A 140,207-nucleotide genomic window follows, 5' to 3' on the forward strand; every position below is an offset into this window, starting at 1 on the left:
CACAACTAAGAAATCTTCAAAGTGGCTATTGTTTGACAGTGCTGTGGCCTTTTAATTAATTTTATATAGATATATGATGGTTTATGAACAATAGGAAGCAAAACGTTGGTCTTTCTGTGTCAGTGGGTTTCATGGTAAGTATGCTATAAACAATGTTGCATCAGGATGTTTAATTAGGGGAATTCTACGAATAAAAAAGAAAACCTACGTACATCATCAAAAGCTACGTACATCATCACATATATACAAAAGGCGAGACACATTTTACAGGCCTTTTCAAAATCAAAATCAGCTTAAAACCCGATGTAAATACAATATTATTTTAGCAGAACTTTCCTTGTGCGGCAACAGAAACAGGTGGATCACAACCATGGGCATAGTTGCACAATCATTCAGCTGACCTGAGGTTGAGTGTTCTCATGCTGCTTGAAAATTTTCTTTATAGCTTCTTCTTTCTCATCAATGAAGTCAAAAAAGCGATAAACAGATTGGGAACATCCAGTTCTTGATATCTCCAAAGTGGAAGAAGGGTCTCTTTGTTTCCAGTTATAGCGAACAAACTGGCGGATTGCTCGTAGTAGAAACACAAAAAGGGAAACAATGGAAACAATCCCACAAACAAGGAACAGTCCCCAGAAGTTTCTTACATGGAGCTGGTTAGGTTCAGATTTGTGTGTATTTTGTGTAGCACAAATTCCATCACAAAACCACTTGTCATGAATCTTCTGAAGGTCACCCTTCTCTGAAAGTCTTAGAATCGCTGTAGACATGTCAATTGCAAGTGGAGAACCCTTCTGGAAACCCTGTCATTTAAAAATAAATAAATTATAGAATTGGAAAGGAATAGGAATCAAGATATAAAGAAAAATGGGATGAACATTCAATGGACCTAGAAAACAGCAATACATTTAAAGCTCTTCACTATAAAGAGACAGACCTTTAAGGAGGAGTTAAACAAAGTCACATGACATTTGAAATTTTTTCTAATTCACACTCTTCCATTTATCAACTTATACAGAATAAAAGCAAGTACTTATGTATGTATGCATGACTTGATATACACATATACACTTAAGCATGTGTACACCCAAAGACCCATGGTAATGGCAAATTCTTTTAATTTATCAAAACTATCTTCTATTGACCAATTTACGCATAATACACATGTACATATTTGTCTATGTATGCATTTATGTGCACATACACACAAATAAGCAAACGTGCATGTATGCATGAATGTGTGTGTGTGCATACATGCATGCATGCATATGTGTGTGTGTGTCTATATGTGTGCATGTGCAGATGGGAATGGAGCAAGTTTACTTACAAATCCCCATCCACTCTTGGTAAACTCCTGACCGACAATGCCAAAATCACCCGGCTTACGCAGAAACAGCTCAATATATGGAAGCTCATCCACAATTGCTGCTACACCTCCATTGGTGGGTCCATCTAGCAATGCTCTTTCATAAGCTTCTGGGGTGGGAAGCGAAACAAGATTTGATTCAGGTATGCTAAGACTTTCAGTCAGATAGCTATGAGCAAAAGATCCCACTTGATATCCAATACGTTGGTTGCTTGCTATCAAGCTATCAATCCCCGTGATGGGTGATGACAATTGTTGGACTGTAAGAATAGATGTCAAGCTTGCAGTGTAGCTCGATGTGATCACCATCAATAGGAATAGCCAAACCATCATCACCATGCGGCCAAGTGTGCTCAAAGTAGCTTCTTCTGCAATTTATTTATGTCATGAAACCGTACTGTTAGGATTTAAATCATTTATAGTTTTAATACTTTATCTGTGCAATTTACATCTATATGAGGTTCCCACAATAAGCATAGCGAGTTAAACAGTGTCTGTAGTTTGCTTACGTTGTGACTTAAACAGTGTTGAGAAGCTAAACCTGCAATTGAAAATAATGGAGTGAAATTAGATGCTAAAGATTCCATAAAACGTAAGTTTGAGTTCAAGAATAGAAGCACTTAAAACTCATCAATCAAAATAGTATTCCACGAGACCGTAAATACCCAAAATTCCAAAGGCTAACCAACCCATAATGATCTTAAAGTTCCTCAAGTCCTATTTAAATGTTCTATTGATGGAAATTTCTTTTTCAAAAAAGAGGAAATTGTTCTTTGGTATGTTACTGGAAAACCTCAAAATAAGTGACAGACCCATTCTCTACACTCAATATCAAGCGTCCGGAGGATGATAACCTTTCTATAAACCATTCTACCATTGCCACTACCAAGTCTCACGTAAAATATCAAAAACATCTTTGAATTTTGGTGTCTGGGCAATCTAATGATATTACGAGTATTCTAGTTCCCTGGATGTTTCAAAACAAACTATATGCTGCACATTTTTTAAGAAAAATAATAAATCAAAACCTTCCTAGTTGCCAATTTACAATGAGCATGTTCCCTCATTTGTTGTATCAGCAGAGGCATGTCTTTACATGCAACTGCTGCATGTATAGATGTTGGGCAATATTTCAAAAAAATAAAATTTTAGATGTTAGGCAGATGGACCAGGGGTACATTGATGACTGATTATTGATGTATGATGCACTTAGTCACCAGGTTTAGTCGTGGGTAACCTAATGTTGGCCTAGATTATAGGAGGATGTTTATAACTTACACCAGTAAATTCATACAAATAGTCCTTTTGGCCTCTGATTGCACTTCTATTTATAAGGAACAATTATCAAGAGTTTACAGCAGAAATTATCTCACTATATCACATCAGAAGCAATCTATGCTCTTTAGCTTTCCTTAAACTAGACTGAAAGTCGATGAATTTTGTGTTGGTTGTGGGAGGGACCAAGTATTTCTTTCCATATGAATGAAGTCTTACAGATCACCCATTAAGGTAATATTAACTTGCAGAAATGCCCTTAGGCATGCAAGAATAAGAAGAAAATAAAAAAAGGACAAAATAATCTTCAAAGTAAACTAGACTTTTAAACAATTGGTTGTGCAGATGTCTTGTATTCTGGCATTATACATGACCCTGGCGGACTAATGTGCGCAATAAACACACAGGTTGAGTTCGGGCGCGCCGCTGCCGGGGTTTCCAGGACAGCACCCTAGAAGGAAAATTTATTTTTTATGTTTCACTAAAGGGGTATTTCAGTAAATTTCTTCATGTAGTGGCATTGATATATAAGCCACATGTTAGGGTTACGGGATTGTGAGATTTCCTTTGTGTTTTCTTGGCGAAGAAGAGTCTGTAACCCTAAGACCAAAATAGTGAAACTTCTTCTCCCGTGGGCGTAGGCACACTGATGAACCACGTTAATCTCGTGTTTTCTTCTGTGATTGTGTTTCTTTGCATCGTTTTCTTGGTGTTTGCTGCAAATCGTGTTTGATCCTTATTCGAGAAGGTACTTCTCGGTTTTTCAGCACAATTCAAGTGCTAATAGATTTATCCAATGCTATTAGGAAAGCAGTGGCAACCTTAACTGCCAAAGCAGCTTCATCAAAAGATTTGTTTAGTTTAGGTAGGGTAGATATAGTTACAGCAAGCCAAAAATTTAGTTTCCAAAAGACCCAGCTAGCCCAAAGATGTACAGTACTATTCATGCCAGGACAACAACTTATAAATACTAATGGGTAATCTAATGAAAAGAAAATAAACCAACTCAAGAAAAAGAAAATCAGTTCAGTCTCACTACAATGTTGTGTATCAAGAAGCTCATTTTATTAGACGACTTTGTGTCCAAGGTTTGGACGTTTGTCTCCTTATCAGGTGAATATACATGAGGCGTACCACATTCGACGCATATGGTTTTATTTGCATTATTACAGCAAATATTGTATTATATACCCCTTTATACATGATCAACTAACAGGGCCACTAAAGGAGGTGCTGATGAAGGTTATGCCAAAGAGTGAACTTAATATTTGAACAAGCGGATTCCCATGTATGTTGACTCTGTGTATGTTCTCTGAGAATCTTCATTTTTCTGAAGCTCGGGAATTACAGGTAAGTACTTATCCCAATAAACAAAAGTTAGAATCATATATTATTCATATCTTTAACAGGCTAGAAAGTGAAGATGACATCATAGGTTTTATTAACCAAAGAAACACTGTGTACTGTAAATGTCGTATCAGTGAATGGGGAAACATGGATTTTGTTATTATTATTTTTCTATTTTTGAATGGTAGGGGAAACATGCATTTCACCACTGAGTTTTCTATAAATCCTCGCTCCCTTGTAGAAAACTGGATCAAGATTCTAAATCTCCAGATCTATTTCAAATGGGAAATGAATATCAGTGTCAATAAGAACCTCAACACTACTAAAACAATTTCCCTATTTTCAAATGAAACATGAGTATCAATGCAAATCAAAGATCCTATAATCCAAAATTAACTTTTCCATTTCAAATGAGAAGATGAATGTCAACAGAAGCCAAAGTCAGAAAGCTATACAGTTTCATCAAAAAAATAAAAATAAAATCCATACCAAGCAACCTGACTATAAATAGATGTGATGAACTATGGAATCCATTTTCATGTGAACACTAAGAAAGACTTACAAGATCATAGTTATGAGTTGTCGCCTAGGCGGGCCGCGGAAATCTTCGTTTACCCGATGCTCAAGAATCCAAATAACAACTCCAATAAAGAAGAAGAATGCTCCAGTTACACACCACATTTCCCACGAGAAAGGCTTGAGAAAAAACCATGCACTTGACTTTGTACTTCTGATGGGAGCCACTATGACAAGACCTGTGGAAATGTACGGCTGAGTGAAATCCACATTTCGTGTGCGGTTTGGGGTAATGGTAATGTCCCCAACAGCTGCATCAAACACCTAACAAACAAATCGCAAAAAGGAATATCTCAATAACATAAAGAAAATGAAAAGGAGATTGACTTTACCCTTGTTAGAAACCAATTAAAGTGGTCACTAGTAAGTACTTACATTTTCTGCAACGTTATTCACCAGCGCATTGTAACTGGGATTGACTTGGCCATCCCCAAAAGGAACAAACTCATATGGAACCTCATATGGAACTAACTTCCGTGCAGCATTAAACACATCAATACAGTATCCTTTTATTAAATGGGTGTCATTTGTTTCTGTCACAAATTCAACAAAACTAGCTCTCTTGGGTACTCCAATCCTCAGCGGCCTTTCTTTGTCCGCAATCACCCAACCACGTGGCTTCTCTACCTTTCCACCAGGCCATGTGGCAGTGTTGAGCTGCTGATTCAGACTGATATTGCGTTCTATATTCCCAGACAAAATCTCAGGGAATGAAACTGACAGACCTGAATAACTAGACCAGTAACCAATCCTACGAATCATGGCGCGATCAACATTAATAACTTCATAAGCACTATTGACGAGATTCCGATCTGAATCAAATTGAATTGGACCTGTTAAACCTGTGAAGTTTGTCTGCTGTAATTTCTCAAGTAGTAGTTTCCCACCATCAAAGACTCTGAGCTTTCCCAGCGGCAGCTCTGTCCCTTCCAAATCAGGTAGTTTATTACTAGAAGAGAATGAGATATTTCCAGCATCATTAAGAAACTCATTGATAGCATGTGCAATTACCCAAACTGTATCATATGCATAAAGTCCATATGCATTCAATTCAAAATTTACTATCCCTTTCCTGTGAAATTCGCTCCACCTAGACTCAAAAGCCTTTTTCTGGTCCGACTGTGGAGTCAGTTGGCGAAAACCAACTACTCCCTGAAGAAAATTCAGTGAGGTAAGGCCAATGGGTTTAGAGGAATCTAGAGCAGCACACAGCCAATCAGTTGTAAGCCATACATATTCATTAGTCATCATTTGAAGATGTTGAGCTATAGTGAAAATTTTAAGTCCAGAGTCAGGACTAACATGTACAACATAAACTCGTGGCCCAATCAATTTGGATTTATCCACCAAATTCATGATTTGGTTGTGACTAGCTTGAACAGGCAATGCTATTTCATATGAGATCTTATACATTTTCTTTGCAAGTAAATCGCCTAAAAGGGATATCCCGTTCCTCCCGTAATCATCATCCACAAAGATGGCAATGACCTGTCGCCACTCATAGTAAGTGATTAAATCTGCCATAGCAGCCATCTGGTAAGAATCACTGGGAGTTGTGCGGAGGAAATAAGGGAATTGATGGGCAGAGAGTGTTGAATCTGTTGCGGCAAAGGATACAAGTGGTACTTGTAGTCCATTAGCAATAAAAGACATCATATGAGCTACTGCAGAGGATTGTGGGCCAATTATGGCCACTGCACCTTCCTCAAGTAGCTGAAATACTGCAGGCAGATTTTAAATCAGTCAGCATCATGTATTTTTCCTGTTTATCTATGTACTCTCACTATACATTGTATTACAAACATATCTGATCAAGATCCATTAAAAAATGGCAATGCAAAAAGGGAATATACAACGGTCCAGATTCATTGAACAACAACAGCACTTTAATACGTGGTAAAAGTGGTTGAATTTTGGGATCTACTCAATCTAAGATGGAATCTATTAGCTGAATGCTTCCTCTCAATCAAGGTGTGCCCCATGTGTATGGTAGAGCTTGGAAGCATGGTAGTATGATGCATACAGGAAGCATAGGATCATTCCTCTCTCTCTCTCTCTCTCTCTCTCTCTCTCTCTCTCTCTCTCTGTAATGAGTTGCAAGCTTTTGAAAAAATAGAATTGATAAGAGATAAATTTACCGACTTTAATTTGTAACACCATGGTTGCAGCTGAGAAAGTGAATTCATTTAATATAGTGAGCATAACTTTAAAACTGGGAAAGTTAAATCTTGACGCCCCTTGCCAACTTGGGTGGTAAATGAGCCACGTTGCCTGGAGTAAGAGCTCCGTGAGTGAAAAACAAGTAACAGTGGATTGACTTGGCCCAGTCATCAAAACCTAGTCCTGGAGTTGGAGTCTAACTCATAATTGGTTCCTACAGGTCAGGTACCTAGTATAAGTTTCATATAACAAGACAAAGATCAGTGAAATAAAAACAGTTCTTTCTACAAGGTTAAACATAACAAGACCAAAACAACAATAACAACTTCAACTCACAGCATTATGAAGAAAAGAGAGGTAAACTAAAGACCTAAACTATCGTAGCAACAATTTGTCAGGGATCAGATTCTTGTGGAAACAAACTGTCAAAAGAATCCAAGTATAAGAAGAAACAATAGAGTTTCAAATTTTATAGAATCTATCTCAATTATAACTCATTCACAGACCCAATTCAATCAATAACCTGTACTCCTTGATTATAAAACTGATAAGCTTTCATTACCTTCACTACTAATTTATGTTTTAATTATTTCTTCAACAGAGACTATTAATTATCAGGTGCCACATCTGTATTTGCAAACCCGAAACAACAACAAACCAAAGCAAAACAAGAACAACAGACAGTCAAGAAGGAAATCAAATAACTCCAAGTGGGCTCTCTTAACTCCTGCACGAGCCAAATAAGGAGCTTCACTATAATTCATCTTCAATTGTTGTGATAAACAATAAGAATAAATTGTGATTCAACACAGCACATTGAAAACAAAGCCTAGGCATTCAACACAGCACATTGCAATCAAAGCCTAAGCAAGAATTCGAAACTTTAACGCAAAAAGTATGTGGACGCGAAATGAGTTACCTTCAATGGATCCCATGAAAACACTACAATTCGAGTCCCGCATGATTAAACTCAGTTTGGTGCCCCCGAGGACACTTGAATTATCATTGATATCAGCGACCGCGGTCTCAATAGCCTTCTTCGCAACTCTCCCGATGACCGAATCAAAAGTGAAAATAGCACCAATATTCACAACTTTAGGCCTTTCACAGTTGATACAACCAATCATGCCCAAAATCAAAAGTAACAGTGATACAAGAACATGTCCCATGATCAAACCTTTAAGAAACCAATTATCTTATCCTAAAACCTAACTCTTGCATCAAGCTTGAATCAACAGTTGAGGCTTCTAAATGCCCAGAAAAATAACAAGAGGACTTTATCTAACTTAAGACACCTTGGATTCAAAATCAGGCTCCAATTGTCCACATAAAGCACTTCTGCTACTAAACAGATACAAAAAAACAAAATTTTCAACAACCCATAAAAGATAAAACCTAAAGAAAAGCAACATGTAAGTGGGTTTTCAAAGACTGCTCAAGAAAAACTAAAATGAAGGAGAGAGTTTCTCCAGGAATTAGCAACCTTCTCCACACTTAAACCCCAACAAATCAGAACATTCTTCAATTTTCAAGGGACAAAAACTGACACTTGCCAATTCTTCACTTTACTTTCTGATGAAGTACAGACCCTAGAAAATCAAGGCAGCAACAGCCCATATCAGATTCAGAACTCATTTGCACAGAAACATGGGAAAACTATAAATTGTAGAAAAGTTTTCTTTGAGAGCTTATAATTTTTCTTTGAGTTTTTGTGGCATCCAATTAGATTAATCATAGAGCTGCTCGTACTGAAGCAATAAATTGACTTAATCAAGTGGGAGTGTAAATCACGTGGGTATCTAATTCCCACTGTTCTTTAAAGTCCGACCAATAATAATCCATATAGACCGGAAGCTGAGAGTCTTAGGAAAAAAAAGTGGAAAGTGGATTTTTTATGGGTTTTTGGACCATCAAACCCTTGACCCATCCAAAAAAAAATCCGGGATCAAGCAGTTTGATATTAAAAGATCCATATAAAATTCCAAAACTTATGGAAAAGTGACCAAACAGAGAGGAATATGTTACAAGGGAAGTCAAAACATGAGAATTACATGAGACAAACTAGCAGGGGTGGAACTGTCAAAACTTATGGGTGCCAATAAGAGCCACCTTCTTATTATTAGAGCATCTATTCGCAAGTTAAATGCTAAAATCAATCGCACATACCTCTGACAATATTGGCAAGGGAATATGAACTATCAGTCCCCTATTTTGCTTGAGCACTATTCTTGGTGAATTATTGTCCTTAAAGGATGATTCACCTTATTGGCTTAAATGAATGAGACAAATTCAGCTATGAAGTAGTGCTTCTCTTTTGAAAAAGAGGGTCGCAAAATGACTTCCTTCTAAATTGCCTTGAAATACCCTTCTAATTTTAGGGAAAATTGTATTTACACTCCCTCTAGTTTATGACACATCCACTTCCATCCTTATAGTTTAAAACGTGACAAATACACCCCTGTAGTTTCAATTTGTTTAAGGTAGGCCCCCTCAGCTGAAGGTTCATCCATAGATTGAAGGGTTAGGATGATCTGATGGAGCTGATTTTTTAGGCACACCCTATCTATGTCAGGGCCCATCAAATGAACGCTTTGGATCATCCAAACAATGTGGGCCCACATTATTTGGATGATTTCTTGGTAGTGTTTGGATTCGGGTATGGGCCCACATTATTTGGATGATCCAAAGCGTTCATTTGATGGGTCCTGACATAGATAGGGTGTGCCCAAAAAATCAGCTCGGATCATCCTAACCCTTCAATCTATGGACGAACCTTCAGCGGAGAGGGCAAACCTTAAACAAATTGAAACTAGAGGAGTGTATTTATCACGTTTTAAACTATAGGGGTGGAAGTGGATATGTCAGAAACTAGAGGAGGGGTGTAAATGTAATTTTAACTTAATTTTATGTAAAAGCAAATGTCAAGTCACTGAAATGTGTGAAAAACATGGAAGGAATGCTTTCCACCACCAACAAATAGAATAGGAATTCCTTGCCTAGACGTTATTAAAGTTGATTAATGATAGGCTTAAATGTTCATTTCTTTGAAAGAATCTCGCCAACTCCCCACCCTAGGGACTCCCCACCCTAAGGACGAATATGTTTGGATGCTGGTAAAGTAGGTGGTTATAGGGTGGAGAGTTGGCGAGATTCTTTCAAAGGAACATTTAAAGCCTATTATTAATCAACCTTAATAAAGTCTGGGTAAGGAATTACAAGTCTCTTTGTGGGTCATCGAAAGCAGCCCTTCTTTCTTTTCCATGAAGTCTAAACTGAAGGGCGACCTTGCATAAATAAGATGACAGGCCGCCCCATTGGTTCGAAGTTGCCAAAGTGCATTTAATGCCTCTGACTTTTACATTTTTGGTGCTATTATAAATGCACTTCGGTGACTTTGAACCAATGGGGGCACCCTTTCATCTCATTTATACAAGGCGCCCTTAGGTTTAGACTTCCTCTTTCCTTATATTTAAATTTAAAAGGGTATTTCAAGGCAATTTCGAAGGAAGTCATTTTTGCAGCCCCTTTTTTTCAAAGGAGAAGCCCTACTTCATAACTGACTTTGTCTTGTTCCTTTAATTCATATGGGATGGCAATTCACTGGTGGAAAAAGATTGGCTGCACAATTGCTTTTGAAAAGTAGTCGAGATAATCCCAAATTCAAAGTATGATAAGACCTGACTTGTTTTATTCTCTACATAAGGTGAATCATCCTTCCGTGAATAGTGACTCAACCAAAACAGGGAGATGATATTTCATATTCCCTTGTTCTGATAATGACACTTTTTTCTTTATTAAACACTTTTCTATTTGTGATTGCCCATAGCTTTTTATAGGAGTTGTAGGTGAGGTTGTAACAGCCTTTCAGAACTAACTAATTGGAAAAGCATGAGTAAAGGGAGAAGTGTATTATTAAAACAAGGCAGTGCAAGATATGAGAAATCATATGATGAATGGCCTTATGAACACGTACTTATCATCCCATCCTTGATGTATGATTCAACAGCAGCTCGCTTTTTGAGGAGCTGCCGATGGATCAAATATCAAGGATGGTAATTTTGGAATCAGAACCGCTCACCTTTGAGCCTTTGAAGGCTATTTATAGTTGGAGCTTGGGTATTAGTTAGTTTACCCTTCTGCCCTGAACAAGTGTCAATTTCAAACGGGTCACAGATTGGTGACCCGGACCCGGAATTTACCGGCGAGCCGGGTGGACCCACGGGTCCGGGTCACTTTTTGCCAGGTCTAGTCAAGCTTAGATATCACCGTCCAAGGTACACCATTTTCTCTCTTTGTTTCTTATTTTATACATATTCATATCTAATTTTATACCAATATATCTTGGTGCACTTTTATGGGTTTTTTTTATAGCAAAAGTCATACCCTTTTTTCCAACTGCGATTACCAATATATTTTTCCTTTCTTTTGATTTTTCTGACGTGGACAGTTCCTCCCCAAAAACTCTAAAACATGTGTCTCTTCCACTTTCCACCGTAGATATCTTGTCACGATTGTCAAAATGCTTCCCATTAATCCATACCTAAAAGCCAAGAGTCTCAAAACGTTTCCATTAAATCTATACCGTTCATTTTGATTTTTCCTATAAATCGGTTCACTTATTCAAAACTCCGTGTTACTTAATCGTATCGTCTTCCAAATCTTTTCGACCTTGCCTTCCCAAAACATCCTGCACTTAACTATTCCAGGATCCATTTGACATCCTTCCTTTGGGTCTCCTTTAAAGCTACATCTGATAGCATGCCCTCTCCATTTTCAATGACTCAAAAATGGATAAAATCTTCAAAGATTTATGCTAATTCATGGAAGAGACAAAATCTATTAGAAGTGAACATGCAAATAAATTTAACAAATATTTGTTCTTTTATTTGGAATGAGTGAATTCTCACTATTTGTTATGAAAAGTGGATTTTGAGGACCATTTTATTAATGAAAGCTTTTTCAAATTTTCGCCTGAAAAAATTTAGAATGCCATTTTCTCCGTCCAGTCACTTCATTTCTCTTGGATCTCTATTGTATGTGTAGTGCACAAGTATTTCCCTATAGAAATCGATTCCATTTGATTTTTCTGTCTGTGGCTCATATTTGATTATGTTCCTTTTACAGTGCCATCATATATATATATATATATATATATATATATATATGAGGAAAGTGAAGCTACACCGCCGGTGTAGCTAACTTAGCTACACCGCCGGCTTAAAATACAATGGGCCCACATTGTTTTGGTGATCAAAACCATTCATTTGATTGGCCCTCACATAGATAGGGTGTCCACGAAAAATCAGCTCCATAGGATCATCCCAACCCTTCAAACTGTGGAGGCAAAAATGGACAAATTTGTGAAGGTTTTTACATGTTCATTTTTGCCTCCACAAATCGTAGGGTTGGGATGATCCTATGGAGCTGATTTTTGGTGGACACCCTATCTATGTGAGGGCCAATCAAATGAATTCTTTGGATCACCAAAACAATGTGGGCCCATTGTATTTTAAGCCGGCGGTGTAGCTTCACTTTCCTCTCTCTCTCTCTCTCTCTCTCTCTCTCTCTCTCTATATATATATATATATATATATATATATATATATATATATATATATATATATATGACTGCTCATGATTGTCAAAATGCTTCCCATTAAATCCATATCTAAAACCCAAGAGTCTCAAAACGTTTCCATTAAATTTGTACCGATCATTTTGATTAAAAATAAATGATAAATTACTATATTATATATATAGACATCATAATAATTTAATTTTAAATCTCTACATATGTATATTCCACAGCTTCTTCAAATATGCCATCCTCCCTAGCATCACATACATATTCAGATCGTCTTTTACATGAATCATCCCATACACATCTTTCCCTGCCTAGTTCAAGCAGTCCACATGAAGTTGTTCCTTCTACCAAACGAAAGATAGAAATGCAGGAAGACATTACGCATACGTCCATGAGAGGTACATTACATACACTACTTGAGAAGCAATCAAAATGACTTCTAATATAACATTAGCTTGAATGTCTTATTTTCCATCTCTCATACCCGATGCAGAATGAAAGAACAGAGATCAAAAGAGGAAAAAAGATTGGAAAATGCAGAGAAAAATGAAAGTGCAGAGATCAAAAGAGAAAAATAAATGGAAAATGCAGAGAAAAAAGAAAGAGCCAAGATTATAAGAGAGAGAAAAATATAAAATGCATAGAAAATGAAAGAAAGAGATTAAAAGAAAGATAAGATATGGAAATTGCAGGTCAAGAAAAAGAAATGGAAATTGCAAGTCAAGAAAAAGAAAATGAATAGAGAAAATGAAAGAATAGAGATGATAAGAGAGGAGAGGTAAAGTGAAATTGAACCTTTTTCTTAATTTTCTCTCTCTTACCTCATCTTTTACATTTTCATCTTCTTCAATAGTATCGACATTTTGCCACTTGTTGTAGCTGGAATTGAACTTTATTCTAATTTTCTATCGCATTTCGTGCATTTGGAATTGAAGCTTAAGGTAAAGTTGGAATTGAAGCTTCTTTTTTTTTTTTTTTAATTTTCTTACTCTTAGCTCGTCTTTTACCTTTTCATCTTCTTCGATGGTATCGGCATTTTGCCACGTGTTGTAGCTGTTCTGATTTTGATTTGAATTTTTGACCGCGTTTTGTGCATTAGAACTTAAGCTACTGATGCCGTGATTAGATGTGTGACAAACAAGCATTGTAGGTTTCAAATGTCTTGCCACATATATTGCACTTGTATGGCTTCGGTTTCGGCAGCTTGAACAAATAGTCGATCTCTTTATGTTTTTTGTTGATTTCTTCTTCTTATTCTCCATCTCTCATACCTGATGCAGAATGAAAGAAAAGATATCAAAAGAGGGAAAAGGATTTGAAAATGCAGAGAAAAATGAAAGATTAGAGATCAAAAGGGAGAAATAAATTGAAAATGCAGAGAAAAAAAGAAAGCACAAAGATTAAAAGAGAGAAAGAAATATAAAATGCAGAGAAAATGAAAGAACAGAAAATGAAAGAACAGAGATTAAAAGAGAGATAAGAAATAGAAATTACAGGTAAAGATAGAGAAAATGAATAGAATATTCAGAGAAAATGATAGAATAGAGTTGATAAGAGAGAAGCCTAAGGTAAAGTGAAATTAAACTTTTTTCTTAATTTTCTCTCTCTTAGTTCATCTTTTACCTTTTCATCTTCTTCGATGGTATCGACATTTTCACATGTGTTGTAGCTGGAATTTAACTTTACTCGAATTTTCTATCGTAAGGTAAAGTTAAAATTGAACCTTTTCTTTAATTTTCTCTCTCCTAGCTCATCTTTTACCTTTTCATCTTCTTTGACGGTATCAACATTTTGCCACGTGTTGTAGTTAGTCTGATTTCCATTTGAATTTTCTATCGCATTTCGTGCATTTGAACTTAAGCTTCTGATGTCGTGATTCGATGTGCGACAAAGAAGCATTGTAGGTTTCAAATGTCTTCCCGCATATATTACGAAAGTTTGGCTTTGGTTTCTGCGGCTTAGGTATTTTACCATCCTCTGTATAAAAAAATGTAGTCTTGGAAAAGAAGATGAACAAATAGTCGATTTCTTTATGTTTTTTGTTGATTTCTGTTGGAATTGAACCTTTTTCTTAATTTTCTGTCTATTAGCTCATCTTTTACATTTTCACCTTCTTCGATGGTATCGACATTTTGCCACGTGGTGGAGGAATCGGATCGTAAAAAAGAGGGATTCTAGTTATAAGATATCTAATGAAACCGTAGCTGAAATTGAGATCTCATTCAGAGAGAAAGATATAAAATATCTGGAGTTTCTTTTTGTATCCTATACGGATGATACGATCCACAAGGACCATGATTTGGAATTCTTTGATCATCTTTCTCCGAGGAAGAAGCGAAACATAATCAACTTGAATTCGGGACAACTATTCGAAATCTTACCGAAACACTTGAACCCCAGTTACCTTTTCACCTTCTTCGATGGTATCAACATTTTGCCACTTGTTGTAGCTAGTCTGATTTTGATTCGAATTTTCCATCGCATTTCGTGCATTTGAACTTAACCTTCTGATGTTGTGATTCGATGTTCGACAAACAAGCATTGTAGGTTTCAAATGTCTTCCCAAATATATGACAACTGTGTGGTTTGGTTTCGATTTTACCATCCTCTGTATAAAAAAAATATAGTCATGGAAAAGAAGATGAACAAATAGTCGATTTCTTTATGTTTTTGTTGATTTCTTCTTATTATTCTCCTTCTCTCATACTCGATGCAGAATGAAAGAATAGAGATCAAAAGAGGGAAACGGATTGAAAAATGCAGAGAAAAATGAAGGAGCTGAGATCAATAGAGAGAAAGAAATGGAAAATGTAGAGAAAAAAGAAAAACAAAGACAATATAAAATGTTGAGAAAATGAAAGAACAGAGATTAAAAGAGAGAAAATAAATGGAAATTGCTGGTCAAGATAGAGAAAAGAAATATAATATTCAGAAAAAAAATGAAAGAATATAAATGATAAGGGAGAAAAGAAATGGAATTGCAGGTCAAATGAAATAAAGAAATGGAAAATGCAAAGAAAATGAAATAACAGAGATCAAAAGAGAAAAAAGAAAAGAAATGGAAAATGCACTTTTAAACATCTTAAACTCTTATTTTGTTGAATACAATGGAAAAGAAAATAGAATCAGTAGGCATGAAAAACCTAGTTTTCCTTAAGGCTCTGTTTATTTGTTTTCCAAGGAAAGGAAAGGAAAGGAAATTGATATTGTAAAATGAAAAAGAAAAGGAAATTGATATTGTAAAATGAAAAAGAAAAGGAAAAGACACTGTGGACCCCGATCCGAGGACGAGTGCGGCGAGGGGCGCGAGGTCCCCCTGCAATCCTCAAAGATCTCCAAATCGTGAAGGAGAGCTCTGCCAAGGAACTCTCGAAACGGATGCCACCCTCACAGCATAGCATGAGTGGCGATATAAAAAGAAAGAGATACATCCTGATCCGGAGCCAGGGCTCGAAACCAAGATGTACCTAGAAATAACTCAGAGTCGCCATCCATGGACACGCCATGGAACCAAAACAAATGCTCTGTTTGCAATGGATAACCAGAGATACGAAAGGTCCGTGCCTGGTGACGAATGGAGAAGGTCCGAAGAGCGCCCCCAATTCGCCCGAGTGCGAACACTTGGTCTCTTATGCCATTTATTATTAACCTCGAAGAGTTTTGAGCAAAAATCATGTGAAATGGGAACAATCCTCAGGAGTCGTCTACCTAAGCATGCATTTCCTGAGGATAAAGATAATAAGCACCCATAAAATAAAATGAAAGATGTGTCGCCTAATGATTGCTAGGTTATGAGTGACATACCTAACTGGTGTCTAAGTTCTGGTGGACGAACACATGCATGCTACAACTACAGGTATAAGGTCTGCACAAGAGAAAAAAAAAACAACAAAATATACAATATAACAACACAACAAGTCCTAAGACTCTAAACGATTTAGCCCGAGTCCTTGGATGGTCTGATGTTCATCCAAAGAAGCCTACGTATCCCCGCCTCCACGAGAATCAAGGCAACGTAGTTCTTCGCACCTATTCTAAGCTATGATGCCTAAGACACCTAGACCTCTATCCTAGACTCGATCTAAAAGACCAGACTAGTTATTAAAGTTTCATGAACGATTATTTAGGTTTCAGTGAATTGTAGATTTTAGGACACCCTATATGCCCTAGCTAAATGCAGGTTAGCCCTAAGCTAATGCAGGTGGTTCCTACAACCTATGTGTAACTAGGCTGTGTGTCCTAAGGAAAACAATGGGATCACTAACGTATCCTAGACCTAGTCATCAGTCGGCGATGTGAATCGCCAACTGACCGGACGGAGGCGCTCCTATAACTCTAGGACAAACCCCTAACTCTAAAACAAACACAAACAAGCACACAACAAATCTAAGACAAACTCCTAACTCTAAAACTCTCTATCTAGGACAAACTCCTAACTCTAGAGGAAGATCTTGTTGAAAACAAGGTTTTGAAGAAAAATGGTTAAAACATTTATTTACAAAGTTTGGCTGGACTTGGGATATAAATCCCAAGCTGCACTACGTACCTCGGAAGAGGATCAAGCCAACGTAGTTCGAAAATCGAACTCACCTAATACGCTTCTAAAAGAAACACTCAACACTTTAGATTTTTTAAGGTTTTTTATATTTTCAAATGTTTTTGAAGTTTAAAGAGTTTTCACCCTTTTGGTCAAAGACCTAAGGGAATATACAAAGCAAAACCTTAGGGCTAAACCCTAGGGCAAACAGGGGAAACCCCTAAACAAATAACACTATCAAAAGCAAAGGTAAACGAATCAAAGATTCTCTAATAACATTCCTAAAAGGACAAATGAGTCAAAGACTCTCTAATAACACCGCTAAGAAAGACAAAAGAGTCAAAGACTTTCTAATAAAACTACTAAAAGGACGAATGAGTCAAAGACTCTCTAATAATACCACCCAAATGACGAATGAGTCAAAGACTCTCTAATAAAAATTACTAAAGAAGATAAATGAGTCAAAGACTCCCAGCAAGATCAATAAAGACAACAAAGTCAAAGACTCTCTAATAACACTATCTAAAGGACGAGCGAGTCAAAGACTCTCCAGCAAAATCATCCAAAGGACAAATGAGTCAAAGACTCTCTAAAAGAAAAGGAAACATGAGTCAAAGACTCCAATAACACCAACTAAAGAATAGACGAGTCAAAGACTCTCTAAAAGAGAATGAAACACGAGTCAAAGACTCCACTAACACTAACTAAAGGATAGATGAGTCAAAGACTCTCTAAAAGAAAAGGAAACACGAGTTAAAGACTCCACTAACACCAACTAAAGAATAGACGAGTCAAAGACTCTCTAAAAGATAATGAAACACGAGTCAAAGACTCCACTAATACCAACTAAAAGATAAATGAGTCAAAGACTCTCTAGAAAAACCAATAAGAGAAAGATTGAGTCAAAAACTCTTTAATAACACCACCTGAAAGACAAATGAGTCAAAGACTCTCCTATAACATCACCTAAAAGGCAAATGAGTCAAAGACTCTCCTATAACACCACCTAAAAGGCGAATGAGTCAAAGACTCTCTAAATGAGGCAAGGCATGCCTCCTATGGGTACACCATTTATCAAAATCAAAGCAACCTCCCTGAGGTTAAGCTAAAAATGAGGCTTGCCTCCAAAGGAGGACTTCCTAACGAGACAGAGTATGTCTCCTAGTACAGGCTATAGTGTCTAAAGAAATCTAATCAGAAATCCAAAAGACTGTGCTAGTCTAACCAAAGAGAAAGGAAAAAGGATACCAGATAATCTCAAATTTTCAATCAATTATTATAAAAACAAATTAAATATCAACAAAATATGATCTACAACTAAAGAGTGCACAACCTGTAGCAATCATAAAATGATAAACAACATTAATTAGTCCAGACCAGCCGCTGGATAGCCTAATAAAGCAAAAAAAACAATATCAAACACTTCTATGCCCAACCACAAACACCACCCCAATATGGGGATGAAATCAGATGATGCTAAAGTAATCATCTGATATCATAATACACATGATAATATTTCTAATCCCGCCTTGAAATCAGACAGTACTCATGTCGATAATATCGAATAGAGCAGTCATCTGATCTCCTTCTTTCCTAAAACAATTTATTTAAATAAAATTTAAACAAATATGATAAGCTTCAAAATAATCTCACCTGAACAGTCCATTCATTATTATCTTCAGAACCTAACTCAATGCTTAAGATAAGAAGAGTATTAGAAATATCCAAAGATTATGATAATCTCAATTAGTAAAAATTTCAGTGCATACAGGGGACATGAACTTGTGCAGATTCAAGTGCAAAAAACGGTGAGCCACAAAACACAAAGACGGGCTCCAAGTAACCTTATCATTGCCCAGAGAAGGGTTCTTTTTAAAAAAAATGGTTAAAAGAAATCCAAAAGGTTGGGTAGGCCTACTAAACAAAAGAGGGGAGCCCTACTTGGATTGAGCGAGTCCCCTAAAGATGGGCTTGGGCTATCGCCTTCATCGCCCCCTACAATGACAAGGGCGCTACATGACTGAGCTAGGCTCTCCCAAGAAAAGGAAAAGATAATAGGAGCTTGCCGGATCTTAAGCAAATTTTGATCGTATGCCAACTACTAATACATGATATTTCAAACACACACTCATCATCTATTTCCAAAAAGAAGACAACGAATACCATATGAGACAACATCTTATGATAGTATTCTCCGAATGCACATATTTTGATACCAGCAATTAGGAATCAATTTATTTTGGAAATGAAGTGTTAATCTTACCTCTCCCAGACAAGTATCACTCCGATAAGAAGTTGAGGAAATAATGAATTTAAAAGACAAACTTCTCTCAAAAGTTAGACCCACTGACATGAGGAAAGGAAAACAACATACAATTCGCCAGACAATCCCATGAGTTTTTTATATGATCCAATAGCATTATTATCAAAGCTTAATGCCAGCTACAAAGTTGAACATAATTTTGGCACCTAATGGCTCGAATTTGATTTCAGTGAACAGGCAACCAGCTATGGTATATACGCATTGAAACACAGTCCATTTGATATCACTTACATATGTTAACTCACCAATGAACCAAATAAACTATGCACATATTGAGGCATATTCAACTTGATATCAACAACATAAGCACTAGGACTTAAAGCAAGGTTATGAATTCTATTTTCTGATCAGTGTAATATTCATGAACACTAATCAATCAAAAACTGAACACCATAAGAACTGAACCAGTCTTTCAATCAAAACTAATCAATATAAATCAATTATAAGAACATGAACCCCATCCCACTGTTAAGGACTGAACCGATCTTTCAGCCAAGATTCCACTACAACAATCAATCCATTTCAAGGAGGTGAGAATCACCCGCACATCAGGGACTAAACAAATCCCTTAACCAAAGTAGAATCACATAGATCATTTGATTGTTAAAAAAAAAATGAAAATCATCTAAGCCCAAGGAGTTAATCAAATCCTTCAAACAAAATAAGGAACATAAATCATTCAACCATGTGTAATATAGCAGGGATTTACCTGAACTAGAAAATGAAGAGAATTGAAAATTTTTGGAAAGACATTACACCTGCTATGCCGATGATCCTTTCGATTGTACCTTCCTCCTCGATCTCTTTGTAGATTTTTTTTTCTTTTTTTTTTAAATCAGGAAAACCCATTTTCTTTTTCCACAGAAAATGAGCTTCTTCTCCACAGCAGCTCTCCCTCCCTCTCTCTCTGATTTTACCTCCAAAGCTCTGGCCCTCTGAATTTTTCTTCAAAAAAATGGATCACCATTGAGAAGGTGATGGCTAAGATGACAAGGGTGACTCGAATGAAATGGAGGAGGTGGCTAATGAAATAGAGCTGTGGGGGATGGAACGGTAATGGTTGCAGAGAGAAGATGGAAGATGGATTGAGGTCTAGGGCTAGAGGTAGGAGAAGGTGGTAGGTTTGGGTTAAAAATCCAATCGGAACTTGGATGGTAGTGGCGATGGTGGTGGTTGCTGGTGTTGGCGGCAGCAGAACTTAGGGTAAAAAGAATAGGGGTTTGGAGGTAGAAGAAGGTGGCTGATAGGGAGGTGAGAGTGATGGCAGAAACAGAGGTGGCTGACGGTGGCTCGGTGGAGGGTTTTGGATGTTGACCGGAGCTTGACCGGAGCACGGCCGGAGTTAATGGTGGTGGAGAGAGATTTTAATGGAAGTGTGAAGAAGGAAGGGGGGTTTAATGGAAATGGAGGTGAGAATCCGACCGGAGAAGAAGGGTTTGGGTGAAATGGGCTTTGGGAAGAAAAAGGATAGAAGGAGAAGAAGAAGATTAAGAAGAAGAAAAAGAGTAAGAGGATGGTGATGCTAACCAGTGGTGATGGGGAGGCCGGAGGAGATGGTCGGAGCTCTCTTCCTCTCTGTTTTTTTTTAGAAAATGGGTTTCAGAGGGTTTGGGTCGGATTTTGGAGGTGGGTTTGAGAGGGTGGTGGCTAGAGGTGGTTGAGCGAAGGTGGAAGACGAATTGCCGAGGATGGAAGTTGGGAGGTGGAGTGAAAAATGGAAGAGGGAGATGATGATGGTGGTGGCTGATGGTGGTGATGAAGATAGGGTTTGGAGAAGATGGGGAATCGGCCGGTCCTCTTGCTCCTCCTCCCTCTCTCCCTCTCTCTGCGATCTCTTTCTCCCTCTCCCTTTCTAAAAAAAATGAGGCGCCTCCTTTTTTTTTCTTTGCCCTAATTCGGTTTTGTCTTTTTATAACAAGAGGTGTGCTGATGTTAGCACACCCATGAATTGGTAATTGCACCCCATTGGGTTAGATGCACATTGGGATCGGTATGGTCACCCTCCTTTGAAAGGACAATCCACTCCCCTTCTGCCTTTGCACTATGCACACCGTCTTGGTTAGCTCATTAGGCAAAACTACTCGGATTTCAACGAAATTTTGCAGAGAACTCGGTAGGACCCTAACCTGCTATAAGGTAGAATTTGGGGTTCCAATTTAATGATTTGATGGGGTTGTGCTCAAACAGGGAGGGATTAGGGTACGGTTAAAATGGGGTGTCTACAGACACATAATGAAAAACTTGTGAGATAGTGATTGCCAAGAAATCCTACAGAAACTAAAAAAAAATATTAAGAACAAAATACTAACTATGATCTACTTTCTAAAACTTATTACGAAAGAGACATATTCATTACTCTATTTTATATGTTTCTCAACTCAAATTAGTCATATTAAATGAAAACATAATGCAAACATAAAATAAACAAAATTTATATAAACAAAATACAAACCTAGCGTTCAATAATACAAACCTTTTTGTTTGGCTTCCTCCGATATCTCATTTTCATATAAACAAAATTTCAATAATAACCTAAGATGCAAATAAGAAATCAATTATAAGTTAGAACATTTTAGTACTAGTAATAAAATATATATAAGAATAGATTTTAAGTGTAAAATAACAAAGATAATTTTCAACTATTGGTAGGTGTAATAGCAAAAACCTTATTTATCAAAAAAATATATAATTTGTTTCTCATAAAAAATCACACTAATAAATTTGATAATGAGTCGCATCTCAAACTATTATAAATTGCCTTAGAGTAAAGTAACTTACTTAAATTGTATTCTATTATCAAGCAACATTCCACTTCTTGTGACAACCTATGGGCAAGTAGCATGTATATATAGATGGAATCACATTGAAAGAATGACTTATTTTCCTTACCACATTTTTAGTATGTTTTTTATAGTTTTTTAGTGGCCTATAACAAAAGTATCTTTTATGTGAGAAGACACGCCACATTTGATGTGTTTTTTATGGTTTTTTTAGAGGCCTACAATGAAAGTAGCTTTTATTTGAGAAGATTGAAAGAAATAAGTTGATTTACTCATCACACTTGTGTTTTTTTTTATGGTTACATGGAAGTTCCAATTAGCTAAAAAAGTTTTTTTAAAGAGAGGGAGCCTTGTAATACTATTTTGTAGAAAAGAAGACATAGTTGCAGAGTAATAGCATTCTAAAAAAAAAGTTGCAAAGTGATTAGCGGCAATTCAATGAAAAAGTATTAGTCAAGTCATATTTTTACACTTGTATCCAAGGACGGAGCGGCATGACCCCACCCACCCCCCCCCCCCCCCCCCCCCCCCCCTTCGAAAATCTGGAAATTTCCCTTAAATCTTAAGCTTATTTAGTTTTTTTCGTTAAAGACCTGCCCTTATAATCGGAAATTTTTATCAGATTTTAGTAAAGCCCCTTTATTATAGCCTTTTTCCTAATCACTCTCTCCAGTCTCCACTAACAACCAAAATCAATGCAAAATTTTCGTAAAGCCCCTTTTTTTTAGCATTTGTTTCTTTAGTCCCTCAATAACCAACGAAATTAATGCAACTCTCTCTCTCTCTCTCTCTCTACGGTCTTACCCACTCACTGAATCTCATACTCTCTAACCGACACTCACTCAAGTTTCCATTTCTACATGAGCACCTACAAAAAAAATCTAGACATGGTTTGTGGGCCAAAAGTTGTAATAACTGAGGAGATTTTAAATGGTTTGTGGCCGTATGTATTCTTCAAAACACAATTGAAACCCATTTTCATGTTATGATCCAAATCCTTCATTTCTTGGGCTACAAAGTAAATAAGGTATGTCCCAAAACTCATTTTAATTTATAGGATGATCCTAATATTCTGATCAATAAAGGGACAACCTCTATAGGTTAGGATAATCGAATGGAAATGAGTTTTGGGGCACAACCTATCTACATTGTTCCCAAACAAATGAAACGGTTTGGATCATCCTATGAAGTGGGCCTCACCGTAGCTTTTGAAAAACACTCGACTTCATTTGCGGACAACATATAAATTTTCATATTTACCCATATCCGTCATGAGTTTTTATATGGTGTGTGGCCATATAGTCCACCATTTTACAAAAAGGACTGTATGGCCCACTTCACGGGATGATCCGAACCGTTCATTTGTTGGGCCACAATGTAAATAGATTGCATCTTGTTTATAGAAACCTCTATATAAGTGTGGGCCACAACATGCACAACATGCGACAACAAACATTATTTGCCTCCCTAGACCAAATTCCTCTAAAATCACATTTTAATATGTTCACGAATCACACGTGAAAGTGGGTCGCGCTCTCTACTCTGCAAAGCATCCAGATATCAAGCAAAAGGTCTGTCTCTCCTTTTGCCCTTCGTTTTTTTTCTGTGAAATTTCTACGTAGGGTTTTGGGTTTTAGAGGCTGATCGGATCTGAATTTTTTTTTTCTCATTTTCAAGAAGGGTTCTTGCTATAGGTTGGTGAAAATTTCTACAAGGGTTCTTTGGTTCTCTTTTTTGTGTGATTGTTTTTATGTACACTCATTTTATGTCAGCCTGCAAGGTGTAGATTTGTAGATGCATTGCAAAGTTGTAGAGACAATGATGCAAATGCATTCCATGAACTGCAGCTTTCATTCTCTTTCCCATTTATGTTACAGCACAAGAGAGAAAGGAGAGAGCTAATTGCATCCACAATTTGATTTTAGAAGAATAGAACCCAAGGTGTAACATCTGGCTCTATAAAGACCTAATTAAGCCTATTTACCCTGGATCAATTCCAATAACCATTAATCATATTGTTAATATAATTGATCCAACAGCAATTGACTTTTTCATATGTTGTCATTGGGTCAAATATCAAGGGTGGTGCCTATGTCGTGCCCTCGTCCTGCGCATGAGCACACCAACACCATATAAATTCATTGCATTATAGTGTCAATTTCTTTTGGTTCTTGGAGCTAGAAATGTTGTATGTTGCTATATAAATAGCATTGTAGTCTTATATATGACAATCAAGGATCATTGAGTGAATTCTAGTTCAAAGTCACATTTGTATCATTGAAGTCTTCATTGTATATGTCCTCATTTTGTGTAGCAGCTGCCTTCTTACTTTAAGCGACTCAGATGGTATGTGATTTTAAATTTGTAATTGTTCAAGTGTAGCAGTGAGCCTACAATAGATCGAGTTTATTGCAGCATTCAGTTAACAAGATTTTTGGTAGGGCTACCGGCTTGCTCTTGCTTTTGAACCTCATAGTATAGAAAGTAAAATGAATTACACATTGAAGATGATGCAATTCATTGATTATATCCTGCTATAAATCTTTATTTATAGTGAAAATGCTCTAGACCTTGTTGGCAATCTTCAGCAAAATGTCTTTATCAGAATCACCTCATTTGTTTGATGGTCACTCATTGCCTGTAACGTTTATAGGACATCAGATAAGAAAAATTACATTTCCACAAGTTGTTGTTCAAGTTGGGTTATGACTTCTCTGCATTTTAAAACCTGATGGTGATATTTTTATGTACTAGGAAGGATCTCTTCGAGGTCTGAGGCCATTTTGGTTTATATATCCATTTATTCCTTGCCTTACATTGATTGCTTACTTCTGGTGCATATCTGTACATTATATGCAGATACTTGTTGAATGTGATGGAGAATCTATAGACATTAGTAGTGATGTGGATGTTGTTGGGCAAGTAGTAATTTCTAATACCCAGCTAGGAATCTTTAAATGCTCTTAAGACTTCAGAGGTATAAAGCATCATGGTCTGCCTTGTCTTACCATGTAATTTCTCTATCTCCCATCAAGTGATTAGCTATGATATAATCCATTCTTTTACATGCTATCATTGAACTCCATGTGCGCAAGATGCGGACTGCCTAGAGATCAATGCTCTCTCGTCCCTTGTCCTAGAGCGCGCCTCATTAACCCTTATTCTCGAAAGGGCTTCTCCTTTTCCCCTTCAGAGATGAGATGAATCTTTAGCTCAAATGGTAGAGCACTTGGGAAATAAGGTCTGATGACAACATTTCTCAGGAGGATGTTGGCCTTGGACTTCTGTTCTTTTTTCTGTTTATTTAGGTTCTAGTATATTGGATTCCATAAGATTAATATGTAGGCAGGAGGTGGATCTTTAGCTTAAATGGTAAAGCACTTGGGAAATGAGATCTAACGACAACGTTCTCAAGAAGATGGTGGTTTGAATCCACCAAGATTCTTTGGTTATGCTATTCTTTTGTTTATTTTAGAAGTAGAATCAAGTTACCACTACATGGACCTGCACATCTTTCTTTTGGATTTATTATTGGAACCCATAAACCCTCGGAGTAACGGTAAAAATTGAATGTTAAGACTTTTATCAATTTTTAAAGTAGAATTTGAGTTACTACTAACTCATGATTAATTTTTTTTATAGGATAAATTGAAGAGTTGGCTGGAAGTATAGGCATTTCACATTGGATCTTGATGGGGTCTCTAAGTAGATTGTCTTGGTTGGTCAATAGCAGATTGAACTACAATCATCTTTCCTTTGATATATTTTGGTGTTTTTTTTAATGGATGTATTTGTTGGAAAATTTGTTGAGGGTACTGTTGATGATAGAAAACAGAAACTTGTTGCTTCAAGGCGTGATATCACTTTCCTTAAGACAAGATTCGCCCCCACTAGTAGTGTGCAAAGGGGATCCGCGAATTGCCTCCAAGATACAATGAAGCCTAGTAGGGAAGCCCTACTAATGTTTGATGACGCGTAGCACTAGCGGAATCAAACCCGAAATGCCCTTCCGAAATTTCAAGCCTTAGAGAAATCTCTAGATAATGTTTCTGCAGAAAAACAGTATCTAGAACAGTAAACAAAAGAAAAAACAGTATGTAGAAATACTTGGGGATTTTTGTAGGAGTGTAGAAGAGACTGTAAAATCAGTCAGAATTGCCAATTCGATTTCTATCTGAAATGACTGAAGTTTGCACATTTTTATAGACCATCTGGTGTCTTTTCAGTGTGAAAAACACCTCTACAGGGCACCTTTCCAGAATGTTTGAAATCTGACCGTTAGATCGCACCCATTGATATTGAACGGTCCTGATCGATCCTAGATGTGACTGTTGGCTTGAGTAAAATCCTCTTTCCAACCCAGTCATCGTTAGATCAATCATCTATGGTGTGGATCGCACCCCCTTGGCACATGACCGTTGGGGAAAGGGACACAACCCATTTGATCACACCCTTTGACCGTTGGAGTCATGGGCCCGTTGGGCCGACCGTTAGGCCCGAACCGAAGCCCAACCCAACTGAACCATTCGGCTTGATGGGCCTGCGAACCATTTGACCCACCCATCCGACCGGTCCATCTTCATCTTGATCCAACGGTGCAGATCAAATCTGGAAAAATTAAAGGCTCCAATCGCTCCTCGCGACGTTGCGAAGTGCAAAGTGCGCTTAAAAAAGCGCCAATAAAGCGCCACTATGCGCCCTATAGCCCATTGCCCACGCCGCGCGCGCGCGTGTGCGAACGGTGCGTTGCACCGTCCCGCGGGTCCAACCATGCGTTCAACCCAATGTGCAATCAACAAGAGTTAGAAAAGGTAGTGCTTTATAAGCCCTTCTCTTTCTTTTCTCTCATCCGATGTGGAACTATCTTTTTCAACTACACTTCTACATCCTTTTGTAAAAGCAAATATTTCCAAGAAAACTTTTTCTTTTTCCCAAACGCTTTTGATAAAACATTTTCCAAAACACTAAAACATGTAATATACATGATTTTGAAAATGCAAAATCATTAACAGTATTTTGGTGTTATTTTTTTAACCAACTAGTTAGGCCTAGATATCCTATTCCAACAAAAAAATCAGATTTCCGTCTTCAAAAACTTTCCCCAATGCCCAAATCTCTTTCAAATTCCTAATTTCTACCCAAATCTTCCAATCACCTTACCAAATACCTTTGAAGCAACCTGTTTTAAACCGATTTCATTCCAAAATTTTGCTCAAAACCCAATCAAATCAGATTTAAAAAAAGCCCTAATTGATACCCTAAAAAAGTAGTTTTTAACCCTTTTCAACTATAAATACCCATCCCTACAACCCTCTAAACCATGAAAAATTCAAGAGCACATGCTCCCTACAAGCTATCAACCCTCCAAGCTCTCTCTGACACTCTCCCTCCTTTCAATTCCTTTCACATTTTCCTTTCTTTCGTTCATTTTTTTTTTCATTGCATTTTCATCACTTTTACACGGAGCAACGGCTTGGCCTTCGTCTTATGGCCTTCAAACATCCCCTACAATAGCCCATTCATCTCTCGACGTTACGCCTTCGAGGCTCTCTTTCGCCTCTTGCCGCTTCGCCGGTCCGTCTACCAATCAGAATTCTGCGAAACAGGGAAGGCCTAAACCTTTTACTTCTTAAATTCCCTTATGCTAACTAATGTCTTGTCTGACTAATTTCTTTAAAAATCACTGCAGGCAATTCTCTCTCTAATCTCCTTTCTCGTTATTGTTATTGTATAACTATAAATAAGCTCCTCTCTAAAATTTCATTCAGATTTTTGTAGAAAATCAACATAAGACAATTATTTACTACTCAGTTGTATGCTCACATATTTCTGTCTGCAAAGAGATAAGGGAAATCATATATCTAATGTGGTTTGGTTTACCTTAGCCTAAGCGGCCTTTTCTTTATCACTATACTCACATCAAATTCCTGCTAATATCTGCCTTTTATTCTTTTGCTAAGATTCTCAGTTAATCTGTACACCCTTAAGTTATATCCTGCGAATTATTTCTCCTCATATCATATTTTTTGTTCTTCTGAGACAAATCTTAGTATTTCAATCACTTATTTTCGCACATTCAGAACATCACATCTGACTTCTCTTACTGTAAAAGAAAACTATATCACTTGCTGTTATCCCATATTTCTGAACTGTTTTATCATTGCCAACTCTATACTTTCGACCAAGCAATAATAATTTCTAAACGCCTCTCTAAACTTACTGGTTTGCCTATTTTGCTTTATACTGGGAAATGAATTGCTGAAAGTATATGATGTCATAGACAAGAAGCTCTGTTCTTGATGTTATTTTTGCCTTGAATGTGCATGCTCTAAGTGTACTGCTTCCATTATCATTCCAACTCTTTTCGCTTAATCTGTATCACTGAATCTCATTCACTGTGGTGTTCAAGATTTATTCTCACATCTACCATAAAAATTCACCAGACTGTTCTTATACTCTTCGTATTAATGATATTTGAGCTTTTAACACCCGAGTCACATTAGATAACTCTAGGTTCCTATATTGAGTAACTATATTGCAAAAATCAGTTTCCTAATCATATTGCTACACTTGATCTGTCTCACAATTTGCTTTGAGATATTTCAGCATTTTGGATTTTCAAAATTAACCACATATGATGGTCATGGGGGCATAGATTGATTGCAATTGGTTGTTATTTCTAAGATTTGTTTGTTGTTTCCTTCATCGTATCGACGTGGGGGTGGTTGATGTGGGAAAAGAACAAAGTAGATTTAGCTTATGTGTGTCATGCAGGTTTGGGTTTGGGTTTTGAATTTTAACGCGGGAAGGAAAGTCCTTTAATTCTTTATTACTCAAAATTGATTTCGTCACCCGTCAAACAGCCGTACGATCATGGTGACGGTCCAGATTAAAGGGATTAAAAGCTCGTGAACCCGAACCAAAACCGAATCACGGTGAAAATTGGATTTCCTTTTCTAACGGATTCTCTCCTTTCTCTCTCTATTTTCTGTATTAAAATATAGTGCACGTGTCTCTCTACGAATATTTATAAACGACTACAAGTGAATAGGGACGGTATAAATGTATAGTACCTGACCATGTTTTGATAATGGGACATCTCAGCCAATCAGAGAAGTAAAAAACAAAGTGAGTCGTCCCGTTATCAAAACATGGTTGTGCGGGCCTCTCTCCACACACATATAGAGGCTACTGATATTGGCACTACCATGTTTTTATAATTGCACAAACTCAGCTTTTTGTATCTACACATTTTCTCTAATCACGGTGCTTTTCACGAATTTTACCTGTACCTTCTAGAACGGAGAAAGCAAATTGAGTAACCAGATTTCTGTTTATCTCTGCGAATAAATACCCTATTCAATATTCACTTAGGACCGGTTTGGATACCCCTTGGATTTGGATTTGGAGGTGAATCTGGATTTTTAAATCCAAATTCGGCGTTTGGCAAGCCTTTATGACATATGGATTTGGATTTGAGTGAAATCCACAAGATTTACAAATTCCTCATGTTAGTGTAATTTTTTGGATTTATAAATCATTTCTGCGAGAGGCTAGTTATAAATCTAAATCTCACCCTTAAGGGGTTAAAATGACCAAAATATACCAGAAAAGTGTTAAATGACTTAAGTACCCACATGACATTAAAAACTGATCAAAATACATCGTGTTAGGTAAAATGACTAGAAAACTCCCGAGTCAGGCAAAATGACTGAAATACCCCTATAGTAGTTAAAAATGACAAAATACCCTTGAGTCGTGCAAAATGACTAAAATACCCTTATGACATAAAAATAATCAAAATAACCTCGTACAAGGTGAAATGACTAGAATACCCCAAGATCATGAAAAATTACTAAAATACCCCTAGATCAAGTAAAAATAACCCATGGCTCATAAAAAATGACTAAAATGACTAAAAATACCATAATGAGATAAAAATGATAAAAATACGCTATATTAGGTAAAATGATTAGAAATACCCCTATAACAGGTAAAAATGACAAAATACCCTTATGACATAAAAATGATTAAAATAACCACATATAGGGTAAAATGACTAAAATACTCCAAGATCATGGAAAATTATCGAAATACCCCTATATCAAGTTAAAATGACCTATGGCTAATGAAAAATGACTAAAAATACCCTCATGAGATAAAAATACGCCATATTAGGTAAAATGACTAGAATACCCCAGGGTCATGCAAAATGACCGGAATACACCTATACCGAGTGAAGATGACCAAATACCCTGAGTCATGAAAAATGACAAAAACATCCTTATGACATAAAAAATGATCAAAATACCCTCATATAGGGTAAAATGACTAGAATACCCCTGTATCATGGGAAATGGCTGAAATGCCCCTATGTCAAGTATTTAAGGGCTTTTTGGTTTTGTTAGATTTCAAATTCAAATCCAAAGAGCATCCAAAAAAAAAAAAAATAATTTAGATCACCTCCAAATCCAAATCCAAGGGGTATCCAAACGGGCCCTTATATTTGCTGATTTCAAATCCCCAATAAAGCCTACCAAAATCGAAGAAAAAAAAGCTTCTATTTTATACCATGATTAGTACTGCCTATATGATACATATATTTTATTTTCTGCCGGACCAGTGGCTTCATGTCCTTCTCCAAACATGATCCTTTCTTGTTCTCAGTATCAACTATTTCCGATAATGCTATGAGAACTGGAAAATTCTTTCATGTATAATGCTGGAAGAATGCATAATAATCCTGTAGTAGGCATCACTTTCATCACTGAATCTAGCATGAACAAACATTCGGTGAGGGCAAGCTCTGGATCAACCCAAATAGAACACCTATGAGGCCTAAAAGGTAATATTGTCATGATTTTGGGCCATTTGAGAGCAACAAAACATGGGTCAAGCAAAATTATTTGAAGCAAGTGAGTACATGGCAGACCTCACATAGTACAAAACCCCATAAACACACAAGGAGCTATGCTACAATAAAAAATTGGTGAATAATGGCACAAACTATAAAATCATACGCCTAAAAGGAGCAACTCCAGTCATCCCCTCACCATTTATATACAAACTTACAAAACCAACCATCTGATTATCACCCATCTCTGTTCATTCCTGTTAGGCCTAAAATCGGTAACAGATACGACAGTGACGTAAGAGCCGAGCTGGAGGACCCGAGGAGCCGAAGTGGATGAGTTGAATCTTGAGGAACAGAAGTGAAGGAGCTGAGTCCTGCACAAGGAGCGAACGAGGTCAGAAGACCAACCCGGAGTGTTACTCCGGACAGGCCCTTCGACACTCAAGTCAGTATGAGCAGGAGTGCAGAGCGTGTTTAAGAGTGATGGGTGAGAACTTATTACCCTTGTTTATGAGCTTTGGAAGCCATTTTATAGAAGGAAACCTGGGGTAGTTGGGGAGTTATTGTCTCCGGACAGGTGTCGACCAGCTATAGGTTCGAATTCACCTACTCTGCGGTAATTACCAAACTACCCCTGCTGACGCGGGGTCTGCGGTGGGCCATCCTCGGGCCACGTGTCGACAGCTAATAGGCTGCTGTTTTTATACCCCATCAATTCCCAACCAGAAAGCCAGGTTAGCCCGTCAATTCAACCCTGCATTTCCATTCAAAGGGATCTCCCTTCAAAAATCCCAACCATTTTCCTGAACAAGGCTATTTATCTGCACTCTGTTTCTAGTTTTCCTTCTCTATTCTCTTCCACCTCCCAGGTTTCTACAATAAGTTTCGGTATCAATCCTTTCCCCAACAAGGTCCATGAAAGTTGACCCTAATGGCTGACCGCCTTATGCTCTTAGATGTGATAAAACTCGGCGACTTTGAACCAATGGGGGCGCTCTTTCATCTCATTTAGCAAGGCGCCCTTCAGTTTAGACTTCGTCTTTCCTTATACATAAATTTAAAAGGGTATTTCAAGGCAATTTCGAAGGAAGTCATTTTGCAGTCCCTCTTTCTCAAAGGAGAAGCACTACTTCATAACTGAATTTGTCTTGCTCCTTTAATTAATATGGGATGGCATGTCCCTGATGGGCTGCACAATTGCTTTTGCAAAGTAGTCGAGATAATCCCAATTTAAAAGTATGATATTACCCTGACTTGTACATAAGGTGAACCGAGACAAGGCCAAAATTGGTACTGAAACCGAAATTTAAAACCATGAAAAGATCCAAAGCATTCGTTTGTTGGTCCTGACATAAATAGTTTGTTCTCTATAAATCTCTTTCATATGATGATCCTAACTCTCCGATCTGAAGAGGGATGTCACCATATATAAACCTCATATCCTAGGGTTAGGACCATCCAATGGAAATCGAATTTCGAGGGGTGAAAATTGTAGACAGTGATGTAAGATCCTACACAGGCAATCATTGATGTAAGATCGATGGTCTAGATTGAAGAATGAGATTAAGAGTGAAATGACTGAAGTTCCCCGTTGACCACAGTGATTAGTAAAGGGTATAAGGGTAATCAACATATTTTATCCCTATTGAGACATGGATAATTAGCACTTAGTCTGATTTGACCACACCGACTAAGTCTGGATAATGTAATTGGTTAAAAAAAGATTAAGCCAAAATAGAGTTCTATATATCATGGGTGAAACTCTGGAGGCGTTTCCTATAAATATGGGGTTAATCTCTATTGCTATCGAATTTGACTAAAGGAGATCTCCTCCACCAGAGATCAAGCAGGCCGAAAAGGCACTAGAAGATCTAGCCCGATCGATCACCGCCATAGCAAATCAAGATAAGTTCCTTAATCTTTCTTCTTGTAATTTAGATTTAATGCATTGTTATATTCTTTTATATTGATTCCTATAGATCAGTAGTATAGTTTCATTAGATCTATTGTATATGTGATCATCCTTAGTCATTGAATCCCATGATCCTAGATTTTGGCAATGAACTTGTTAATGGATGCTTTAATCTAATGATAAAAAGGTGGCACTTATTACCACCCATAAGTTTTGACACTTCCACCCATGCAATTTTGCCTAGTGTAATTCGCATGTTTTTACTTCCCATGTAACAGGTGCTCTCTATTTGGTCACTTTCCTAGTAAAGAACATCAACGGTGGAATTTTATATGGATCTTTTAATATCGAACTGCTTGATCCCGGTTTTTTTTTTATGGATCAATTGTTTGATGGTGTAAAAACCCCATTGTAGGCTGGTTGTTTCACACCATGACCCATCTATGCAATATAGGCACATTGACATTGGGCCACTCATATTCTATGATGCAGATACAAGCTGTGGCACCTGATAATTAACAGCCTTTGTTGCAGAAATAATTAAAACATAAATTAGTAGTGATGGTAATAAAAGTTTCAGTTTTATAATCAAGTAGTTCGGATTATTGAATGAAGTGGGTCTGTAGATGAGTTATAACTGACATAGATTCTATAGAATTTGGAACTCTTTATTGTTTCTGGACTATTTTGACAGTTTACATATGAATCTGATCCCTGACAAATTGCTTCTGTGATATTGTAGGTCTTTACTTTACCTCTTTTTTTCTTCGTAATGCTGTGAGTTGAAGTTGTTATTGTTGTTTTGGTCTTGTTAAGTTAACCTTGTGCACAGAACCGTTTTTATTTCACTGATCTTTGTCTTGTTATATTAAAGTTCTACTTCGTACCAGACCTGTAGGAACCAATTATGAGTTCAAACTTGACTCCAACTCAAGGACTCAATTTTGGTGACTGAACCAAGTCACTCCACTATTACTTGTTTTACACTAGCAGAGCTTTTACTCTGGGCAACATGGCTCATTTGCCATCCAAGTTGGCCAGGGAATCATGATTTAACTCAGCCAGTTTTAAAGTTATGTTGACAATATTCAAAGAATTCTCTTTCTCGATTGCAACCATGGTCTTAAAAATTAAAATAGATAAATTTACTTATCAATTCTATTTTTCAAAAGCTTGCAACTCATTTATTTTCAACACTCAAATGTAGCTATCATTCATAAATTTTAGTCACGGAAACATCTATGATTAACCATGTCAAAATAAAACATCTATGATTAAACAGACCTTTGTTTTTTTACATATTGAGCCCATTCAATTCTTTTCAGTTACTGAAAAGTACAAGAGATCTTTTGGGCACTACCTATTTAGGTTATGGCCCATCATTTTGGAGGTTTTAGATTGATTCTGAGCCGTTTGGAGAGCAAGATCTGCTCAAGTTTGGGTTTTCTCCATAGGTGTAAAGGTGACCTGCCTAATTTTGGGGCAACTGCCCTTACTTAGAGGCGACTGCCCACTTTATAGAATTCTAAAATTAATAGTTTACTTTAGAAATTTCATGAAAATGGTAATTTCACTCTTTGGCATAGATAGGTGAAGGACATCCTAGTTCAATAGAGCTTGGATAAGGCATTGGATGAAAAAGATGATAAGATGGAGAAGATGCATGCTAACAAGTGCGAGGAGATTGAATCCAGAGTTCAATGGTGAGGAGGTGATTCCTATGTTGAGAGAGGATAAATCAAGATCTATTTCCGAAATTAACTAAATGAGTTAACTCGAGGCACCAACATGTGTTCACTGGCCGTGTTAATTGAGTCAATGAGAGTTAGAACCATGATGATTTGATGGTGTGTAGTTAATACTTCTTAAGGATAATACATCATTGCATTGACAATGGGCACGTGGAGACACAACTAAGAAATCTTCAAAGTGGCTATTGTTTGACCGTGCTGTGGCCTTTCAATTAATTTTATATAGATATGTGATGGTTTATGAACAACAAATTATGATTATATTTGCAAAATTTATCAGATGTTGTTAGATGATATATGCATATTGCAAATTATGATTATATTTGCTTCATATACGAGATGACTTATTATTACATAATTTGGATAATGTATCTTAATAAACTAGGACAATTAGTTAATTTAATAATCCTCGACAATTAGTTGTTTACTCACATAGCAAGATAACCCCATTGAGCGAAAAATTAGACTCAAAATATATCAGATAGTTTGGAATAATGCATAAAGAAAGAGCAAGGAGTATAGTTACAAACATACCCAAAACATGACATAGTTTCGAAGTATACATAATTTTGACATAATATAACTATAAACAGCTCTAGCCAAGCAAAGAAATAAATGCGGGAAACAATGTAACAAACAAGTGAAATGCTTCATAGTTACCCCAAAACATGACATAGTTTGGAAGTATACATAATTTTGACATAATATAGCTATAAACAGCTCTTGCCAAGCAAAGAAATAAATGCGGGACACAATGTAACAAACAAGTGAAATGTTTCATAGTTACCCAGGTGCCTGAACTGGATGCGTAATAGGAAGCGCAAAACTTTGGTATTTCTGTGTCGGTGGGTTTCATGGTAATTATGCTATAAACAATGTTGCATCAGAATGTTTAATTAGGGGAATTCTACGAATAAAAAAGAAAACCTACGTACATCATCAAAAGCTACGTACATCATCACATATATACAAAAGGCGAGATGCACATATTACAGGCCTTTTCAAAATCAAAATCAGCTTAAAACCCGATCTAAATACAATATTATTTTAGCAGAATTTTCCTTGTGCAACAGAAACAGGTGGATCACAACCATGGGCGTAGTTGCACAATCATTCAGCTGACCTGAGGTTGAGTGTTCTCATGCTGCTTGAAAATTTTCTTTATAGCTTCTTCTTTCTCATCAATGAAGTCAAAAAAGCGATAAACAGATTGGGAACATCCAGTTCTTGATATCTCCAAAGTGGAAGAAGGGTCTCTTTGTTTCCAGTTATAGCGAACAAACTGGCGGATTGCTCGTAGTAGAAACACAAAAAGGGAAGTAATGGAAACAATCCCACAAACAAGGAACAGTCCCCAGAAGTTTCTTACATGGAGCTGGTTAGGTTCAGATTTGTGTGTATTTTGTGTAGCACAAATTCCATCACAAAACCACTTGTCATGAATCTTCTGAAGGTCACCCTTCTCTGAAAGTCTTAGAATCGCTGTAGACATGTCAATTGCAAGTGGAGAACCTTTCTGGAAAGCCTGTCCTTTAAAAAAATAAAATTACAGAATTGGAAAGGAATAGGAATCAAGATATAAAGAAAAATAGGATGAACATTCAATGGACCTAGAAAACAGCAATACATTTAAAGCTCTTCACTATAAAGAGACAGACCTTTAAGGAGAAGTTTCCCACTCTACTAAAGGTCGTCTATCATTTTTGAGTTGGATATGGGTGTTTTTTGTAATTCTTCACTTTCAAGTCTTACTACTCAAAGAATAGCCAAAATAACCATTATAAGCAATGAGATTACATGGACTTAACAAACGCCAGTGGGTCAGATTAGCATACCGATATCCCAACAGCTCAATTTGATGAGCACATAATAAACCCATATGTCCATTGTGCGAGTTAGTATGAGCCCATAAGATTACAAAAGAAGAAAATCATGCTAGTAAGCATAATAATGGAGACCACCCTTAGACTAATAATTTTTTTTTTCCAAAGACCACAATATTGTGAAAAGGACTACAAAGCTGAGGGTCATTTCATTTTTAAAGGATTCCAATGGCAGCTCTATAATTTCAGATCTTTTCCTCATTAACTTTCAAATTTTGGGGTGGTTCCATAGTTCCAGTCATATCCCTTGAAACTATAAGAGGTTGTCTTAATTTTAACACATTGTTCACATTTAAATATTAATACGTTGTTTGGTTAAAAAAGCAGAACTTAGGTATACCTTTACCCTGATACCTTTTTTTTTTATCTCAAGAAAATGAGTATTTAAGATCACTACAGGCCAGAGTAGTTCATCATTTTGCCAAAAATAATAACCTAATATTACGAAGAACTATATGATATATTTGAGGCAGTGCAGCAAAGAAATTGATCATGGCTTAAAATATCAGGCAAATCAATACCTAGTAGTGCACAACAGTATCAGCTGTCTGAATGGACGATACAAACAGCAAAATGTGTCCATCATCAAATGCACACACTGCCTACACTGCTCTTCCAGAAAGATCATCTGATACAATGTTTCTTATGGGGGATACAATACCGTATTGGATTTTGACTTCAAGGTATTCGATCTGTACAAGAAATCTGATACTTTAAACCATGATGTAAATAGTTTCTTAAACAAAGTCACATGACATTTGAAATTTTTTCTAATTCATCACTCTTCCATTTATCAGCTTATACAGAATAAAAGCAAGTACATATGTATGTATGCATGACTTGATACACACATACACACTTAAGCATGTGTACACCCAAAGACCCATGGTATTGGCAAATTCTGTTAATTTATCAAAACTATCTTCTATTGACCAATTTATGCATAATACACATGTACATATTTGTCTATGTATGCATTTATGTGCACAAACACACAAATACGCAAACGTGCATGTATGCATGTATGCATGAATGTGTGTGTGTGTGTGTGTGCGCGCGCGCGTGCGTGCATACATGCATGCATATGTGTGTGTGTGTGTGTATATGCGTGCATGTGCAGATGAAAATGGAGCAAGTTTACTTACAAATCCCCATCCACTCTTGGTAAACTCCTGACCGACAATGCCAAAATCACCCGGCTTACGCAGAAACAGCTCAATATATGGAAGCTCATCCACAATTGCTGCTACACCTCCATTGGTGGGTCCATCTAGCAATGCTCTTTCATAAGCTTCTGGGGTGGCAAGCGAAACAAGCTTTGATTCAGGTATGCTAAGACTTTCAGTCAGATAGCTATGAGCAAAAGATCCCACTTGATATCCAATACGTTGGTTGCTTGCTATCAAGCTATCAATCCCTGTGATGGGTGATGACAATTGTTGGACTGTAAGAATAGATGTCAAGCTTGCAGTGTAGCTCGATGTGATCACCATCAATAGGAATAGCCAAACCATCATCACCATGCGGCCAAGTGTGCTCAAAGTAGCTTCTTCTGCAATTTATTTATGCCATGAAACCGTACTGTTAGGATTTAAATCATTTATAGTTTTAATACTTTATCTGTGCAATTTACATCTATGTGAGGTTCCCACAATAAGCATAGCGAGTTAAACAGTGTCTGTAGTTTGCTTACGTTGTGACTTAAACAGTGTTGAGAAGCTAAACCTGCAATTGAAAATAATGTAGTGAAATTAGATGCTAAAGATTCCATAAAACATAAGTTTGAGTTCAAGAATTGAAGCACTTAAAACTCATCAATCAAAATAGTATTCCACCAGACCGTAAATACCCAAAATTCCAAAGGCTAACCAACCCATTATGATCTTAAAGTTCCTCAAGTCCTATTTAAATGTTCTATTGATGGAAATTTCTTTTTTCAAAAAAGAGGAAATTGTTCTTTGGTATGTTACTGGAAAACCTCAAAATAAGTGACAGACCCATTCTCTACACTCAATATCAAGCGTCCGGAGGATGATAACCTTTCTATAAACTATTCTACCATTGCCACTACCAAGTCACAAAGCATGCATCACATAAAATACCAAAAAACATCTTTGAATTTTGGTGTCTGGGCAATCTAATGATATTACGAGTATTCTAGTTCCCTGGATGTTTCAAAACAAACTATATGCTGCACATTTTTCAAGAAAAATAATAAATCAAAACCTTCCTAGTTGTCAATTTACAATGAGCATGTTCCCTCACGTGTTGTATCAGCAGAGGCATGTCTTTACATGCAACTGCTGCATGTATAGATGTTGGGCAATATTTCAAAAAAAATAAAAAAATTTGTAGATGTTAGGCAGATGGACCAGGGGTATATTGATGATTGATTATTCATGTATGATGTACTTAGTCACCAGGTTTAGTCATGGGTAACATAATGTTGGCATAGATTATAGGAGGATGTTTATACCTTACACCACTAAATTCATACAAATAGTCCTTTTGGCCTCTGATTGCACTTCTATTTATAAGGAACAATGATCAAGAGTTTACAGCAGAAATAATCTCACTATATCAGATCAGAAGCAACCTATGCTCTTTAGCTTTCCTTAAACTAGACTGAAAGTCGATGAATTTTGTGTTGGTTGTGGGAGAGACCAAGTATTTCTTTCCATATGAATGAAGTCTTACAGATCACCCATTAAGGTAATATTAACTTGCAGAAATGCCCTTAGGCATGCAAGAATAAGCAGAAAATAATAAAAAAAGGACAAAATAATCTTAAACGTAAACTAGACTTTTAAACAATTGGTTGTGCAGATGTCTTGTATTCTGGCATTATACATGACCCTGACGGACTAATGTGTGCAATAAACACACAGGTTGAGTTTGGGCGCGCCCCTGCCGGGGTTTCCAGGACAGCACCCTAGAAGGAAAATTTATTTTTTATGTTTCACTAAAAGGGTATTTCAGTAAATTTCTTCATGTAGTGGCATTGATATATAAGCCACATGTTAGGGTTACGGGATTGTGAGATTTCCTTTGTGTTTTCTTGGCGAAGAAGAGTCTGTAACCCTAACACCAAAATAGTGAAAGCTCTTCTCCCGTGGGTGTAGGCACACTGATGAACCACGTAAATCTCGTGTTTTCTTCTGTGATTGTGTTTCTTTGCATCGTTTTCTTGACATTTGCTGCAAATCATGTTTGATCCATATTCTAGAAGGTACTTCCGGGTTTTTCAGCTAATAGATTCATCCAATGCTATTAGGAAAGCAGTGGCAACCTTAACTGCCAAAGCAGCTTCATCAAAAGATTTCTTTAGTTTAGCCAGGGTAGATATAGTTATAGCAAGCCAAAAATTTAGATTCCAAAAGACCCAGCTAGCCCAAAAATGTACAGTGCTATTCATGCCAGGACAGCAACTTATAAATACTAATGGGTAATCTAATCAAAAGAAAATAAACCAACCCAACCACAACATGAATGAATAGGGCCATGCATTTCCAGCTATTACCAAGCAAAAGAAAATCAGTTCAGTCTCACTACACTGTTGTGTATCAAGATGCTCATTTTATTAGACGACTTTGTGTCCGAGGTTTGGACGTTTGTCTCCTTATCAGGTGAATATACATGAGGCGTACCACATTCGACGCATATGGTTTTATTTGCATTATTACAGCAAATATTGTATTATATACCCCTTTATACACGATCAAGTAACAGGGCCACTAAAGGAGATGCTGATGAAGGTTATGCCAAAGAGTGAACTTAAAATTTGAACAAGTGGATTCCCATGTATGTTGACTCTGTGTATGTTCTCTGAGAATCTTCATTTTTCTGAAGCTCGGGAATTACAGGTAAGTACTTATCCCAATAAACAAAAGTTAGAATCATATATTATTGATATCTATTACAGGCTAGAAAGTGAAGATGACATCATAGGTTTTATTAGCCAAAGAAACACAGTGTACTGTAAATGTCATATCAGTGAATGGGGAAACATTGATTTTTTTTTCTATTTTTGAATGGTAGGGGAAACATGCATTTCACCAACGAGTTTTCTATAAATCCTTGCTCCCTTGTAGAAAACTGGATCAAGATCCTAAATCTCCAGATCTATGACAGGTTATTATATCAGACGGATCTATTTCAAATGGGAAATGAATATCAATGTCAATAAGAACCTCAATACTACTAAAACAATTTCCCTATTTTCAAATGAAACATGAGTATCAATGCAAATCAAAGATCCTATAATCCAAAATTAACTTTTCCATTTCAAATGAGAAGATGAATGTCAACAGAAGCCAAAGTCAGAAAGCTCCACAGTTTCATAAAAAAAATAAATCCATACCAAGCAACCTGACTATAAATAGATGTGAGGAACTATGGAATCCATTTTCATGTGAACATTAAGAAAGACTTACAAGATCATAGTTATGAGTTGTCGCCTAGGCGGGCCGCGGAAATCATCGTTTACCCGATGCTCAAGAATCCAAATAACAACTCCAATAAAGAAGAAGAATGCTCCAGTTACACACCACATTTCCCACGAGAAAGGCTTGAGAAAAACCCATGCACTTGACTTTGTACTTCTGATGGGAGCCACTATGACAAGACCTGTGGAAATGTACGGCTGAGTGAAATCCACATTTCCTGTGCGGTTTGGGGTAATGGCAATGTCCCCAACAGCTGCATCAAACACCTAACAAACAAATCGCAAGAAGGAATATCTCAATAACATATAGAAAATGAAAAGGAGATTGACTTTACCCTTGTTAGAAACCAATTAAAGTGGTCACTAGTAAGTACTTACATTCTCTTCAACGTTATTCACCAGCGCATTGTAACTGGGATTGACTTGGCCATCCCCAAAAGGAACAAACTTATATGGAAGATCATACGGAACTAACTTCCGTGCAGCATTAAACACATCAATACAGTATCCTTTTATTAAATGGGTGTCATTTGTTTCTGTCACAAATTCAACAAAACTAGCTCTCTTGGGTACTCCAATCCTCAGTGGCATTTCTTTGTCCGCAATCACCCAACCACGTGGCTTCTCTACCTTTCCACCAGGCCATGTGGCAGTCTTGAGTTGCTGATTCAGACTGATATTGCATTCTATATTCCCAGACAAAATCTCAGGGAATGAAACTGAGAGACCTGAATAACTAGACCAGTACCCAATCCTACGAATCATGGCGCGATCAACATTAATAACTTCATAAGCACCATTGATGAGATTCCGATCTGAATCAAATTGAATTGGACCTGTTAAACCTGTGAAGTTTGTCTGCTGTAATTTCTCAAGTAGTAGTTTCCCACCATCGAAGACTCTGAGCTTTCCCAGCCGCAGTTCTGTCCCTTCCAAATCACGTAGTTTATTACTAGAAGAGAATGAGATATTTCCAGCATCATTAAGAAACTCATTGGTAGCATGTGCAATTACCCAAACTGTATCATATGCATAAAGTCCATATGCATTCAATTCAAAATTTACTATCCCTTTCCTGTGAAATTCGCTCCACCTAGACTCAAAAGCCTTTTTCTGGTCCGACTGCGGAGTCAGTTGGCGAAAGCCAACTACTCCCTGAAGAAAATTCAGTGATGTAAGGCCAATGGGTTTAGAGGAATCTAGAGCAGCACACAGCCAATCAGTTGTAAGCCATACATATTCATTAGTCATCATTTGAAGATGTTGAGCTATAGGGAAAATTTTAAGTCCAGAGTCAGGACTAACATGTACAACATAAACTCGTGGCCCAATCAATTTGGATTTATCCAACAAATTCATGATTTGGTTGTGACTAGCTTGAACAGGCAATGTTATTTTATACGATATCTTATACATTTTCTTTGCAAGTAAATCGCCTAAAAGGGATATCCCGTTCCTCCCGTAATCATCATCCACAAAAATGGCAATGACCTGTCGCCACTCATAGTAAGTGATTAAATCTGCCATAGCAGCCATCTGGTAAGAATCACTGGGAGTTGTGCGGAGGAAATAAGGGAATTGAAGGGCAGAGAGTGTTGAATCCGTGGCGGCAAAGGATACAAGTGGAACTTGTAGTCCATTAGCAATAAAAGACATCATATGAGCTACTGCAGAGGATTGTGGGCCAATTATGGCCACTGCACCTTCCTCAAGTAGCTGAAATACTGCAGGCAGATTTTAAATCAGTCAGCATCATGTATTTTTTCTGTTTATCTATGTACTCTCACTATACATTGTATTACAAACATATCCGATCAAGATCCATTAAAAAATGGCAATGCAAAAAGGGAATATACAACGGCCCAGATTCATCGAACAATAACAGCACTTTAATACGTGGTTAAAATGGTTGAATTTTGGGATCTACTCAATCTAAGATGGAACCGATTAGCTGAATGCTTCATCTCAATCAAGGTGTGCCCCATGTGCATGGTAGAGCTTGGAAGCATGGTAGTATGATGCATACAGGAAGCATTGGATCATTCCTCTCTCTCTCTCTCTCTCTCTCTCTCTCTCTCTCTCTCTGTAATGAGTTGCAAGCTTTTGAAAAAATAGAATTGATAAGAGATAAATTTACTGATTTTAATTTCTAACACCATGGTTGCAGCTGAGAAAGTGAATTCATTTAATATAGTGAGCATAACTTTAAAACTGGGAAAGTTAAATCTTGACTCCCCTTGCCAACTTGGGTGCTAAATGAGCCACGTTGCCTGGAGTAAGAGCTCTGTGAGTGAAAAACAAGTAACAATGGATTGACTTGGCCCAGTCATCAAAACCTAGTCCTGGAGTTGGAGTCTAACTCATAATTGGTTCCTACAGGTCAGGTACCTAGTATAAGTTTCATATAACAAGACAAAGATCAGTGAAATAAAAACGGTTCATTCTACAAGGTTAAACACAACAAGACCAAAACAACAATAACAACTTCAACTCACACCATTACAAAGAAAAGAGAGGTAAACTAAAGACCTAAACTATCGTAGAAACAATTTGTCAGGGATCAGATTCTTATGGAAACAAACTGTCAAAAGAATCCAAGTATAACAAGAAACAACAGAGTTTCAAATTTTATAGAATCTGTCTCAATTATAACTCATTCACAGACCCAATTCAATCAATCATCTGTACTCCTTGATTATAAAACTGGTAAGCTTTCATTACCTTCACTACTAATTTATGTTTTAATTATTTCTTCAACAGAGACTATTAATTATCAGGTGCCACATCTGTATTTGCATCATCGAATATGAGGAGTGGCCCGATGTCAGTGTGCCTGTATTGCAAATACGGGGCATGGCACATTCAATAATCCTAAATGGGATTGTTAGCACCATTCAGCGGGGGAGACTTTGGTGCATGGCACATTCCTGGTGGGGGATGTGACATGAATGGTTTGGGATTAACGAATGGCTGGCCTCATTTGCCAGACCAAAAGTGCCATTTCATCTGGCCTAATAACATATAATTTATCTTCAATGCTTTTTTTTTTGGTAATGGTGAATAATCTTATTAATGAAGGTGGTCAATACAAGATAAAACAAAGCCGAAACAACAACAAACCAAAGCAAAACAAGAACAACAGACAATCAAGAAGGAAATCAAATAACTCCAAGTGGGCTCTCTTAACTCCTGCACGAGCCAAATAAACAGCTTCACTATAATTCATCTTCAATTGTTGTGATAAACAATAAGGATAAATTGTGATTCAACACAGCACATTGAAAACAAAGCCTAGGCATTCAACACAGCACATTGCAATCAAAGCCTAAGCAAGATTTCGTACTTCCAAGAAACTTTAATGCGAAAAGTATGTGTACGCGAAATGAGTTACCTGCAATGGATCCCATGAAAACACTACAATTCGAGTCCCGCATGATTAGCCTCAGTTTGGTGCCCCCGAGGACACTTGAATTATCATTGATATCAGCGACCGCGGTCTCAATAGCCTTCTTCGCAACTCTCCCGATGACCGAATCAAAAGTGAAAATAGCACCAATATTCACAACTTTAGGCCTTTCACAGTAGATACAACCAATCATGCCCAAGATCAAAAGTGACAGTGATACAAGAACATGTCCCATGATCAAACCTTTAAGAAACCCAACTATCCTATTCCAAAACCTAACTCTTGAATCAAGAGTTGAGGCTTCTAAATGCCCAGAAAAATACCAGGAGTACTTATTCTAACTTTAGAGACCTTTGATTCAAAATCAGGCCACCAATTGTCCACATAAAGCACTTAATTCTGCTACTAAACAGATACAAAAAACCAAAATTTTCAACAACCCAGAAAAGATAAAACCTAAAGAAAAGCAACATAAAAGTGGGTTTTCAAATACTGATCAAGAAAACCTAAAATAAAGGAGAGATTTTCCCCATGAATTAGCAACCTTCTCCACACTTAAACCCCAACAAACCAAAACATTCTTCAATTATCATGGGACAAAAGCTATCAGCAATTGCGAAGAAAACAAAAACTGACACTTGTCATTTCTTCTTTTTACTTTCTGATGAAGTTCATGCCCTAGAAAATCAAGGGAGCAACAGCCCATATCAGATTCAGAACTCATTTGCACAGAAACATGGGAAAACTATAAATAGTAGAAAAGTTTTCTTTGAGAGCTTATAATTTTTCTTTGAGTCTTTGTGACATCCAATTAGATTCATAGAGCTGCAATAAATTGACTTAATCAAGTGGGAGTGTAAATCACGTGGGTTTTTAATTCCCACTGACTTGATGAACACTGTTCTTTAAAGTCCGCCCAATAGTAATCCATACAGACGGGAAATTGACAGTCTTATAAAAAAAACGTGAAAAGTGGGTTGTTTTTATGGGTTTTTAGACCATTAAACCCTTGACCCATAAAAAAAATCCAGGATCAAGCAGTTTGATATTAAAAAATCCATATAAAATTCCAAGACTTATGGAAAAGTGACCAAACATAGAGGAATATGTTACAAGGGAAGTAAACACATGAGAATTACATGAGCCAAACTAGCAGGGGTGGAAGTTTCAAAACTTATGGGTGGCAATAAGAGCCACCTTCTTATATTAGAGCATCTATTCGCAAGTTAAATGCTGAAATCAGTCGCACATAGCTTTGACAATATTGGCAAGGGAATATGAAAGGTCATTCCCCTATTTTGGTTGAGCACTATTCTTGGTGAATTATTGCCCTTAAAGGATGATTCACCTTATACATTGCAATTGGTAGAGAATAAAACAAGTAAGGGTCATATCATATTTTTTAAATTGGGATTGTCTAGACAATTTTGCAAAAGCAATTTCGCAGCCCATTTTTCCCACGAGGGATATGCCATTTCATATGAATTAAATGAATAAGACAAATTCAGCTATGAAGTAGTGCTTCTCTTTTGAAAAAGAGGGGTCGCAAAATGACTTCCTTACATGCAGTTAATCCTTATCATTAATTGCACCTTAACAATACCCTTTAATTTTGGGGAGTGATAAATCGACTCCCCATGTCTCTTTCTCTCTCCTCTGGGTTAGAGAGAGAAAGAGGAGAGAGATAGACACATGGGGAGTCGATTTATCACTAAGCAAATGTCATGTCACTCAGATGTGTGAAAAACATGGAAGGACTCTTTTCCACGACCAAGATAGAGACTTGGAATTCCTTGCCTAGACGTTGATAAAGTTGATTAATGATAGGCTTAAATGTTCATTTCTTTGAAAGAATCTCACCAACTCCGCACACCCTAGGGATGGATCCGTTTGGATGCTGGTAAAGTAGGTGGCATTATAGGAAGGGGAGTTGGCAAGATTCTTTCAAATGAAGGAACATTTAAGCCCATCATTAATCAATTTTAATAAGGGAAAAATACACTCAGACTCCCTGTGATTTCTGACACATTCAACTTAACCCCTAATCCCTAATGTTTAAAAAATTACAAGTAGACCTCCTGTGGTTTCAATTTGTGTAAGGTAGACCCACTCAGTTGACGGTTCGTCCACATATTGAAGGATTAGGATGATCCGATGGAGCTGATTTTTTGGGCACACCCTATCTATGTCAGGGCCCATCAAATGAACGCTTTGGATCATCCAAACAATGTGGGCCCACTGTGTTTTAGGTAGTGTTTGGATGATCCAAAGCGTTCATTTGATGGGCCCTGATATAGATAGGGTGTGTCCAAAAAATCAGCCCCATCGGATCATCCTAACCCTTCAATCTGTGGACAAACCGTCAACTGAGGGGGCCTACCTTATACAAATTGAAACCACAGGGGGTCTATTTGTAACTTTTTAAACATTAGGGGTTAAGTTGAATGTGTCAGAAACCACCACAGGGGTTCTAAGTGTATTTTTCCCTTTTAATAAAGTCTAGGCAAGGAATTCCAAGCCTCTTTGTGGGTCGTTGAAAGCAGTCCTTCCATGTTCACAAATTCCGGGGACTTGACATTTTCTTTTCGAGGAGGTCTAAACCGAAGGGTGATCTTACATAAATAAGATGAAGGGAAAATTACATTTACAACCCCTTTAGTTTTGACACATTCAACTCTAATCCTGAATTTCAAAACGAGACAGGTACACCCCCTGAGGTTTCAAAACGTGACAAGTACACCCCCTCCGTCAATGGAACCTGACGGAAAGACTAAAACTAACAATGGTTAGTATTTTGATGACAGAAATACCCTCTTGCAAAGGGATTAGGGTTATACAATTTCCCACCGCCGTCGTCGCATCTCCGGCCACTGCCGTCACCTCCACCACAAACAATGAAACCCCACCCTATAGCTACATCCCATATTTCAAGAGAAAAACATTGATAACAACAACAAAAAAAAGCCCTAAAATATTAGGTTTTATGTGCAAATCATGATAATGGTGTGAATGAAAACAAATAAAACTCCTAAATAGAGGGTTTATGATGATAAATAAACAAGAGTTTGAATCAAACCCTAATTTTCAGTTTTCAAGTTTGAAAACCCTAATTTTCTGTTGGGGAAGATGAGAGCATTTTTGTCATTTCCGCCTTGCCGTCTGGTCCGTGACTTTAAAAAAAACTTCCGGGGGTGTACTTGTCACGTTTTGAAAGTCAGGGTTAGAGTTGAATGTGTCAGAAACTAGAGGGTGTATCTGTATTTTTCCCTAAGATGAAAAGCCACCCCATTGGTTTAAAGTTGCCAAAATGCATTTAATGCCTTTGACTTTTCCATTTTCGGTGTTATTATAAATGCACTTCGGTGGCGCCCTATCATCTCATTTATGCATGGCGGCCTTTAGTTTAGACTTCCTCGTTCCTCGTACATAAATTTAAAAGGGTATTTCAAGGCAATTTCGAAGGAAGTCATTTTGCAACCTCTCTTTTTTAAAGGAGAAGCACTACTTCATAACTGAATTTTTCTTGTGCCTAAGGCTTTGTTCACTTGTTTTCCCGGGAAAGGAAAAGAAATCCCGAGAAAAGGATGCTTGAGAAACTAATGTGACAAAAGGAAAAGAAATTCCGAGAAACTGTGCAGGAAAAGGTTTCCTGCGCCTGTCACTTGCGCAGGAAACCCCGAGAAACTGTGCAGGAAAAGCTTTCTCACACGGCTTATTTCATGGGAAACCAAATCCCGTCAAAATAGTGGGATTTGGTTTCTCTTTCTCGAGAAAAAGGAATCCTTTCCACATCATTTGTGACATTGCCATGTCATTTTTCACATTTTCTATCTGGAAAACAAGTAAACACCACTATTTTAGCTTTCTCGAAAAAAAAGAGGTGTTTTCTAGGGATTCGATTTCCAGAGAACGCAAGTGAACAGAGCCTTAAGTCATATGGGATGGCATATCCTCATGGAAAAGATGGGCTGCACAATTGCTTGCGCAAAATTGTCGAGATAATCCCAATTTAAGAGTATGATATGACCCTGACTTGTTTTATTCTCTACATAAGGTGAATCATCCTTCCGAGAATAGTGACTCAACCAAAATACAAACCTAGGGTGCAACCTTTTTGTTTGGTTTCCTCCGATATCTCATTTTCATATAAACAAAATTTCAATAACCTAAGATGCAAATAAGAAATCAATTATAAAAGGTAGAACATTTTAGTACTAATAATAAAATCTATATAAGAATAGATTTTAAGTGTAAAATTAAAAAGATAATTTAAATTATTGATAGGTGTAATAGGAAAAACCTTATTTATCAAAAAATATATAATTTGTTTCTCATAAAAAATCACACTAATAAATTTGATAATGAGTTGCATCTCAAACTATTATAAATTCCCTTGGAGTAAAGTAACTTACTTAAATTGTATTCTATTATCAAGCAACATTCCACTTCTTGTTACAACCTATGGTCAAGTAGCATGTCTCTCTCTCTCTCTCTCTCTCTCTCTCTCTCTCTCTATATATATATATATATATATATATATATATATATATATATATATGGAATCACATTGAAAGAATGACTTAATTTCCTTACCACATTTTTAGTATGTTTTTTTTTATAGTTTTTTAGTGGCCTATAACAAAAGTATCTTTTATGTGAGAAGACACGCCACATTTGATGTGTTTTTTGGAGGCCTACAATAAAAGTAGCTTTTATTTGAGACGATTGAAAGAAATAAGTTGATTTCCTCATCACACTGGTATTTTTTTATGGTTACATGGAGGTTCCAATTAGCTAAAAAAGTTTTTTCTAAGAGAGGGAGCCTTGTAATACTATTTTGTAGAAAAGAAGACATAATTGCGGTGATAGCATTCTAAAAAAACATTTTTCCCGGCCTAGCTCAAGCATTCAACATGAAGTACCAAACGAAAGATAGAAATGCAGGAAGACATTGCTCATACGTCCATGAGAGGTACATTACATACACTACTTGAGAAGCAATCAATGTAATATTAGTTTTTTCATGTTATCTAATATTTAAAGATTACAATTTCTCACAGGTTACAAGGGGAAATATGTGGTCGACAACTCCGTTGTAGGACATGACATTATCAATTCTGCCGAAGATAAATGCAATCAAGATATGCTCAAGGAAAGCTGAGTATGATGTTTTGGAGTTTTAGGATGTAGTTAAATATAATTTCACGAAAAACCATATTACTTAGATTTAGCCTGGTGTTGGACTTGGTTTATGGTATAGATGGATCTTTTATTTTTCAAGGATTATCGGTCTTTCATTTTGGTAATTGGGTGTGGGACTTACTTTTTTGTTATAGATGGATCTTTATTTACAAATGATTTTTGGGAAAAATATAAATACACCCCCTCAACTTTTTGACAATTTCAACGACACCCCCTTAGTTTTCAATAATGCTTGTTACATGACGGGGTGGACGGGAAAGAAGAAATTGTCAGGGGGTGTTTTTGATGAATTTGAACTAAAGGGTGGCGACCCAGGGCGGCTAGTACATGGACTGTGAAAAGTCAGGGGTGTCGTTGATGACTTCGAAAAGTCTGAGTTAATGTCAGAAAGTTGAGGGGGTGTATCTGTATTTTTCCATTGAGTATTTATGTATTTTTCATCTTTTATAATAACAACCTGCATTTCCAAGATGCATATTTTTGTTAACAACATTTTGACATCATAATTTTATCGTCGCCCATCCATTGCACGGGGATTTTTACTAGTAATATATATGCAAAAAGGAACGTTGCACACTGTGGGTGAGCCACGTAGCACCCCCTCTGTATCCCATTTTAAAAAATACAACTTCATTATATAGTTTCATCTATAGTTTCATCTGCCAAATCTTTTCATTTTCCACCCCTCCAGTTAAGATTAGGTTTCATGTCTCTTCCTCTTCCTTTTAATTTAATGTTCCCACAATATCCTTCTATTTGTGGTTTATTTTTAGATGGCAGCATGTTCTTTTAGAGGTAGTGTAATTCCCAGCCTTACCGCAAGAAAAACCCATCTCCTAAATGGATGTCTTTACCAAAAACCGAGGTCTGTAGAGAGTGCCATTACTACATTGTTTGAAGATCCAAACCGTTAACTTGTTGGGCCCCAACATAAAATATGGTGTTTGCCCTAGGGCACCTGGGCATGCTTATTTTTCAAAATATATAGTGGGCCCCATAATTCGGGGCTCAATTTAAATAAGTTGAGCCTCGAATTTGATCTCCACATCATGATCTTCCATCTTTCTCAGAAGGAGATATCCCTAAAATAAAATTTATTTTACGGGGACAACCCCGTAAAATAAATCTTATGCACATTTTTAATTGGTAAAAATGGTCGTAAATTTTTTTTATTTCAACGAACTGCAAAGAATAAACTAGAAGTTCACAATGTTTTAAAATTAAGTGCACCTTGGATGTTTCCGTGGAAGAAAAGTTAGTATGGCTGGAAATTTTCCTACGAAATGAAAAATACTTTATCTTAAAAAAATTACATCAGTTTCTCATGCATAATTAATAAAAAAAAAAATTGTTTACAAACTTGAAATAAATTAGGTATGTAGGCATACAATTGCCTCACTAAATTATTTAAGAATCCAAACCTAGTAGTATAGTAAACTATGGATTCAGTTACTAAAATATGGATGGACCCAAAGTGGCTTCCAAATCCAAATCGAAGTATCTATACGTTTTAAACTCTTATCCTCCAAGTCGAAGACGCGGGTTATCATTATTCCAATCCGGTACATCTTCGTTGCTGTCTGTGAAGTAGATGCAGTTTGCCTTGCACTGGAGAAAGTCATGAGCTGAGAGAGAGAGAAGGAGCTATTAAATCCCAAGAACAATATTTGATCGCCTAAGCTATCAATCTCAATCCAGTTTCCTGTGTCTTGGTCCAATTCAAAAGCTTCAAACCCCACAGTCCTAAAATACCATTCTGGAAGAGGATTGGGTTCATTTCCATCTTCATCGTCGGATACATAAGCAGGATAAGCATCATTCCATTCGTACTCTCTTAAAACCTTCAACAACCTCCCACAAGACTCCACCAGCTGCTTCTCGAAATGGAGGTGTAATTACTGTAAACTCGGGAAAATCATTGGAATCAAAGTCACAAGTCACAACAGCATTGTCATTAGTGATGGCATAAAATTTGTCTTTGTAATATATGACATCTTCATAACGACCCCCATTGAATCTCTAAAGTAGTCCATTTTTCATCCCCAGGTTTATAGAAGGACAATTTCAAATTTACAATGACGATGGTAACGACGACGTAGTCCGGTGTTGAAATAGGATTTGCCGATAAAAGAGCCTCGACCATATACCTGTCAAGACAATTTCAGCTAATTAGTGACAATGGTAAAAACAACGTAGTCTAGTGTCGAAATAGAATTTGCCAATAAAAAAGTGTCGACGATATACCTGTAGTCCCTTTCTACTTCAGGATCATACTGATTTTGGTTGTCAGGAAATTTATCAAGCGATGGAAGCTGGATTTGGTTACTTGTGAAGGGATTTAATAGATGAATGTTAGAGCTCTCATCTACAGTCATCACCCATCCCTTGGAAGACCCACAACACTATTTTCCATCAAATTTTGGTAACTGAATATAGTAAAGCTTATTTTTAGTGATACTATAGAAGTTACGAGTTGCAGTAAGCAGCTCTTTATCAGTACCCTCTTCATCAGGGAGCATCATAAGTGGAAGTTTGCCTTGAAAGTCCAACCAGTGGGGATTTTCCATTCTGATCTGATACCAGGATGTGCACACAGCACCAAACCGGATATGATCGGGGATGAGAGGTAGACGATCCAAGACCATCTCTAAGAGCTCATTTGGAATTTTGGACCACTCACCCATTTCACTGTTCATGTGCATCTTCTCGGATTGGAAGCTAAGAAAGAAGAAAAAGAATTATGATAAACAATAAGCGAAATAAGTAATCAAAGTAACTACGGTATTATATTATACAAACGAGATTTAGAGCCTCAAAATTATTTCCTTATAATCGATTTGTATGTATCTGCATGTGTGTAGAAGATAATGGTGTTGAAACTATCATATTCTGTCTCAAGAGCAGTCCTTACTTTGCTATGCACTTTCTTATTGGATAAATTGCAGCAAACATATAGTAGCTAATTAGAAAAGCAAGAAAAAGAGACTATCCATTGGAAAATATGCATTTGAAAGGCCCATCATGGATGGGGTGTGTACCAAAATTCAGCTCCATTGGATCATCTTAGGGTATCCACTTGTGGGTTAGAAAATAGACCGATACTGTTTGTCCGCAAATCTGCCCATTTTTTCACCCCACAAATGGAAGGGTTAGGTTGATCCAATGGAGCTGATTTTTGGTACACATCTCATCCATGATGGAGCCTTTCAAATGAATGCTTAGGATCACCAAAAAAATGTGCCCCCATCATGTTTCCTGCACTTGAGCGTAGATAAGCTTATCTGTGCTCGAGCGTATGATATCTGCCCATTTTCCCTCCACAAATGGAAGGGTTAGGACGATCCAATGGAGCTGATTTTTTGTAGACACCCTATCTGTGATAGGGGTTTCCAAATGAGTGCTTTGGATCCCCCAACAATGTGGGCCCACACCTGTTTCTGAGCTCGAACGTCAAAAGCTCATGTGGGCCACAGTTTTGGGGTGATCCAGAGCATTCATTTGAAAGGCCCTTACATGGATAGGGTGCCTACCAAAAATCCTAGTCTACTGGAAAGAGGATGAGAATTTCTTTTCTTTTCTGTTTTTTTTTTTTTTTTTTGAATGGTAGTGAGAGTGAAAATTTCATTATAGGACTTTGATTGAAAGGTTTAGATATAGAGATTTGCATAGCAAAGAGAGGGGGTAAAGATTTGGTTGTAGAGTTTTGACTGAGAGATCATTAGGAATTGAAAGATGGGGTAAGAAACAAAAGAAGGATACCTGACTGTTTTGAGCAGGATAAATCTGAGTATATGAGGATAATACATTATAGGGTCACACCAATGTTTAAAATTCACTTGCATAACAGTCAATGATCAAAAAGTACCCTAGGGCTAAAAATATATAAGACGAAAAAAGATAACAAGAAAGTTCTAAAACCCTACAGAAAACTTAATACTTTTGGATCAAAGTACCCTCTAATGACTTAAAAACTCTATCCCCACTTAAAAATCCCGTAATACATGTGTGAGGCCTCTTTAAAACACTCATTTTTTTAGTGTTAGTAAAATGTATTAATCTATCCCCACAGCCTCCTTGACCAATGTGGTCGATACAAAAAACATAAAATGTACACTATAGCAATGGGGAAAAAAAGCACTCAAGGAGGGAGAAAAAAATAAAATCCAAGGATGCTCTAAGCATGCCATCTCTGACAAACCGATCTGCAACATTGCTTGCGGATCTTCTAATATACTGAAAAGAGATTGAAGATCCGGCAATACGGCCGAAAATCTCATCCATCCAATGTGCAAAAGGCCAAGGAAAATGGTAAGAATAAAATTATATAAAAATATTAAATAATAAGTAAACTTTTATTTTCTTAAGCCAAGAGAAGCCATGCATCTATTGAGTATTGATGAATGATGAGAAAGGCAGAAAAGTTGGGCATCTTAAATTTATCCTGGTTTAGTGGAAGCGGACGATATAGGCAACCTGATCAATTGAAGCTTCAGTTCTTGAAAGATGTTCATCGGTTGGGTGACACAACCTATCAAGTCCTCCATGACAAACAGAAACATTGTCTAAAATAGTAAACAATACAAGAAAATTCCACAAAGTCACTAAGGGCAGCCAAAAATATGCCTCCAGAATTTACTGGGGGGGGGGGGGGGGGGGGGGTGTGTGGTTTCTTCAACAATAACAAAAGAATCTAAAATAGTAAATGAATACAAGAAAAGGTACTACATATTTTTTATGAATTCAAGAACCTATGATTCCAGAAAATCATCATGAATGACATGAAGAAGCCTCAAATTTACCAATAATAAAAGAATCTAAAATAGTAAAGGAATACAAGAAAAGGTACTACATGTCTTTTATGAATTCAAGAACCTATGATTCGAGAAAATAATCATGAATGACATGAAGAAGGCCTGGTTTAAAAAAAAAAGATTCAAAGAAAAAAAGAAAGCCTCAAATTTACCAACTATACCAAAAGAAAACAATAATCCATGTTCTTCTGTGTCCAATAACTGGTTTTAGACTAAAAAACAGTTGGCATAATCTATTACGAACCCGATCAACCTCTTGATCCATTTCGAGGGAAGGATCGGTCCTCCTTTGTGCAAAAGACACAATTTTTAAGATACTTTCTTTTCATTGATGAAATAGAAGATTACAATTTATTTATAAGCCATAGATCCTATTCAACTTTCCTACTTAATAAGAATCCTACCCAAATCTACTTCCTAATTAAATAATAGCTTTCTATTCTAAGAGTAGCCAATATACTAAGAGTTATATCAAATCTCCATATCCTACTAAATATAAATAAGTACTAAAAATATTACTAGCAGCCACATTAATATTAAAAGCCAATTTCGATATTGCTAAATCCTAATTTATTCAACTCTAAGTGGGACCCATCTATCTAGTCACGTATCATAATCTTAAAAGAACAGAGCCTAAGCATTATCATCAAGTAAAATGGAACCCTAGAAATCTAGGAATAAACACACAAGAAACCAAATACATGGGAGACCTCACATAGTACAAACCCCATAGACACACAAGGAGCTATGCCACAATAAAAAATTGGTGAATAATGGCACAAACTATAAAATCATATGCCTAAAAGGAGCAACTCTAGCCACCCCCTCACCATTTATAGACAAACTTACAAAACCAACCATCTGATTATCGCCCATCTCTGTTCATTCCCAACCAGAAAGCCAGGTTAGCCCGTCAATTCAACCCCGCATTTCCATTCAAAGGGATCTCCCTTCAAAAATCCCAACCATTTTCCTGAACAAGGCTATTTATCTGCACTCTGTTTCTAGTTTTCCTTCTCTATTCTCTTACACCTCCCAGGTTTCTACAATAAGTTTCAGTATCAATCCTCTCGCCAACAAGGTCCATGAAAGTTGACCCTAATGACTGACCGCCTCATGCTCTTAGATGTAATAAAACTCGGCGACTTTGAACCAATGGGGGCGCCCTTTCATCTCATTTATGCAAGGCACCCTTCAGTTTAGACTTCGTCTTTCCTTATACATAGATTTAAAAGGGTATTTCAAGGCAATTTCGAAGGAAGTCATTTTGCAGCCCCTCTTTTTCAAAGGAGAAGCACTACCGCATAACTGAATGTGTCTTGCTCCTTTAATTAATATGGATGGCATGTCCCTCATGGAAAAGATGGGCTGCACAATTGCTTTTGCAAAGTAGTCGAGATAATCCCAATTTAAAAGTATGATATGACCCTGACTTGTACATAAGGTGAATCATCCTTCCAAGAATAGTTGGAAATGATATTTCATATTCCCTTGTTCTGATAATGACACTTTTCTCTTTTTAAACACTTTTCTACTTGTGATTGCCGGTAGCTTTCTATAGGGCCTGTATGTTGTAACAGCCTTTCAGAGGTTGGAAAAGCATAAGTAAAAGGAGAAGTGTATTATTGAAACAAGGCAGTGCAGGATATTGGCAAAATGATGTCCTCAAAATTTCAACCTGGTTTTTATATGGTTTTGTACGTTCTTTCAAAATACAGTGGAGCCTATCCAGTTAAAAGATCCATGGTTTTAAATTTCGGATTTCGGTTGGGACCCAAACCCAACCGAAATCCGAAATTTTTCGAAATCCAAAATTTCGGGCTTACCAAATTTTGGAAACGTCAGCCAAAATTTAAAGAAATTCAATTTTTTTTAAAAACATTATTATTTTTCCAAAATTTCAGCCGAAATTTGGTAAATATTAAAATATTAATTTTTTTTGGTGTACCAGATTTTGATCGAAATTTTGGTTTCAGCGGCCGAAATTGGTACTGAAACCAAAATTTAAAACCATGAAAAGATCCAAACCATTTGTTTGTTGGTCCCGACATAAACAGTTTGTTCTCTATAATCTCTTTCATATGATGATCCTAACTCTCCGATCTGAAGAGGGATGTCACCGTGTATAAACCTCATATCCTAGGGTTAGGACCATCCTATGGAAATCGAATTTCGAGGGGTGAAAATTGTAGACAGTGATGTAAGATCCTACACAGGCAATCATTGATGTAAGATCGATGGTCTAGATTGAAGAATGAGATTAAGAGTGAAATGACTGAAGTTCCCCGTTGACCACAGTGATTAGTAAAGGGTATAAGGGTAATCAACATATTTTTATCCCTATTGAGACATGAATGATTAGCACTTCGTCTGATTTAACCACACCGACTAAGTCTGGATAATGTAATTGGTTAAAAAAAGATTAAGCCAAAATAGAGTTCTATATATCATGGGTGAAACTCTGGAGGCGTTTCCTATAAATATGGGGTTAATCTCTTGCTATCGAATTTGACCAAAGGAGATCTCCTCCACCAGAGATCAAGCAGGCCGAAAAGGCACTAGAAGATCTAGCCTGATCGATCACCGCCATAGCAAATCAAGATAAGTTCCTTAATCTTTCTTCTTGTAATTTAGATTTAATGCATTGTTATATTCTTTTATATTGATTCCTATAGATCAGTAGTACAGTTTCATTAGATCTATTGTATATGTGATCATCCTTAGTCATTGAATCCCATGATCCTAGATTTTGGCAATGAACTTGTGAATGGATGCTTTAATCCAATGATAAAAAGGTGGCTCTTATTACCAGTTACCACCCATAAGTTTTGACACTTCCACCCATCCAATTTTGCCTCGTGTAATTCGCATGTTTTTACTTCCCTTGTAAGTTGTAACAGATGCTCTCTATTTGGTCACTTTCCAAGTAAAGAACATGAACGGTGGAATTTTATATGGATCTTTTAATATCGAACTGCTTGATCCCGGTTTTTTTTATTTTTATGGATCAATTGTTTGATGGTGTAAAAACCCATAAAAAATCAAAATCCACTTTTCACGATTTTTCCCGTCTGTATCGTCTTGACTTCCAAGAACACAGTGTCCATCAAATCATTGGGAAATAAATAACCCACGTGATTTACTCTCCTAGTTGATTAATTCAATTTACTGCTGTTAGTACCAGTAGCTCTATGATTAATCTAATTGGATGTGACATACAGTCAATGAAAAATTAGAAGCTCTCAATGAAGAATTTCTACTATTTATAGTTATCCCGTGGTTCTGCAATCCCTTCATTTTCTAGGCTCTTATCTCCTAAGGCATGAACTGAATCAGAAAATAAAAAGAAGAAATGAAGAGTCCATTTTTCTTTTCTTCTCAATTCCTGATAGCTTTTGTCCAATGAAAATTGAACAATGTTTTGATCTGTTGGGGGTTTAAGTGGGAACAAGGTTGCTAATTCATGGAGAAAATCTCTCCTTAATTTTAGGTTTTCTTGAGCAGTATTTGAAAACCCACTTCTTTGTTGCTTTTCTTTAGATTATATCTTTTCTGGGTTGTTGCAAAAATTGTTTTTTTGTATCTGTTTAGTAGCAGAAGTACTTTATGTGGACAATTGGTGGCCTGATTTTGAATAGAAGGTCTCTTAAGTTAGAACAAGTCCTCCTGTTATTTTTCTGATCATTTAGAAGCCTCAACTCTTGATTCAAGCCTGATTCAAGAGTAAGGATTTGGGATAAGATAATTGGGTTTCTTAAAGGTTTGATCATGGGACATGTTCTTGTATCACTGTTACTTTTGATCTTGGGCATTATTAGTTGTATCGACTGTGAAAGGCCTCAAGTTGTCAATATTGGTGCTATTTTCACTTTTGATTCGGTCATCGGTAGAGTTGCGAAGGTGGCTATTGAGACCGCGGTTGCTGATATCAATGCTAATTCAAATGTCCTTGGGGGCACCAAACTGAGGTTAATCGCGCAGGACTCCAATTGTAGTGTTTTCACGGGATCCATTGCAGGTGACTAATTTCCCACACATATACTTTTCGCGTTAAAGTTTCTTGGAAGTAAGAATTCTCGCTTAGGCTTTGATTGCAATGTGCTGTGTTGAATGCTTAGGCTTTGATTTCAATGTGCTGTGTTGAATCACACTTTAATCTAATGGTTTGTCACAATAATTGAAGATGAACTAAAGTGAAGCTGATCTATTGGCTCGTGCTGGAGCTGAGAGAGCCCACTTGGAGCTATTCCAGTTCCTTCCTCCTTGATTTCTCTTGTTCTTGTTTTGCTTTGGTTTGTTGCTGTTTTGGTTCTGTTTTATCTTGTATTGACCACTCAGTCTTGGGGGCTTTCCCCTCTATTAATAATCTTGGGGGTTTCACGTGAAAGCAATTAATCCCACATCGGATAAGTGAGTTGATGTGGATGGGCTTAAAAGGATTCGGGCACCCTCGCCTTAACGGCTAGCTTTTGAGGGTGAGTTCTACCTGGGTCCCAACAAATGGTATCAGAGCTAGGGCGTGGTAACCACGGTGTGCCTCCTCACGTTGCCTCTGCGTGGAGGGGCGAGATTGTCCATGGTGCTTCCACATGGAGGGGGAGATTCTTGGAGGTTCCACGTGAAAGCAATTAATCCCACATCGGATAAGTGAGTTGATGTGGATGAGCTTAAAAGGATTCGGGCACCCTCCCCTTACCGCTAGCTTTAGAGTGCGAGTTCTACCTAGGTCCCAACAAATAAGATTCTTCCACATTCAAAAGAAAAAAAAATCGAAGATGAATTATATGTTATTGAGGCCACATGAAATGGCACTTTTGGTATGGCAGATGAGGCCCACCATTCATTAATCCCAAACCATTCATCTGGCATTCCCCACCAGGAATGTGCCATGCACAAAAAGTATCCCCCACTGAATGGTGCTAACAACCCCGTTTGGAATTATTGAACCTGCCATGTGTTAAAGTATAATAGAATAAATAACGCCTTCTCCAACGGCTTAAGCTTTTGGAGTAACCGGTTGTTTCACATGGTATCAGAGCAAATGCCTGGGTTCAGACCTCCTTGATAGCAAAAATCCATATGCAATGGCCAAACCCAAAAGAGGGGCCACACGTGAGGGGGAGTGTTAAAGTATAATAGAATAAATAACGCCTTATCCAACAGCTTAAGCTTTTAGAGTAACTGGTTGTTTCATACCATGACCCATCTATGCAATATAGGCACATTGACATTGGGCCACTCATATTCTATGATGCAGATACAAGCTGTGGCACCTGATAATTAACAGCCTTTGTTGCAGAAATAATTAAAACATAAATTAGTAGTGACGGTAATAAAAGTTTCAGTTTTATAATCAAGTAGTGCGGATTATTGAATGAAGTGGGTCTGTAGATGAGTTATAATTGACATAGATTCTATAGAATTTGGAACTCTTTATTGTTTCTGGACTATTTTGACAGTTAGTTTACATATGAATCGACAAATTGCTTCTGTGATAGTGTAGATCTTTACGTTACCTCTTTTTTTCTTTGTAATGCTGTGAGTTGAAGTTGTTATTGTTGTTTTGGTCTTGTTAAGTTAACCTTGTGCACAGAACCGTTTTTATTTCACTGATCTTTGTCTTGTTATATTAAAGTTTTACTTCGTACCTGACCTGTAGGAACCAATTATGAGTTCAAACTTGACTCCAACTCAAGGACTCAATTTTGGTGACTGAACCAAGTCACTCCACTATTACTTGTTTTACACTAGCAGAGCTTTTACTCTGGGCAAAATGGCTCATTTGCCACCCAAGTTGGCCAGGGAATCATGATTTAACTCAGCCAGTTTTAAAGTTATGTTGACAATATTCAAAGAATTCTCTTTCTCGATTGCAACCATGGTCTTAAAAATTAAAATAGATAAGTTTACTTCTTATCAATTCTATTTTTCAAAAGCTTGCAACTCATTTATTTTCAACACATAAATGTAGCTATCATTCATAAATTTTAGTCAGGGAAACATCTATGATTAACCATGTCAAAAGAAAACATCTATGATTAAACAGACCTGTGTTTTTTTACATATTGAGCCCATTGAATTCTTTTCAGTTACTGAAAAGTACAAATTCTTCTTACTCTCAATTATTAACAAAATGTGATATGTGTTTCACTTTTAGTCTTTGAGTGGTGGTAAAACTAACTGCACATGTCTATATCTAAATTTATATCTTCATATATATAAATTTTAGTCAAGGAAACATCTCTCTCTCTCTCTCAATATATATATATATATATATATATATATATATATATATATATATATATATAACGAGAGAGAGAGAGAGAGAGAGAGAGAGAGTACATACATAAACAGAAAAAACGCATGATACTGATTCATGTGAATTCTGCTTGCAGCATTTCAGCTACTTGAGGAAGGTGCAGTGGCCATAATTGGCCCACAATCCTCTGCGGTAGCTCATATGATGTCTTTTATTGCTAATGGACTCCAAGTACCACTCGTATCCTTTGCCGCCACAGATTCAACACTCTCTGCTCTTCAAATCCCGTATTTCTTCCGCACAACTCCGAGTGATTCTTACCAGATGGCTGCTATGGCAGATTTAATCTCTTACTATGAGTGGCGACAGGTCATTGCCATTTTTGTAGATGATGATTATGGGAGGAATGGAATATCCCTTTTAGGCGATTTACTTGCAAAGAAAATGTATAAGATCTCATATAAAATAGCATTGCCTGTTCAAGCCAGTCACAACCAAATCATGAATTTGCTGGATAAATCCAAATTGATTGGGCCACGAGTTTATGTTGTACATGCTAGTCCTGACTCTGGACTTAAAATTTTCCCTATAGCTCAACATCTTCAAATGATGACTTATGAATATGTATGGCTTACAACTGATTGGCTGTGTGCTGCTCTTGATTCCTCCAAACCCCTTGGCCCCACATCACTGAATTTTCTCCAAGGAGTAATTGGCTTTCGTCAGTTGAATCCGCAGTCTGACCAGAAAAAGGCTTTTGTGTCTAGGTGGAGGGAATTTCACAGGAAAGGGATAGTAAATTTTGAATTGAATTCTTATGGACTTTATGCATATGATACAGTTTGGGTAATCGCACATGCTATCAATGAGTTTCTTAATGACTCTGGGAATATCTCATTCTCTTCTAGTAATAAACTACATGATATGGAAGGGACAGAGCTGCAGCTGGGAAAGCTCAGAGTCTTTGATGGTGGGAAACTACTACTTGAGAAATTACAGCAGACAAACTTCACAGGTTTAACAGGGCCAATTCAATTTGATTCTGATCGGAATCTCGTCAATGGTGCTTATGAAGTCATTAATGTGGGTCATTCGGTGATTCGTAGGATTGGTTACTGGTCTAGTTATTCAGGTCTGTCAGTTTCACTCCCAGAAATTTTGTTTGGGAATACAGAACGCAATACAAGTCTGAATCAGCAACTCAACACTGCTACATGGCCTGGTGGAAAGGGAGAGAAGCCACGTGGTTGGGTGATTGTGGACAATGAAAGGCCGCTAAGGATTGGAGTACCCAAGAGGGCCAGTTTTGTTGAATTTGTGACGGAAACAAATGACACCCATTTAATTGAAGGATACTGTATTGATGTGTTTAATGCTGCACTAAAGTTAGTTCCATATGCGGTTCCATATGAGTTTGTTCCTTTTGGGGATGGCCAAGTCAATCCCAGTTACGACGAGCTGGTGTATAAGGTTGCCGAAAATGTAAGTACTTACTAGTGACCACTTTGATTGGTTTGTAAAAAAGGGAAAGTCTATATCCTTTTCATTGTCTATATGTAATTGAGATATTCCTTATGGTGATTTGTTTCTTAGGTGTTTGATGCAGCTGTTGGGGACATTTCCATTGTCCCAAACCGCACACGAATTGTGGATTTCACACAGCCGTACCTTTCCACAGGTCTTGTCATAGTCATTCCCATCACAAGTAAAAAGTCAAGTGCATGGGTTTTTCTCAAGCCATTCTCTGTGGAAATGTGGTGTGTAACTGGAGCATTCTTCTTCTTTGTTGGAGTAGTTATTTGGATTCTTGAGCATCGGGTAAACGATGATTTCCGTGGCCCACCTAGGCGACAGCTCATAATTATGATCTTGTAAGTCTTTCCTAATGTTCACATGAAAATGGATTCCATAGTTCCTCACCTCCATTCAGTGGTAAAGAGAATCAGGCTTCTTACTAGGGATTTTTCTTTTCTTTTTCTTTTTTTTAATGAAACGGTGGAGCTTTCTGACTTTGGCTTCTGTTGGCATTCATCTTCCCATTTGATAGGGAAAAGTTAATTTTGGATTATATGATGCATTGATATTCATGTTCCTTTTGAAAATAGAGCAATTGTTTTAGTAGTATTGAGGTTCTTGTTTGTTTTTGAATGGCAAAGCAATTTTCATTAAAGAGAAGGGAAGAGATCCCACGACCAAGTTGGTCGGAAACAAAACAAAAACAGTCTTCTTTGTGTAGTTGCTTAGCTATTTACTAGTATTGAGGTTCTCATCAACATTGATATTCATTTCCCATTTGAAATAGATCTGTTTGATATAATAACCGGTGATATATCTGGTGATTTAGATTCTTCAACCAGTTTTCTAGAAGGGAGAATGGATTTCTGGAAAACTCGGTGGTGAAATACATGTATCCCCATTCAATGATACGGCATGCAGACATTGAGTGTAGAGAATGGGTCTGTCACTTATTTTGAGGTTTTCAAGCAACATGCTGAAAACAACTTCCTGTTTTTTGAAAAGAAATTTCCATCAATAGAACAATTAAATAGGACTTGAGGAACTTTAAGATCATTATGAGTTACTTAGGCTTTGGAATTTTGGGTATTTACGTCGTAGTGGAATACTGTTGTGATTGCTGAGTTTTAAGTGCTTCTATTCTCAAATTCAAACTAATGTTTTATGGAATTTTTAGCATCTAATTTCATTCTATTATTTTTAATTGCAGGTTTAGCTTCTCAACACTGTTTAAGTCACGACGTAAGCAAACTACAGACATTTTACATAGTTGTACTTGTGAAATTTTTATCGCTATTTTTGTTCTATTTAACTGACTGCACTTGTTTTCTCTTTTTAAAAACCTCACATAGATGTAAACTGCACAGAAAAGTAATAAAAAGTATAAATGATTTAAAGCCTAATAAAAAATTGCAGAAGAAGCTACTCTGAGCACACTTGGCCGCATCGTGATGATGGTTTGGCTATTCCTGTTGATGGTGATCACATCGAGCTACACTGCAAGCTTGACATCCATTCTTACAGTCCAACAATTGTCATCACAGATCACGGGGATTGATAGCTTGATAGCAAGCAACCAACGTATTGGATATCAAGTGGGGTCTTTTGCTCATAGCTATCTGATAGAAAGTCTGGGCATACCTGAATCAAGGCTTGTTTCTCTTGCCACACCAGCAGCTTATGAAAGAGCATTGCTAGATGGACCAACCAATGGAGGTGTAGCCGCAATTGTGGATGAGCTTCCATATATTGAGCTGTTTCTCAGTAAGACGGGTGATTTTGGCATTGTCGGTCAGGAGTTCACCAAGAGTGGATGGGGATTCGTAAGTAGACTGTCTTCATGCCCATCTGTGCACACATATATACACACATACATACATGCATGTATACATGCACACATTTACATTCACACGCATACATGCACGCTTGCTCATTTGTATGTATGCAAGTTGGTCAATAGAATGTTTTTGATAAATTAAAAGAAATTGCCAATACCATGAGTCTTTGGGTGCACACATGCTTAAGTGTGTTTGTGCATATGAGTTGATAAATGGAAGATTGATAAATTTGAAAATTTATCAAATACTATGCGACTTTGTTTAAGAAACTATTTACAACATGGTTTAAAGCATTGGATTTCTGGTACGGATTAAAAACATCCAAGTCAAAATCCAATCCATTATTGTATCCCCCATAAGAAACATTGTATCAGATAATGCAATGTCTTTCTCGATGAGCAGTGTAGGCAGTGTGTGTATTTGATGATGGATAGATTTTGTTATTTGTTTTGTCCATCCATACAACTGATACACTGCCCTATGTATTGATATTGCCTGGTATTTCAAGCCATGATCAATTTCTCTTCTGCACTGCCACAAATATATCATATAGTTCTTTGTAATATTAATTTTAAATATTTTGCAAAATGATGAACTACGCTGGCCAGTAGTGAGCTTAAATACTCATTTTGTTGAGATTCTTGGTCTGGCTGCAGTAAACCGGCCTGGTCTTCCACCCCTAACCTAGAAATAGAAAAGGTATAAAGGTTTAAGTCAGTTTTGTTATTTTTTTAAACCAAGCGCCATATTAGCACATGAATGTGAAAAATGTGTTCAAATTAACACAACCTCTCATAGTTTCAAGGGATATGACTGTTCATATGAAACCACCCAAAAACTTGAAAGTTAATGAAGAAAAAATAATCTGAAATTATAGAGTTGCCATTGGAATCCTTGAACATGAAAAGACCCTCAGCATTGTAGTGCTTTTCCTAATGTTGTGGTCTTTTGAAAAATATTAGGTTTCGGCTGGTATCCCTCATTTTTTTTTTTGAAAATTGACTATTGTATTCATACCATGGAATATACATGGGGACCAGTAGTCCCACTAGATTTACATAGTTTGAAGGTCCAGGAGCATACTCCAGGACCAATAGAAAAGTATAAACGTAAAAAACTATCAACGAACTCCCATCAACATCTAAAACTTCCTCCTGCTTCAACCCTTTACAGCTGCCTTCCAAACCGACTTCCAAACACTCCAGCCTTGAAACAGACAACATAACCCAGACGAACAACAACATAATTGAGGAAGACCAAGGAGCTTATATGCCTCGAGATGAGTCAAGGATCTAAGTCATTTTTTCACCCACCCAGGTAATTAAGAGGATTGATTATCTGGGATAGAAAGAATCCCCTGAGCGGCGAAGGAACACTATCCCTCAAGCACATTCAGATAAACCAAAATAACCTCCCATAATACTTAAAAGCCGGAAACTTTTACCCCGGGCTTCCAGCCCTAACCAGCAATCCAAACCCTTACAAAATCCAATGACTACCATCACCTACCACATACTCTCACAGTGGGTATATGGATTTATTATGAGCCTATCAAATTGAGCTGCTGAGTTATCGCCTAATAGGTCTGCAGAACATATGAAACAGTTATGTAAGTAAATCATGAGCTGAATAGGCATCATGTTTCTATCAAGGTTGCAACTGAAGGATAATCCGGTCCACTGGCTCTGATCATGGGGTGTTTGTTAAGTCCATGTAATCTCATTTCTTATAATGGTTATTTTGGCTATTCTTTGAGTGGTAAGATGTTACTTGAAAGTGAAGAATTACAAAAACACTCATGTCATACTCAAAAATGACAAACTACCTTTGATTGAGTGGGAAACCTGTCCTCAAAAGAGTGTATCTCTTTATAGTGAAGTGTTTTAAATGTATTGCGGTTTTGTAGGTCCATTGAATTTTCATGCCATTTTTCTTTATATCTTGAGTCCTATTCCTTTCTTATTCTGTAGTTTTGAAAAATATGACAGGCTTTTCAGAAAGGTTCTCCACTTGCAATTGACATGTCTATAGCGATCATTAGACTTTCAGAGATGGGTGAACTTCAAAAGATTCACGACAAGTGGTTTTGTGAGGAAATTTGTGGTACACAAAATACACACAGGTCTGAACCTAACCAGCTCAATTTAAGAAGCTTCTGGGGACTCTTCCTTGTTTGTGGGATTGTTTCCTTTACGGCCTTTTTTATGTTTCTACTACGAGCAATCTGCCAATTTGTTCGCTACAACTGGAATCCAAGAGACCCTTCTTCCACTTTGGAAATATCAAGAACTGGATGTTCCCACGCTGTTTATCGCTTCTTTGACTTCATTGATGAGAAAGAAGAAGCTATAAAGAAAATTTTCAAGCAGCATGAGAACACTCAACCTCAGGTGATATGAATGATGGTGCAACCATGCCCATGGTTGTGATCCACCTGGCACACAAGTAAAATAAATTTCAGCATCGGAATAGAGTATTTTCTGCTAAAATAATATTATATGTAGATCGAGTTTTAAGATGATCGTGTTGAATATAGAATTGTGCTCCTGCTATTATGGACAAGGCCTGTAAAATATACGTCTCGCGGTATCGCCTTTTGTATATCTGTGATGATGTACGTAGCTTTTCTTTTTTGTTCCTAGAATTCCCCTTGTTAAACATCCTGATGCAATGCAGTACTGTTTGTAGAATAATTACCACGAAGCCCTTTGACACAGAAACACCAAAGTTTAGCACTTCTTTTTACGCATCCACTTCAGGCATCTGGTTAACTATGAAACTTTTCCTTCACTTGTTTGTTACATTGTTTCCTACATTTGTTTCTTTGCTTGGCAACAACTGTTTATACCTGCATTTATCTTGAAATTATGCATAGTTCCAAACTATCGATTACATTTTTGAGTATGGTTGTAATTATACGCCTTGATTGCTATTTCTTCATGCATAATTCCAAACTATCTGTTACATATTTTCGAAAGCATGCATCACATAAAATACCCATTACAGAGAATGAGACCAAACACTTATTGTACAAGGTAAAGTTTCATATTTTCGAAATTCAAACAATCAGAGTACTCACCACAACTGGCAAGTTAAAATGATAACCATTTCAGAATTCATGGTATTATTCACCTCCACCCATAAAACAGAGTGTTCTCTTACTATAGAAGGAAATGCCGGATTCAAAACCAATTTCTGGTTAAACGATTTGAATTATTGAACAAGAAAATCAAGTTCAAATCTCCATTTAAAAAGAAAAAAGAAAACGAGGTTCAAATATCATTTATGTACCCTGAACAATCAAAGGGATGCCCCCCCTTCTAGTTTTGTGATTTTTCTTTCAGTCACCTCAAACCAGAATGTATTTTAACCACTCTTTTTACTCTACAAGCCAGGGGTCTTCAATCAGTTATAACCAAACCGAAATAACCAAAATTTGATAACCGAAATAATTTCGGTTATCAAATTTCGGAAACCGAAACCGAACCGAATTTTACGAGAACCGAACCGATTAAAAATTCGGTTATAACCGAATAGTGATAGAAAACAAAAAAAATAATCTATATGGACGGTTTGATCGGAGGGCTATGATCAATCTATCGAAACTATTTTTTAGGCACAACCTATTGAAGTTGTGATCAATCAAATGGAAGGTTTGGATCATCCTACGGAGTGCCCATACACCATTTTTTTAAAAAATAATGTTTATTTTTGATTAATTTCTGTTATTTGGTTAATCGAATTTTTGCCCGAGATAACTGAATTAACCAAAAACAAAAACCGAAACCGAACCGAATTAGCAAAAAACCGAACCGAACCAACCGAATCAATTCGGTTGGGTTCGGTTATTCGGTTAAAACCGAATAATGAACACCCCTACTGCAAGGGGTTGGACCAGGGAAGAAAAGGGGGAGAATATATCATTATCTGTATATTTGCTATCGCAAGTTTGGCATCTTTTGGTCCCACTCACATTGAAAGATTTTAGATCTTTGATCAAGCTTCATGAAAGGGAAATGATATATTCGTTCCCATTTCTTCCCTAGAAAAGCCCCTTGCAGTGTAAAAGAGTAGTATAAATACACTACAGTGTGGTGTCCCAAAGAACAAAAGGCGGGGGGATATATCGAGGGAGATGATTTTTTCACCCCGCCCCGCCCCCTGTTAATGTGATTTGACATTTTGACATAAAAAAACGCTAAAACCAAAAAAATGATTAAAAAAGCGCTAAAGTCTGCCACAATTCAAGTTAAAAGAGGGGCGCATAATCCTACAGGGGGTGAAAAAATCTTCTCAATATATCAATTCCCTCTGATTGATGGCCTTCTTGAGATGGTCTTCATTCTTCAAGCTTCATGAAAGGGAAATGATATATTAGCCCCCATTTCTTTCCCAGAACAGCCCCTTGCAGAGTAAAAGTGTACAGTGGGGTGTCCCAAAGAACAAAAGGTGGGGGGATATATCACTTCGCTCTAATAGATTTCCTTTTAAAGATAGTCTTGAAGCCGTTGATTCATTACAAGATAACCCGGTTGTGCCTCGTAAGATCAATGCCACGTGTATACGGAGTCAGTGTCATTCTCGTTCATCAAGCCAGACGAGAGAGAAGGGTTTCTCCGACATTTCATACTTTCACAAGGGTAATTCAGTCATTTCCAAAATGCTAGGTTTGGATAATGCGTTTAAATGTAGAGAAAAGCTCAGAATCCATTTTTGTGAAGGGCAGGAGTATTCTTTCCTCAAAGATAGCAGAGCCATGGCTTCGCTCACCTCTTCTTCCCACTCCTGGTAACTTGATTTTCTTGTTCAAATTTTCAAATCTTATATAATCTGAAATGGGTTTTTAATCTGGCATTTCCTTCTATGTTAAGAGAACCCTTTGTTTATGGGTGGAGGTGAATAATACCATGAATTCTGAAATGGGTTATCACTATAACTTGCCAGTTGTGAGTATTCTGATTGTTTTATTACTTAGATTGTTTGAATTTCGAAAATATGAAACTTTAGCTTGTGCATTAAGTGTCTGGTCTCATTCTCTGTAATGGGTTTTGTGCATATTTAACATTATGATAAAGTATGCTGATTTGTGGAATTGGGTAAAATTATGAAATCATGTTCTGGGTTTTCATCTTCGTATGCCTATTTTGAATTTTTAAATTGTCTGTTTACTTGGAGTTGTTTAATCCGAAAAATGTGAGATGAGGTTTTTATATATACTTATGAACATATTTTTTGACATAAAAAATCGAAATTGAGTTTTTATGTGCTATTGTTTTTTACTAAAGGATAAGTTGATTACTTAGTAGTAGATTAACCTGAAAATTCTGAACTTGGATTTTCTCCCTGGTGTTTCAGCCATTTGAAGTCTGTCTTTTTGGGTGAGAGAGGTGGCCTTTGTGTTACTAGCACTCCTGTCAATAGGGTTGGGTTTGTCAAGAGAACTGTGGAATGCAAGGAGTCAAGAATAGGGAAGAAGCCGATTGAAGTGCCATCCAATGTGACTATCAGATTGGAAGGGCAGGGTTTGAGGGTGAAGGGTCCTTTGGGGGAGCTTTCAAGGACTTACCCACGTGAAGTGAAGCTTGAGAGAGAGGAATCTGGCAACCTTAAGGTTTCCAAGGCAATGGAAACTAGAAGAGCCAACCAAATGCATGGTCTTTTCAGGTAAACCGTTCTTTCTTCGTATCATAGGCATTATGGATATCTTATGGTTTTTTTTGTGAGTTTTCTTTCGGACTTTTAGCTTGTTTTTGTTGAACAATTTGGGATGGTTATAGCAAATATCACATAAGTTTGGGACTTAGCTTTTCTTTCAACTTATAGTTGGGAGATTCTTTTTTAAACCGTGTTCAATTTAAGGAGAATGAGAATACCAGCACAAATGCACTAGATCCCATCAGAAATCCGAAGTTAAGCGTGCTTGGGCGAGAGTAGTACTAGGATGGGTGACCTCCTGGGAAGTCCTCGTGTTGCACCCCTCTAATTTTTATTATCTTTCAAAAATTTAAGGAGAAAGAGAAGTTCTTTCAAAATATTATGATGGATCATATGACTCTACCCATTCATTTTCAGTGCTAGTAGTGAACTTGTAATCTTTGGTTCCTAAAGCATTTTCCTACTAACGCTATAAATTGTATGATCTAGAAATCATGTTTTTTGATAAAAATATTGGCTTTAAAATGTACATTTTAAACATTGACAGTCATATGATTTTTCTTGCCATCCCTGTAAGTATTATTGTAGCGTTCTGGTAAAATCATTTGGGAATATTGATTTGTATTTGGATCTAGAAATAGTAGGTGAATGCTATAAGTAATAGCTGTATAACGTCAATCTCAGCTTACCTACTAAAAAAAGCTGTATAGCAAGGACTACCATCAGATAAAAAAATCCCCATGCAGTATACAGTGTGGCAGGCATAGCCTTTTTTTTTCTTTTCAAATAGGTAATAATTAAAAAGATAACATAGGAGGGCTGAAACCCATGCAAACAAAGAGGGGAGCAGTGATGCAACTCCACCAAAAGAAAACTACCAAGTAGGCATCCAATGCCAAGTACCCAAAGCAGGATTGGAAACCCCATAATTAGCTAGATGGTCTACTCATGAATTTGCCTTCTGTATGAACGTGGAAGAAGGAACATTCCACCTCCCCAAAATGCCAAAAATCTATCTGAAAAGATATCTAAATCTCCATGAGAGAACCGACTTCATATGAAGTCACTAAATAGTGTTTTGCAAGTCGCCTTCAGCTCACAACTTAGAAACACTGATTTAGTGAATTAGCTTGACTCCCTTCCAAATTGCATAAATTTCTGCCTCCACAGCACCTCAATCCCCTTTAGGGGCAACATGAGGAACAGTCTTGACCTGATTGGCGCAATCTAGAGTCCAACGACATTTCTTCTGTTGAGACCTGCCATGCTTCCTTTTGGTAGCTTCCCATCCAACACGGCACTGGAGTCCCTGACCCTGGCCTCCCCCTAACCACGCATGAAATCAAACCCTTCAGTGCAGTTACTAATGTCATTGACCAACAGCTGCCTGTTATTCTGCAATTCAGGAGGAGATACTGCAGAGAAGTCTTCATCCATAGACCGATCAAGGGAGGATGACTCAGGTAACTGTCAATCTGAGTGTTGATCCAACGGGCTCATTTGTCTTTACATTTCTTCATCATCATCCTCAATCATGTGCTCCTCCATTTCTATCCCATAACTGGCTTGCGAGCCATCGTTTAATGAAACCAAAGCAAGGCATTGAATCCAAACGAGCAGTTCAAAACACCTTCTATGAAGTTGGGCTTGGGTCAAAGCAGTTGGACCCAACTCCAGGTCCGAAACACCAATATTATTGCCCAAAAATACACTTAAACAAACAAGCAACTTGTTTAAAGATTTCTCGAGCCCGCCAAAAGACAAAGACCATCTGTCGCAGGTTGCCCATATCGTTTTCTGTGATAAGTTACCCTCTCTAGCTGTCATATTGCATGGAGTGACGAGATCCCGTGCCACGTCATCCTCACGATTGGCAGACAACTTGCACTTATTCCTCTCTCCACCCATTAACACCAAACATGACTCTCCACCAAGACTCCATACTTAATTAAAAAAATTACAAAATGATCTTTCCTTTTCACAAGCATCCCTAGTTTCACATGTTAATGCGCCTTGTTCCTTATCGGCTCGGGCGGACAGTGTCTCTTCTCCTTGCTCAACAGCTGATATTTTGCGCAAATATACGGGAGCGAGAAATTAAGAATCGCCACCCCCCCCCTCCAAAAAAAAAAATTTTTTTTTTATGGAATCGCAAAAGGAAAACCGGGCCCGGCAGCGATAAGTGGTCTGATTTGGGATTCTGACGGTAGAACATGTATGTTATTCTCCAGTCCTAATAGCATTTGTGAACCGAACGTCGCAGAAGCCAATGCCCTGTTGTGGGGACTTAAGTGGGCGGCTGATCACTTATCCCTCAAGTGGGCGGCTGATCACTTATCCCTCCCCCTTTTTTTTTTTGAAATTTAACAGTGAATTTTATTAGAAAGAAAATAGGGACAAGATGTCCCTACGGAGGAGTACAACTTGTAATTGAATAGACATCAGCCTATTGAGAAGGTAGAGATTCTATACAAGATACATTTGTTCCTGTTAGAAGAACCCCTGCTTTTGCCAACTCATCCACCGAAAAATTTGCCGTTCTCCTGCGATGAACTAATTGAGGACGGATACTCCTGACAAGGTCACGAATCTCATCGAGGATAAACTGCAATCTCCACGGCCCAAGCTATCACATTTAATGAATCCCCCTCCACAATTAACGGGCCTAAGAATGATTGGCATACTGCCAGAGTCCAAATAACAGCCCCCTAGCCTCTGCTTCGTTTGCGTCGCAAGTTCCCGCTGATCCACAGGCAGATCCGTTTGCCCATGCAATGACATTAGGGTGATTCATCTAATGTCATTGCATGGGCGAACGGATCTGCCTGTGGATCTTGGAAATTATCCAGCATTATTTTGGAAATTCGCCATCTCTGTCTGGTCATTGCTCCCAATCTTTGTCATACGATTTGGTCTGCAAACGGCGAGGCTGATACCCTTGCGAAAGAAGGTGTATCAAAGCCTGGGATGGAAGTCATAATTTATGAAGTCGGGTAGGATTGCTTGTACAGAATGTAACTGGGTTTATGTATTCGGCTAAGTAGGCTGTTGGGCGAAAACTTGTCTCCCGCAATTTACTTATCTTGTATCTTTCAGGGATCAATAAAGTCATCTTTTCTCAAAAAAAGATTCAATTTTCAAAAAGTTGAAAAATAGAAAGGTGGAGGTGGATATAGGAATCTCCGTAGTTTGCTTTAACTGCCCGTTGAAGGGGGCGTGCTTTCTAACTTACATCCCATTTTACTTTGATGCAGAACTCTTACAGACAATATGGTGGTCGGTGTATCCAAAGGATTTGAAAAGAGACTTCAATTGGTTGGGGTCGGGTATCGTGCGATGTTGGAGGGAAACGAATTGGTGCTGAACCTTGGCTTTTCACACCCAGTCAAAATGCCAATCCCTGAAGGCATAAAAGTGAAGGTGGAGGACAACACGAGAATTGCTGTCAGCGGATATGATAAGTGTTCCATTGGCGAGTTCGCTGCGAATGTAAGGAAATGGAGGCCCCCAGAGCCATACAAAGGGAAGGGGGTCAAATATGCTGATGAAATTGTGAGAAGGAAGGAGGGTAAAGCCGGAAAGAAGAAGTAAATTGGTAAACTGCTTCTTTCAGTGCACTAATCTTCTGCATCTTTCAGCAATTCAGCCATTCAAAAAAAAAAAAAACTTATGTATCTTTCTGCAGTTCCTTTGCTATTCATGTACTCATTTGGTGTTTAATGCTTAACATGGTCAGAAATTATTACATTTTTGGAGAGCTGTAATTTGTCAAAATCAGTTGTCAGTAGAGATTATTTGTGCTAAAATGGAACTGCCTTTGTTCTTAGCTTCTGGGTGGTGTTTTCCTCATTTCAAACATAACCTAGCTGGTCTTGTGTTTGTTTGCTTGACTTTGAAAGAATGCTGTAGATTTATTTGTGAATGGTGATATCTGCTAGAAGCTGGACACAACTATATTTTGGTAAACTCACCTTGTTTTACATTTTTAAACCATCTGTAAAAGGTTATTACAATTCCAAAGAAAAAAAAAGTCTCATCAGAGAAGTGTAAAACAGAGTGAGTCATCTCATTATCAAAAAATGGTCGTGCTGATATCCATAAATTGGTCTTTAGCTGTTTAATCTCGTTCTTTGCTTGTGCTTTAGAGTAAGCCCCATGCATGCATGGTGAGCATACCTATTTTTAATCTCACCAGTAAGTCCTGATTACTCGTTTGGTAACCATTTTTCTGGAGCGACCCTTTGATTCCAGATTCCATATAATGGAAATTGAATTAAAAAAAAAGGCATTTCTTAAGTAGCAATTTTTTTTGGAACGAATCTCCGATTTTTGCCTTGTGTAAATTCACTTTTGCTTATAGAAATACACTCCAAAAAAGTGTTGAGAAATCAAGAAATAGAAAGATCAGAAACAAAAGACTGATTATTACAGGCTTGTAATTTTAACAAGTGAGCTTGTAATTTTAACAAGTGAGCGATACGGAGGTCAGTTGCATCTGGATCAATGGTGACGATTAATCCTAGGGTCCCACAAGGGAACATGTGCAATCAAGACCGTTGAACTTGTAGAACATCATGAGGCGAATCAGATGGTCTTGGTCAGATGCCGAATGGGCTTCCCATGCAAAACATAAAAACTACAAAAATCAATGGTGTTGTTGGCTGAACCCTAAATGGATCAATGGAGGTTTTATACTATGTATGTGTCTGAAGTCTAGTATTTTTCGGAAAGTACAGTGAGGCTGATGAACCAAACCATTCGTTTGATGGGCCATGACGTACATAGGCCGTACTCCGTAAATCATCTCTACAAGATGATCCTAAACCTCCAATCTGAAAAGGGTTAGGGTCATCCCATGGAGATGATTTACGCGCATCAAATGAACGGTTTTGATTATCCTAAGAAGTGGGCCACACCTATTTAGATGATGTTGGCCCCACCATGTATCTGCCGTATCCCAGATATCTCCAACGGCTCTGAAGTTTAAAAATGAGCCGTATAGAAATCAAAGGGTTAGAATCGTCTTATGGAGAGGATTTGGCTCGAATCATCTTATGGGGAAGATTTTCCCCCGTGTACTTTTTTCTGATAGCACTTCTCTTCAGATTGTTCTTCTCCCTTCTTCCAGTATTATTCTTTGCTTGCCCTTTGTACTTAATTCTTTGCCTTGTTCATTACTTGTGCTTGAGAGACTTCCTTCTCTTTATCTTATTCTTTGCCTGTGACACCTGAAAGTTCTCCTTCTCTTTAAGTTGTTCTTTACTTGTGCTTGGAGCCTTGGAGTAATGGAAGCCATGCAAAATCCTTTCGCCGAACCTTCCCTATTAGTATATATAAACCTACAGCCTACGTCCAAAGTACCCTACCCACAACTAACAAGTCTCTTCTAAGGTGCTATACTTATTATTCTCGCGGCTCATATCACTGTTATTGGAATTCTACTCTTTCTTCTACTTATATTCTTCAACACTGTATTCCATTGAGCTACAACAAGAGGTACGCCGAAACACCTCTCTCTCTTTCTGTGTGTGTGTGTGTGTTATTTCTTTCAGCAATATTTGTATTTCCTCGCATTGTAGTAGTTTTTGCTGTAAAAATATACACGACAATTGAGTTCTTGAAATGGAGATCAAGGAATGCCTGAATTCTTCTGCAACTGATATTATAAAGGAAGGGGGCAAACGTGTGTGGGTTCATGTTGAGCGCCAGATTGGGTATCTTGTCCATTACAAGAGTAATGTTGAGAACCTCAAAACCCAAGTTTCAGAGCTAACACAGAAGAAAGATCTAGTACAACACTCGGTAGATGAGGCAAAGATGAGATTAGAAGAACCTACAGAGGAAGTAGAAAATTGGCTAGCAAGTGTGGCTGAAATTGAAAGAGATGCAAGGACAATAGATGATCAAATGTTACAGAACCAAAGATGTCTTAAGGGATATTGTCCTCATTGGAGCTCACGGTACAGACTAAGTAAGAAAGCAGTAAAGAAGGCAAATGATGCCATTACGCACAAAGGAAGAAATTTCAGGGTGGTTTCTATTATTCTGCCTCCCCCAGATGTTGAACCAACAACTATCCCCGATTTTGTCGAGGGTCTTGAATCTTTTGAAATTCATATGAGGGAAGTTATGGGGGCTTTAAGGAAAGAGGATATCAGAACTATTGGTCTTTATGGCATGGGGGGCGTAGGGAAGACGACCCTAATGAAAAGAGTAAACAATAAACTCCAAGGATCCCCACTTTTCAGAAAAGTAGTAATGGTGACTGTGTCCAGCACTATGGATTTGAGGAGAATCCAAGACGAAATCGCTGAGAGGTTAGGAATGAAGGATAAGCTTGGGAATGCGGCACAAGTACGAGTAAATCACTTGTCAAAGAGATTGGCATACGAGGAGAAGGTTCTCATAATACTTGACGATGTATGGAAGAAGTTTGATGTGTCTGAGATCGGAATTCTCAGTGGAAATGAACATAAGGGTTGCAAAATCGTTGTAACTACGCGATTGGAGGATGTTTGTCGTGAGATGGGCATTCAAAAAATCATTAAAATGGAAGGTCTGTCCCAAGAGGACTCCTTTACCCTGTTCAAAACTACCGTAGGTGATGTGGCTACTTTGCCTTCTTTGAGAGATTACGCAGAGGAGATTGTAGGAAAATGTGGCGGAATGCCGTTGGCACTTGTTACGCTAGGTTCTTCATTGAAGGCAATGGAAGATGGATTTATGTGGCGAGATGCATTGAGAGTACTAAGAAGTTATGAGCCAATTGAACTAGAAAATGTTATACCAGAAGTGATTTCTTCTTTGAGATTTAGTTATGACCATCTCAACAGTGCAAAAATGAAGTTGTGCTTTTTGTTCTGTTGCTTGTTCCCTGAAGATCACAACATTGAATTATCTCATTTGAGAATGTATGGAGTAGGGGAAGGTTTTCTAAAGGTGGATGGGAATTTACAGGACTCTTCTGACAGACTGCTTTCCTATGTTAAAAGACTAAAGGCTTCTTGCCTGTTGTTAGATGGTGACAGAGTAGGGTGCGTAAAAATGCACGATGTAGTTCGGGGCGTGGCCATGTGGATCTCTTCGAAGCCTGAGCATGGATTTATGGTAAAATCTGGCCTAGAATTTAGGGAGTGGCCAACAAAGGACAAGCTAGCTGAATACAAGAGGATTTCATGGATTAAACACATTGGAAATAATACACTGCCTGATCGACAAGAATGCCCACAACTCCTGAGTTTATTATTGCAGAACAATGAGCATTTGAGAAGCATCCCAAATAGTTTCTTTCAAGGAATGAAAATGCTTGCAGTCCTAGATCTAAGTAAAACCCAAATTTCATCTCTGCCACAGTCATTCCAATGCCTAACAAACCTCAGGACACTATCTCTAGAGGGATGTCATAATTTAACCAGCTTATCTCAACTTGGAGGATTGGAGAGACTTGAAACACTTAGCCTAAGATACACATGCATCCAAGAATTGCCAATGGAAATAGGGGGCTTAACCAGTCTAAAGCTCTTGGACTTGACCCGGACTGCTCTTAGATTGGTAGCACCAAATATCATATCAAGGCTGAGTAACTTGGAAGAACTGTATATGGGACATAGCTTTAGTGAATGGGAGGTAACAGACAATGGTGGAGATGGAAGTAAAGCTAGCTTTCATGAGGTTGCATCGTTGCCTCGGTTGACACTTCTATACATGCATGTAAAAGATGTCAGATGTCTGTCTCTTCATGTGCCTAGTCCTTGGGAGAAACTAAAAAAATTTTGCATCAAAGTGAGTGACAAGTCTTACGAGGATAGTAAGAGGCACGGGAGTATGCAGCTAAGCAATATTACTTTAGATCATGTTTCTTCTGTTTCGAATTGGGTGAAGTCATTGTTGGAAAAGAGTGAGGAGCTGGAGTTGGTGCATTGCGATGGTGTTCAAAGCTTAAGCAGTCTGTTGTCACTTGAAGCTCGCAACCGCCTAAAGGCGTTCAGGGTGTGGAACTGTGAGAGTTCGAGATGTCTCTTCTCCTCTGTTCTTGCAGAGAGCCTTCAACAATTGGAGGAGCTTTGTATCCGTGACTGCAGGAATATGGAGAAAATAATCTCTGATGAAGTGATGGTGCAAGAAGAGCAGAGGAATTACTCCAACTTGTTGCAACCTTCTACAATCCTCCAAAACTTACGGCAACTAACAATCGATCACTGTGACAGCTTGAAGAATCTCCTCTCATGGAACTTAGCACAAGGCCTCCAACACCTGGAAGAACTCAACATACACCACTGTAAAGGAATAGAGGAGATAATAAGTGCAAATGTGGAGGAATTGAGGGTGGAAAATAACAAGTGGTTGTTCCCTCGACTAAGGAGAATATATCTCAGCAGCCTTCCAAAGCTTACAGGTTTCTTCTACCTCTATAGTAGAGGACGAAGACACTCTCATGTGCAGCTAAATTTCCCTTCCCTGTTATATTTTGATGTGAATGATTGCCCGAATCTCAAGATGCTTCCACTATGGTCCCAAAGCGCACCTAAACTTGAAAGGATACATGGAGAAACAGAATGGTTTCAAGAGTTGGAGTGGGAGGAAGAAAACATCATGCCACCACGCTTCCAACCTCTTTTCATCCCTTACCGTAATTTGCAGTAACGAGGTAAATTTTCTTGCCTTTGTGTCCATCATGAATGCTTTTTTCTAATTTACTACAACTAGGATTCACCATTCAGCAACCCTTTACATGTTGGTTGAAGCAATAACTGTTGAAGTATAAATGGTTAAATAACACTCACTCTACTGGCTTAAGCTTTTGGAGTAATTGGTTGTTTCACATGGTATCAGAGCTATTGCCTCACGGCAGGTCTTGGGTTCAAAACCCAACAACTCCTTGATATTAAAAATCCATGTGTATGGCCAACCCCCCAAAAAAGAAAGGCCACACGTGAGGGGGAGTGTTGAAGTATAAATGATCCAACTCCAACGGCTTAAGCTTTTGGAGCAATTGGTTGTTTCACAATATATAACTTGATGATTATAATTATGCTCATTGTTCTTATTGTTTAGTTTCTTAGTTTTCTATGTTTTAAGCAGTGTGTAGTGCGTCAACAGTAGAAATAAAGGATTGCACAATAAATTGTGTGGAAATCAGTCATGGCAATCTCCCTCAGCAACCTGTGGCCAGCCAGCATTGAAGGTGTTTTCAGAGCTCACTTGGGGAGATATCATTCTTGCTTACTCTGGGCCAGTTGGTAGAAAATAATCAAATATTCAAACGAGGCAGAAGCTAGAGCTCTTCTCATTAGCATAAAAACTAGTATTTGCGAGCTCAAAGGAAATCATCTTGTGGAGGGGAACTCAGTCTAATATTATTTCCTAGGCGCAAAAGTTATCAACTGGGCCATGGAGACTGGCTGGAATCATCAATAAAATTTCTGATTTCTGCATTTCTAATTCTTTGATCCTTTTACCACCACCTCCATAGTGTGTATGAGATTGCAGATTTATTACAATGGTAGTGTGAGTAGGAATTCCTTGTATGTGTGGAAAGCTCTGCCCCCATTGTAACATGTTCTTGTAGTTCCTGCTGTTTGAATAAAGATCTGTTTAATGGAATTCCAACGTATGTTACCATGGCAACTTTCAAGTTACCCCTAAGAAATTTTGTGTTCCTATGAAGTAAACAAAGCGGTTTTAAAGCAAAATCTTACGGGCATGCTTGGATGTGCAGGGAGTTTTTTCCTGGAAAGTATTCGTTTCTTGGAAAATTCTCTCATTGATTTTTATTTTTTTTAGGAACGCTTTTTAGTGTTTGGTTCACATCCTTCAATTTTTTGGAGTTTTAAATATTATTGATGATGGTTAATATGGAAATGATAAATGTGCCCCTTTTTATTACTTGGGACACCGAGCTGCAGTGTATCTATGACTGCAAAGGGGCTGTTGTACTTCACATGGGAAGGATTCAATGGATTTGATTGCCCAGTACACTGCTATTGGCTGTCCCATGTAATGAGTAGGGGAATATTGGGAAATGATAAATGCGCCCATTTTCATCACTTGGACACCAGCTGCATTGTACGTGGCAATCAGATCACTTTATTACTTCAAATGTGAAGTACATCAGCACCTTTTCAGTCATAGATACACTGTAGCTGGGTGTCCCTAGTAATGAAAATAGACGCATTTATCATTTCCCTTAATATTTGCATGGAAAATTATTTAGAGGGATGATAAAGTGAAGGGTGCCCTTGCAAGAGAGCCCACCGGCAAGGTTGGTGGCACGCAACAACTTTATCTCTGTTTTGAACCAAGGAAAACACTTTGAAAACGGGATTCCGTGTGGAAAATAAAAAAGAGTGATGTGACCGTTGATTTGACCTTTTCAAGGTGTATTTAGTGGTTTTACAGGGACTTTAGCTCAATTATTTTGTCTTTTAGTGGACTTGGCTCCAATGAATGGTGCCGGTTTTTTTCCTCCACAAAATGGATTCCTGTTTTCCTTGCAGTGTTCGTGAATAAAAAACCCTTGTCTCATTAAAATTACTAAAATATTATATTTCACAAAAATTGATCAAAGCTGATAATTTTTTCACCCCCTTAGGATAATGCGCCCCCCCTTGTGATGTGATTGGATGTCAAAAAGTGCTAAAAGTCTGCCCACAGTTCACGTTACAAGGGGGCGCACCTAGGACTGTCAATCTGGATGGGCAAGCTCGAAGCCCGCCCGGCCCTCTAAAAGCCCGCCCATAATTAAAATGAGAACAAGCCAAACCAAGCTTGGTCAAAAGTTGAAGCCCGAACGCTAATTTGGGCTGAGCTTGATCAAGGGTCGTCCAGCCCGTTATAGGCCCGGGCCCGATAATACGTTTACTATATAATTTTTCAGGATTTTTAGACTCATCTTATGTTTATACTACTTTTGACTGGTGGATTGCTTCAATTTAAATGGTGATATGTTCAACATCCATTACCAGTATGGTTGTATACCTCATTCTCTGTTACTCTTTATGAAATTAAATGGTTTTCTAGTTCAACACTTAAACAGGAATACGTTCAATAGTTTTTTTTGGATGGAATGTTCAACAAGTTTTTGGTTGTTAACTTGTCTTTGAGCTGGTACCTAGTCTCCTGACGCTGTGCTTGCCTTATAGTCTTTTCTCGTGCAGAAAATAAGAGGTGATGGGCAAGCCCGAACTCGGCTCAAAGCCCATTGTGGAGTTTGGGCAAGCAAATTTTCTAATTTAGTCAGGCCCGAACTCGGTTCGTAGCCCGTTGTATAGACATGGGCTGAGCTTGAGCACCTCATGCCCACCCAAGCTCAGCCCGATTGACAGTCCTAGGCGCACTATCCTTGTTTTGTGTGTGTGTGTGTGTTGCCGGGGTGGGGGCGGTGGTTGAATAGTACACCCATTTCATACAAAATGACCACAGTACCTAAGCTGGGGTTTGCAGACCCCATTTCATAGAAAATGACCAAAGTATGATCAAAATATCCCTAATTGCTATGACGTGGTGGTAAATAAAAGCTGAAGGCATTTGGTCAATTCATACTAGACAGGGGTGTTATTGTCATTTTCTGTTAGTCGATTTGCATAATGTTGATGCATAAGAAATTCCTATGAAATTACTAGCTTACTATTGTACTAGAAGCAAAAGGACGTAACTATTTGCTCGCTCATGATATTATTTACTTAAGTTAGCAGTAGAAACGACATATCCTTATTGTTCATGGACAAATTTATTTTTTCGAAGGTGGGTATTCATCTACCCGGACCTAAACATAAATTAGACTCGACTTCGGATGGGCTTCAATTGTTTATTTTTTTTCTTTTGAAACGGGCATTGGGGTGGAATTCTCTCAACCAATTAAACATATATTTTCAAGAAGAAACTTTTGGGAACACTTGAAAGAGAATGTTGTTTTCTTGTTAAAAATGGTGTCAAAGAAGGGATAAAGTAGACCTGATAATAGGGATCCAAATGGGTCGGGTCATTATGACTGGCACTGTTCGGGTTGGATTGGGCCTAGTTTCGAGGCAGGCTTGAAAGTAACTAGGTCCCGGTTTAGGCCTGACTTAGGAAGCAAATGGGCTTGAAAAATTGGACGAGGCCCATTCCGGCATGACTAAAAGAGGGGAGTGCTACTAGGACCGAGCAAGTCCCCTAAGGATGTGCTTGAGATAACTCCTTCATCGCCCTTGCAATGAATAAGAGTTCTAATGTTCAAGGTGCTTAAGGGGCTAAGAAACTTCTCCTTAAAGAAATAAAAAGAAGACAGAGGGTACTACCATGTCAAGGTATGTCCCTCAAAAGATGGGCTTGGGGTAACGCCTTCATCGCCCCTGCAATGATAAATAGGGGGTCGGGCAACTAACAGACAAAGTTGGTCCTTAACTAGTAGGGGGTACAAGTTGGGGTACAACTTAGAGAGGGTTCTATAAATGAGGCCAATCATGCCTCCTATAAGTAACTTTCTAATGTAACTGAGCTTGCCTCTTAACGTCTTTTAGTTAATCATTTTCACATCTTTCATTTCAGTTTTGATTTCTACTTGCATGCATTTCACATTTTTGCATCACAAAGCATTACACAAAGCATGGAATTCAAGACATCCAAATATAGCAAAACTCAAAACAATTAACTTAAGCATAAGGGAAAGCCTATAACATGTATAATATCAGAAACTAAACTCAAAACATTCAAAGGATTTAATTTTATACATCACAAACTATGCTAAGTATGCATCAATCATCAAAAGCATGCATTTGCATTCTATATGGAAGATGAAAAATTGTATTGAAAATCACACTATCCAAATGGAAAAACTAGCAAAAGTGATACACATCAAAGTTGTGGGGATACATCAGGGAACATTTGATTAGTTATGCATTTCGGCCGGTTCAAGCCAGAAGTGGCCGGAAAACGGCCATCTTTAGGCTGATTTCATATTTCATTTATACATTTTTATTTTGAAAAGTTTCAATTTTGTTTTGATAAACAGAGAAACCAAAACACATTTTTAGGAAACATGTTCAACACAAAAGTTTCAGAAAATTCATTGAGGAAAAATTTATGAGATGACAACTCCGGCTGGATCTGGTCGGAAGTGGCCGTAAAACGGCTATCTCCAGTCAAACCGCAAGCTGTAAATAGGGTGTTTTGGCTGAAATCTTAAAAATATCATAACTTTTTTTATTTCTTGGCCAAATTAGTGTCATGATATGTCGAATTGAAGATATTGGAAAGATCTACAACTTTTATGTGTATCACTTTCGCAAACTCTAACTAAAATTTAGCGAAAGAGTACAAATACAAATCTGGATAGCATGTAATTTTGAAGTTTTCAACATCTAACAAGAGCATTTCACATTAAAACCCTAGATCTATCATGGATTTCATTAGATATTCATATCACACACATATTAACACATATAATTTTAAATTTCAAAGCTTAACACATCAGATCTAAAGATTTTCACAAAATCATCCAAGAATTCACCATCTAAATTTTTAGCTGAAATCTTAAAATTGGCATAACTTCTTCGTTTCTTGGCCGATTTTGGGTCATTTTATGCCAAATCGAAGATCTCAACGAGCTCTACACCTAAATATGTGAAAATTTTCCAAAATTGATGAAAATGGTAAAAATGATGCTGGATTTTGCTATTTTTACATCGAAATTCAACTAGAACTCAAAATCTGAGGTGAATTGCTTTAGATCTTCATATGAAACATATTTTTACGTATATTTTGGTAGATTTTAGCCCTAGGTTGCTAGATCTAACCATTTTTAGGTATTTTCCACTTAGATTTTTCATTTTAAGCTAGATTTTTAAAGAAAACTTAAAATAAACATAAAATCCACCAACCTTGTGTGAGAAACTTCAAATTCTAGCAACTCTTAGACTCTTCTCTTGGATCTCTCCTTGAAAGCTTCTCCTCCTCTTTATTTATCTCTCTAAAACTCTTTCTCACTTTAGAATTCTCTCTCTCTAGAATCTTTTCTCTCTCTCTCTAGAAAGCTCTCTCTCTAAAATTAAATTAAGAACCTTAATTATTTTCAAATGAGAGCCAAAATGCTCTATTTATAGAGTTTTTCCTTAATTTTTATCCCCTATTAGTTTACAGGACAGCCCATTTTCAAAAAAATTGCTTTAGTTTTGGTTGCAAAATGGTGGTCTAGAGGGGAAAATTTAAGTGAAAAATTAACATAACCATATTCCCTTGAGTTACCCTTAGACACCCCCTCCTATGTATTTTACACTTGATTTTATCAAAATAAGGGTGGTCTCGGGAAGAAACTGGGTTAAAAATTAAAGTGGGATAATTCATCCCCCTTTAAAGATAGCTTATATCCTAAGTTAAGTTTTCTTAGTGTAATTACCTAAATCACCCCCCTTTCTACTCTAGTGTAAAAGCTACATAGGTTAATGGCTAATACATTCCCCTATTTATACTATGCTTCTAACTACACTCCTCTTAATGATCAAATCTTAGCGGATTTTGACGAAATTTTGCAAGGACCTAGGTGAGGCCCTAACCTACCCTAGGGAGAAATTTGGGGCCTAGATCATTAATTTGGAAGATTTTTTATTTACACAAGGAAGTTTGGGGCCCTGTCAAAATGGGGTGTCTACAGGGATATGGTTCTAAAGGTCCATTACTCTCTCTCTCTCTACTATTGTTCTAGCTTTAGTCACTATTTATTGAGCATCCTCTTTTCCCATCTTTCTTCTTTTCTTTTTGGGAAATGGACCCCCAAAACATTGCTGAATAAATATCGAGAGCTGATATTCTGCCCCCCTCTTGTAGGCTATTCCCCCCCCCCCCTTGACGGCTGGATAACGTTAAACGTTAGGCTTTAACGTATATGTCACGTTTCCCACCATTTGACGTCTCTCTCTCTCTCTCTCTCTCTCTCTCTCTCTCTCCACACACACACACACACACAACAGGAACAGTTGGTGGGCCCAATAGAAACCATTGGTGGAATGGTGGGCCCATCTTTGAACAACGTAGGCCCCGCCCATACCACACCATAGGATGATCCTAACTGTCCATTTGATGGGCCATAAACGTAAATAGGTTGCATCCCAAAATATTATTTCCATAGGCTGATCCTAGCCCTCCGATATGAATAGAAACTACATCTTATGCAACCTCTATAGATTGTAAGGTTGTGATCATCCTATGGAAATGATTTTTGGGGCACAACCTATTTACATTGTGGCCCATCAAATGAATGGTTTGGATCATCCTATGGAGTTGGTCGTAAAGTAACATTAAGGCCCGTCCACAACATAGGATGATCCAAGCCGTCCATGGTTTGGATAATCCTATGGAGTTGGTCGTAAGTAACATTAAGGCCCAATCGTAGGCCCCACCGATATTTTTCAAATTGAAGTGTACCGTCCACAACATAGGATGATCCAAGCCGTCCATGGTTTGGATCATCCTATGGTGTGGTTCGTACGGTAACATTAAGGCCGAATTTACGCCCCACCCATATTTTTGAAAATGACGTGTATTGTCCAGACCATAGGATGATCCGAGCCGTCCATTTGATGGGCCATAATGTAAATGGGTTGTGCCCCCAAGGGGGGTTCCCGTTTTGAAAAGTCCTAATGACGTACAGATACAAGTGAGTGGGCTGTTATCAATTCATACTATCCGTTTTTTCCCTTGGCGGGGCCCTCAAAGGTACAATTATCAGGACTTTTCAGCTCCAGACGAGAGGAACACATTAGCTTCCATGATTGCGCCTTCGTGGGTTTGGATGATCCCACGAAGCGGGCCCACTTGCATAGTGATCTGTAAAATTGGCCGAGTGTATACAAAATCTGATCTCATATGGCCGATAAATCACGATTTCTTAAAGACCTATGTAGTCTTTTTATTTATCACAATGGGGTCGCTCGATATATTTGCACAATTTTCTAACTTAGATTCCGCCTTATTCCCAATCTTTAGGAGTGGAGTTTTTACATGGTGTATGCCCCTATAGTCTGAGATTTTTCAAAAATTACCATAGGTCTTTAGACCTGACAAAATCGACCCAAGCCCACGGGTCGACCCAATCCACTCGCAAATTTGCGGGGATGGGTTGGCATTTGATGATCATCATCTGGGAATGATTTTTGGGGCACAACGTATTTACATTGTGGCCCACCAATGGTGCAACCCGTACAATTCTTTTTGAAAAATACTGGACTATACGGGTTTACACCATAGCATTTCTATTATTTTGGAGTTTTTATGTGGTGTAAGCCCCCATTTTAGAATGAATCACTAGTATGGAGAAATCTAAAATTATGTTCTTTTCTCCTCAACCTTGATCAAGAAGCACAGATCAAGCACTCGTTAGCCGTACACATGTTGCTTTGGGCAGATCTTGGGAAGATCTTCGGCAGATCATCTTTGAATCATCTCCTCAAAATGAGCAACCAAACAGAGCAATAGAGATGGGTTCACTTGGTACAATGCCAATCCTCCTTGGCTCGGTAGAGACTTTCAAAGCAAAATGGGCATAAAACAAGACGTAAGCCCATTTTTTTCTAATGAAAATGGGTGTAGAATTTGTTTTACTTACGCCCATAAAAGAAATGGAGTCTAGATAAAAATGGTGATGCTACCGTCCTCAGTTGCAACCTGCCTAGGTTTGTGACTAGGTGGAACCCAGCTTGGTGTGGGATGGGACAGGTCTCTAAAGAGCCATTAAGCCGGTTGTTGCCTTGTGGGGTACAGGGTACTCTCTCTCTCTCTCTCTCTCTCTCTCTCTCTCTCTCTCTCCATTAAGCCGGTTGTTGCCTTGTGGGGTACTCTCTCTCTCTACTATTACCCTAAATTTAGTCACCATCTATTGAGCATCCTCTTTTCCCATCTTTCTTTATTTTTTTCCTTTCTTTTCTTTTCTTTTTGGAAAATGGACCCAAAACATTGCTGAGTAAAGATTTGTATAGAATTACGAGTTTTTATATGGTGTAAGCCCTTTCAGTCCCTTATTTTTCAAAAAGTCTTATAAGGACCACATCATAGGATGATTCAAACCGTCCATAAGATGGAACACACTATAAATAAATATGCAGTTCCTCTATAGATCGAAGGGCTAGGATTATCCTATGGAAATGATTTCTGGGGAACAACCTATTTACGTTGTGTTACATCTTATGGACGGTTTGGATCATCCGTGGTCCATACCTTTTGAAAAATAGGGGACCACCATATAAAATTTGCTTGCTTTAATTCCTTGTCGGCCGTGTATTTGATTTGGGTGGGTGTTTCCGGGTTTCTATCATTTTTCTTTCTTTTGATTTCCACTCAATTTGCAAACATGACCATCGTTGCAGACTTTCTTTTTTTACTCTTTTCATTTTATACTTTTCTTCTCTCCATAGTTTAAAAGAGGTCACAACTGATAGAGGTGTGTCTACTACGGCAAAGTGGTCCCATCTTTGATTGATCAGAACCCTCCATCTAATAGGCCTTAATTTGGATCTCATATGGCAAATAAATCACGATTTCTTAAAGGCCTATCCAGGCTTTCCATTTATCACTAAAAGGGGTTGCTCGATTTGTACTAGTTTCTAACTTAGGTACTTTCTCAATTCTGTCCATTTGATGGGCTACAATGTAAATAGAATGTGCCAAAAAAATCATTTTCAGAGGATGATCCTAGCCCTATGATCATTAGAGGAACTTCATAATATAAGAATCTCTATAGATCGGAAGGTTGGGATTATCCTATGGAAATGATTTTTGGAGCACAACGTATTTACTTTTTGGCCCATCAAATGGACGGTTTGGATCATCCTATGGTGCAAGCTGCACAGTTCGTTTTGAAAAATACTGGAATATACGGGCTTACACCATAGCATTTCTATTATTTTGTAGTTTTTATATGGTGTAAGCCCCCATTTTAGAATGAATCATTGGTTTGGAGAAATCTTAAATGATGCTCTTTTCTCTTCTTCCTTGATCAAGAAGCACAGATCAAGCACCCTTTAGCTGTACACCTAGAGATGGGTTCACTGGATACAATGCCAATCCTCCTTGGCTCCGTTGGTTCTTTTAATGTAAAATGGGAGTAAAATAAAACATAAGCCCATTTTTTTCTACTTAGGGCGTAAAATTTGTTTTACTTATGCCCATGGAAGAAATGGAGTCAAGATAAAAATGTTGTTGCCACGGTCCTGAGTTGGAGCCAGCCTAGCTATGGGACTAGGTGGGACGTGGTGTGGATGGTACATGTCTCTTAAGGTCCATTACGCCAGTTGTCGCCTTGTGGGGTACTCTCTCTCTCTCTCTACTATTGTTCTAACTTTAGTCACCATCTATTGAGCATCCTCTTTTCCCATCTTTCTTCTTTTATTTTCTTTTTGGGAAATGGACCCCCAAAACATTGCTGAATAAATATCTTGTATCTGAATTACATATATGTTGCTTGCTTTAATTTCCAGTTGGCCGTGTATTTGATTTGGATAGTTGTTACGGGGTTTCCTTCGAAATGTTAGGGATTTCACCCAAAAATCTAGATTTTGGATAATTACTTAATATTTTACCGAAATTCCAACTGAAATTTCGGCTGAAATTCTAGATGGGATAAAATTTTATTTTATTGTATTTCGGCTGAATTTTCTGTTTCGGTGAAGGCCTAAACACATTCTGAAACCTAAATTTGAAACCATGGTTAATTGGTGGGCTCACTCATGCGTGTAAAATGGTAGCCCCTATCTGTTTGGATGCATATAACATTTTAGATTAATTGTATAAGTAGCCAATAGAGAGGAGACAAACATTTGATCTACATAGGATTTACTTGGTAGAAATAGTGAGAAGTAGTGTTTAGTTGCCAACCTTGCAGAGTAGTGGATGGGGGTGTCGTTACCAATATAGAAATAGAAGTTGAGGGAGAGAAGGAAGAGAGAGAAAGAGAGAAGGAAAATTCTAGTTGCCAAATTCCTTCTTTTTTTGAGAAATTTGGCATGGAAAGTATAAGTAGGGAATATGGCTGTCACGAACAAGCAATAATTATCTTTGAATCTCGTCTAGTAGTATCATAAAGCTAAATTAGCAACCAAACACATTTTTTTTGAAATGGCAACCAAACATTATAAATTTGTCAAAAAGCATTTCTGGGAAATGATTTTAGCACTCCAATGTTTTGATAAACATGCGCTCAATTTGTTTGTCGTATAGTATTTAAGGGGCTTTAAAACTTTTTGAGAACCGTAATATCCTAGACATCCTTTAAATACTGCACGACCAACAAGTGGAGCGCATGCTTATCAAAACACTGAGCGCAGAAATCATTTCCCTTTTTTTCGTGGGACATCTTTGAGGATGCCAGGCATGTGGAACCAAAGAGTTTTAGGGCACTCTATAAATTGCCATCGGTATGTTGGATTTACACATAAAGATGAGTAAAAAATCTCAAAACATTCCCAAATGTTTCAAAGTAGGTGTAATATCAATAATTCCAGGTGAAATTAAATGATACTTAACGACTACCTTTACATTAATAGTGTGTAGAAATTGACCAATGATTTGATCAATTTCAAATTGATTTTTGGCATTTTTTTTTGGAGCTTTGCCCCTTTTTAGTCTCATTGGCATGTGTCACGAAAATACACTCTGATATTTTTTTCCTAGGAGGATTCCCGTTTTGAGAAGTCCTTCTGACGTACAGATGCGAGTGGGCTGATATCAATTCATACTATCCTTTTTTTCCTTGGCGGGGCCCTCAAAGGTACAATTTTTCTTTTTGACAGCTCATTCTACAGCTGCATATATCAATTCACGTTTTCTCTCTCCCCCCGCCAACGCCCAATTAAGGTGGCAACTGGCCATGATGTGAGCCGTGCCAGGCTGAGGGTTTAGACATGAGAAGCGGCCCAGCACGACAAAAATCAGTGTAAAAGGGACTTTATGTGGTTAACTTCCTTCCCCCTCATCAAGGTGTCAACTGGGCCGTGCCGGCCGGCACGATTGCTACAGTGTGCCGGCAGGGCACGAAGACGTGAGCCGTGCCGGGCTGAGGGTTTAGACATAAGAAGCGGCCCAGCATGACAAAAATCAGTGTAAAAGGAACTTTATGTGGCTGTTTTCTCATGCTGTGCCTAACCTCGTGCTTATTCGTGCCGGCTCGCCCGTGGCCAAATCCTACCATGCCGTACCTAGCCCCGTTTGCCACCTTGACCCCGGGCTTTCATAGTTACAATTATTACTTTGTACAGCTTATTACACTGGTAGTGAGACTCTCAAAGGTACAATTATTGCTTTTGGACAAGTCATTATGCAAGTGGATATGTCAATTCGTGTTTTCTTGTTTCGTTGTGAAGCTCTCAAGATGTTCAAATCTTTTTCTCGTTTTTACTCCCAAAGTTACGATTATTGGTTTGAACAGCAGCGACACTGTATTTCAAAATTCGAGTTATCTTTACAATTTCAAAATTAAGAATAACTACATATTTACTCTTGGATTTAATTATGGCACCCAATATTTAATTAAACACGTTTTGAGAGCATTTTTAGACACTGTAACTGTATTTAGAAGCAGATTAGATAGAGGAATTTCTGCCAATATGATCTAAGTAAGGGAGAGTGCAGATTCAATTCATATTCTCTCTTGTCAAAGGTACAATATTGGCTTTTGACATCTCCTTGTAGATATGATCAATAAAAGTATCACCCTCGATATTTGATCCAACTGCAGCTCCTTAAAAAATGAGATGACGTTGGATCACATATCAAGGATGTGATGAGGAGCGGTGCGCGCGCGCGTGAAGTCGGTATTTTCCAAAAACAGCAGTGGTGCCCGCTTCATGGGATCATCCAAACCGTTCATTCTAGAGCCACACAGTAAATTAGGCTGTAATAAAAAATATCCTAGTGTGGGTACCAATATCCTTATCTCTACTGCCCTTCGTTTTTTTAGCCACCTTGGCAGTTTTTTAGGCTAACTTAATTTTTATACGTGGCTGTGTAGTCCCGTATAAACAGACATAGTACATATAACTTAGAATATTTCACTACAAGAGATGAAAATGAAAAGAGAAATTCTACATTGAATGGCAAGAAAATAAAGAGATGATTTGGATTGAAGTTAGGAATAATTTCAAAGAATTTCGAGGTGTTGAGCAGCAACAGCTTTATCAACCTTTTAGCTCGGGAGAATGTTGCTTTGTTTGTTTCAAAATTGCAAACCTATGATGGGATCATGGGAATGATATATTTGTCCCCTTTTCTTCCCCGGGGCACCTCTTGTAGCAACGTAGCTTAAAAGGAGTAGTCAAAGAGACACAAGAGGGGGTGGCCCAGGGAAGAAACAGGGGCAAGTATATCACTTCCCATTAATGTATAGAATAGATAATTATAGAAATTGTATGATGAAGGGCCCTGTAAACACATACTCAGCAGCTGTTGGATCAAATATCAAGGGTGGTACTTTACGTGTTCATATTTTTGGCCTTTCAACATATAATTTCTCTAGATCTCAACACCTCTAATGAATTCGCAAATCGCAAGATTGACCATTCCCTACCTACGAGCGATAAAAGTTTTACGCAGCAGGACCCACTTGGTTGGGTGATCTAAACCATTCATCTGTGGATAGACGAGCACTAAAAATCTTTTCCATAGAATGATCCTAACCCTCCGATCTGTGCAGGATCAGAGGGTTAGGATCATTATGTGGAAAAGATTTATGGCGCATGGCGAGGCTCAACTCATAAATAGTTTACAAGGAAGTGATAGCTAGTAGACCTGGCAAACGCGTGGGTCGGGCCGGGTCAACCCGTTTTTCTTTCTGGTGTGGCTCTCAAAGTCAAAGGTACAATTATTTTACTCTATTTGCTATCTACCTTCGTTTCTCTGCATATCTGCATCTTTTGGTTCTTTCATTTGTTTCCCAAGCAAGCACATAGCCATGAATTTTTTGCCTACGCTTATTGATCTCGGAAAGAGTGCATTCATTCCAATTAAGCGGCAAGTTGGTTATCTTGTTCATTACAAAATGAATGTTGAGAATCTCAAACGTGAAGTTGAAAAATTGGGGGTGAAGAGAGATGATGTACAAAAATCAGTAGACGATGCTGCTCGTAGAAGAGGAGAAGAAATGAGTGGTGAAGTGAAAGATTGGCTAAAAGAAGTAGTTTCCACTGAAGAAGAAGTAACGGGATTAGATGATGGAGTGAAGGAGAACAGGAGATGTTTCAAGGGGTGGTGTCCTGATTTGGCCTCCCGTTATTCTCTTGGCAAACAAGCAAAGAAGAAGATGGCTGATGTTGAGGCGGTCCTAGCACGAGGGAATTTCAATCACGTATCAAATCCTCGCCCTTCTCCAAGCTTTTCGTCCTTGCCCGGTGGAGAATTTGAGGCTTCTGAATCCACAGAATCTGCCATGGAGCAGGTCATCAAGGCAGTAAAAGAGGGGATAAGTAGCATCATAGGGGTATACGGGATGGGAGGCGTTGGCAAGACGACCCTAGTGGAACAAGTGGGAAAGAAAGCTGAGATAGAAAAGTGGTGCGATCAGGTTGTAAAGGTGACTGTTTCCCACAACCAAGACTTGAAAAAGATCCAAAGTGAACTTGGTGAAAAATTAGGCATGTCACTTACTGAAGAAAGCCTAGATGTAAGAGCGGGCCGGTTGTTGGATAGATTAAAGCAAGAGAAGAAGATACTCATAATCTTGGATGATTTGTGGGACAGATTGGACTTAGCTCACGTAGGAATCCCCTGCGGAGATAGTCATAAGGGCTGCCAAATTATAATGACAACACGAAACAAAGATACATGTTTCGCCATGGATTGCCAGGAAATGATTGAAGTCAGAGTCTTATCTAGTCACGATTCATGGAATCTGTTCAAAAAGAAATCAGGTGTTGCTGAAACTGATGAAGTGCAGAGTTTGGCAAAGGATGTTGCTGAAGAATGCAAGGGGTTGCCTCTTGCAATTGTCACGGTTGCAAGCGCACTAAAAGGAAAGGGCTCATCAGTTTGGTCTAATGCACTACAAGAACTAAGAAGATCTAGTCCACAGAACATAAAGGACGTTGATAAAAAGGTGTACTCTAGTCTTGAGCTGAGTTACAACTACATAGAAAGTGAGGAAGCAAAGTTGTGCTTCTTGTTTTGTTGTGTCTTTCCTGAAGATGATAACATTCATGTGGATAAATTGTTCTTATACATGACGGGGGAGAGGGTTTTCAAGGATGTCGACAATTTCAAGGAAGCAAGGGACAGAATGAATACCTTGGTTGACAAACTAAAGGATTCGTGCTTGCTGTTAAACAGTGACAAAAGGGGATGTGTAAAAATGCATGATGTGGTTAGAGATGTGGCCATATCGATCGCATCAAGAAGAGAGCATGGATTTGTAGTTAAAGTTGGGGTACAATTGGAAGAATGGCCAGAAAAGTTGGAACAATGCAAGAGGCTTTCACTGTTGAAAAACTATATATGTGTGCTCCCTGAACAGCCAATATGCCCAAATCTCCAAACCTTATTACTACAAGAAAATTTCTCTGTGATAAAAGTCCCAAATAATTTCTTCCAACAAATGACAGAACTTTTAGTGTTGGATCTAAGTTCGACAGCTACTTCGCCACTGCCACCATCACTACCACGCTCAGCCAACCTCAGGACTTTGTGTTTAGATGGATGCTGGGGTTTAAATAACATATCTCTACTGAAGGAATTGGTGAATCTCGAAATCCTTAGCCTAAAAGAAAGTGGGATCGAAGAACTACCAATAGAAATAGGGGATTTGGCAAATCTGAAGCTTTTGGATCTCACAGGCACTAGTGGACTGAAAAGGGTGCCGCCCAATGTGATATCAAAGTTGCGTAAATTAGAAGAATTATATATGAGAAATAGCTTTAAAATGTAGGAGGTGAGAGGTAGCACCGTAGCAGCGGTGATGGAAGTAATAATGCTAGCTTTGATGAGGTGGCATCTTTGTCTTGGCTGACCGTTCTTTACATTGAGGTTGCAGACTTAAAATGTATTTCTCAAGACTTCTCTGGCCCTTGGGAGAATCTAACGAAATTTGGTATGCGCGTGTCAGATGACTGGGAATATAAAGTGTATATGCATGATTTCGGAAGTTATATGGATATTAAGATAATGTCGTACCCAATTTGTAAGTGGGTAAAGGTTTTACTGGGAAGAAGCGAAGATATTGTCTTGGAGGGGGTTTGCACTAATATTACACACCTCCTGGATGATGAAGGTCGTGGTTTCAACAACTTGAAGAGACTCACACTCAAATATTGCCACGAAATGGAACATATCGCCTTTCCACCAATTGCTTTAGGGAGATTGCAGCGATTGAGTATCTCGTTTATGGATAAGTTGGAGGAGGTATTTGAGTATGAGGAGGGGATTATAGAAAAGAGCCATGCTATTATTCCTACACCACCTCTCTCTACTTTGGAAGAAATTTATTTATGTGTTCTACCCAAATTGACGAGTTTATGGAAGGGGGTGATGCCACCAACCGGAACCCTCTGCAACCTAAAGAAGCTCACTGTCTGGGAGTGCGACAGCTTGACATGTCTCTTCTCCCCTGTTCTTGCACAAAACCTTCAACAATTGGAGGAACTTTTTATTTCTGGATGCTCAAAAATGGAGAAAATAATCTGCGATGAGGAGATGATGCCACCAACTGGAACCCTCCACAACCTAAAGAAGCTCACTGTCTGGAAGTGCGGCAGCTTGACATGTCTCTTCTCCCCTGTTCTTGCACAAAACCTTCAACAATTGGAGGAACTTGAGATTCAACTCTGCTCAAAAATGGAGTAAATAATCTGGGATGAGGAGATGATGATAAGTGCATCGGAAGAAGAGCAGGAATTGGGAGTGGTAAACAAGCTGCTCCCTCGATTAAAAAATCTAAGTTTATATAATCTGCCAGAGCTTTGGAGTCTCTGCTACCACCGCAACAATAGAGGAGGAGGAGGAGGAGGAGGAGGAGGGTCCCATGTATCTCTCGATTTCCCTTCCTTGGAATCTATTCAGGTAGTTGGTTGCTTCAATTTAAAGAGGCTTCCATTTGAGCCCCAAAGGGCACCTAAACTTGGCAGGATTTATGGAGAAGAAGCATGGTTTGAAGGGTTGGAGTGGGAGGACGAAGGCATCAAGTCACGCCTCCAAAGTCTTTTTTATCGCGGTAAGTGGTGGTAAATGACATTATGGATAAATTTCATTTCGTTTCCACTCTTATCTAATCATGTCTTATTCCTTTTGCATTCCCTTCCTTGCAGGGCCGTGGTCCCCTTCGCCGTGTACATCTTTCGATCATCTCGGATGATCAACTTCTTCACAGCTTTCTTACATCTCTATTTCAACCATTTTCCCGTATTTATTTCCATCAAAATAATGGTTTTTTTTTTAATATAGGCTACTGATATTTGCACCCCCATGTTTTAATAATTGCACAAGCTCAGCTTTTCTTGAGTCCCCGAACATGGGCTATATACGCCCTTTGTGATCCCGAATCTTATTAAGGTATCTATGGCACTGTTGGGATGCAACAATATCCTGAGTTTGAATCAACTTGACCAGATGTATCTGTGCTTTCAGAGCACTTAGCTTGAGTAGGGAAAATGATCTTTCTCTTTAATTTCTCATTATTCTGCTCCTGAAATCAATCTAAAACGTCCTCTCTTTTAGCATTTTTCATAATCTTAGCGTTTTGTAGCAAAATGATTTATGGAGCACCATGTTATGTTAACATTGTTGAATAACCAATGGCATTCATCTTTCAGAATTAGTCACAGATCCCTTTTCCCTTTTCCTGGATGTGGCTTCATGGAGAAATACAAACCTAATTGACAAATTTCCGTGCAGAATAGTAAGACCAAAGACACTCCACAAGACTGGTGTCATCTAACAACCTAGCTTTGATGATGTCTATGTCTGGAATGAAAGAGGCTCTAACTATAGCTGTAAAACGATTTTCTACTGTTGTAAATGAAGATACATTGTGACAGGCTATAGAGGCCAAACAGTCCATGGGGTTGTTTTATAAGAACAACCCCTTCATGTCTGAATTGGATCATCCGAATAATAAAATCCCCTCCTGTCTCCTGCCATTGTAAGACGAACAATGATTTTGTTGTTGGAATAAAATCCAATGCTCTCCCTCTTCATTCATCCAATCTTTTGCAGAAATTAGAAATCTCTGCAAACCATGACTAACAAATCAGTTTCCTGATTTAAAATTAGAGAGACCCATTGAACTTGACTCCTTTACAGGCCTATTTCTCACCTTGAAGAAGCTTGTCCAACTTTATTTTACGTAAATTTCTTATGTCTGTAAATTTGCAATGTGTTTTTTTATTGTTCCAGTCAGTGGATGATTTTCATTAGCAAAGTGTTGATTATATTATACAGGAGGACTAGTATGTCATTTTTTTGTTTCTTGATGATTTTTGAAATGTGTTGGTTTGAATGGACAATCTTAATGCCATCAAGAGGCTTGAGTGCCATATACAAAAAATGGGAAACTCATTGTGCTGGTAAGGCAAGTTCTAATGTCATCGTGTTAGTTTCCTTATAGGAGTGAAGAATGAGAACCTCTCCCATGCTTTTGTTTTTATATATTATTTCCACAGATGACTAGTGAAATCCCTATGAAATACTTGATTCTGTGTGTCCATCATACTACACTGAGTCTGTCCCAATTATCTACCCAACAGCCCTCTATTGCTATAGCTTCACAGGCCTATTTCTCCAAACAAGATTGTGAAAGGAAAACTCCCACCTGAGGCAGGGCACAAACGATCTGAATGCAATTAATTAATGGAAATATAATTTACTGTTTCTCAAACACAATAGTCCATTTAATCATGAGCTACAGCAAGCATAAGAAGTTCATACTGCAACATTGGCGTTCGGTTATATCAGAGAAGAAAACTCACTCACGCATTGCTTTGAGATGGTCCCTGCCGCCGGATGGCTGGTTCAAATTGAATTTTTATGGGAGTTCTCTCGGCAATCCGGGTTGGGCGGGATTCGGTGGTATGATTCATGATGCAAACTACCATTCTACCATATCATCATGTCTTACTCGGGCCAGCCGGGGTGTGTGATCCTATTGAAGCTGAGGCGTTAGCTTTACTCATTGGATTGCGGTGGTATGAGAAACATAACTTCGGGCCTTTAATTGTTGAGCGGGATTCTGCTAATACCATCGCTTGGGCCGCAAATTGGTGCTGCGGGCCTTGGCGACTCCACAATATTCTTGAAGAAATTCAGGACCTGGTTTCTGTTCTTCACCCACAACTTACACATATGAGAAGATCTGCTAATGACATGGCGGACGGATTGGCGAAGGCGGGTGTTGATCTTCCTCACACACACGTTGTGGTCGTGTCCCTATGGGGGAACCACCATGAGGGGTTTTTATTGTCTATTGAATGTATTGCTGACTTTCTTTTTAAATCCTTATTTCTGTTGAGGCCAACTTGTCCCCTTTTGTACCGTTGTTTCGACTATGGAATAAAATTTTGTTACCTTTCAAAAAAAAAGAAGTTTACAGACTAGATAGGCAACACCAAGTAATACTCTCAGAACACAATGCTACCTAAGTTTGCTTAAACTCTCATAAAAGACAATGCAAGCTTAGTAAGTTGCTTCTTACAAGTTCCTTCTCTTGAAGCTGTGCTGTCTACTGCAGACCATGGTTTAACTATGAGAGCCAAATTATAGCATTACAGAAGTGGCCAACAGTTTAAATTAAACAGGCAAAGGTCTATTAATCAACAGTGAGGATTATCTAATTGATCCAATTTTTGGTGTATGGATGTTTCCTCTTTCAGAAGCATTTATACAAGAAATAAACTGTCATGAAGTAAAAGTAAACACTAAGATTTTGGATGTTCACTATCAGTTTATGGGGTGCATGAACGTAGAAAGAATTCGAGTGGGCAGAAATACACGTGGGACTCACTTGTTCAATGATCTAAATCTTTTATCTGTAAGGTCTTGGTATGGATGGTACATGCATCATCTAAAGATTCAAACCTTCCAATTTGTGGCCATGAAATGGACAATGAGAAAACAAAGAAGCAATGCTCTGTTACGCATGGCTATAAATTGGAGGGTTAGAATCTCAACCTTTGATGATGAGAAGTCCGCTCTTATAGGTTTTGTGTTATATGTCTTCTCATTGTGGGTTGTTCTCAATCGTTAATGGAAAAACCTATCCAATGATTGAAAATAATGCTCACAGTCGATGGTTTTCATGGATGAGCGACCATCATGGATCTGGGGCCTTCAATGGTTGAGCGTGGATCTGGGGCCTTCAATGGTTGAGCGAAACACGACCAAGTCATTGAGCCCTGTCACCATTGGATCATGGTCAAGCACCATTTGCTTGGCAATGCCACAGATCATCTGTGCCCCAATTCGACCAAGTCATTGAGCCCTGTCACCATTGGATCATGGTCAATCACCATTTGCTTGGCAATGCCACAGATCATCTGTACCCCAATTCGAGTTATTCCTTATTTTTTGACAGACTTGCTTGATGTTTGGAACGAGAATGAGAGAAATGGAAAATCTTTATTGGAAGGGAGTGCATTCCATTGCAAGGGAAAGATTTGATCGCCAAACATTAAGTTTGTCCAGCTTCTGGAAGCCCTACACTGAGAACTTTGGTACACAGAATGGAAACAAATTGAGCATTACTCAACACTTTGTATACGTCAATCATACTTCCTTTGACAAGGTAAGATTTCATATTTGACTAACCAACTGGATTTGTTGTCCTTAACCAGCTTATACCTAGCTATATAGTTGGACAATCCAGACTCTCCATTATGCTGGATTGGCTGTAAATGGCCTTGGTTCAATACCCAATCCGACAATCCTAACTATCCATTATGCACCGGAAACTTTTCGGGCAACACCTAGTGTCAGAAACCAGGTTTTGTTCTGATTTGTTTTACAAACATATGAAGATGAGTTTTGATCCTAAACCAAATAAAAAAACACCCACAAACATATGAAGATGAGTTTGGAGTGTTAATTTCCTGAGCTGTTATAACAAAGCAAAACAATACATACCATTAAAATGAGGGAAATGATTTCTGCACTCCGGTGTTTTGATAAACATGCGCTCCACTTGTTTGTCATGTAGTATTTAAAGGGATGTCAGAGGATATTACCATTCTCTAAAAGCCCTTAAAACCCTTTAAATACTACACGACAAACAAGTGAGCGCATGTTTATCAAAACATTGGAGCGCTGAAATCATTTCCCTAAAATAAAAGCCTAAATTGTGTAGTTTTAAACAACACACTATGGTCTGAAATCTAATGAAACTAAACCCATATGATGCCAGCTAATATCACCAGCAAGGCATCCATGAGGATATGCACGTCCAACAAATCCAAAGAACACTTCAAATTTAATCCGAAGAGACTAGAGGGTCATAAACCTACAATTAGGCAGTCCTTTTTCAGAAACAAATCTTTTTCACCCACTTCTATTTGACTGTGAAAACAGGTTCCACTTAGGCATCAGAGTTGTCCAAGTAAGACTTCAGGGTCACAATTTGCTTGTAGCCATGGGCTCCCCATCCCAGCTTAGCTAGTAAAAGGGATTCCCAACATCTTAGCCAACATAAACTAAACACAAACCTTTTCTAAAAGCATTTCATTCCTGAAGTAACAGCAATTTCGAAATTCTGGCCCTTCCAAAATAAATAGAAACTTTGGTATTTACAGTGGGAATGTACGAGAAAATCTCAGCTACATTTTACCCAACAATAACTGCATGATACAAGAGTAATCTCAAAAGAAGAAATAAAAACTCCTAACTAAAGAAGCTGAAACTCATGCACTCTGAACAGAAAGCCCAAGGATGAATTCCTTTATATCATCACTTTCTGCTCTATCAATTGCGGTCCTTCCATTGGCATCTTTGACACTGTAATTTGCTCCAGCTCTCAATAGCTCCTCAATTTTTGGTTTGTCGCCCTCTGAGGCAGCCATCATCAACAAGATATCTACTGGGTGTATGTTCTGTTTTAAGAGAGTTTCCATCTTATCGTATGATCCCTCAACAGCGAGCATCCCCATATAGTTGAAATACTGCAAAAGAGGAACACATTAGCAACCATGAGAATGTTCCCATCATCAAACTGGACTTTTCTTGAAGTCATTTTCCCATGAGATATGGTAATTCCAATTTCTGTTCATTTATATTCTTCACTTAGTAAAAATATTCCCTCCCCCCCTCCCCCAACACCAAAATCGAGGACAAGGGTACAAACACAAGTATCCCTTCTGTTACATTCGATTCATATTTAGCAGTGATTTTAACTAGGGAACCTTACACCATTCTATCAATGTTTAGCTTAATCAAACTGATTTTCATGGTCTTTATATGGAGATAATAGGAAAATTGTTAGGAGTTCAGAAAATAACAAGACTAATTAGAACAGGGTATGGTTAAACATAATCCATATTCTACAAGCATCATATACCCACATTGATTTTGTCTCCACTTGATATACTGATATATACAAGTATGAATATCCTTCTTAGTCTCAGCAAGTCTTTGTCCTTAAACAAGATAAATAAGCACAACTACCAGGTGGTTTTATCCAGAACAAATCAGTGGCTGCCTATATTTAAAAAAGAATGTTCCCGCAGTTATACACATATGATGGGCCAACGATTACTTACTGCAAATCTCAGTGTTCTAGAAATGTTGCTACAGTGAGCAAATAATTCAGAAGAGTTTACATTTATATATTAAGAACTCCCGTATTGAACTACTGATTGTGTTTATCTTAATTAGACCAACAAATCAAGCAGCCATGGTTTCAAATTTACCAAAATCTCCGAAAATATGTGAACTTTGTAAATTTACCCTAGCTACGGTTTCAAGTTTAGCAATGACATACAAACAGCAGTTTTTTTTTTTTGGAATGATAGGCGAGTATTATTTATTAGAAAATATTTTCCTCATTCACCTAACTCAGGCACATTAAACAGAGGAACATATATAACTTCAACTTGTTGTCAATATGTTATAATCTTGTGTTACACTATTTTTTTTGAAACAGTTTATTATTATTATTATTATTATTATTTTGTGTTACACTATTATATGCTTCAGTCATCTCCCTGCAACATACAGAGACTATAAAATGTTCAACTCCACCAAATGAAGGAATTGTTGTAATTCCTAAACCAGTTTAGCATCTTAATGAAATTCTATCACTGTGAGAGTACCAATATGGGCATAAGTAGAGTGGCTCAGAGAATTGATGAACATTGTACCAAGGAAATCAAGTGGGACTTTGCTGTAGTAATCCGCCAATCTTATTCAAGTTAACCTACTAGGTATTTTTTGTTGTCTATTTAATGGATTTCCCAGGCACACTCCCCGCCACACGGAAGGCATAGATAAAGCAACCAACCCCTCATATTAGGCCTTTCTTTAGTTATAAACTGATCCTGTTCCTTATTAGTTCATTCTAGAAATGTTAGCCCATGGACCTTCAAAGTGAATGCATCTGTTCCTAAGTTGGTTGTCTAAGCTGTTTAGATTCATAGCGCACATATTTAGATTCAAAACTCAGAGATGGAGAATTCTGGAAAGCTGATTTTTACACATAAAATCCAACAATGATACAAAAGAAGCTTTCAAGAATTTAGACAGATCCAAACTACTCGACACAATGATTAGACCATTTGAATGAATGCTAACACCAACAGCAAAATTTCAGACCACCAAGACTTACCACATGAAATTTTCCAATAAATGAACAGAATTTTACTTAAATAAAGCCATCACTCACACAACGTAACACTAGAAAGCATATTGAACCTCAAGCCCTAATTCATTTACCAGAAATCCATGTATCTAACAACCCAAAATCTGATTATCCATTTTCTTAATACGCCCAAAATCCCTAATTTAATATAACGCAGAGTTTCACTTTCCTGATTCTCCAAAGTCAAAACCCTTCATCATTCAGAGCAATAAAAAATGTCTTTTCAGATAACTACAAATCTTAGATCCCTGGTTTCCCAATATCATAACCCACATTTTCCTAACAACCCAGTTTACAAAAACCTTCAATGAACAAAACCCACATCTTAAAAACAACAAAAAAGAAAAAAAAAATCCAAAAGTGTATGAAGAAAACAAAAACAAAGAAGAAGAAATAAAAGAAAAAGAACCTGCTCAACATCGTCCCGATCAAAATCATCACGAGTCTGACTACCATAAATCCCAGCTCCTTCCGCATCAACTCCATTCTTTCCAAATCGAAACCAGCATTTAACTCGGGAACCAGAACTCGGAACGATTTTCATCCCGATTCTCCGAGCCTTGAACCAACCCAGTCTCTTCCTAATCCCCATAAACGGGGTTTTGAGCTTCCACGAAGATGAAGAAGAAGGAAGAGTGGTGGATGGAAAGTGAAGATGGATAGCACATGGGATCGAAGCCATTAGCCTTCCTTTTTCTTTCCTATCCAATACTTCAAAATATATGCTGAGAAGATAGAAAGATAGATATTGTAATCTATGTAGGGCAGTGATAAATTCACCCCCTTCTATGATGAATTCACCCCCTCTTTTTCAAAATGGACTGTACCCGCCCAAACCGTCCATTTATGGGCCAACACGGAAATAGGTTGTGCCCCAAAAATCATTACCATAGGATTATTCTAACCCTCCTATATAAAGAGGGACTCACATTATGGAAATGTTATAGATCGGACGGTTGGGATCATCCTATTGAAATGATAGTTAGGGCAAAGCTATCTACATTGTGGCCCATCAAATGGACGGTTTGGATCATCCTATGGTGCGGGCGGTATCTATTTTGGAACATAGGGGGGCGAATTCATCATAGAAGGGGTGAATTTATCACCGCCCTCTATTTATCTATAGTAGGTTGAGTAAAACAGGGATTACGATTTACGAGGACAGTTATAGTTAAAATCTTGGAAACTAAATCCGCCTAAAAGCAGGAAATAACTAGATAAGGATTACTTTAACTATAAAAGAAACCTATCGTCCACGTGGCATGTAGCGAACGATTAGATGCCACTCTCAAGTTTGATCTCTACCAACCGATTTATGACCCGTCACAAAAACCTCGCAAGACTAGAGTGAGGCGAGAGGATCTAAGCAATACAATTAGCCTAATTCGTTTCAGATTGTGACAGCCGATTGTGAGCTCCTCATCAGATCATTGGCTCAAAATTAAACGTAATTTTGAGCCAATAATCGGATGGGGGGATAACAATCGGTTGTCACAATCTGAAAATATTTTGACTAAAACAGTTTTGGACTCACAATCAATTGTCAAATTCTAAACCCAACAGGGCCTTAGTCACAATGGAGGTGAAATAATCTCATAGTTTTATGTTTGCAAGTCACACTGGAGGCCTATAAAGTGGCCTTAGTGTCCCCTCTAAAAAAAAGATTAATTAAAAATAATCTAATTTGTAAATAGTATTCAATATTCGAGCTATCCAAAGGAAAAAGGTAACCCTTAACAAATTACCAACTAGCATGAAAGGTAAGCAATTCAACACTCGATAATAGGTAACCCAATTTATCAAACCCATGAGGACGGGCCGGACCTGCATGCTAATCGGATCCAAAATTACCTTCCGGGTTCGGGTTATTAATTTCTCTGCCACTGACATCCCCGAACCTCAATGACCCCATTTTAGGTTTGGTGAGGGTCCAACCCACTTGGGTTCAACCCATATTGGGGTGCAGAAGAGTTCGAATTCAGGACAGGCCAAAACTACTTCCCTCTCCTCATTACCATAACCATACGAGCAACACATGCAATTGGGTTGAAATCCTCCTACATAAATCCTCTTGTCCATCCCATTCCAAGAATTCAATGTAACATTAGATCCATTCGGGCCGAGAAACAACCACACTTCATTTTGTAGTGCCTTCACCTCGACCCAATTCGCCTGAACAAACTTGTAGAGACACCGGAAAATTCCATACCGAGCCCCAACTCCGGCAAATAGCTCTCCCCCATATTCTACCAAGTAAGAGTCACAAATAGTTTGGCACTTGGAAGAACATATGATATTCCAAGTACCATTTTCGACATTGAACGCTCCTAAACGTCCGAAAGAGTCCATGCAATAGAAGATCTCACCACAGAAAATCACATCCTTAACCATGCCGAAATTCGTACCATGGAAGGTGTAACTAGTCCATGTTTTCTCCCCAAATCGGCACACGTTAATTACGATTACGTTTGGATTGAAACGTTCGCCACAATCACAAATGGCGGTAATTCTGCAATTCGGGGATGTGGGAGGGTTAATAAACGAGGCAGCGTCCATGTAACCTTCTAGGTAAGGGAGGTCAATTTTCGCTCCAGTGAAGGGATTGTAGAAGAAAAGAGAAGAATTCGCTCGAGCTAATAGTAGTAGCCACCCATGACGGGAAGAGAGGCATTTTGCTGAGCTGATCAATTTGGGGAACTTGGCTTGGTATAATTCTCCTGTTGATGGGTTGAAAAAGGCATGTTTGGTTTCTTTGTTAGAGAACAAAGTCTCGTAAAAGAGGAGTAGCCATGGCATTGGATTTGTGCCTCGGTTTTGGGACGGAGGGCATTTTGGGAGAGACGAGCGCCACCTCGAGCAAACTGCACGGAATCGAAGGTAATCTAGGAAAGAAAGGCTTGGCAATATCATTTGTAAGAGTTCCTTTGGAAGCTCAGACCAATCTTTCACCTTCTTGTTGTTTTGAATGGTGTCCTCCATTTTTTGAAGCTTGAGTGACTAAATAGATGTATTAAGTGTAGTAAAATGGGAGAAGACCTTATTCTCTATTTCTGCAAAAAAAAAAAAAGGGAAGAAAATGATTGTAAGACATTAATGACAGGAAAATTACACTAAGTAGAAATGACTAATAATCAAATCTGCATAGATGAAATTTCTATTTGCAAGAACCATTGTTTATAAACATAATGGAAAAAATAGAAAAATAAAGCCTAGTTAAAGAAGAAAATTATGAAAAATTGAACTACAATTTTAAATGGAGGGTATTGTCGCAGAATTGAGATGGCTCCTAGAAATGTATGCAACCTACGTGCACGAACGATCATTAGAAAACCACCCGGAGTTTAGATCCCAAAAGGCTCTCCGATACTTAAGTTAGCAAAGACAAAAGATATGGAGGCTGATCTTTCTTGGGGCTTAGCAAAAGCACTAAATGGTTTTGTACCTTTGAGTCTTAGTCCCGGTTTCATAGAACAGAGTCCTGACCAACTGGGAAAGTTGCCTCTGAGACTTTCCTAATTGGTTGGGTTTCCTTGAAATCTGAGTTTCCAAAGTTGCCTAATGGGACTTTCCTGATTGGCTGGGTTTTCAAGTTTCCAAAGTTGGCTCATGGGACTTTCCTCACCCGCTGGGTTTCCTGAAAATCATAGTTTTCAAGTTTATCTCTAGTGGCTATGTTTTGGGGCCGCAGGTTTAAGGTTTGCTTAGGTTGCCTAGGGCTTCCCAAGAGGCATGAAATTACCACATTGCCATTGGTCTGATTTTGTCGGCGTGCACCACATGTATGCTTCAGATTGGGTGGTGAGGTTTTTAATAAAAGGGCTTTCTATGAAGACATTGAATTGTAATGAAACCTCTTCAAACTTCAAAATTGCATTTAAGGCCCCATAATCTTCAAAATGGCCTTACCCTGCTCTAACTATTTTCAATGCTTTGGGAAGACACCTCTATAAAAATGAGGGTGTCATTTGGAACGATTCCAAGGTATGGATATGTTTTTCATATTAGTAAAAAGAAAATGATATTTTGTCAATAAAAAATTGTAATTATTTTCCTAACATCTCTCTAAAAGTTTGTAGAAGTATTCTACATTTGATGGTTACCAAAGGTGCCTTTTACAAAGAACCTTCTTAAATTTTGGATGAATGTGGGTGAAAATAGATGATGTGAAGGAAACCTTTTTTATGCGGCGAGATGAGGAACTCTCTCTCTCTCTCTCTCTCTCTCTCTCTCTCTCTCTCTCTCTCTCTCTCTCTCTCTCTCTCTCTCTCTCTCTCTCTCTGGTGAATTTGCATCTCTTAGGAAACTCTTTCCGGTGTAGAAGATTTCTAAATGCAATTACCCCAAGATAATACTGCTCGACGCACCGTCGATCTCTAAGAATTGCACATTCGAAGATATTTGAACCACACGAACACTCTGATTGCCTAGAAAAATAAGTATAAAAGAGGAGGAAGATAATGAAAGCACTAAAAGTAGAAAGGAAAAAACAGAGATCAAAATGAGAACAAAAGGATTCTGCTCATTTTTCTATAAGTTGTGAAAAACATAGAGAAGTCTATGTTTTTATAACCCACAAACATCTGTTAAACATGTCTTTTAAGTCTGACACGACATCCCTTCAAAACACCCACTAGAATAGATTCGTTTCGCTTACGTTACACATGAACTGCCACACTACACAAAATAATGCCAAAGTTATTTAGATGTAGGTGGGAAAAATGTGCTCAATAAACCACAAGAAATGCAAAGGTATTTACCCAATAACAACGGCGTTTTTCCTTTAGAACGACGAAGGTAAGTGTGATGTTAGACAGACGGTAACAAAAATAAATAAAAAATGTAAGGGGAATGGAAAAGGCTTCGGATCATACATGCCAATGAAGGTACCAATAAATATTCTACTTCTAGAAAAAAGTTAACGTAAATGATCCTTCAATCTCGACCGCAACCATTGCGGCATTTCGACTTGCAGAAGAGATGTAAATGGGATTTTGTCTGTTCACCTAAAATGACCTCAGCATGGTGAGTAAATAAGAATGGTTTATTTTATCGGCAAATGCAAATTATTTTTACAAAATTGATGGCAATTGTAGGCCCTAAAAATTGAGATCTCTGAGTTATTCTCGGTGTTCTTTATCCTCAACTCCCTCCCTAAGGAATATAGTTAATTTAGATTGGCTATAATATTCATAAGGGCAAATGGTCTCTCAATAATCTTAAATATATGATTATATGACGGTTGAAATATCATATTTGTTAATTTTCTATAAGTTGTGAAAAACATAGAGAAGTCTATGTTTTATAACCCAAAAACATCTGTTAAACATGTCCTTTGAGTGTGTAAAGACACTCCTTCAAAATACTCACTAGAATAGATTTGTTTCTCGTACATTACACACGGACGATTGCACAACACAAAATAATGGCGAAGTTATTTTGATGTACGTGGGAATAATGTGCCCAATAAACCACAAGGACTGCAAAGGTATTTACCCAATAACGGTGGCGTTTTTCCTTTAGAAAGGCGAAGGTAAGGGCAATGTTAGACGGAGTGTAACAAAAAATAAAAATAAATTTAAGGAGAAGGAAAAAGGCATTGGATCATACATGCGGTTGGCTGGCTGGGCGGCGCCCGTGGTATTGCCAAAAGCCAACCGGATCCACTTGGTGGCTCATGCGCGTAGGCCCCCTTTTTCCTCTTCTCATTCACAAGACAAGATAAGTAGAAAGCTATATATGTATATACCCAAAAAGGATTTTACGATTCCCAAAAAGCACTTACAAGGCAATTAAATACTAAACGACAAGGTAGAGCATGCATGTATCAAAATTCAAAACATGGTTGTGTTGAAATCATTTCCCTTAATCTAAGACATGCATTATAACATGCAATGGATTTTATCTAATTGTATATACAATCTTAACTGGGATTTGTCTAGACAAATTAACAAAAGACCATTTTGGGTCACTTTTGAAGTAGAGAATAGTAGCATATTTTGTCTTATTCATATTTAATTCATCCGCGGTGGCTCTTCTCTCTGCAAAAGTGAGCCTCATAATGTCTTTTTACCGAAACTACCTAGACAACCCCATATTAAATTATGGTTGTACATCACAGGGGATTTGCTAGGGAATTTCACTAAAAGACATTTCACTACTGACTTTTGCAAGAGAGAACAGCCACTTCAAATGAATTAAATAAATAAGACAAAATCTGCTGAAAAGTGAGCCTTTGCCTCGGAATTGTGTCGAGTCAAACCAAATTGTCTTTCAAGTTAGACTTTAGGGAGGGAATGTGAAAGAATCTGAAGGGAGAGAGGAAAATAATCATTAAAACAAGAAGCAAGAAAATGAAATATTGTTTGTCATGTTAAACCCTCTCTTCCCCTCCCCTCTCACGTAAGAGAACACTCCTAGACTTGTTCGAGCATGGGCAGATACATGTATATGCCATCAGAAGACATAGCTAAATCGGCCATTCCCTTTCTCTTCTGCGGTTAGGTTGTCATCTAGGTCTCAGCCAGTCAACGGGGTTACTTCACTATGTTGGCCAAACCATAGGTTGTTTTTTCCCTCAAATAAGTGGTGAAATATCCAAATAAACAAAAATGAATGAAAATATGTAAGGTGTCTTCGTTTAATGGCACCCTCCATTCAATCTAGGATGCTGCATCGGATTTTGCAGCGTGACATCCTGAAATAATTTCAGACCTTAGGATATGGATCCAATGGACACGGATCCAGTTCTTGTGCCCAAATCCTGTCCATTAATGTTCATATCTTTTAGATTCACTGGACCTAGCTCTACGACTCCTTATTCAAATCTAACCAATCACAAACTTCTTCCCTTCTTCGACGATGAAGCGATGAACTAAAACACTTAATTTCTGACCTTAGGATATGGATCCAATGGACACGGTTTGATGCAATTGTTGCACCCTAAATCTTGTCCATCAATGTGTGGAACCTTTGGATCCATCGGGTCTTGTGGGTCCATTGACACCTTTATCTACTACTCATTCCTTAAAAATCTAACCAATCCCCAACTTCTTCCCTTCTTCGTATGATGAAGCAATGAAATAAACACTTACATCGATAGAAATCTCTTACTAGTCTTTCATCCAAGATTCAAGAAAAAAAAAAAACTCGGCTTAATCTTTTCTTTCACTTGGCGTTTTAGAAGTGAAGTTTCAAAAGCTCAAACCAAAATAGACACACAAAAAAATGCTTAAGAACATAAAAAGAAAAAGAAAGATGTGAATAATGAAAATAAAATAAAGAGAAAGTATACCTCGCATAGGAAATTCATGCCCATCATATCGCCGCGAAGCTCACAGAGTAAAAACTCTGGCAAGGATATCGAACAAATCACAAAATATAAGACAGGAGAAAGAAACATTTCTTAATACTAATAAAAACACATGGACCCAAAGAACAGAAAAGGAAAACGAGAGTAAAAGAAAACCATATACCTCAAGCAAAATCCGGCCACCATATCTTGCAAATCTCCATACAACTCAGAAAAATAAAATACCCTATATAGAAGGAGAAGAGAGAGCAGAACATATAGGGAGATTTAGAGAGAGAGAGAGAGAGAGAGTACATGCCTTTAAATTTGGTTTTCTCGTCATTTAGACCTTCATCTTTGGCCAAGAGAATCACAAGATTGCCACCTCAAAATTCAAATTATGTGATAGATATGCCTTTATTTATTTCACAACGAACTTTGGGTGGAAATGACCAAAAACCCAACTTTCATATGACATTTTTGGTATTCAAGGGTAAAAAAAGGTCAATTTAGAGTCGAAGCATTCTGGCACAAGTTTCCTATCTACTGTAATTTACTATATTAAGAGGTTAAACACATAGTTTGATGGAAAGATATCTCCCTTTCTTCTTTGAACGAAAATTATACCTAAAACTTAGCATCTAATATCAAATAAAATCCCCTATTAAAATCTGTAACATAACAAGCTAAAATCTTCAATTTCTATCTACTCCTATAAAATCCCTAAAAATTCGCATCTTAACTCCTACAAACTCTCACGGAATAGCTTGCTTGAATTTTTGCTTCTTATGCTGTTGCTGACATGGCATTTGATGACGTGGCAAGCCAAGCCGTGCAACATGCTGCTCGAGAGAGAGAGAGAGAGAGAGAGAGAGAGAGAGAGAGAGAGAGAGAGACAGGGCCTACCTTTTGGCTAGGGCTGTTCATTATTCGGGTTTAACCGAAATAACCGACCGAACCGAATTCGTTCGGTTATTTCGGTTCGGTTGGAAGATCAATCGGTTCGGTTTCGGTTTTCATGGATGCCACTATTTGGTTTTCGGTTTCGGTTTCGGTTATCTCAAAAAACAATTCGGTTAACCGAAATAATGATAAAAATCATTATTTTTTTTTTAAAAAGTGTGATACGGGCACTCCAAAGGATGATCAAAACCGTCCATTTGATTGATCACAACTTAATTAGGTTGTGCTCCAAAAATCATTTCGATTGGATGATCCTAGCCCTCCGATCGAAACCAAGATTTTGCATTTTTTCCTCTTTTTTTGCCACTATTCGGTTATTCGGTTATATAACCGAATAACCGAATTTTTAATCAGTTCGGTTTTGAAAATTTTCGGTTCGGTTTCGGTTACTGAAATTTATTAACCGAAATTATTTCGGTTATCAAATTTCGGTTATTTCGGTTCGGTTATAACCGAATAACCACCCCTACTTTTGGCTGATCATGATAGTTAGAAGGACACTAAAATGAATCAATAACATGTGATTTACTAGGGAACTTGGCGTGAAGGCATTTCCACTATTTCCACTGACTTTTATAAGGGCTTTCTATGAAGAGATTGAATTGTAGTGAAACCTCTTCAAACTTGAAAATTGCATGTAAGACCTTATAATCTTCAAAATGGCTTTACCCTTTTTCAATGATTTTGGAAAAAAATATCTGAGGACAATGAGGGTGTCAATTGAAACGATTCCCAAGGTCTATGATATTTTGTCAGTAAAAACTTGTAATTAATTTATTGTGTAGCTTGTAGCTTTATTAAGGAGGGCTGTTAGGAAGCTTCCTGACATAGGTGTGTCTTCCTAACAGCTCTCTAAAGGCCGGTTTGTAGAATCATTCTACAATTTGATGCTTACCTATGGAGCTTTTGACAAAGTCGCCTTTTAAATTTGGGTAAATGTAGGTGGAAACTTCTATAATATTTAATCTAAGAGAAGCATTATGACATGCGATGGATTTTATCTAATTGTATATTCTATATCTTAAACTTCTAGGCAATTTCTCAAAAGACCATTTTGGCTCACTTTTGTAGCAGATTTTGTCTTATTCATATTTAATTCATCTGAGGTGGCTCTTCTCTGCTGCAAAAGCGAGACTCAGAATGACTTTTTGTGAAATTCCCTTGACAATCCCATATTAAATTATGATTGTATATCATAGGGGATTTGCTATAGAACAGTCATAAATTAAATGAGTAAGACAAAATCTACTACAAGAGGTAGAGTTGAGGAAAGGCTTGGGCCTTTGATGAGGTATTGGAATTTGTTGGGTGGCCCTGTTTTAGATAAACCAAAGTTGGTATAAACACAAACGCGTGTGTGCAGGGCCGTGGCCGTGGTATGGGTTTGGGCAAATAAAAGCATTTAGAAACAATTTTTTATCCCCTAATTGGTTTTGTAATTGCACACATTAATAATATTACCATTCTGATAGAGTTACATTGGCAAAAATAATTAGGCCCTTTTTTGGGATTTTGAAAACAGATGTGAGTCCAAAACTGATTATTGGACACAGAATTATGTTTTATTCTAAGTCAAATATTTAGTTTTTGATTCACAATTGGTTCTCTAAATCCAAAACAATCGGGCCTTAGCCATGAGATCAACTAGGGTCAGTGATGACTGAACTAGGTTTTAATCGAAATCTCTCTCTCTAAACTCCATTTCATCATCATTTATGAAAAAAGGAAGATGACATTTACACTCCTTCCTCAACACTAACATTCCGTTTGTTCATCTTTTAAAAATGATAGCATTTCCACCCTGTTTGTTTCACTTTCCTGAAAATAAAGTCATTTTTTAGAAAGTAGAAACCAAAGGGGTGCAAATGCTAGAAAAGAGGGTGGAAATATCATTTTTTTTTCTTAACAAATTGTCCAATTTATCACTTATAATTATGATACTAGAGCCCATGTTGGAAAGCCGACATCAGTTAGAGCCAAGCTTCATGACAACTGGCGATTTCTTAAACATTGTTTACAAAAATAGGGACTTGCTTGGCTGTTTCGCGGAAAGCCATTTCGCGGTTGCCTTATGGATCTGAGAACAGCCACACATGTTGACTTTTTGTCAGATTTTGTCTTATTCATTTAATTCATACGAGGTGGCTGTTCTATCATGCAAAAGCCAGCCATGAAAGGGCTTTGAGCGAAGTTGCCTAGCAAATCATATGTAGATGTGCATATTTTGTAATACCATATGGGTGTGTTTTTAGCCGTGGCTCGTAATGGCTATGGGAGTATGTAAGCTTCCGGGAAGTACTTTTGAAAAGACACCAAAGCCCCTTGGTAGGAGGGCAAAATCCTTTGTATCCCAAAACGAGCTGTTATTGGAATCGTTTGAAAGCTTTCTCCTCTCGCTCTCTCTCTCTTCATCCCTTCTTTGCATTCGTCTCATTGATCATCATCTTCTACATTGAATTCATCATCTTCTCTGTGGATTTTCATATTTTGTTGTTGGCCCAGACAACCTTTTGGAAGCTAAATTCAGGATATGTGTTGAGTATGGTTGAATCCGGCTACGAATCATGTCAAATGGTTACTAATAAGACAAGGGTTTCACAAAACTAAAGAAAATGAAAAGAAAACTTAAAAATTATGGATTATAGCTCTACAATGCCTTCAATTTACAAGCAAATATTTAGTCTAGTTGTAAAAAAAAGAAAGGGAAATGATTTCAGCACAAACATGTTTTGATAACATGTGCTCATGTATCTTGTCTTTTAGTATTTAAAGAGCTGTAAAAGGTTTATTATGGTTCCCAAAAAGCACCTAAGAGACAATTAAATACTAAAAGACAAGATACATGAGCGCATATATCAAAATATAATTGTGGGGTTTTGTAGTTGTAGTGAATGTGAAAAGTAACAAAATACTGAAAAGTTAGTTCGGCAAACACGACCTAAATATATGAAGTCGCTTCCGTAGATGTGAGTAAAGAATGAGATTCTGTGGGGCAACTCCGAGTCGCTTCCATAAATTCTCATTAATCCAATTTTACAAGAGAGAATGGGAAGCCATACCTAACACGACCTAAATATACAAAAAAAGTCCTATCAAACAATGTCAGATCAACCATTCGAGTGCACATTGATGTTAGATGATAGTAAAGCAATCATGGTTGGATGTGTCCATGGTTTGAAATTTCGGTTTCCAGATGCGTTTTGGACCCAACAAAACTGAAATTTCGAAATCCCACACACCGTTTAAAAATAAATATTATATCATGTGTCATCTCGAGTAGCTCCAAATCAATGTATCTCAAGTTATAAGTGAGACAAGAGTTTTTATATGGTACAAGCCATGACAACAATACGGTAGAGGTACCACCCTTGATATTTGATCCAACAACAGCTCACTTTTTAAGAAGCTGCTGTTGGATCAAATATCAAGGGTGGTAGCTCCATTGTACCTTACTGATGTAACTTGTAAGGCCTTATACCATATAATTTATCGTGAGACAATATCTAAGGATGATTTTGAAAGTTACATTCCTCCATATAAGCATTTGCTATAGCCCACCAAGATGTTGTTGCGTATGTCAAAATGTGTTGTGTTCTTATTTTAATTTGTTTAGAAATAAAGGTATTCTTGCCTTGAAAATGTTTATTAATATGGTGTAGGGCAAAGCGCCCAACCGATTAGTTCGACTGCTCTGATACTATGAAAAATATTGGAGATTTTGTTAATCTTGGACGGTTTATGCCCTAATGAGTGATTATATAGAACACAGAAAGACTAAACATAGAAAGATCTTATTTAAGACAATTATGGAAATACCTGAATAAAAATTATCCAAATCTAGAGTATTATCTTAATCGATTAATCCTATTTGCTTGATATAGCACCAAACAATTCAACAGTCGGATCTCAGAGGATCTCATATATTCTAACATGAATCAACCATTCACTTGTGAAAAAGCCTAATATATTGTACTACTAACTTTGTCAGGACAAATTTTTTATCACCTCTTGCACATATGTTAGGCACTTAGTAAAGGTGCGTTTGATAACCATTGATCTCTTGAGATATTCGATTCTATTGTTCCCAAGGATGAGAATCATGTCGGATAAAAAGAATGCAACCCCAAGTTTTCATTACTTTAGTACATTGGGGCAGAATTTTGTTTAGAAATAAGGAGTTGCATGTGTAATTCCTCACTTTCTTGGAATAATTTCGAGATTATACGATTCTTGCTCTAATAATCTTGAAAATAGTTGCCAAACATACCCTAAACTCCATTGATCAAGCAATTAAGGTCTATGTCAGGATGCAGTTTTCGAGTCATAAAGCATTCACAATAGGGGCCAACAAATTGTGAAGTCACATGGATGTGGTCTGATCTTCAGCCCAAACATCCTATGAAACCTCATCTTTCTACATTTCATACAACTTCTTAGAGTAACGGTGGGGGATGTAAAGATGTCAAGAGAGAAAAAGCATCAATCCCAAGATTCTACAAGTGAGAAAACCATTTTTTTTGGAGGTTTTTTGCTTGAATTTTACTAGTAGTTTGTTGGTATGTTACGTCATCGACGAGGAGAAAAGAAAGAGACAATCCAAGTAGTCTCCTAGTACTTTTGAAACCCTGCATGCAATAAACCTTTGATGTCGCTTTCCGAAACAAATGTTGGGAAGCATTTGAACATGTGGTGAGTCTATGGATTTTCACAACTATTATGTAACTTAAAAGAACATATGTGGGCCCATTCGTTTCTACCTATAGGCCCAGCATCTTATGGGCTTACCATGTTATCCCCAATAGTAGATCACTAATTATTAGACATATGGAGTCCATCATTATTTTGTCTATTATGTCGTCAAGCCTCAACAGTGTATAAAATGCAGTATTATATATGAGCCCCATTAGGCTTTTATTTTAATTTTTTGTCATGGGCCCTCCTTAGCCCACTAGTAAATCAATAAATTTTTATTATTTTTCAACATTAGGCCCTCTTCATAGGCTAGACTAATATTTAACTAATTGCTATATAAATGTGTCTTAGTGGCCATAGCATATCATTGAATTTAAATTAAGTGTTCAACTTGGATTGGCATGCAGCGTTGTGGGTTTGCTCCATAGACGCAAGTTCGAGTCCCCTCGGAGTTACCCAATGCGCGTGGTTTACGGGTGATTGCGTCAAATTCATAGGGATTAGTCCTGCCTTAAAATGGGATGGGGATACCCTGTGTCATAAAAAAAATCCCTTTTTAGGTAACAAGCATCCAAACCCAAATATAGGATAATACTTTTTCAAGAAGAAGCTCTCTTTCCCAGACTTATTGAACCAAAAAGTCAAAGCAGTACTCTAGGAAATTAATGACTTAGAGAAGGCTTCCCAGGTCAAGTCCTTGCAGTGTAGAAAGGCCTTTCTTACCAACCAAAAGAAACCACTCAAAGCAAAGAAATGGCAAGAAAGCAAAATGCCTATGACAACATACCTAAAACATGCACCGAGATTCGAGAAGTTGCTCCACCAAACAAAATAATTCCCACCATCACACTTGGCTTGCCGGCTAAGACAAAGAAAGGAAGAGAGAGCCAAACAGAAATAAGTCCCACCATCACACCTGGCTTCGTCGAGTGATTTTCTTCTTGGTTTTGATTTTTTAAGGGCAGTACTGCCACATGGAACTGAAACTGAACTTGTTTGAGGTTTTCTTCTAGTGGGAACTGATGGAAGTGGAGCATGTTTCAGGGATTTCAATTCCTTTGTCATCAATGAACCAATTGTGCCAGTTGTCCCCACCTTGATAGACCCACCAGCATCCTTGATCGCTTCAAGTGTCTGAACCATGATTCTCTGTCGATCAGAGGTTTCTCAAAATCTTTTTGAACTGGAAGATATCATGAGCTACCCATGGCAGCTGGGTTCCGAATTTTCTGCGCATGTAACTTTGTTCAAAACTGATGATGGTTTTTATGTTCTTAGCAAGAGTAGTGACACACTGTAAAGAAGAAAGCAATATCACTCAGTCTTAGTGTGTAGAAGAACTTCCACATGTACTCGAGTAAAGTTTTTTGTTTGAATCTGAATATGTTCTCTATATAAAGAAAAATCTAAGGCAGGTCATCTGTGGGAAAGGATAAAAATGTAAAGAAATAAAAAATATGTACTATTGCATGACAATAGAAGAGCTTATGCATCTAGTAAGTAATTGCAGGTTATGGAAGGGAGAAGCAATTGCAGGTAGGTAGTTTCAGAATGAAAGGGGAAGAGATTCAATCATGTAAATAAAAAATAGTACTGACAACTGATAGCAGAATATGTGTTATCATTTCAGTTTATGCACTCTCAACATTTGTATATTTTAGCTTTTAGCATTCATAAAAAAAGATAGCAGATTCATGTAACAAGAACCAAATACCTTCCAATAGAAAAGGGGCATAAATGCAAAAACTACACAATGAATTCAGACTTCTCTTGTGATTTAGTAATATGAACTCAAGAAATTAGGAGAGGAAGGAAGCAACCACATCAAGTCTCAGCCAGCAGATTCTTCCCAACACAATGTATCCAATACAAGATACCCAACTAATAAAAAGATAGTATAAGAAGGATCAAAACAAAGGAGGTCTGAAGAAGTAGGGGTGTCAGTAGGCTGGATCCACATGCTAATCGGATCCAAAATTTACCTGTTAATTGGATCAGATACGGATTCGGGCTATTCATTTTTCTGCCTAACCAATGATTGAATCCAGCTAAGTAGCACCCAACATGATAGAATACATCTCGTCCAGATCCTGGGCATGGAGAACCAATGATTGAACCCAGCTAAGTAGCACCCAACATGATAGAATACATCTCGTCCAGATCCTAGGCATGGAGAGCCTACTGCTTGGTACATAAAACCTTTGAAGACAGTCGATTGTTGAGTGGATATGCAAAAGGACCAGAAATGAACAAAGAATGAATACATTCCAGTGCTACATGGACTACAGCACTGATGTTGTAGGACTGTCAATAGCCATCATACAGCACAGGCCTGATAACGAGATTAAAAGTAGAACAACTCCAATAAAAACCCCTTCCATAAGTGATGATTTAGTCTGGAAAACTCCACAACTGGTTGAATTGGCTGAACCATTTCCAAGGGTGCCTTTGTCAAGGAACCTCCCCATTGCATGGTGAGAAGAGTACCGAATTGCTCTAGATGGATAAGAAGCATACAGAATAGTGTGTGATGCACCAGACTGCTAGAGAAAATTCATGATTTCTGAGAAAATCTTTCCTTCTGATTGATTTCTGAACAAATTCTACATGAGTGTGAGCCTTCATTGCAGAACATAACGAAATTTGTTTGTCTCTTCAGCCTTTTCTGCATCCTCAGAACCCACATACTCATGGAATGCATCAAGGCCTGCAAGTTTCTGAAGGTCTTCACCCTCTAAAGTACACGAATCCATGAGAACGACACAGTTCATTTCTAACTGATGGCCACAATTCTCAATAAACCTTGAGATTATAAAATTCTCCATTCTCTCCTTTTCATCTGCTGCAGAAACATATGGAAATGCCATGGAAAAACTGGATCCTGTGAATGACACCTTAAGCAGTCTATAAGATCTGGATCCATGTGTGTATTTCTAGAAATATCTGAAGATTGCAGCTTCCTACCGATGAAAACAAGTGCTGTATCCACAGACTGCTGAGGGTTCTCCCCAGAATGCACTAAGTTTGACCAGCCTCTTTATAATAGAATGTCTAAATATTTTGGGGAGATAGTACGATAATTAACAATTTCCTTCACCCCATTATATGACCATTCATCATGGTGAGACGACCACAGAAATGCAGGAACTATACCAGTTGACGAAGACACAAGTGAATTTTTTACCACAACAATAAAAATGCCACAACGAGTTCCCCATAACACCCTCCCCACCCCCGATCAATCTCTTCCTGAAGAAGAGCTGGTTTCTAGTTTAGATTTTTTTTTCTCATTCCCCGATCCAAATAACTACATCTCATAGTATTATTTCACGAACAAGCCCAGAACTCACTTATTAAATAATTTTGTCATATTGATCAAGCCCCTGAAATCCTCTTCATCGTTCAAAAAATAATAATTTAGAGTTATAATTGTGCCTGGAATTGTCCCATGTCTGACATGAAATGGGCATCCTGTCTTCCTAGATGTACTAATTCACCACATCCTTTCATTGTGTAAATCTTGTTTCTTAAGAGATGACAACATTAGTTTATATGTTCTGCTTCCTTGTATTATCTTTTTTATTACCTTGTTAATATGGTTTATTACCTCTTTTTTCTTTGCAGTTGATGAACCTACATGAAAAAAACCACCTGATACTTTATTAACCAGTTAGGCGCATTATCAATGCATCTGTGGTTACGAACGAGTAAACTTTCCTTTCATTCTGCTACATTCGATCATTCTAACATTTACAATATCAAAGATAATATATACAATTGCATGTCGTACACTCTAATACAAGTCGACAAGCGAATGACAATCCAGTCATCACTAGAACATAATCATTGTTGCTTTTCTCTTAACTACTATTTTTTTTTTGAATGGTAACAAATTTCATTAAAAGAAGGGAAGACCAAGAAAGTCACCCAATAATACAAGAGAAAAAAGATAAAAGAGGATAAAATTACAATCCAAAAAACAAAGACAACAATCAAGGAGGCAAGAAATCGAACAACTGTAAGTACGATTTTACCTACCTTCTGATTTTTTTTACAAGAAAAAAAAAGTGAAGGAAAAGACAACTAGTGACTCATCTGTTTCATCTTTGGCTAAGTACTAGCTGAAAATGGGATCTATACCTTTCAATCCTAGGAGGTTGACTATGAATGGGTCTTCATCAAAGAGGATGGGGTTCTGATATATTCTCTTTCCAGGCCATCACTTGGGCACCAAATGCAATCAAGGATTAGATTTGAGCAGTCTGATTCAGTGGGAAGGTACTTGTGGAAGTCCCAAGGCAACAATATGGAGAGAGGAGGATTTCATGAACATTTAAATGGCTAATGCATGATACTATTCCACTTTCCTGTCTAGATCTCTCCTCTCTACCACAGTGGTTCGTTCTCAAATATTGGGAGATGTAGTAATTCTTTCTGTTGGGCATTATATCTACATAGAGTAGAAAATGTTAGTGTTGAAAATTTAGCAAATTCTGGTGGTTGCTTTACTTCTTTCAAAACATGGCGTTGATTTATTGTAAATGTTTGTGTAGAAAAGTTAGCAAATTTTGGAGGTTATTTTACTTATTTCAAAATATGGCGTTGATTTATTGTATGCTAACTTGTTTTAAATGTTTTTTTTTTCGGTTAATAAAATTTCCATGCTGTTTAAAATAACTCCTAAAGCTTGAACAATTGGACATTATAGGGAGATACCAAGAACCAATCAATGATTGAATCAACTTAGTTCTGTCTTAAATACAATATCCTGATGAGGTCTTGATTGGACCTAAATCCAGATATGGTTTAGTCTTTGCCAGATTTTCATCATTGGATACTCTTCAATATGAGCCACTTCAATGAGGAAAAATGAAAAATTAAGACCAATGCTACTGATGTCTGCTTGATGGCATTTTCTCCTAGCCAAGTGTACTACTGACCTACTACCCTTGAGCCTGTTCCTAGAATTTTGAATTCCTTATGTAATGTACTATTTTGAAGACTATGCCCACATGCAATGTCTGTGAGAGGCTTTTCTAACATAAAGGTAGAGTTTTGTCTTTACAGTCCAAACTTTTTAACTATATTTGATCCAGTTATTCATGCTGTGGTAACCAAAAATATCTTAATCCCATGAGACTAGTTGCTTTTTTATACAATGATCCTTGAAATCCTAGTGGATATATGCCTTACATGCAATTCGGGTAATCTTTGGTAACTACAGTATACCAACTTGGCCTAAATTCCCTTTATTACTTGTCATACTTGCTGTGGACATCATATAATGACTCTAGTTCAGGAATTTCTTTTGGAAACATGTCAATGACTCCCTAAAAAGAAGAATATTCTGTTGCTTGGAGCATGCGTTGATAAATAGCTTTTTTTGAGCGTTTTCTTGATTTTTTTTATATTGTTTGGAAATGCTCATCTTCCCTTGGATACCATGGGGTTGGTCCACGGATTTTCCTTTTGCAACATTCTGCTCTAATGGTTTAAGGAGATAGTTCATCAAGATGGTTTTTTTTTTAATAAACCAGTGCATCAAGATGTTCCCAAGGCCCAACTTGATCGTGTCCCTCGGTGGAACATTTAGTACTTGTTTATCTAAATTAGATATGAACCAGAATTTGGAAGAAAAGAAATAAATGCTTACCTCTAGTGTTTCTTCAATAAATTTTACTGTAGTATGTTTTATTTTTCTATATCTAACTGCATTTGATCAAATTGACATACAGACAGCTTATTTAAATTTAATGCAAAATCTGATGATTGGCACAACCATTCTTTCTGATGAAAGAAGTTTAAATTAAAGAGGGTGTGCCTATAAAAAAATGGGAATGTGTGAATATCAATTTCCCTGTTAAATCAGATTCAGATTGTATAACTGTCTCATATTGTAAATCATCTAGATTTCCATGGAACATAAAGATAGAAAATCAAATAGAATCATGCACATTGTATTCACAGTTCAGTAGTTTCTAAAACAACGAGGAGAGAATGGAGTGGAATTTACATATGATTTTAGTATTTTACAAGGTGTTTATATGACATTTGAGTCCTAAGAACCCAAGATCAACAGGAGGTTGAACTCCCACTTTGTTGAGGGGGGACTTTTGGATATGCATCATCTTTCACATGGAGTATTGTCTTGCCTATTTCACCCCACACTTCATCAATCATTGGTCTTCTGACTGGATTTCCTGCTGCATTGGGGTCATGGAAAACATTCATGGCTTGTGATCTCCGGGTAGTGACTTCGGCCAGAGTGACTGAGAGCTCGTTTTCTCCAAATATGCAGATTACATCAGACCAGAGGATAACACAATCTTTGCGGCAGTGTTCGAGTCTTAATCCCTGAATTGTGCTCAAAACCTAAGTTAGTAAAAGCCAATATTGATGAGAAAATCCAGCATAGATTAATCCGTAACCGTCTATACCTATGAAGTTCTCACAATAGCAGCCTCCAAGCACTGAATTATTTGTTGCCTGGCTGATTCCAAACGAACAAGGCACCCATCTACATGTCTAATGTGGTATTCCTACATTGCATACAATATAGCAGAAATTATCAAAGAGACTAGCGTTTGAGTTATTAACAGCCCTATAAAATGTTCTTATTCATAATGTCAAATGTATAACTGAGATAATAGAATAGGTTGTTACTCTATACTAAATTAAGGGCCCGTTTGGATACCTCATATTTTGTAATTGGATTTGGAATTGCGTTTTGAATACAAAATGAATAGATCCGCCAGCACAACGTTGAGGGAGACAGAGAAGGAAGGGGTACTTCCTACTGGAGGGGAGAGGTTGAGGAGCTAAGAGGGTGAAGGAAACTGCCAGATCTGTGGATTTCCAATTTCTTATTTGCACAGCATATTTGGAAAGCTGATTTTTTTCACTGTCAGTCGCTGATTTGGAAATAAAAGGATTTGATCCGGATCCAAATCACAACACAAAAAGGGCTGCAAATGTGAGAAATCCAAATCAAAATCTTCTCGGAATCCAAATGGGCCCTTAAGTTCTTACTAACTTCATATTTGCATTTATACGGAAATAGACAGACTAATAAAATGCAAGCTTATTTATAAGGCAGGAAAGAAAACCTGAAAAATACAAAACCCAAATAGTATTTTTCAGCTAGGTCCTTCAGCTATGTCCATCATGTGGAAGACAGCACGCTGCATATACACTAAAGTGTAGATATTATCAAGGTGCAGATAAAATACCAAGACTAACAAAATGCAAGCTTATTTATAAGGTAGTAAAGAAAACCTAAAAATCTTTCGGTCCTTCAGCAATGATAGTTGCGAAGAGGACAACACGCTGCATATCCACCAAAGTGCAGATAGTATCAAGGAGCAGATATAATACAAAGACTAATAAAGCTTGTTAGTCTTTATAAGGCTTATTTATAGGGTAGCAAAGAAAACCTAAAATCTTCTGGTCCTTTCACAATGATAGTCGCGTGGAAGACAAGACACTGCACACCCACTAAAGTGAAGATAGTATCAAGTAGCAGTTTATGTATGTGCTTGTCAAAGAAACTGCATTTCCAGTCTCGATGCATGTTCCGCAGCCTGGATCTTTACCAAGATTGGACACCATATGCTGTCGTACCCAGTGACTGAAATAATGTGTAACACAGGGTTATTTGGGGAGTGTTCAAACAAAAAATAGAATACACTAAACAACACAACAACAAAGCTTACAGTGCGTCATGCCCAAAGACATGCAGAGTTTTGAATATAGAAACTTCAACAAAACATAACGAAAATCAGACTTGGCAGGAAAAAAATCTTCCCATAAATAAGAAAATAGCCAACAAGAAATTAAATTAGAAAACACATCCTCCACTAAATGATGATCCTAGATTCGTCAGCGACTCTTTACACTGCTAGGAAGATTTCATCACCAGTAAAAAGATTGAAAAATCGATTCAGCCGCAGCAGCCGAATGTTCCAAAATATAGAACTCTTCAATTTAAGAAAATTCAAACCACACTCTTATTCACAGGCCCACAGCTACCATAAATAGGTAGCAATAGTATAACACAAGCAACTTTAGAGTCCAAAGCGCCGACGACTCACAGTTGTCCCTGACCCAGGACTATGATTAAGAGCCACACTGTTGTTCAGTGGGGTTCCCTCTAAGATAACTATTCAATATATCCCAAAATACTAATACATTATAATTTCTAGTAGCCATTCAAATAAAAAAAACATTATAATTTCTAATTTTCCTGTGTTGGTATCCCTCAGGAGAACCTCTTAATTTCAGAGGAATCAAATCCATAGACTATTACGTGCAAGATATCAAAAATCTGCACCCTTTCTAGTAATACTTAGAGCCGCCTAGTGTGGATTAGGAAATTAACATGCAAGAAATCAAAAATCTGTTTCAGTAACCACTATAGTAATCATATTGAAATGCAAATGTATGTCCGGCATGATCTGCATACCAGAAAATTAGACGGAACATGACCATGAAAACTGCCTGCGACTTTCTTTTGAATATTGTTCTAGAAGAAATTGTTACTAAAGACAGTTCATGACTATCTAGCAACGGTGGTTCTTTGCATTAGAAAAAGCTTGAGCTTCCAGCACGCAACATCATTGATAGGAGATTGATCAAACTTTAGGCCATGATCTTCATGATAGCTTACGAACTGCATGGAAAGAAAGAAGTTATCAAATTCCTAAGAGAGGTGTACTGTTGATTATCCCAACAAATGATTTTTTCTAACATACAAAGAACACTTCATAACACCTGGTTTTGTAGTTGGTTTCAAATTTATAATCATTTAGTCTGTTAGTTTAGGCCTTGTTTGTTTAAGATTATGACAACCGATTGTGTATGCCAAACTGATTATTAGACACAAAATTACGATAAAATTTGACTCCAATAACAGGTTTGGCACTCACAATCAGTTGTCACAATCTTAAACGAACAGGGCCTTAGCAACAAAAAATCTGCATTGTTATGCCTCGGACTAGGAAGAGAAGTTTTTGCAGCCACTTTCTAGCACATTTTGGCGCCAATAAATTTCATTGTAGACTACAGTAGAAACCCATTGAGTTTCTTCACCTCCACATTCTTAAGGCCTGAATTATCTTTAAAAAATGCCAACCAACAACCACAAAAAGCAAACTACGACCAAAACAAAACCCTAGTATCAATCCTAACAATCAACGTTACCTCATACATACATTGAGGCATTTGTGGGTATCTTGGAGGAGCCATGGACGGACAGGACGAGGTGGTCCCGATGCCGATGATCGACCTGCTCGGTGAAGGAGCCATTCGGCCGTCCGATCGCCGGATTTGTGGTCGTATAATTGATCAGCAGTCGAAGGAGAAGACGTCATTGTAGCTTGGGAGGGATTAGAGGATGGTAAAGGGAAGAAGTGATGAAAAATATCAATGGATTAGATCTCGCTTAGAAAAATTCATGACCTTGTATCCTGCAAAGAAGGGAACACGAAAAGGGACAACAACACATCATGAGATAAGAAAGGAAAGGAAATGGAATTTACCTCATACTAATAAGGAATGTAGTTTTCATTACTTACGGATGAAAAAGTGGTCGGAGACGTGACATGACGCTTTCGTCCTCCCACTCCAGCTCTTCAAACCATATGTTTTCTCCTCTAATCTCTTCAAGTTTAGGCGCGCTTTGGGGCCCTACTGGAAGCCTCTTTAAATTGGAGCAATAAGATACAATAATAGTTTGCAAGCAAGGGAAATCGAAAAGTACATGGGACTCTCCTCCTCTATTGTGGCGGTAGCAGAGACTCCTAAGCTTTGGTAGGCACGATAAATGAATATACTGTAATCGAGGCAGCAATCGAGGCAGCATGGCGTACTTATTATCTTCTTCCACACTTAATATCTCCTCTATTTCATCACACCACCTTACTTCGAGATACTCCAATTGTTGAAGATTCTGTGCCAGAGCAGGGGAGAAGAGACATCTCAAGCTACGACAGTAATTTAAAGTGAGCTTCCTTAGGTTGTAGAGGGTTCCAGGTGGTGGTATGTCCCCCTTCCATATACTCGTCAGTTTGGGCAGATTTCGGAAATATAATTCAGAGAGAGGTGATGTAGTAGCAGCATGTCCCTCTTCTATAATCCCTTCCTCATAGTGAAACACCTCTTCCACCTCTTCACACTCTTCTACGCTGAGTTCCTCCAGACTTTGCAATCCTAGAAGGTGATGATATGGAAGGATATTTTTTAATTTCCTACACTCCCTGATGATTATTTCTCTCAAGTTCCCCAAGAACCCATGTGGAAGTTGCCCCTGAAAGATTTTCTCCAACTTATCCATGCCACTGAAATACATTACTTGCAATCTCCCAAAAGCATTTGGTGGAACCCGATGAGGTTTTTCTACAAAATGGATGAAATGTTCCATTTTAGAGAAATTGTATAGGAGGAGGAACTTCAAGCTATCGAAACCACCACCTTCAACATCTAGGAGGTGTAAAATATCGGTGACACCCTCCTGGCAACCCTCCACCAAGTCAATCCTCTCGCTTCTTTTCAATAACAATTTAACCCACTTTGATAAAGGGTATGTTATTATTTCAATGAATATTGTCAGCTCCGGCACAAAGAAATTATTTGGGATGATACGCATACGGTAGTTTCTTTGCAATAACAACGTCATGATATTTGGGCATTCTGGCTGATCAGGTAGTGTGGTAATAAGATTCTCCATTAATGACAGCCTCTTACAAACTTTCATCTCCTCCACTGTCGGCCACTCACGAACTTCTTCGCCCGCTCTTATAAGGAACTCGTACTGATTATCGTGATCTGATGAGATCCATTTGCCCACGTCTCTAGTAACATCGTGCATTTTTACACACCCCTCTTTATCACTATGTAACAACAAGCAACAAGACTTAAGTTCGTCGATCAAAATATGCATTCTATCCGATGCTTCCTCTAAAGTTTCGACATTCCTAAACATCCCTTCCCCCATCCCATATCGTGTTAATAACTGCACATCAATATCAGCATCCTCTTGAAACAAGCAACAAAACAGGAAGCACAATTTGGTTTCATCCCTTTCCAGGCGGTCAAAACTGAGTTTCAGAGGTAAGAACACCTTTCCATACATCTGTTCGATATGTGTTGGTAGGGATTGTTTTAATTGTCCCGTGGATCTTTGTTATTACATAGGGCCCTTCCAAGTGTCACAATTGCTAAAGGTAATCCAGCACACTCGTTAGCAACTTTCTTGGCCGTGTCCCTCAAAGTAGGAGACTCAACTATGTCACCTGCATTCTCTTTGAATAGGCTCCATGAATCTTCTTTTGATAAGACTTCAACTGGGATTATTTCCTGGCTCTTCATCGCTTTGCATACCCCTATGCTTCGTGTTGTGAGTATGATTTTGCAACCTTTATGGGTATATCCGTAAGGGATTCCCACCTCCTCTAAGTCCAATCTTTCCCATAAATCATCCAAGATTACAAGGATTGTCTTCTCCTGCTTCAACCTCTGCACCAAATTTGTCGCTCTCACTGATTGACTCTGTTCTGTAAGTGGCAGGCCTAATTGATCAGCAATCTCGCGTTGGATCTTTTCAATTTTTGGATTTTGAGACACAGTCACCATCACAAACTCATCATAAATTTTCTCTCTCTTAACCTCTTTGCCTACTTCTTTGATCAAGGACGTCTTCCCCACGCCTCCCATCCCATACACTCCGATGATATTTATCTCATTCTTCAATGCATCCATGACATTCTTCTTAGCTAAATCGGTGGATCTAAAAACCCTGAAATCTCTAGAAGGAATGGTGTTCTCTAGAGACAACGGTACGCATAAAACGCTACCTAAATCCTGTTGGAAAATTTGTTGAGGGTACTGTTGATGATAGAAAACAGAAACTTGTTGCTTCAAGGCGTGATATCACTTTCCTTAAGACAAGATTCGCCCCCACTAGTAGTGTGCAAAGGGGATCCGCGAATTGCCTCCAAGATACAATGAAGCCTAGTAGGGAAGCCCTACTAATGTTTGATGACGCGTAGCACTAGCGGAATCAAACCCGAAATGCCCTTCCTAAATTTCAAGCCTTAGAGAAATCTCTAGATTCTGTTTCTGCAGAAAAACAGTATCTAGAACAGTAAACAAAAGAAAAACAGTATGTAGAAATACTTGGGGATTTTTGTAGGAGTGTAGAAGAGAGTGTAAAGTCAGTCAGAATTGCCAATTCGATTTCTTTTTGAAATGATTGAAGTTTGCACATTTTTATAGACCATCTGGTGTCTTTTCAGTGCGCCTAAAAAAGCGCCACTATGCGCCCTATAGCCCATTGCCCACGCCGCGCGCGCGTGTGCGAACGGTGCGTTGCACCGTCCCGCGGGTCCAACCATGGGTTCAACCCAATGTGCAATCAACAAGAGTTAGAAAAGGAAGTGCTTTATAAGCCCTTCTCTTTCTTTTCTCTCATCCGATGTGGAACTATCTTTTCAACTACACTTCTACATCCTTTTGTAAAAGCAAATATTTCCAAGAAAACATTTTCTTTTTCCCAAACGCTTTTGATAAAACATTTTCCAAAACACTAAAACATGTAATATACATGATTTTGAAAATGCAAAATCACTAACAAATCCTTCCCTATGAGTCCTTTGACAACATCAAACTTGCTTGCTGCTTCTTTACCCAACCGATAGCGCAAGCTCCAATCAGGACACCATCCCATAAGACATCTCTTGTTCTCTCTCGCTTCTCCATCTATTCTCCTAACATCCTCCTCCATGGAATGCACCTTTTTAAGCCACTCTTTCACTTCCTCTTTGGGTTTTTCTAGTTTCTTTTCACACTCAGCTACCAGCGTGTTTATGTCATCCCTCTTCCTTCCCGAATCCTCACTCACTTGACCTTTGAGGTTATCAACATTCCTTCTGTAATGAACAATATAGCCAGTCTGACGCCCCGTAATGCCCCATAATTGCTTCCCCACTTCCTTCACAACATCCAGTCCAATAGAAACCAGAAATTCCATGACTTTTGGTGAGAAGGAAAATGTATATAGCGTTAGAGCTACAACTATGGTAACACGAATGAATTCGAGTTTTGCTAGTATTAGATTGCAGCTCTAAATCTTCACTCCAACAGAAATCAGAATTGCATGGACATGGTGATAAGGAAGGTGTATATAGTGTTGGAGCTACAACTATTATAATGCTAATGAATTCAAGTTTTGCTACTAATAGACTACAGCTCTAAAAAATTCAGGAGAACTCTAATACTCTTCTTATGTAGCTAGATGAAATAACAAAACGGAAAGAGCGAAGGAAGAAAGGTTTTGGAGTACCTATTTTTGTGAGCCTTAGAACATGAAATATAAGAAGAGAAAGACCCGAATTCCAACACCCATATAATATTATAACAGTTGCACGAATCCAAATGAATAATGAAGCGCCTTAAGAAGAGTCTTGCAAGATTGAATGATTTGGAAGTAGATGGAATGCTTTATATATAGGAGAGTTTAGACAAAAGGACTTCAAGTATATTTGATTGCTCTAAGCGCAAGTAAAGAACAACACCAAGAAAAGGCAATCTTAAGCAGAGTGCAAGAGAAAAACAGCATAAAGAGAAGGCATTCTTCTTAGTGCAAGTAAAGAATAACTGAAGAGGAGAGAAGGAAGTCCTTGCAGCGCAAGCAAAGAACAAGATTAAAAGGAAGTAAAAGGAATAGGATATCAAAGAGAGGGAGAATGACACTTTTCCTCTGATAGATGCAAGGGCAAGGGCCCTCTTTATGCAAGGGCCAGAGAAGGGTTCCATAGGTTGACCCTAACTGCTATAGATCGGAGGGTTAGATCAACCTATGGAAATAATTTTTGGGGTGCATCCTATATAGCCTGTGGCCCATCTAATGGACGGTTTGGATCATCCTATTGTGCCGGCCATACCGTACTTTTAATAAAGTGAGGAGTGCCCTCATCAAAATACAGTAGTGCTGATAACATTTCCGTAAAGCTATGGAAAATATTAAAAAACAAGTCCGGCTACTTGATATGAGATTTGCTTAGGACTATCACATAAAGGCATTTCGTGTCTGGCTGTTGCACGAGAGAGCAGCGACACAGGCTCACTTTTCAGCAGATTTTGTCTTATTCATTCAATTCATGCAATTTTTGTCTTATTGATTTAATTGATCTGAGGTGGCTGCTCTCTCATGAAACTGAGAGCCGCGAAATGCCTTTCTGTGAAATTCCCTTACCAAATCCCACTTACTATACACTCAAGCTATCTTTGGCAAAAATGAATTTCTTTTTCCATGGAATATTAGTTACCTAGTGGTAAGTGCTAGGTACGTAGGGTGGGAGATGAAGAGACTTGAGATCACATGGTTGAGGGGAAGAATAAAATATATTTTGAATAAAAAATTTCTTTTCCTTTTCATAGAAAAAAAATTCATGACAGCCAAACATAGGATGAGGATGCGTTTGGATTGTTTGAATCAAGCATACTTTTAATTATATATTTGTTAACTAACCAACTTCTCCAAAAGCTTAAGCTGTTGGACGTTATTTATCTTTTATACTTTAACTTTTATAATATTTTCCAACGTTCCAAACCTACACCAAAATAGGAAATCAAAATCAGCAACTTTATTCCTATTCTGTTGAAATCAGAACATCATAAATTCCCCCATCTAGTTTGCCTTGGTTTCAATTCTGCTCCTAATTCATTAAACCAAATTCTAAAATTAGGCAGAATCAGAATATGATGTCGATTTTAATTCCTAATCTAGTCTATCCAAATCAGCTCTTATCGGACCTTGCTAGTCATAATCATATATGATCGGATCCATTCCAACCGTTGGCCCCAACTCGGACCAAATTCCGTTGAGAACACCTAGATCCGATGGTCTTAGGTCCATGATCCACTATGATTAGTTCCACGTATGCAAGCTAAACTGTTGATTTTTCTGATTATTTATCCTACACATGGGATGTCCGTTTGGCATGGGACCAAGACGACATGGGTCTGATTATGATGTTCTACATGATAACGGTCTTGATTGGACATCCATGCCCCTTAGAATTGATAGAACACCGTTCTATTTGACAGAAAATAAAGAAGAATATTGATAGATTGAGAGGAAAAGAGAGAAGAAAGTGAGCTAATTCGAGGAAACTCAGGCCTCCAATGAGTTAATTCGAGGAAACTCGACCTCCAACGTGCCAAGCACTAAACGTGATTTTATTTCTTGCTCAAAAAGCCATACGGCATCTACATCTTATAGAAAATAAGGATAGCAAAATAGGAAATATAGATTAGCAAAATAGGAAATATGAAAATAGAAATATAGTGCAATATGGAAATCTAGCTTAATTAAAATCTTCTAAAAAAAAAAGAAAGTGATCCTAGCATTCCTCCGCCCTTAATTTCAACCTTGTCCTCAAGGTTGATATCCTCATCATCATCGTCTGAATAGCTAGCTAGCTCGGAATAGCTAGCTGTGCCCCAAAAATCATTTCCTTAGGTATAACCTAACCCTCCTATCTATAGAGGGTTAAGATCAACCCTCTAATATTCAGTCCCTGAAATAGTTGAATTTTTACTAATTTACTAAAGCAAATTAGTAATTAACTATGGTGCGGGCCATACTGTACTTTTTAATAAAGTGGGGAGTGCGATCATCAAAATACGGTAGTGGAGATATCATTTTGCCGTATTAAACTTGAATTTTTGGAGTCCCGTATTCTTGCCGCATCATGTTTTAGCTAACTATGGTCGTGACATGACAAGTTTCAGGAGGTGAATTTATCCTACAATTGGGGTGAATTTATCACCGCCCATACGTTCTTGATCTAACATACATGCTTCCATCTAAAATTTGCTTTTTAGTAGCGAGAGATTGCTAGGGAGGATGGGAAGTGGCTAAAATCAGGGAAAACCTAAGATAATATTTTGATGAGAATTTATATGCCGAGTGCGTGGACACGCTTGTGTTAGAGGTACCGCCCTTGATATTTGATCCAACAATAATAAGCTATTGTTGGATCAAATATCAAGGGTGCGCTTGGATTGCTAGAGTCAAGAATCGGAATCGCCATCTATTCTACTCTTATTCCAATTCTCCTGTTAATGGAAGGGAAATTCCAAATCCAGTGTGTTGGCAAGCACTGGAATTCATTAATAGAATCGGTTGTGATTCTATCCGCTTGATTTTTAGATATTATTGCAATGGTATGCTGCTAATGCTGCTAAACAGGCATTTCATCGTTGCCACCATTGCCAAACGGGCATTTCATCAAACATACATCTCATCTCTTATTAATCACCTCCATGTTGTTGGACTTTTATATAGAGTAGCAACTTGGGTCACGTAAAACCCGACCCGCATCGACCCTACCCGATAATAACCCCAGTCAGGTTTAGAAATCAAGTCGGGTTTAGAAATCATGTGTCTTGGGTTGGGTAGGGTTTTAGGTTGAAAAACCCGACTCGATCTTGGATCGGGTAGGGTTTAAAGAATAAAAAACCCAAAACCCGACCTGACTCTTACGGGTGTACCATGACTGTCTTAAATATATATCACTTGAATAACATGATGATAGTTTTCTAATATATTGGTATAATTGTTTCCATTGGGCTAATCATGTTTGTGATTTGAAAAAAATAGTTTCTTTCTTAAATTTATATACACTTGATGACATAAATCTAGGGATTTGGCGTGAAAATTTGTCGTTTTCTACAATCTTTGAAATTAGTAATTATCCTATGCTAAATAATAAAAATCTAACCCGACCCGAACCAACCCGAGACACTATAGTTCTCCAAAATACATAGTACGTTGCGGCCCGCATCATGTATTTTGGTTTTGGCAAGTGGGCACTGTTTTATTTCGTCCAAAAGGCAATGCCATTGAAGAGCAAACAGATGAATATATGGAAAAAGGACTTTTTATTTTAGTTTTGCTTAAGATTCTAGAAAATAATTTATGACTTGGAAGATCACATCCATGTTCAATTATATATTGAAAAACAAAGAAAGATAAAGGAAAGGGAATGAGGATATGTCAATCTAAATTATATTACTAAACAAAAAGGAGATTTTCAGCATACTTAAAGTTCTAAAGAAAACCCATATATGATGAGTTTCCCCTCAACCCATGTATCAAACCCTAAGAACCATAATCAAAACTGCACCATAAAAAAATGAACATATTTAAACTTCAAAATAAAACTCATTTTTCATGATTTTTCCATCAACACATGTAGCAAATGCTAGAAACCGCATTAAAAAATTGTGACAAAATCAATAGAGAAAAAACTGAACACCATTTACAATCTAGGTTGATGAGCACATTGTAGTTTTCTTGGCCAAATGGAAACTTTTATAGAAATGATCTTAGGCTATCAATTTGGGTCAAAAAGTCAAAATAAGTGATACATTTTTATGTATTTTGTATGAGTACTCTACATTAGACAGACATTTAGGTATAAAATTATGTATTTTTTGTACATTCTAAAAAAAACATGTATTTTTGGTATGAATAACTTACGTTGTAGACAAATTTACATCTATAAAGTATTTAATACCACTATACAAAGCATAAAGGCACATAGGGACCATGCATGTGAAATCATGCCCGCTGATCGTGTAGATCATCATCAGGGGACCAACTTAGTCTTGGACCCATTCTGCAGTTGTATCTCATCTGTTTTCTTTTCATCAAAGTTTCTATCGTCTATAAAAGTGAGTTTAGATGGATTACCGAGTACCATGCTCATCCTTCTGGAGGGGTTGGAAATCATTTTTCACATTTTGGGGGCATAACTTATGGTAGTTCAGACGTAATATTGGCTACTCTATATCTACTTTCCATACAATATTTATCCATTGAACAATTCTTAATATGGTAGATATATCTGGGGATTCAAAATAGCAAACATATTTGTAGTAGAATTGGATTTTCTGTAAGAGGGAGGTTTCCCCACTGACTCGGGAGATGTGTGACAATACTATGAACACGAGGCTTGTATAATGCCTATCACAGCTCCATATCACTAGAGCAGACATAACTTGGGTATATACGGAAAATGCAAAGCAATGCCTTCATGTACTTGACGTGATCATTTTCTATGAAACTCAAATCCTAATGAGTAAGAACTTCAAGTTACAACATCTATATACTCAAATTAAGCATAGTCAGGAAATGACAAGAAATCCATAGTTTGCTATTTATTTATTTTTTATTTTTTATTTTCAGTGGTGGTAACTCAAAATCAAAGAACAGTAAAATATAGTCTCTTATTTTTGCCCCAGCCAATGTTTGAAAAATTCGTCATTCATTACTTTGACCCACGAGGAAGACGGGAGCGCCTGCCATTCCAGGGATGCACCATCGAAGTAGAGGCTCCACTCGTGATTTGGGAAGGATCTGGCTGCTACCTTCGAGAAGGCTATCATCCCATTTCCGAGGGGGTGATCTCAAACAATGGGAAATTGGTAATGAAAAGTGATGTCAAAAGAAGGATCGTTTTCTTATACTTTGGACTTTGGAGAAAGTGGAATGTACAAGGAAGAAAACCAAACTACCTTGGCTGAGTCTGTCTCATGTGAGCTTTTATGGGTACACATTATTGGATAGTCCCATGCTCATTCACTATAGTTACCACAGTATCATTCATTGCCTCAAGTTCATTCCTAAAGTATAAAAGATTAAATAACGCCATCTCCAACAACTTAAGCTTTTGAAGTAATTGGTTGTTTCACATGGTATCCAAGCAATTGCCTGGGTTCAAAACTCGTTGATGTTAAAAATCCACTCGTAATGGCCAACCCAAAATGAGGGGCCACATGTGCCACGTGTGGGCCAACCCTAAAAGGAGGGAGCACACGTGAGGGTGAGTTTTAAAGTATAAAAGATTAAATAACGCCATCCCCGACCGTTTAAGCTTTTGGAGTAATTGGTTGTTTCACATTCTTCCATAGAAGGGCAAAATATGCTGAAGGCGATCCAGCTTTATCGGCAGATGAACAAAATCAAATACTCAGCAAATACAAGAATGCTAAAATAGTTTCTCAGGCTATAGGGATATAATTTAGCTCTAAGTTGGTCCCTTGGGGAAGTAAGATATAATCTCAGTAGCCAGAGATGGAGTTTTCAATAGTAACGGAAAAAAATTTTACTAATCAAAAATCATATGTGACATTTTAGTGTTAATGATGACATGTACTGAGCCCAAGTGTTATCTAAGTCATTTTTGAGTTACGAGGAAGGTTTAAAATCAATATCATTGGATACAAGTTACATGTACAAGAAGGACGCAACACATGGCTTTTTGGTATTGCCTTCCTAAAAATATATATATCGGATATGGTAGCTTTTACATTCATGGTTATGAGGGCTCAAAGGCATAATGTAAAATATTGATTAAGTTTACAAAAACCCTTGATCATTATAACATCTATGAGAAAGAAATAGAGAGTTTTATTTACCTCTGCTCGAATTTGATTTAAGGCACCCCGTTGGTATGGACGAGCAGGTAACCCCGTGATTCTGCAGATGCTGAAAAAAGTCAAAAAACAAAAGGCAAAATGTTAACACAGGTAAGTTCACAACATGGAACTGCAAGTATGTGTAATAATAAGAAACCCAGATTGTTTACCTGAGTAGGAGTTGATAGGATCCAGACAGGGCACAGAATTGTGGGGATTTCCACAGCTACTCAAATTCCAATCTCCCATTTGCACCATTTAACTGTCTATTCTAGAGAAGTGAAAAATCATGGAAGATGAATGACTACCTCTCATCGACAGAGATACTTAAAACCCATAATTCCATGACACACTTTAATGGTGAACTTAACAACCCCAATGAAGCCTCATGTAATAAATTTGAAAAATAGGAAAAAATGTATGGGAACATGTTCACATACTCCAGAGATCTTGAAAACTATCGTAATTAGGGGCAAATGAAAGGGATACAAATGGAATTTTTATGAAAGGGAGATACTAGGGACATCTCGATTTTAAAATCCCTACTAAGGTCTCATGAATCTGATCTGAAATTCAAAGCCCCCAATTTTCATTTCACTCAAAATCACATAATTCAATAGTCCAAAACATATTTTGGGAAAGTTGAGCATTTAGTTTACTGTGTACAATCAATTTTGCACTCAAATGGACTCTACATCCCAGCAACATGTGTATTTATGTTGGATGTAGAATCGATTTGAGTCCGAAATTCAGTTCTACAATTGTGAAGCAAACACTCAAATTTGCCAAGAATTGGTTTTGGATACAAAATTGATTCTCGGAATCCAAAGCAAAGAGAACATTACAGAATTGAGTTGTGATCCTAGGAATGCTAATGCTTTGTTCGTATGAGATTGTGACAAACAATTGTGAGTCCCAAACCAATTATGGGACTCAAATTTAAATGTAAGTAGCATCAGAGCCGGGGTGTGGTAACCCCGGTTTAGCCTCCGAGGATGGAAATATCCCTCGGAAGATCTTGGTGACCCCGGAATGCCTCCGAGATGGAAAATCCCTCGGGGAAGATCTCGGTGACCCCGGTATGCCTCCGAGATGGAAAAATCCCTCGGGGGAGATCTTTTAGTTCCCACGTTGCACCGGCATGGATGGGCGAGATTGTCCTGTTGCTTCCAAGTGGAGGGGGAGATTGTTGGGGGTTCAACGTGAAAGCAAAGATCCCACATCAGATAAACAATAGATATTGATGGATTTGATAAGGACTTGGGCACCCTCCCCGTAAGAGCTAGCTTTTAAGGGTGAGTTCTACCCGGGTCCCAATACTTTTGAGTCCAATAATAGGTTTTGGGCTCACAATTGGCTGTCACAATTGCCCTAAAATGGTTGAATTGTCAGTATGCAGTGTATTGATGGGTTTCAGATGGAGATCAATGAATACTCAACTACTCAACTCAGCTCAACTAAGCCTTTGTCCCAAACTAGTTGAGGTCGGCTAATGAATCCTTTAGAAAATTTTCATGAGAAGATGAGGATCATTGAATCATTAGGAAAAATCAGTGGAAAACTTGAGCATTTAGGCCCTGTTTGTTTCAGATTGTGACAACCGATGGTGAAGGCCCAAACCAATTATTGGCCCAAAATAATTGATAGAACACAGCATTTAGTTTGCTGTGTATTATTGATAGCACACAACATTTAGTTTGCTGTGTATTATCAATTTGAGACTCAAATTGATTCTACATCCCAACAATATGTGTAATTATGCTGGGATGTAGAATCGATTTGAGTCCGAAATTCGATTCTACAACTGCGAAGGAAACACTAAAATTTGCCAAAAATTGGTTTTGGATACAAAATCTATTCTCATAATCCAAAGCAAACAGTTTCAGATGGAGATCATTGAATCAGTGAGAAAAATCACAGAATCCAATGATCAGAAGTGTTACTCATCCCCTTTTCTTCCCTGTATAGAAACCTAGGTAAGGGAAAAGTAAGGAAATCATAATCATATCAGTTTCCTCATAATCATACCATTTTCTTCATAATTATGGAAAGAGTTATGTAGGGAAAAAAGGGGAAAACAGGAGATTCATACCTGCTTTGTTCTTAAAACTTCAGGTAGTAATGAAAAGACTAAAGAGGGTTGCATGGAATGAGAGAAAAAGGTAGCAGATAGATGGGCAATGGTGCGGATCAAGAACGTGGAACAAAACTTAGCTCCATAATGCCTTGGAGGAACTGATATGACCGAGTAAAATACTTCCACTTGTGCAATTCACTCGTGACCAAGAAAGGCTACTGATATTGGCATACCATGTTTTCATAATTGCAATAACTCAACCTGTTCTTTGCTTTTTAATCGGCTTCCTAGATCATTTTGGGAACTGTAATGACCTTTGGCAGCTGTTTAAATAATAAAAGACAAGATGAGTTTATGCAATTATTGGAAGCTGGCTTAGCAGATACAAACTAAATTGGAAGCACATTTTACACTCTAAATATGGCGTCCAATAATTGTGTCTCTCCCGACGAGTTTATAATTGTGCATGGTAGCATCTGCCTCTTACGTTCTTTATAATCATTATTTATGTTTCCAACCCTTCAAAACTGCTCGTGCCAATCATCGACTCACTCGAGTTGACCCCCTTTTAACTTGGCCGAGTTCTTATTGGAATCCATGTTTTGCCCACCAATCCAATCAAAATTCCTTTGAAAGATCTGAGTTATAACCATGTCAACAAAGTACTCGGCCATGCCACACCAAGTCGACTAGGATTTGCTTTGTCTGCACATTGGCCCCCATCGGCATTTTGAAATGCTGGTTTCCAAGATATAACTTAATTCATGGCACCAATCCCTTCTTTAGTTCCTTTATTTCCATGCACAACATAGCCGTCAAAATTCCAAGGTTATTTAATCATGTGCTCCCCAACCCCATACTTTAGAGTCTCCAATATCGGACTCAGTATGAGTTTGAATACTAACAACATTTTACCCTATAAATTTATAGTTATACCTGCATATGATGTCATTATGTAAGCCATATCCAATAGAGTTATATTACAAATACCAGTATACCACATGGCTGTGATCCGAGAGATTTCTATTATTCTTTCTATTATTCTTGGATACTTTTACAAGAGGATGAATGTGTGCTTATATAGAGCACTACATGATAAACATGGAATGGAATGAAGATAATTATAGAAGAAAATAATTCTACTCAAATTTACCTAATCAAATCTACTTTCCTAATCTCTCTTGCACGCCTCTTCTAATCCACTTGCCTAATTTATCTAGTTGCCTTCTTTACCCAACTTAGCTAATCTTCCTCCAAGATGATCCAAAGATGAGATCTTAACCCAATCCAACTGTTGGATCCCACATACTCTAACATGCCCCCTCAAACGTATATAGATTGAAAATCGATATACGTTTGATTACAATAAAATTTTCAAATACAATAGAATTCCCCAAATTTCTAGCAAGTTGATAAATAGTGTCAAAAGTTGATGACGAAGGTCCCTTGATGATGGTGACTGGTGATATGGAATGTTCTCTGATGTTGATTGCCAAAAAAGATAATGATTCGTTCTTGTTGCCGAGAATGTATCGCTTGAAAGATGAGCCGCGAAGAGCTTCAATGAACTGCCCAGAATGGGTGAATCATATTTAGGCCGATTTTGAATACCGAACCTTCTGGAAATGGGTCACTATGGACCAATGCCAGAATGGGCAAGAAATAGGTCAAAATAGACTAATGCCGGAATGGGCAAGAAATAACTCAAAATAGACCAACGCCGGAATGGGCAAGAAATGAATTACTATGGACCAATGCCTGAATGGGCAAAAAATATTCTAACAGTGTGAATTTTAGATTTATGTGTTATAAATCATGCAAGTTTTGGTAGAAAAGTTTATGGGGAAAGATTGGGTTTATTTTTATTAGAGAATTCATGGATGTTAGGTCAAATGAACACAGCCTAAGGTAATTGTTGTGGTCAAATTTTGGTTATGACTGAGCTGGAGGTGAAGAGCGGATGAACGATCTTGATTTGTCCAAACTACTTTGTCCTACACACATACGAGAAAACCGTTAAAAGACCAACGCGGAGGGGATACTCCGCGAAGGCCCTTCGATACTTAAGTCAGTGACCCCAACAGATAAGGAAAACCCAAATGAAATAATAAGTTTTTTTGGAATCGTGTCCTTTACCTTTTGGATCTTACCCCTATTTATAGTGGTTGGGTGTGCCAGGGCTAACTTGTAATTTCCCTTATGGTGTGATTACCATATTGCCCTTGAGCGGGTGGCAATGATCTATAAATATCGCTTCTTACAGGGGTCTCTTATTGAGTGCGGGGAATTACTTTGCTGCCCTTTTAGCATCTGAGAGCCCTTTTGCACGTAATGTTTGTTTTGGATCGATTTTGAGTCCAAAAAACTGAGTATTGGGACTCAAATTAAAAGTAATTTTGAGTCCGATAATCAGTTAAGGTCCAAAACAAACTGGACCTAGACGCAATTTTGACTGCAATAATCAGTTTTGCACTCAAAATCCTAAGCAATCAGCGCCTTAATAAAGGGGGAAGTTATTCAAAGAACAAATTAATTTGAGGAATGATCTGCTTGGAATTATTTGCACAATACGATAAGTATTCCCCTTGTGGAGGTGGGACCCTTGATCTAGACCGTCCATTAAGGTAGGCATTCCAGTTGTAGAGGTGCTTCTTTTCCCCTCGAGATAAGTCTACTAAAGTTACTACATTCTCATTTTTATTTAATATAAATTGCTAGAGACAAATTGTGAAAGTGGTGACATTTTTGCTATATGATACATCAAATTGTACTGGCTTTCGTTGGATCAAATAATACTCAATAACAAAGGCATTATCGTGTCAAATAATACTCAATAACAAAGGCATTATCGTGTCAAATGAATTTTATAGGGTATCCAGGCGTTGATGCACATAATCAGGGCACTGTTCAGATATTGAAGCATTATCTAAGTCATTATTTAAATGATTACTATAAAGTTTGGGGAGTGATAAATCGGCCCCATATGTCTTAAATCGACCCCTTTTTAACGTAAAATGTTAGGGCGTTGAATAAAGTTGCCACCTGCCGTTAAACGCCGTATAGGTTGACAACTCATAGGCCCTAACATTTTACGTTAAAATGGGTCGATTTAAGATATATATGGGGGTCGATTTATCACTCCCCTAAAGTTTTTCGTAAGAAGATTTTAGTTGCATGATCATAAATTTATGTGCCATCTTAAATGGATAATGACCAAGGGGGCACCCTTTTCACTGTTTTTTGCAAGGGCGCCTTTCAGTCTAGCATTCCTCAACTTTCTTTCAGGCTCCAGCTCTTGTTGTGCTAGTTACTCTTGAAGAAGGCATGCTTAAACTGTAATTTTAGTCTTCAGTCATGGATGAGAGGGATTGAGTTGCATTACGCATTACGCAACATGAAAGCGATCTGAACAAATATTTTAGATGTTCGAAAAATGCATACATGGACTACTTAAATTAAAAGAATATTAAATTGAATGTGTTTACTGATATAAATATTATATTACTAAGATAATAAGATATCTTGCTTTATCTTGCTTGATAACGTGGACGATTCTAACCCTTTGATCTGTGGATGTGAATACTGACCGTTGATTCTTTATTTAACGTGGATCAACTTCGCATTGTTTAGTGCCACAACTCAAAAGCACCATTTCAAGGAGTTGTAGGATTCCATTCTCTCTTAAAAAAAATTTCCATTTTATTACATTCTACAAATAAGTAAAAAGCTGAGAAGCTCTCGAGAGAAGGGTTATTGAACATGCCCCATGTGTTTCTTTGGATACTTTTAAAAATTATTTGCATATATAAGATTATTATATGCAAATGGTTTTGAAGTTAAATATGATTATATGCATATAATTGTTATATAAGTTTAAGAAGTTATATAGTCAATGACTTACAAAGGGGACTTAATGCCCTATTTGCAAATAGGGATTGCTAGGCAATTTCACGGAAAGCCATTTCATGGCTAACTTTTGCACAAGAGAACATCCACCTCTAATGAATCAAATGAATAGGACAAAATTTGCTGAAAAGTGAGCGTATGTGAATGTTCTTTTGTGTGAAAGTCAACTGCGAAATGACTTTTTGCAAAATGACTAGCAAATCCCTTGCAATTAAGATTAAATTAAAATAAGGAGATTACACGACGAATCTACTCATATTCAAAAAAAAGAAAAAAGAAAATGAGCAGGTAGAAGTAGAAGTGGGTCCCCCATGTTCTATGATCTAAACCATTCATCTATTAAGTCAATAGATGAGTCATGTATCAAAATCCACTCCCATTTGACAATTCCAACCATGAATATAGACTATTGTTTCTGCTTTCTCAACCTTTATGCATTGTATATTACTTTGAGTTTTAGGATTGTCCGATGGGACCGTAGGGGTGCAACTTGGGTCGGGTCGGGTCGAGCTTTTGCTAAAAAATGAATTGGAAACAA

General features: G+C 37.8%; 11 protein-coding genes, 2 long non-coding RNA genes and 1 other non-coding gene across 27 annotated transcripts; 6 read left to right on the forward strand and 8 right to left on the reverse strand.

Annotated features, from left to right (window-relative positions):
* Positions 1 to 213: 213 nt before the first annotated feature.
* Positions 214 to 8,670, reverse strand: LOC143884067 (glutamate receptor 3.7-like). Its single transcript, XM_077387443.1, has 6 exons — positions 7,644 to 8,670; positions 4,940 to 6,285; positions 4,551 to 4,828; positions 1,876 to 1,907; positions 1,328 to 1,734; positions 214 to 803 (listed from the first exon to the last, which is right to left on the reverse strand). Exons 1-6 carry the CDS (start codon positions 7,891 to 7,893, stop codon positions 393 to 395), a joined length of 2,724 nt encoding a protein of 907 aa, XP_077243558.1. The 5' UTR covers positions 7,894 to 8,670; the 3' UTR covers positions 214 to 392.
* Positions 8,671 to 35,266: 26,596 nt separating this feature from the next.
* On the reverse strand, positions 35,267 to 45,019 carry LOC143884068 (glutamate receptor 3.7-like). Of its 2 annotated transcripts, none has more exons than XM_077387444.1 (6): positions 44,184 to 45,017; positions 41,171 to 42,516; positions 40,782 to 41,059; positions 38,042 to 38,073; positions 37,494 to 37,900; positions 35,267 to 35,990 (listed from the first exon to the last, which is right to left on the reverse strand). In XM_077387444.1, exons 1-6 carry the CDS (start codon positions 44,431 to 44,433, stop codon positions 35,580 to 35,582), a joined length of 2,724 nt encoding a protein of 907 aa, XP_077243559.1. In that variant the 5' UTR covers positions 44,434 to 45,017; the 3' UTR covers positions 35,267 to 35,579. The 2 variants fall into 2 exon arrangements, with proteins under 2 accessions (XP_077243559.1, XP_077243560.1); XM_077387445.1 differs by having other exon boundaries at positions 35,794 to 35,995; positions 44,184 to 45,019.
* Positions 45,020 to 50,845: 5,826 nt separating this feature from the next.
* LOC143882481 (uncharacterized) lies at positions 50,846 to 52,084 on the reverse strand. The gene is made up of 4 exons (XM_077385959.1): positions 51,871 to 52,084; positions 51,645 to 51,765; positions 51,475 to 51,547; positions 50,846 to 51,271 (listed from the first exon to the last, which is right to left on the reverse strand). Exons 1-4 carry the CDS (start codon positions 52,082 to 52,084, stop codon positions 50,846 to 50,848), a joined length of 834 nt encoding a protein of 277 aa, XP_077242074.1.
* Positions 52,085 to 56,698: 4,614 nt separating this feature from the next.
* Positions 56,699 to 66,516, forward strand: LOC143884070 (glutamate receptor 3.7-like). The gene is made up of 6 exons (XM_077387446.1): positions 56,699 to 58,229; positions 60,607 to 61,952; positions 62,064 to 62,341; positions 63,196 to 63,227; positions 63,402 to 63,808; positions 65,812 to 66,516. The coding sequence occupies exons 1-6, from the start codon at positions 57,980 to 57,982 to the stop codon at positions 66,220 to 66,222; spliced, it is 2,724 nt and encodes a 907-aa protein (XP_077243561.1). The 5' UTR covers positions 56,699 to 57,979; the 3' UTR covers positions 66,223 to 66,516.
* Positions 66,517 to 68,316: 1,800 nt separating this feature from the next.
* Positions 68,317 to 73,123, forward strand: EMB2394 (Ribosomal protein L6 family). The gene is made up of 3 exons (XM_077387448.1): positions 68,317 to 68,611; positions 69,179 to 69,487; positions 72,733 to 73,123. Exons 1-3 carry the CDS (start codon positions 68,484 to 68,486, stop codon positions 73,067 to 73,069), a joined length of 774 nt encoding a protein of 257 aa, XP_077243563.1. The 5' UTR covers positions 68,317 to 68,483; the 3' UTR covers positions 73,070 to 73,123.
* On the forward strand, positions 69,683 to 69,801 carry LOC143885731 (5S ribosomal RNA). Its single transcript, XR_013253575.1, has one exon. It is a non-coding gene; the product is annotated as a 5S ribosomal RNA (ribosomal RNA).
* Positions 73,124 to 73,576: 453 nt separating the features above from the next.
* Positions 73,577 to 79,081, forward strand: LOC143884071 (putative disease resistance protein At4g27220). The gene is made up of 2 exons (XM_077387447.1): positions 73,577 to 78,125; positions 78,560 to 79,081. The coding sequence occupies exon 1, from the start codon at positions 75,101 to 75,103 to the stop codon at positions 78,119 to 78,121; it is 3,021 nt and encodes a 1,006-aa protein (XP_077243562.1). The 5' UTR covers positions 73,577 to 75,100; the 3' UTR covers positions 78,122 to 78,125; positions 78,560 to 79,081.
* Positions 79,082 to 91,276: 12,195 nt separating this feature from the next.
* Positions 91,277 to 93,369, forward strand: LOC143884073 (disease resistance protein At4g27190-like). The gene has a single exon (XM_077387450.1). It carries the CDS (start codon positions 91,392 to 91,394, stop codon positions 93,354 to 93,356), a length of 1,965 nt encoding a protein of 654 aa, XP_077243565.1. The 5' UTR covers positions 91,277 to 91,391; the 3' UTR covers positions 93,357 to 93,369.
* Positions 93,370 to 94,344: 975 nt separating this feature from the next.
* LOC143884074 (uncharacterized) lies at positions 94,345 to 94,924 on the forward strand. Its single transcript, XR_013252722.1, has 2 exons — positions 94,345 to 94,637; positions 94,732 to 94,924. It is a non-coding gene; the product is annotated as an uncharacterized LOC143884074 (long non-coding RNA).
* A 4,227-nt stretch (positions 94,925 to 99,151) lies between these two features.
* LOC143884077 (protein LHCP TRANSLOCATION DEFECT-like) lies at positions 99,152 to 101,987 on the reverse strand. Its single transcript, XM_077387461.1, has 2 exons — positions 101,671 to 101,987; positions 99,152 to 99,567 (listed from the first exon to the last, which is right to left on the reverse strand). Exons 1-2 carry the CDS (start codon positions 101,941 to 101,943, stop codon positions 99,310 to 99,312), a joined length of 531 nt encoding a protein of 176 aa, XP_077243576.1. The 5' UTR covers positions 101,944 to 101,987; the 3' UTR covers positions 99,152 to 99,309.
* A 773-nt stretch (positions 101,988 to 102,760) lies between these two features.
* LOC143882603 (F-box/kelch-repeat protein At3g18720-like) lies at positions 102,761 to 109,147 on the reverse strand. The gene is made up of 3 exons (XM_077386071.1): positions 108,734 to 109,147; positions 108,553 to 108,608; positions 102,761 to 104,311 (listed from the first exon to the last, which is right to left on the reverse strand). The coding sequence occupies exon 3, from the start codon at positions 104,238 to 104,240 to the stop codon at positions 103,161 to 103,163; it is 1,080 nt and encodes a 359-aa protein (XP_077242186.1). The 5' UTR covers positions 104,241 to 104,311; positions 108,553 to 108,608; positions 108,734 to 109,147; the 3' UTR covers positions 102,761 to 103,160.
* A 7,339-nt stretch (positions 109,148 to 116,486) lies between these two features.
* On the reverse strand, positions 116,487 to 117,071 carry LOC143882482 (uncharacterized). Its single transcript, XM_077385960.1, has 2 exons — positions 116,838 to 117,071; positions 116,487 to 116,744 (listed from the first exon to the last, which is right to left on the reverse strand). The coding sequence occupies exons 1-2, from the start codon at positions 117,069 to 117,071 to the stop codon at positions 116,487 to 116,489; spliced, it is 492 nt and encodes a 163-aa protein (XP_077242075.1).
* Positions 117,072 to 120,133: 3,062 nt separating this feature from the next.
* LOC143884075 (disease resistance protein At4g27190-like) lies at positions 120,134 to 127,665 on the reverse strand. Of its 11 annotated transcripts, none has more exons than XR_013252723.1 (9): positions 127,541 to 127,653; positions 123,777 to 123,888; positions 123,403 to 123,668; positions 122,666 to 122,872; positions 121,638 to 121,831; positions 121,480 to 121,530; positions 121,311 to 121,396; positions 120,642 to 120,743; positions 120,134 to 120,558 (listed from the first exon to the last, which is right to left on the reverse strand). XR_013252723.1 is itself a non-coding variant. In XM_077387453.1 (9 exons), exons 2-3 carry the CDS (start codon positions 125,330 to 125,332, stop codon positions 123,644 to 123,646), a joined length of 1,581 nt encoding a protein of 526 aa, XP_077243568.1. In that variant the 5' UTR covers positions 125,333 to 127,189; positions 127,541 to 127,665; the 3' UTR covers positions 120,134 to 120,558; positions 120,642 to 120,743; positions 121,311 to 121,396; positions 121,480 to 121,530; positions 121,638 to 121,831; positions 122,666 to 122,872; positions 123,403 to 123,643. The 11 variants fall into 11 exon arrangements, 10 of the variants coding, with proteins under 10 accessions (XP_077243568.1, XP_077243567.1, XP_077243569.1 ...); XM_077387453.1 differs by having other exon boundaries at positions 123,777 to 127,189; positions 127,541 to 127,665; XM_077387452.1 differs by having other exon boundaries at positions 123,414 to 123,668; positions 123,777 to 127,656.
* A 5,791-nt stretch (positions 127,666 to 133,456) lies between these two features.
* On the reverse strand, positions 133,457 to 136,044 carry LOC143884078 (uncharacterized). Of its 3 annotated transcripts, XR_013252725.1 has the most exons (4): positions 135,779 to 136,044; positions 135,135 to 135,185; positions 133,857 to 133,957; positions 133,457 to 133,756 (listed from the first exon to the last, which is right to left on the reverse strand). It is a non-coding gene; the product is annotated as an uncharacterized LOC143884078 (long non-coding RNA). The 3 variants fall into 3 exon arrangements; XR_013252726.1 differs by lacking the exon at positions 135,135 to 135,185 and having other exon boundaries at positions 133,857 to 133,952; XR_013252724.1 differs by lacking the exon at positions 135,135 to 135,185.
* Between the last annotated feature and the right edge of the window lie 4,163 nt (positions 136,045 to 140,207).

The sequence above is a fragment of the Tasmannia lanceolata genome, unplaced genomic scaffold (genome assembly GCF_043159265.1).
Source record: "Tasmannia lanceolata isolate RefF3 unplaced genomic scaffold, GAP_Taslan_0.1 ptg000008l, whole genome shotgun sequence".
Lineage (NCBI taxonomy): Eukaryota > Viridiplantae > Streptophyta > Magnoliopsida > Canellales > Winteraceae > Tasmannia > Tasmannia lanceolata.

Bases quoted from the DNA above. Each gene is read 5' to 3' on its own strand.
- LOC143884067 (XM_077387443.1), bottom strand. From the start codon at position 7,893: ATGGGACATGTTCTTGTATCACTGTTACTTTTGATTTTGGGCATGATT. The intron at 1,908-4,550 runs GTAAGTCTTTCT...TTTCAATTGCAG, and splicing joins CAACTCATAACTATGATCTT to GTTTAGCTTCTCAACACTGT. The intron at 804-1,327 runs GTAAGTAAACTT...TTTAAATGACAG, and splicing joins CCAAGAGTGGATGGGGATTT to GGTTTCCAGAAGGGTTCTCC.
- LOC143884068 (XM_077387444.1), bottom strand. From the start codon at position 44,433: ATGGGACATGTTCTTGTATCACTGTCACTTTTGATCTTGGGCATGATT. The intron at 42,517-44,183 runs GTAACTCATTTC...ATCTGCCTGCAG, and splicing joins TTTCATGGGATCCATTGCAG to TATTTCAGCTACTTGAGGAA. The intron at 37,901-38,041 runs GTAAGCAAACTA...AATAAATTGCAG, and splicing joins AACACTGTTTAAGTCACAAC to AAGAAGCTACTTTGAGCACA.
- LOC143882481 (XM_077385959.1), bottom strand. From the start codon at position 52,084: ATGGGTGAGTGGTCCAAAATTCCAAATGAGCTCTTAGAGATGGTCTTG. The intron at 51,766-51,870 runs GTAACTTCTATA...TGATGACTGTAG, and splicing joins AGAGCTGCTTACTGCAACTC to ATGAGAGCTCTAACATTCAT. The intron at 51,272-51,474 runs GTAAATTTGAAA...TTCGAGAAGCAG, and splicing joins TCGTCGTTACCATCGTCATT to CTGGTGGAGTCTTGTGGGAG.
- LOC143884070 (XM_077387446.1), top strand. From the start codon at position 57,980: ATGGGACATGTTCTTGTATCACTGTTACTTTTGATCTTGGGCATTATT. The intron at 63,228-63,401 runs GTAAGCAAACTA...AAAAAATTGCAG, and splicing joins AACACTGTTTAAGTCACGAC to AAGAAGCTACTCTGAGCACA. The intron at 63,809-65,811 runs GTAAGTAGACTG...AAAATATGACAG, and splicing joins CCAAGAGTGGATGGGGATTC to GCTTTTCAGAAAGGTTCTCC.
- EMB2394 (XM_077387448.1), top strand. From the start codon at position 68,484: ATGCTAGGTTTGGATAATGCGTTTAAATGTAGAGAAAAGCTCAGAATC. The intron at 68,612-69,178 runs GTAACTTGATTT...CTGGTGTTTCAG, and splicing joins ACCTCTTCTTCCCACTCCTG to CCATTTGAAGTCTGTCTTTT. The intron at 69,488-72,732 runs GTAAACCGTTCT...ACTTTGATGCAG, and splicing joins CAAATGCATGGTCTTTTCAG to AACTCTTACAGACAATATGG.
- LOC143884071 (XM_077387447.1), top strand. From the start codon at position 75,101: ATGGAGATCAAGGAATGCCTGAATTCTTCTGCAACTGATATTATAAAG.
- LOC143884073 (XM_077387450.1), top strand. From the start codon at position 91,392: ATGAATTTTTTGCCTACGCTTATTGATCTCGGAAAGAGTGCATTCATT.
- LOC143884077 (XM_077387461.1), bottom strand. From the start codon at position 101,943: ATGGCTTCGATCCCATGTGCTATCCATCTTCACTTTCCATCCACCACT. The intron at 99,568-101,670 runs GTTCTTTTTCTT...CCTCTTTTGCAG, and splicing joins ATCGGGACGATGTTGAGCAG to TATTTCAACTATATGGGGAT.
- LOC143882603 (XM_077386071.1), bottom strand. From the start codon at position 104,240: ATGGAGGACACCATTCAAAACAACAAGAAGGTGAAAGATTGGTCTGAG.
- LOC143882482 (XM_077385960.1), bottom strand. From the start codon at position 117,071: ATGGCATTTCCATATGTTTCTGCAGCAGATGAAAAGGAGAGAATGGAG. The intron at 116,745-116,837 runs GTTCTGCAATGA...TTTCTCTAGCAG, and splicing joins AGACAAACAAATTTCGTTAT to TCTGGTGCATCACACACTAT.
- LOC143884075 (XM_077387453.1), bottom strand. From the start codon at position 125,332: ATGTATGGAAAGGTGTTCTTACCTCTGAAACTCAGTTTTGACCGCCTG. The intron at 123,669-123,776 runs GTAAGTAATGAA...CCTTCTTTGCAG, and splicing joins CTCCGACCACTTTTTCATCC to GATACAAGGTCATGAATTTT.